Source organism: Ostrea edulis, chromosome 7 (genome assembly GCF_947568905.1).
Source record: "Ostrea edulis chromosome 7, xbOstEdul1.1, whole genome shotgun sequence".
NCBI lineage: Eukaryota > Metazoa > Mollusca > Bivalvia > Ostreida > Ostreidae > Ostrea > Ostrea edulis.
In genome coordinates this window covers 11,949,725-12,086,992 of record NC_079170.1, presented here as the reverse complement: position 1 = coordinate 12,086,992, position 137,268 = coordinate 11,949,725, and the positions used below count along the sequence as shown (strand labels likewise).

At 34.3% G+C, this 137,268-nt stretch overlaps 6 protein-coding genes and 4 long non-coding RNA genes across 13 annotated transcripts; 4 read left to right on the top strand and 6 right to left on the bottom strand.

The window, feature by feature from the left end:
• The first annotated feature begins 20,048 nt into the window (after positions 1 to 20,048).
• On the top strand, positions 20,049 to 24,842 carry LOC130048592 (uncharacterized). The gene is made up of 3 exons (XM_056145563.1): positions 20,049 to 20,154; positions 22,120 to 22,312; positions 24,654 to 24,842. The coding sequence occupies exons 1-3, from the start codon at positions 20,150 to 20,152 to the stop codon at positions 24,840 to 24,842; spliced, it is 387 nt and encodes a 128-aa protein (XP_056001538.1). The 5' UTR covers positions 20,049 to 20,149.
• Positions 24,843 to 31,592: 6,750 nt separating this feature from the next.
• LOC125656171 (uncharacterized) lies at positions 31,593 to 41,054 on the bottom strand. Of its 3 annotated transcripts, XM_056143323.1 has the most exons (9): positions 41,040 to 41,054; positions 40,042 to 40,127; positions 37,830 to 37,909; positions 36,314 to 36,404; positions 35,077 to 35,349; positions 34,921 to 34,944; positions 34,679 to 34,817; positions 33,212 to 33,326; positions 31,593 to 32,345 (listed from the first exon to the last, which is right to left on the bottom strand). In XM_056143323.1, the coding sequence occupies exons 2-9, from the start codon at positions 40,070 to 40,072 to the stop codon at positions 32,013 to 32,015; spliced, it is 1,086 nt and encodes a 361-aa protein (XP_055999298.1). In that variant the 5' UTR covers positions 40,073 to 40,127; positions 41,040 to 41,054; the 3' UTR covers positions 31,593 to 32,012. The 3 variants fall into 3 exon arrangements, with proteins under 3 accessions (XP_055999298.1, XP_055999299.1, XP_055999300.1); XM_056143324.1 differs by lacking the exon at positions 34,921 to 34,944; XM_056143325.1 differs by lacking the exon at positions 37,830 to 37,909.
• Positions 41,055 to 52,228: 11,174 nt separating this feature from the next.
• Positions 52,229 to 61,596, bottom strand: LOC125656949 (uncharacterized). Of its 2 annotated transcripts, none has more exons than XM_056143326.1 (7): positions 61,497 to 61,596; positions 60,115 to 60,205; positions 59,735 to 59,796; positions 57,023 to 57,295; positions 56,631 to 56,766; positions 54,356 to 54,470; positions 52,229 to 53,488 (listed from the first exon to the last, which is right to left on the bottom strand). In XM_056143326.1, exons 1-7 carry the CDS (start codon positions 61,525 to 61,527, stop codon positions 53,177 to 53,179), a joined length of 1,020 nt encoding a protein of 339 aa, XP_055999301.1. In that variant the 5' UTR covers positions 61,528 to 61,596; the 3' UTR covers positions 52,229 to 53,176. The 2 variants fall into 2 exon arrangements, with proteins under 2 accessions (XP_055999301.1, XP_055999302.1); XM_056143327.1 differs by having other exon boundaries at positions 53,294 to 53,454.
• Positions 61,597 to 71,592: 9,996 nt separating this feature from the next.
• LOC130047810 (uncharacterized) lies at positions 71,593 to 74,317 on the top strand. The gene is made up of 2 exons (XR_008796627.1): positions 71,593 to 72,023; positions 72,922 to 74,317. It is a non-coding gene; the product is annotated as an uncharacterized LOC130047810 (long non-coding RNA).
• Positions 74,318 to 75,748: 1,431 nt separating this feature from the next.
• LOC125672671 (fibrinogen C domain-containing protein 1-like) lies at positions 75,749 to 77,991 on the top strand. The gene is made up of 6 exons (XM_048908872.2): positions 75,749 to 75,874; positions 76,198 to 76,380; positions 76,662 to 76,798; positions 77,147 to 77,243; positions 77,424 to 77,588; positions 77,702 to 77,991. The coding sequence occupies exons 2-6, from the start codon at positions 76,266 to 76,268 to the stop codon at positions 77,935 to 77,937; spliced, it is 750 nt and encodes a 249-aa protein (XP_048764829.2). The 5' UTR covers positions 75,749 to 75,874; positions 76,198 to 76,265; the 3' UTR covers positions 77,938 to 77,991.
• LOC125654435 (uncharacterized) lies at positions 76,538 to 81,281 on the bottom strand. The gene is made up of 3 exons (XM_048884393.2): positions 80,968 to 81,281; positions 79,547 to 79,612; positions 76,538 to 79,259 (listed from the first exon to the last, which is right to left on the bottom strand). The coding sequence occupies exons 1-3, from the start codon at positions 81,218 to 81,220 to the stop codon at positions 79,015 to 79,017; spliced, it is 564 nt and encodes a 187-aa protein (XP_048740350.1). The 5' UTR covers positions 81,221 to 81,281; the 3' UTR covers positions 76,538 to 79,014.
• Positions 81,282 to 83,944: 2,663 nt separating this feature from the next.
• Positions 83,945 to 113,381, top strand: LOC130048591 (angiopoietin-1-like). Its single transcript, XM_056145561.1, has 4 exons — positions 83,945 to 83,971; positions 91,709 to 91,805; positions 95,227 to 95,394; positions 113,065 to 113,381. The coding sequence occupies exons 1-4, from the start codon at positions 83,945 to 83,947 to the stop codon at positions 113,379 to 113,381; spliced, it is 609 nt and encodes a 202-aa protein (XP_056001536.1).
• Positions 99,197 to 110,836, bottom strand: LOC125654437 (uncharacterized). Its single transcript, XR_008796626.1, has 3 exons — positions 108,243 to 110,836; positions 102,969 to 103,149; positions 99,197 to 101,933 (listed from the first exon to the last, which is right to left on the bottom strand). It is a non-coding gene; the product is annotated as an uncharacterized LOC125654437 (long non-coding RNA).
• Positions 113,382 to 117,977: 4,596 nt separating the features above from the next.
• On the bottom strand, positions 117,978 to 123,530 carry LOC125656823 (uncharacterized). Its single transcript, XR_008796625.1, has 6 exons — positions 123,058 to 123,530; positions 122,864 to 122,925; positions 122,508 to 122,744; positions 122,268 to 122,352; positions 118,595 to 118,691; positions 117,978 to 118,444 (listed from the first exon to the last, which is right to left on the bottom strand). It is a non-coding gene; the product is annotated as an uncharacterized LOC125656823 (long non-coding RNA).
• A 2,575-nt stretch (positions 123,531 to 126,105) lies between these two features.
• On the bottom strand, positions 126,106 to 137,000 carry LOC130047809 (uncharacterized). The gene is made up of 3 exons (XR_008796624.1): positions 136,401 to 137,000; positions 132,199 to 132,379; positions 126,106 to 131,157 (listed from the first exon to the last, which is right to left on the bottom strand). It is a non-coding gene; the product is annotated as an uncharacterized LOC130047809 (long non-coding RNA).
• Between the last annotated feature and the right edge of the window lie 268 nt (positions 137,001 to 137,268).

The following is a 137,268-nucleotide window of genomic DNA, read 5'->3' as shown; positions in this document are numbered from 1 at the left end:
TTTAGACCTATCCAATGTATCCATAGGGTTCAGGGTCGTAGCAGTGAGGGTTCTTTGAAATATCGTGCCAACACCTACTACATGTACGACAAGGGATATACGTTTATAAGGTCACATCCAAAAGATCCGTGATTCTCACTTCTAAACGTCGAGCGTTTGGCGAAGGAGCAATTAACACTACCAATTTTAACGTCTTAGGTTTGACGCATGAACGATGCTTGAACTCACGACCTCCCGGTTACGAAGCGAACGCTCTACCATTGAGCTACCGCGACCGGTCGGGGGGAGGGGTAGTAGTGTCCATAATGATGACTTTTAATGTAATAATAACTTATGATAATCATCATTATTATAAATATATATATACTTTTATGATTATAGACTCCCTCGTTTGCCAATGCATGCTGTACGGGCCAGACTCTGTAGTAATTCGACCAAAAAGTATGATAAATAAAATCAAAATTCTGTAATACAGTGCCTAAAGGATCTAAAACAAGTATTCATAGTTATATACATTTTTTGTATCACTTTAAGTTTTTTGTTGACTTTTGACATGAATAAAAATTAGATATCTTTGTAAAGAAATGTTACGCGATATCTTAATTCCACTCTAAAAGGGAACATTTTCATGAACATTCTGTTTAAATATGTAACTACATAGATGTGACCTTACAGAAAACTTTAATCAAACGTTGCAAAAACCATAAATTCTTTGAAAATCCGGTTTATAACACCAGTTTATATAACATAACTTCAGAATCAGGATTTGTTCCCGGTTCCTTTATATACTGTTACAAAAATATCTACATGTTTATGATATGTACATGCACATTATGTCAATTTTGACTATCATCTCACCTTGAAATATGAGGACAAAATTGTAATAGAGAACCCCCAAAAATCACGATTTTGATTCATCTTAGATATTTTTGTTTAGAGATTTCGTGCCTTTGGCACTCATTACGCCCTTCCCTAAACGTGTTACGTGTTGGACACCCCCCCCCCTCCCTCATTAACTACGTCTGAAACACACCGACAATTGAACCTGGTACATTGCGCATAAATTGAACTATTATAACGAAAGGTAAAATTCAAGTTACATATTTGTAAGTTTTATTGATGAACTTAGTCCAGTCTCGAAAGGCAAGTAGAGATTTAAAACATTTCCTGAACATCGGCAATTCGCGCCTTCGAATGAGAAATAATCTCCCTCATAAAAGTGATTTGTACCCCCACTCCTTTCCCTGCCGATCTGAGGACAGAGATGACCAATTGCAAATTCAAGGGAATATATTACCTTCTGTTTTTGTTCAAAAACTGGACGTGTCCTCTCATGACCTTTATAATACAAATTCACCAGGTTGATTTTTAAAATCTTTTTAATGTTTTACATAAGCTCAAATTAAAGTCCAATAATATACGCACATCAAATCAATTATCGCTCTCATTAATTCAATTGATGCGCACATCCATGGGGTGGAAATATTGCTCGCAAAAATTAATTTAGAGCTCTGTATGAATGACTTGATTATCTCTTTTAATTCAATGGAGGATCTTTTTAATTGTATATACAAGGCTATTTCATAAGCAATTAATGCGCGCATCATTTTTTTTTTAAAAGAGCAACAATTCAATTAAAGAAATCATTCAATTGTGGATATCTTGAATTGAAGATTATATCTCAATTAGATAATCTCTCTAAAATAATTATTCCACGCATCAATTTAATTAATGATATCATTAATTCAATAGAAGAGAGCAATAATTCAATTATTGTGCACATTAAGTGATGTTAGCATTAATGAATTATTGCTCTCTTCAATTGAATTGTAGCCTGCATTAATTCTATTGTTGGTATCATTAAATTATAATTCATTTGAGGAGAGCAACAATTAAATTATTGCCTGCATCAATTCAGCAGAATAAATAATGTTATCAATAATTCAATTCATGCTCGCAATATATATATAATGCAGAATTGAAGATATTAATTATTTGAAGAGATCTTTGATTGCAATGTTGGTGCATGAAATGAATTGATAATATCTTCAAATAATTAAAGATATCTTCAAATATTTGAGTTTGTTAATTTGGCGCTCCATAGATCTAAAACTATTCCTAGTGGATTCTGGTGCTTTCTGACTCAGACATCATAACAGCTCTTGCCACAAATGAATCTCACCATACAAGTGATAAAAACACACTTGAATATGTTGCAGAAAAATAAAGATCAGGTGGGTCGCATATACCTATAGCCACCTCTCTCTTAATTTCTTCATAGCATTCATATACTTAAAGGGATTTTTCTCCTTGAAAAGATGATATTTAAAAATATGTCACTTTTCAAGGAATTTTATAATCCCCCAATAGTATGTACCGGGGTAATTTCTAAACTGTTTGGTGAAAATGTTGACAATTAAGAATCAGTCACTGGTTATCCATGTGGAATTTAGCTATCTCATATGAATAAACTTTTGATTATTTTACTACAATGTACCATATTAACCAATTTCGGAAATAATTCCTTATTTGTCTTAAATTTTGATTTGATATAAAGAGCAAACTGAAATGATAAACCAAAGTTCACATTCAACACCAGTGAGGCAATTGTATACAAATATCAAATTCATATATTACAGAATTCATTAAGATATTTGAATTATTCTAATCTTTTAATGTTCCATGGTAGCAATGAAAACAGCAGGTCTTTTATTCTCAGTCATATATTTTATTATATTACAGGAGATGTTATATGTACAATTAGTATATATATATATACACATTATATATGTAATTGAATGTGCCAAAAAAATGTATACATACATGAGTAATTCAACCACAGACATATCAATAAATTTGCATTTAATACATTGAATGTAGTCCTTTGATTAAATAATCAACACAGATGGATCCATATGATAATACATGTATTTGTAAAAGAAAAAAAAAGAGTTCCATTTCTCATACAAATGATATCTGTACAAATATCAAAATCAACAAGAGGCCCAGGGGCCACATCGCTCACCTGAGTCACCTTGGCCCTGCTGTTTTGATTTTTAAATGCTATTTTATCAATCTTTATTCTCATGAATAATGTGACCCAAACCTACCTCTAAAGAACACAACATTACTAAAATGAAATCATATAACACAAAGATATGACAAGCATGATATTGCTGTTCTGGATAAGACCAAGGTATGAAGTCATAGGTCTTGGTATGATATGAAAGACTTTGCCATAAGTAATCTATATACAATACATGAAAGCCCTATCTAAAATAGTCCTGGATATACTTAATAAGTTATACTTTCTTAAAAGTAGGTCAAACTCAGAGTTCAGGGTCACAAGGTCAAAGAACATAATATGATTGATTGTTTTAGCTGTTTTCCGCCACACTCAACAATTTTTCAGTTATCTGGTGGTGCCCAGTTTTTATTGGTGGAAGAGAGAACCCAGATACAATGTACCTGGGAAGAGACCACTGACCTTCCGAGAGTAAACTGGGAAACTTTCTCACTTACCGGTGCAAGCAAGATTCGAACCCACGCCAACCACTGAAGAGACATTATTTGTCGAAATGCGCATCTGGTGCATCAAAATTGGTACCATATAAGTTTTACCTTAAACACAATGTAGTTCAGGACACACTGAATAGGTCAGATTTGTTTTGCCATAAAAATTGTATATACAAGATATGAAAGCTCTAGCTTAAATAGTTCAAGAGATATCTTTAAAGATTTTTCCTTTAAATATACATGTATCAGCATATAAAACTTTGATCCCCTATTGTTACCACACCATACCTCCCGGGAAATGATTTTAACAAACTTGAATATGCACTATGTCAGGAAGGTTTAATGTAAATTTGTGTGCTTCATACTAAATTTGAAAAGAATTCTGTTATTCGAATCGTAGATTGATCGCTGTTCGTTATCTTCACCTTTCAGTTATAGAATTTAGTTAAAAATATTCAATTGTTAACATCGACGGACTACAACGGACGCAGACCAATAGCAATATGTCATCTGAGTTTACTCAAGTGACCTAAAATTGTATAATTTTTCTAAAGCTTTTGAAAATTGATAATGCTATTAAAGCCTAGTCTGATCCCTTACACTCCATTTCAATAGTTAAGCGTAAAAACAGACTGGAGTGGATGGGGACCAAACTTAAGAAAGCTGTGAGATTAGTTCAATATTCAAACCTACAGTTTTTGAATAATAAGTATTTAACCCAACTAGGATGATTTCATCCAAAATATTTCACTAAAAATATTTGTGGGGATATTAGTTCACACAGACATTATGTTTCAAAATGAGTACGAGTATGGAAATGAACTGGGGTTCAAATTGACTGGCTACGTATACCTAACATGGCTACATCAACAAAGAAAATCACTTGAAGCTGTGAGTTTTTAGGTTATATGTGGGTTTAAGGAATATTTGAAAGTATGCTTGGAAACAAGTATAGTGGGAAAATATGTTAGGAATTATTTAATATTAAATTCATGAGACAGCGATGCAGGAATGCAGTGATAGAGGGACTTAACCATGCACTTTTTTTCTGTGCCGTAAATTGAAGATTTTTAATAAGGGGCTCATCTGAAGCTCTAGCACTCTGACTTGCCCCAATATCTTCTCAAAGAGCTACAATTTTGGGTTTAGTTCTGCATCTAGTTTTTTAGGAGAAGATTTTAAAAGATTTTCCTTGTATATATTTCACATATAAAACTTAGATCCCCTATTGTGACCCCACTCTACCCCTGTGAGCCATGACCTTTAACAAACTTGAATCTGTACTATATATGAATGTAAAACTTTGATCCTCGATTGTGACCTCACCCTACCCCCGGATACCATGATTTGCACAAAACAGGAACCTTTTATGTGAATTCAACTTTCCTGGTCCAGTGGTTCTTGAAAAGGTTTTTTAAATGACCCCACCCTATTTTTGCATACCCCTTATCTATTGATGTATTATGGTATTTATCAAGCTCTTTCATCTGTCTGTTAGCTTTTATAAAAATTCAAAATCTTAGTTTATCAATCCTTATACCCACTCAGGTGATCTAATCAGTAATTAAAAAAACTGATTAACCTTTTTGAACATCATATCTAGCAAAGATACTTACGTACATATGTAACTTTAAAATGATACTTATGCCTTGTTCAAACAGCGGTTTTAATGCATATTTTGAATTAAAATTTTCAAACTTTAATGCGCATCAAATATACTTCGTAGAATAGATATAGGCCCCTGCATAATGACAAATTTGAGTCACATGCATCATACCCCTGGTTAGCTATAGATTTATATTTATGCTAATTTTGACTGAAAAACTAATTTTAAAAAACTTAATTGATCGCTAAAAATAGTGAACATTAAGTAATTAGAAAATGCCAGATGTAGATCTGTGCTCTGCAGAGACATACTGGGTCATATATGCATAAAGAAGAAAAAAACTATAAAACAATTCTCTTTGATCAACTGTAAATTGTAGGAAAATATTCGATCCCTGGGTCAGAAGAACGTGAACAACATTAAATGATAATGAAGTATTGTACACAATGGCCTTCATTTTTGCAGTTACTGCCATTACACCGGAAGTAGGGGGCGTGCTTACTGATAGGGCCCCCCCCCCAATTGTGGCCCCATCCTACCCCCGGGGGTCATGATTTGAACAAACTTGAATCTGCACTATGTCAGAAAGTTTTCATGTAAAAATCAGTTTTTCTGGCTCAGTGGTTCTTGAGAAGAAGATGTTTAAAGATTTTTCATATATATTTGTATGTAAAACTTTGATCCCCTATTGTGGCCCCATCCAACCCCCGGGGCCCATGATTTGAACAAACTTGAATCTGCATTATGTCAGGTAGCTTTCATGTAAATCTCAGGCCATCATTAAAAATATTTTTGTTTGATGTACTCTGACTCACATTTTTCAAGGTGGGTCGGTAGGTAGGTTTTTTTTTTTTTTTTGGTTTTTTTTAACGTCATGAAAATTTGTAATATTTTCTTTTAGAATAAGGAGAATTTTCTATTTTTCAAGGGACCCCCCCCCCCAAAAAAAAAGTTTTAAATTGCTGGAAAAAATGGTCGGGTAGGAGCAAATTTGATTGGTCGGTCGGAGTACATCAAACAAATCAATGTTTATTTTTGACCTCAGCTTTTCTGGCTTAGTGGTTCTTGAGAAAAAGATTTTTAAAGTTTTTCCCTATATATTTGTATGTAAAACTTTGATCCCCCCTTGTGGCCCCATCCTACCCCCGGGGGCCATGATTTGAACAAACTTGAATCTGCAATATGTCAGGAAGCTTTCAGGTAAATTTCAGCTCTTCTGGCCCAGTGGTTCTTGAGAAGAAGATTTTTAAATGACCCCACCCTATTTTTGTGATTATCTCCCCCTTGAAAGGGACATGGCCCTTCATTTGAACAAACTTGAAAGCCCTTCACCCAAGGATGCTTTTGGCCAAGTTTGGTTGAAATTGGCCCAGTGGTTCTGGAGAAGAAGTCGAAAATGTGAAAAGTTTACAGACGGACAGACAGACGACAGACAAAATGTGATCAGAAAAGCTCACTTGAACCTTTGGTTCAGGTGAGCTAAAAATAAATTAAAATATGCAAATTCATTTTTGGGTTGAATGTATTAATTGTTACACAAATTTACTACATGTATATGTATCTATAGTTTACAAATCATTACATTTTGCTAAATGATATAATTATTCTACACTTATCATCTAAGATTTTAATTATACAAAATAAGATCATATAAAATCTGTAAATAAATTATGGATCAACAAAATTGTTAAATACTAAGATCTGCTTTCATATTTACTGTACTTAAGGCCACATTGAATTTCATATTTACAGATTATCATCCACGCCCACCCCTCTCAAAATTATCCACCCCATTGTTTTTTATTCTACCTTTTTTTTTTAAAAAAGAAGTTGAGAACAAATATTTGGCTTGTATATCAAACATTTAGAGCATTTCAATGACTGACCCTAACATTTTGGCATGTTGTGGTTATATTTGACATGTTTCTATTATAAGGGTACCCAAAGATGTGGTAGTTGTGAAGGACTGTTGCAGTGTGATATGCATTTGGTCAAGTGACTGCACATGTATGCCTTGTTAAAATTGATTAATGGAGATGCTATTGAATGTGAAAGTATGCGATACCATGCCATTTCCCAATTCTGTGTTTGGAACTTTTATTACTGAGTGTGCGTGTCTTAGACTAGAAGAAGATGATGGCAAACTGAATTGAATAATGTTAAGCAAAAGAACTACAGTACAGTGACTGTTGCTTTGTGGTACAATGATGGTAATTATGACTCATTAATTAGCGGATACGGCAATGGCATATCCTGATCCTGCATAAACTGTATATTCAAACAAGAGGCCCATGGGCCACATCGCTCACCTGATTCACCTTGGCCCATATTTAAAGATTTGTTCTACATATTCGCTTCTAAAACTTTGATCCCTATTTAAGTATTGTGGCCCAACCTACTCACGGGACCATGATTTCTCCTACCTAAAATCTAACTCCAAAAAACCCCACACAAACATAGCTTGTAAAGGGGATAGGAGGACGTGCCTGGTGTTTAATAATTCAATGTGTACAGGCATTAGAAAAATGTGTATATGCAAAAACATACTTTAAATTGTATGCAAACAGTCTATACGAAAGTTTTTTGGACCACACAGGACATTCGGTCCTGTGTAATCAATGAACACACCGGACCGAACCAAATTTTGTCAGACCGAAAAACCTAATGTAAAAATAGAGAAACATGTGAAAATGCAAAACCAAGGAAATCTTATTTATTATACTAGTAATACTATACCAGGGATCCCTCCCGCATAATACTTTAGACGGTCCATGCGGTTTAATCACATTCATTTATGTATTTGGATTTGTGTGATATTTTTTACTTACAACAAACATTTAATTGACTCCGCGTCAAAATAATAAAGCTTAAAACCGAATACTGAGACATCGGACATTCCGGTCCGGTGTAAAAAATGACACATCGGACCTGAGGCACTGCACATCGGTCAGGTCCGACGTCTTTCGCATAGACTGTGCAAAATGATACCCATGTCTAGTCCTATTATAACATTGGAAGGAAAATTTGATCTGGCCACCATTGCTACACGACATTTTAAGTTACGAAAAATAAAAAATTTACATATGAACACCTAGGCTGTGTCAAGCTGAGTGAGCAAGTTTGTGCAGAACGAACAAAAATTACACCAAACACAGCGACACCTTTTCGAAATTTTATTTTTACAAACTTGAATCTGCACTACAGAGCTGTATGTCAGGAAGCTTTCATGTAAATTATGTAAACTGCTCTGGCCTAATGGTTCTTGAGAAGAAGATTTTTATGGCCCCATTCTACCCCAGGGGGTCATGATTTTAACAAACCTGAATCTGCACTATGTCAGGAAGTTTTTATGTAAATTTGTACTTTCCTAGCCCAGTGTTTCTTGAGAAGATGATTTTTAAAGATTTTACCTTTATATTTGTATGTAAAATATTTGATCCCCTATTGTGGCCCCATCCTACCTATGGGGGTCATGATTTGAACAAACTTCAATCTACACTATGTCAGGAAGCTTTCAGGTAAATTTCAGCTCTTCTGGCCCAGTGGTTCTTTAGGGGAAGATTTTTAAATGACCCCACCCTATTTTTGCAATTTTGTAATTCTATATTCCCTTTGAAAGGGGGTGTGGCCCTTTATTTGAACAAACTTGAAAGCCCTTCACAAAGGATGCTTTTTGTCAAGTTTGGTTGAAATTGGCCCAGTGGTTCTTGAGAAGAAGTCAGAAATGTGAAAGTTTACAGACAGACGGACAACAGGGGATTGGAAAAGCTCATTTAAACTTTCAGCTCAGGTGAGCTAAAAATTACTATTATTCAAAAAAGCGCAAAAGAATGTTCAACTTCAGTGTTACATGAAAATGTACTTCAAAATCACTTAAAAACAATTATAATATTGCTGTATGAAAATTTTCTGTCCAAAGAAAACAATGTAAAAAAAAATATGAAGTAATCTACACTCTTCAGCAACATGCGAGTATAATGAACGGGAAATATATATTCTGAAAAATAAAAAATACACCACCTGCCCCATTTTTTTCCAAGCAAGGATGGAAATCTAAAAAATAATTTTATGACTATGTGGCCTAAAATATTTTGTATACTTACTAATTTCAAAACTCGAAAAGGAAATGTTATCCATGTGAAGCACTCTGTTCATCCTCTGGGGAAGACAATCTTTGATTTGCAGTTTGTGTCATGACTACACCATGATATCTTCTAATCTCGTCATACTATCAGAAAGTAGTTTTGGCAGTTGGCAAGTGTATCAATGGTGTAACTTCTTCATGATCAGATCTTCTATACTGTGTCATATTCAGCATAAAGTAACAAGGGCTATCATCTAGTTCTGATGTACTGAGGAAGGGCTGTTTTTCTCAACACAGCCTTTCTTCTGGTATTCTTATGGATACTTTATTCATCTTTTAATTACATTTCCTTCTTAGAGATTAAAAGTTGAAGACCACTGAAAGAAAAAGAAGTGATTTAATGAGTTCCATGTACAACTGTAGTTTATCGAATGTGCTGACCAGAATATTATCTAACTGTAGCCCCCCTCCCCGATCAAGCATGCAATGTCATACATGTATCTGAAATCAATACTTATAAAAATTAATTAAAATTAAAATGTTCAAATCTACAATCTTGTTACACATCTCCTATATTTTTTACTTATCATAACTTTGAATTTTTAATAAGTGTGTCCTTTTGTCCACAAACTTTAACAACCCCTCATAAACAATTTACAAATATGATATCAGAAATAATAATCTAAAAACATTATCCTGTTGTTCATAGATGCCATCAACACTAAGAGTATAACAAATAACAAAAGCTCTCCTGACATTGTCCCATTCTGAAAGCCCAAAGGCAGGGGGTTACCCAGAATTGTGTCTAAAGAGAGGAATAATATATATGGAATTAACCAAAAAATTAGTTATAAATTTTTAAAATTTTTAGCTATGAATTCATGTTAAAAAATTGGTAGCTCAGTGGTAACAGAGCATTTGCTTCATGATGAAGAAATCATGGTTTCGAGCCATGCTAATGTACTTTATTTAGGGTGTAAATGTAGGTAGTGAGGTGAATGCTCCATCGTCATATTTAGCATTCAAAAGAGAAAGTTGCTGGTCTTTCAGATGAGACCTTCAAACACCACATGCATGCGTCTAAATGTGTCGCACTTCATATTACTGAAATATTCTCTACAGGTATTATACTAAAATCAAACAAACACATATAATCATATACGTTAAAAATCTTAATTTTAGAAATTTCTTCTTCTGACAAAGTGATGCGCAAGCATATAAATGGAAGCTATGCCACTATATGTCATGACACTGTACAGCTTGATCAGTTTATACATCACATAAACAATCACAGATGTAAACAATCAAGAAAAACTCAGTACACAACATCATCCCTTAATTTTGTATTGTAGCTGAAGATCATTCTTCCAAGATCGAAATGCAGCTTGGAAATGATTAGCGAGGGTTGAATTATTCTTAAAAAGTAGATTGAAAGCAAAGGGTAACTGCCAAAGTTACCAGGAGACAATAATCCATACATCGTTCGAATTTCCTCCACTGCAACCTAAAGTGCACGTGTAAACCACGCGTGTGACACCACAGCTCGACAGGCTACATTGTAAACAAGTAAAATGCATTCAGAGTAATAGTTTTACATATCATATTCTGTTTGGTTTATAGTCTTAGTAGTTACATACCTATGCGGTACGCCTGTACCATGTGCGTACTGCAAGCAGTGCGGCGTAATGTACATTTGCATCCTCGGGGATTTCAACCCGGACAAAGTGGAACATGCCAATCCGAATACATATACATCTTTCTTTTTTATTTTTGCATTTTTATTTATTTATCTATTTATTATTTATGTCATGGCGTTGGAAAAAACTTCAAAGTAGGGAGACAGATGTAAAGGGGTATACGTTCCAATCATCCAAAAAATGTGCCGTGTGGGGGGTGGGGTAGGGGGGTTGATTCCTAAGGACCTGGCGCATTTCTTTTTGTGAAATTCTATCCAAAATCAATATGAATTCTTAGTATACAGAGTACATTAACTGCAAAGATTATATTTCAAAAAGAAAAGAAAAACCAAACAGTTCACGCAGATTTATCACTTTTATCATCGAAATTTTCAGTAACTCGGGTACTCTGTCGCTTGTACATAACACGATCGGTATGAAACACCATTTAATCAGTCTATGTAATAAAAAACCCATTGATAACATGCAAAAAAATTCTTTCAACCGTGTTTACTTACCTCAGATGGGCCAACTTCTTTCCCTGGAAAACTCCATTATGATGATATCACAAATGACGTCATTTAAAACAGAGCATGCGCACTTCGAAAGTGTGTAAGCCATGCTCGCAAGGAAAAAAGATGGACGAGTGCTAAATCTTTACACACCTGTTACACACATCTCATAAATCCTGTTAAGTAAACACTTCAGGATTTTGATGGTAGATGACCTATTTAATGATTTTATGCTGATTTTTATAAAAATCCAACTGAACACCACCATTTCCGTGTTCCTTTGGCCGACCCCGTGTTGATTTACACGTGTGCCTTCTTATTCACTGGTTCAATTGACAGGGCTTACAAACACACACACACACACACACACACACACACACACACACACACACACACACACACACACACACACACACACACACACACACACACACACACATACGTGTAACGCGTGTCAAATGAACACCTTAACTTCCCACCTGCAACTGAACACTTCTACAGTTATTGGTATTTTAGTACGAAAATTTACTATTTGGTACTAAAAACAACATAGAAGACATTGCTGCGGTCGAAATTTGTGAAATATCGTTTTATTCACTCCTTGAATTTTTGCTTATCAAGTGAACACTTTCCTTTACACACGGTCAATTGAACACTTTCCTTTACACACAGGCAATTGAACACTTTCCTTTACACACGGGCAATTGAACACTTTCCTTTACACACGGGCAATTGAACACTTTCCTTTACACACGGGCAATTGAACACTTTCCTTTACACACAGGCAATTGAACACTTTCCTTTACACACAGGCAATTGAACACATTCCTTTACACACGGTCAATTGAACACTTTCCTTTACACACAGGTAATTGAACACTCTGGCACACACGGGCAAATGAACACTCTGACACACACGTGTAATTGAACACTCTGACGCACATGGCCAATTAAATACTCTGATACACGCAGCCAGCTAAACACTCTGATACACACGGACAATCAAACACTCTGAAACATCCAAACAATCATTCTCACCACGCTAAATAAATAAGGCCAAATCTCTAAAGCTTACAAAAAAGCGTGAAACGATGACATAAATCGAAATTGGGATGGGATAGACAGGGAATCCACACATTTCGTTGAAATTATCACCGCAAGAAAATAAAAAATAAAGGGGGGGGGGGGTAGTATTGATTGGATGATTGATTATATATTTTACGTTCCGTCGAGAATATTTTATTCGTATTGAGACGTAACCAGCTTTAAGCGGAGTACCACGAATTTAGACCTATCCAATGTATCCATAGGGTTCAGGGTTGTAGCAGTGAGGGTTCTTTGAAATATCGTGCCAACACCTACTACATGTACGACAAGGGATATACGTTTATAAGGTCACATCCAAAAGATCCGTGATTCTCACTTCTAAATGTCGAGCGTTTGGCGAAGGAGCAATTAACACTACCAATTTTAACGTCTTAGGTTTGACGCATGAACGATGCTTGAACTCACGACCTCCCGGTTAAGAAGCGAACGCTCTATCATTGAGCTACCGCGACCGGTCGGGGGGAGGGGAAGTAGTGTCCATAATGATGACTTTTAATGTAATAATAACTTATGATAATCATCATTATTATATATATATATATACTTCTATGATTATAGACTCCCTCGTTTGCCAATGCATGCTGTACGGGCCAGACTCTGTAGTAATTCGACCAAAAAGTATGATAAATAAAATCAAAATTCTGTAATACAGTGCCTAAAGGATCTAAAACAAGTATTCATAATTATATACATTTTTTGTATCACTTTAAGTTTTTTGTTGACTTTTGACATGAATAAAAATTAGATATCTTTGTAAAGAAATGTTACGCGATATCTTAATTTCACTCTAAAAGGGAACATTTTCATGAACATTCTGTTTATATATGTAACTACATAGATGTGACTTTACAGAAAACTTTAATCAAACGTTGCAAAAACCATAAATTCTTTGAAAATCCGGTTTATAACACCAGCTTATATAACATAACTTCAGAATCACGATTTGTTCCCGGTTCCTTTATATACTGTTACAAAAATATCTACATGTTTATGATATGTACATGCACATTATGTCAATTTTGACTATCATCTCACCTTGAAATATGAGGACAAAATTGTAATAGAGAACCCCCAAAAATCACGATTTTGCTTCATCTTAGATAATTTTGTTTAGAGATTTCGTGCCTTTGGCACTCATTACGCCCTTTCCTAAACGTGTTACGTGTTGGACACCCCCCCCTCATTAACCACGTCTGAAACACACCGACAATTGAACCTGGTACACTGCGCATAAATTGAACTATTATAACGAAAGGTAAAATTCAAGTTACATATTTGTAAGTTTTATTGATGAACTTAGTTCAGTCTCGAAAGGCAAGTAGAGATTTAAAACATTCCCTGAACATTGGCAATTCGCGCCTTCGAATGAGAAATAATCTCCCTCATAAAAGTGATTTGGACCCCCACTCCTTTCCCTACCGATCTGAGGACAGAGATGACCAATTGCAAATTCAAGGGAATATATTACCTTTTGTTTTTGTTCAAAAACTGGACGTGTCCTCTCATGACCTTTATAATACAAATTCACCAGGTTGATTTTTAAAATCTTATTAATGTTTTACATAAGCTCAAATTGAAGTCCAATAATATACGCGCATCAAATCAATTATCGCTCTCATTAATTCAATTGATGCCCACATCCATGTGGTGGAAATATTGCTCGCAAAAATTAATTTAGAGCTCTGTATGAATGACTTGATTATCTCTTTTAATTCAATGGAGGATCTTTTTAATTATATATACAAGGCTATTTCATAAGCAAATAATGCGCGCATCATTTTTGTTTTAAAAGAGCAACAATTCAATTAAAGAAATCATTCAATTGTGGATATCTTGAATTGAAGATTATATTTCAATTAGATAATCTCTCTAAAATAATTATTCCACGCATCAATTTAATTAATGATATCATTAATTCAATAGAAGAGAGCAATAATTCAATTATTGTGCACATTAAGTGATGTTAGCATTAATGAATTATTGCTCTCTTCAATTGAATTGTAGCATGCATTAATTCTATTGTTGGTATCATTAAATTATAATTCATTTGAGGAGAGCAACAATTAAATTATTACGTGCATCAATTCAGCAGAATAAATAATGATATCAATAATTCAATTCATGTTCGCAATATATATAATGCAGAATTGAAAATATTAATTATTTGAAGAGATCTTTGATTGCGTGTATGAAATGAATTGATAATATCTTCAAATAATTAAAGATATCTTCAAATATTTGAGTTTGTTAACTTGGCGCTCCATAGATCTAAAACTATTCCTAGTGGATTCTGGTGCTTTCTGACTCGAGACATCATAACAGCTCTTGTCACAAATGAATCTCACCATACAAGTGATAAAAACACACTTGAATATGTTGCAGAAAAATAAAGATCAGGTGGGTCGCATATACCTATAGCCACCTCTCTCTTAATTTCTTCATAGCATTCATATACTTAAAGGGATTTTTCTCCTTGAAAAGATGATATTTAAAAATATGTCACTTTTCAAGGAATTTTATAATCCCCCAATAGTATGTACCGGGGTAATTTCTAAACTGTTTGGTGAAAATGTTGACAATTAAGAATCAGTCACTGGTTATCCATGTGGAATTTAGCTATCTCATATGAATAAACTCTTGATTATTTTACTACAATGTACCATATTAACCAATTTCGGAAATAATTCCTTATTTGTCTTAAATTTTGATTTGATATAAAGAGCAAACTGAAATGATAAACCAAAGTTCACATTCAACACCAGTGAGGCAATTGTATACAAATATCAAATTCATATATTACAGAATTCATTAAGATATTTGAATTATTCTAATCTTTTAATGTTCCATGGTAGCAATGAAAACAGCAGGTCTTTTATTCTCAGTCATATATTTTTATTACAGGAGATGTTATATGTACAATTAGTATATATATATACATTATATATGTAATTGCATGTGCCAAAAAATGTATACATACATGAGTAATTCAACCACAGACATATCAATAAATTTGCATTTAATACATTGAATGTAGTCCTTTGATTAAATAATCAACAAAGATGGATCCATATGATAATACATGTATTTGTAAAAGGCGACCCAGTGGATTGATCCTATCCAATCCTCTAAACTCTAGGTCTCGTTTTAGGATCTCATCCCATGTCAGCTTTGGTCTACCTGTGAAGTTCTTTTCTGTTGATCATGATGCATAACATTCTGACAAATCTGCAAAAATATTTAGAGAAGTGATTAGTAAAAGATCTTCGTAAAAGGTAGCAAGAAATGTACAATTAGATAAAAATCATAATTTCTATTTCTACAAAGTAAGTGTTTATCAAATGATCAGCTGTAAATATTAATTCACATATCAATTATCATTTTTAAAGATTCAAAGTGATACAGATATCATAAACATTTTATGACAAATATATCATAACTTCAGATTGTTTTTATGAAAAACAAATGTATCTCCAGCTCCCCAAATTGGAAGTGCTCCAAATGAAACCTCCAACCCCTTAATGTACTGCATGGTATGGAAGATAAAGCATGAGCAGGAACATAGACATTATGAACTCCAATAATTAAGCCACATAGGAGAAGGGTTCACAAACTATTTTACACCCTCCACCCCTACAATCCACTATATTAGGGACAACATTTGGATCTTTGATCTGTCCCTGCAATATGCACATCGCAAATGGCATTGAAGTATTCTACAAAATTTCAAGTCTATCGGATAAGCCGTATAGGAGAAGTATTCACAAGCTATTTTAACATCCTCCACACCTCTCAGATCTACTATTAACTTTTAGAAAAATAATTGGACCCTCCTGTCCCGACAATATGCACATCTACAAATGGCAATGAAGCATTGTACAAAGTTTCAAATCTATCCAATAAGCCATATAGGAGGAAAAGTGTTGACAAGGTATTTTACATTCTCCACCCCTCTTAGATCTACTATTAACTTTTAGGAAAATAATTGGATCCTTCCGTCCCACCAATATACACATCTACAAATGGCAATGAAGCATTGTACAAAGTTTCAAGTCTATCCGATAAGCCATATAGGAGAAGTGTTCACAAGATTTTGTGGCAGACGGACAGAAAGTACAAAAACAACACATCTCCCCTGAAAGAGGGGAGACATAATTACAGTACTGCAGCAATATTTTCACTGTATTTCAGTTGGAGGCTGTCAAAATACAAATTATCAATATACTCTTAAGGTGCAAATCAAAACTTGTATATATATACCTTTTCTCAATACATTTTAATGAGTTTTATTTCATCTCTAGTGGACTCTCTTTAGGACTGGCTCATTTTGCTGGGAATATGGGCATCTAGCTATCCTGGTGCCATGCTCTTTTTAATGAATATTGTATTTTCTAGGTTATGTCAAAGCCACTTTTTCTCTTTGATGCAAAATTATGTTTGACTGAAATTAAAGTGAAGGTTATTTAACAAGAAATCTAGTAGACACATTCAAGCAATACCTGTTCCCTACCACTACTAACTATATATTTATTCAACATATGTTCAAATTCAATGGAACCACTGGACTTCATATACTATTTTGTCAAAATGCACAGTATTAATGAAGAGGGTGTTACAACTTACATATACCAGACGTATCATCAATGTTCTACCTAATATATTAATATCTGCTCTAGAACCTGATTTTCATGCACCCATGTTATAATGGACTGTATTTTGGTATTTATCAAGCTCTTTCATCTGTCTGTTAGCTTTTTTAAAAATTCAAAATCTTAGTTTATCAATCCTTATACCCACTCAGGTGATCTAATCAGTAATTTAAAAACTGATTAATCTTTTTGAACATCATATCTAGCAAAGATACTTACGTACATATGTAACTTTAAAATGATACTTATGCCAAACAGCGGTTTTAATGCATATTTTGAATTAAAATTTTCAAACTTTAATGCGCATCAAATATACTTCGTAGAATAGATATAGGCCCCTGCATAATGACAAATTTGGGTCACATGCATCATACCCCTGGTTAGCTATAGATTTATATTTATGCTAATTTTGATTGAAAAACTAATTTTAAAAAACTTAATTGATCGCTAAAAATAGTGAACATTAAGTAATTAGAAAATGCCAGATGTAGATCTGTGCTCTGCAGAGACATACTGGGTCATATATGCATAAAGAAGAAAAAAAAAACTATAAAACAATTCTCTTTGATCCACTGTAAATTGTAGGAAAATATTTGATCCCTGGGTCAGAAGAACGTGAACAACATTAAATGATAATGAAGTATTGTACACAATGGCCTTCATTTTTGCAGTTACTGCCATTACGCCGGAAGTAGGGGGCGTGTTTACTGATGGGGTCCCCCCCAATTGTGGCCCCATCCTACCCCCGGGGGCCATGATTTGAACAAACCTGAATCTGCACTATGTCAGAAAGTTTTCATGTAAAAATCAGTTTTTCTGGCTCAGTGGTTCTTGAGAAGAAGATGTTTAAAGCTTTTTCATATATATTTGTATGTAAAACTTTGATCCCCTATTGTGGCCCCATCCAACCCCCGGGACCCATGATTTGAACAAACTTGAATCTGCATTATGTCAGGAAGCTTTCATGTAAATCTCAGGCCATCATTAAAAATATTTTTGTTTGATGTACTCTGACTCACATTTTTCAAGGTGGGTCGGTAGGCAGGGTTTTTTTTTTTTTGGTTTTTTTTAACGTCATGAAAATTTGTAATATTTTCTTTTAGAATAAGGAAAATTTTCTATTTTTCAAGGGACCCCCCCCCCAAAGTTTTAAATTGCTGGAAAAAATGGTCGGGTAGGAGCAAATTTGATTGGTCGGTCGGAGTACATCAAACAAATCAATTTTTATTTTTGGCCTCAGCTTTTCTGGCTTAGTGGTTCTTGAGAAGAAGATTTTTAAAGTTTTTCGCTATATATTTGTATGTAAAACTTTGATCCCCCCTTTTGGCCCCATCCTACACCCGGGGGCCATGATTTGAACAAACTTGAATCTGCAATATGTCCGGAAGCTTTCAGGTAAATTTCAGCTCTTCTGGCCCAGTGGTTCTTGAGAAGAAGATTTTTAAATGACCCCACCCTATTTTTGTGATTATCTCCCCTTTGAAAGTTTACAGACGGACAGACAGACAGACGGACAGACGACAGACAAAATGTGATCAGAAAAGCTCATTTGAACCTTTGGTTCAGGTGAGCTAAAAATCAATTAAAATATGCAAATTCATTTTTGGGTTGAATGGATTAATTGTTACACAAATTTACTACATGTATATGTATCTATAGTTTACAAATCATTACATTTTGCTAAATGATATAATTATTCTACATATATCATCTAAGATTTTAATTATACAAAATAAGATCATATAAAATCTGTAAATAAATTATGGATCAACAAAATTGTTAAATACTAAGATCTGCTTTCATATTTACTGTACTTAAGGCCACATAGAATTTCATATTTACAGATTATCATCCACGCCCACCCCTCTCAAAATTATCCACCCCATTGTTCTTTATTCTACCTTTTTTTTAAAAAAAGAAGAAGTTGAGAACAAATATTTGGCTTGTATATCAAACATTTAGAGCATTTCAATGACTGACCCTAACATTTTGGCATGTTGTGGTTATATTTGACATGTTTCTATTATAAGGGTACCCAAAGATGTGGTAGTTGTGAAGGACTGTTGCAGTGTGATATGCATTTGGTCAAGTGACTGCACATGTATGCCTTGTTAAAATTGATTAATAGAGATGCTATTGAATGTGAAAGTATGCGATACCATGCCATTTCCCAATTCTGTGTTTGGAACTTTTATTATTGAGTGTGCGTGTCTTAGACTAGAAGAAGATGATGGCAAATTGAATTGAATAATGTTAAGCAAAAGAACTACAGTACAGTGACTGTTGCTTTGTGGTACAATGATGGTAATTATTACTCATTAATTAGCGGATACGGCAATGGCATATCCTGATCCTGCATAAACTGCATATTCAAACAAGAGGCCCATGGGCCACATCGCTCACCTGATTCACCTTGGCCCATATTTAAAGATTTGTTCTACATATTCGCTTCTAAAACTTTGATCCCTATTTAAGTATTGTGGCCCAACCTACTCACGGGGCCATGATTTCTCCTACCTAAAATCTAACTCCAAAAAACCCCACACAAACATAGCTTGTAAAGGGGATAGGAGGACGTGCCTGGTGTTTGATAATTCAATGTGTACAGGCATTAGAAAAATGTGTATATGCAAAAACATACTTTAAATTGTATGCAAAATGATACCCATGTCTAGTCCTATTATAACATTGGAAGGAAAATTTGATCTGACCACCATTGCTACACGACATTTCAAGTTACGAAAAATAAAAAAATTACATATGAACACCTAGGCTGTGTCAAGCTGAGTGAGCAAGTTTGTGCAGAACGAACAAAAATTACACCAAACACAGCGACACCTTTTCGAAATTTTATTTTTACAAACTTGAATCGAAAAAGACTTCAGAGCAGGGGATTTTCTTCTAGAATTTGTTGTAGAAATAATTACTGAAGAAGAGGCATTTGAAAGGCAGAGAAAATGTGATGAAAATAATTTTTTTTTTACAAGAACAAAGGAAAAAGTATGTGGTAAGTTTTATACATGAATGATGGTAGACATCAGAAAGTGTTTTGTTTTCAGTTTGCAAAGCTCATTGTTGTTTTCTAAATTAAACGACATGTACATGTAAGAACATTATTGATCTTTATTTGGTTAATGCATAATTGAAATAGTTTTTTGTACCGGACTTGACAAAGTCGGGGTAATATGATACCTGTACATGTATTTGCTTTGTGCCTGGCTGTCTGTCAGCGTGTGTGCCTACTTGCTTATTGCGTGTCTGCCTGATAGTTTTTTATACGCCCGTCGAAGACGGGACGTATTATGGTATGGCGTCGTCCGTCTGTCTGTCCGGACCTTGTGGGCAGGATACAGACTGAACCATAAGCCCTAGGACTTTACAACTTGGTACATTTGATCACCATGATGAGAGGAAGATGCCTATTGTTTTTCATGGTCAAAGGTCAAGGTCGTAGTATCACTTTTTAGGAAAACCTTGTGGGCAGGATACAAACCGAACCGTAAGCTCCAGGATATTATAACTTGGTATATTTGATCACCATGATGAGAGGAATATGCCTATTGTTTTTCAAGGTCAAGGTCGTAGTATCACTTTTTAGGAAAACCTTGTGGGCAGGATACAAACCGAACCGTAAGCTCCAGGATATTATAACTTGGTATATTTGATCATCATGATGAGAGGAAGGTGCCTATTGTTTTTCAAAGTCAGAGGTCAAGGTTCTAAGGCTATCCTTCTTTATATCTTGATATCCATTTCTACAAGCATAATAATGAATTAACTCACAGAGGACAGTGCTAACTTCACTAAAATATGAATCCCACTAAAATATGTTTTCCTTGAGCAAAATCTACGGGCGTATTATGCCACATTGGCGTTGCTCTTGTTGGTTTATTTTTCCTCAACTATTTTGTGCAGGATGTTCATACTGTGTACATACTTTGTTACATGTAATACTCTGTCACATACCAAAATTAGGTCACTGCCTTTTGTATTTTGACCTTAACCAATTAAAGAAATTGGGTTTTGGGGAAATATCTCTCAACTAGTTCAATCAGGATATTCATATTTGGTACATGAGTAGGTATATTGTGTAATATACCATAGTGTTCAATCTAAAGCAATTTAGCATGGCGCGGTGTCATGCCCTTTTCCTGATGCCATGCCCTTTTTTTCCGGCGCCATGCCCTTTTTCTCATTCAAACCTATCGACAACAGAGCGCCATTTATTTCTTTTTGGTAAAAGTAATCTTAAAACTACATTAGACCACTGGTCGTCTCTAACGAAAAAAGAAAGATACAACGAGTTAAGCTCATTCTATGAAATTTAAATTGAGGGAATTTTACATGACCTGAAGTTATGAAATAATGCCCCCCTCCCCCCTATATACTAGTTTTTTCTGAATCTGTGTAATTTTATTTTTGGAAGGCAAGTACATGAAGATGCATATAACACTTTCTCAAAAAGAGAAAGTATATACATGTAGGATGTATTGCAAAGTTATATATATTACTAAATATTGTTGCCTTTAAAATCAAATAATTATGATAACAAAGTGCCCTAAAAATCCGAAAATTGCATAACGTGTGCCCTTTTAAGGCAAAATTTTGTGTGCCTTTTTTCTTTCTATACCAAAAGTAGGTCACCGCCACCTATATTTCCATTGTTTTTTTTTTTTTACAGAGTTTACAGCCCTTGACACTTAGAATATCTCCAGAATAGTAGATTAATTTTTTCATCGCAACTCCTCTTCAATGGTTTGAGGGAAAATGTTTTGAAACTTTGTAAAAAGTAAAGGCATGATATGAAGATGCACATGGAGGAGGGGCATTATAGTCCATTGTTTTTAATTTTTTTTAAAGAGTTACAACCCTTACCACTTTCAATTTTAGTCAAAATATAGGTTAATCTCATAAATTTGCCATTTCTGCTGACTTGCTACCACTTTGAGATACATCTATTTGTCATTTTCAGTATTGATGCTTCATCAACTCAAGATCATATATGCCAGTATGTCAATGATGGGAACAAGATGGCTAATGCTGTCATGAAACTTTTGACTTTTGAGAGGCCTTGTCTATGCTTGTTTGCTGTCAGAGATATTCAAGAGAAAGAAGAAATACTGTATAACTATGGAGATACTCAGAATCTCTGGTGGAGAAATAAGGTACAGATATTGAAGAAAGCATAATAATTTCTCAATCTACTGTGATTGACTTGATCCATGATATCAAATGTTCAATGAACTGGATTAAATTTCTTTAGATATAAAGTTATATAATGATTTACCCTTGAATTGAGTCATTAATACAAATTTGAAATTTGATAACCATGAAGATGAATAGTTTCAGTTTACATTGTATTTTGAGTTTTTCACCTCTCAACCTATACTTGAAGTTTATGGCTTTTCTCATCCCATGGAAGGAAATGATATATATTATTACTCATTACTTGACTTCACCTAAGCCATGAATTGATTGCTTTGTTTTACATTCATGTAATTTCATAGAAAATTCAGTATTATGGACCATTTTATCTCACGTGGAACAGCAGTTTTATGTGAGCTTTTCTGATCACAATTTTTCCGTTGTCTGTCCTTCGTAAATTTTTTAAGTGTTAGACTTCTTCTCTGAAATTGCTAGGCAAATTTCAACCAAACATGGCAGGAAGCATTATTGCGCGGTGGGGATTCAAATTTGTTCAAATGGTGCCCTTGGCACCTAGGGTTCTGTACTTAAGGGCCAAAAAGGGTGAAAATGTACCATTTCTGAAAAAATCTTCTTTTCAGAAGGCACTGGAAAGAATGATAAGATTTTATGCATGGGGCATCTAAAGGACCATGAGATTCAAGTTCATTCAAGAGAAAACGATCTGCAAACTTTGGGGCCGATATAGGGGGTTCAAAGTTTGACGTAGGCTTATATAGGAAATAAGATTTAAAAAATTGTGAAAGTACATGGCAGAACCACTTGATATTTTGCATGAAGCTTCCTAGCAACAAAAATTGTTAAAGTGATATTGGTTTGTCAACTTGTCGACTGCCCATAAGGGGATGGGTGGGGATGGGGTGGTGGTTTCAAATTTTACCCATGGGGGTAGGTTCAAAGTTAAACATATGCTTATATAGGTAAAGATATAAAAAAAATATTCTGCGAAAGTACTAATAAGACTGGACATGAGAGGCCTCATGATTAAAAATGTGATCCCATAACCACTTTGACATGGAGTCCCCTATACAGTAAAAGATATAAAAATGTTCTTCTGTGAAAGTACATGTACTAAGCAGAATGATTAGATATTTTGCATGAACTTCCCAGCAACAAGAGGAGTCAAATTATTCAAGGGAAATCAATCCATTGACTTAAGCATGTTAAGGGCCTGCAAGTGGATGAAAGTTTAACAAAGTCTTATACTGGAAAAGATATAAATTGTCTTTAGTGGAAGTACTGAGCAGAATGACTTGGTATATTGCATAAAGCTTTCTAGCAACTTTTATGTTTAGGTGAGCATTGTGGGCCATTGGCCTCTTGTTTATATATAACTGTATTATAGGTAGTTACAAATTGTAAATTTCCAATTTTTCTGCTGAAGTGGGGCAATGGTGTTACTTGGACATATCTAATACTATCTTTGCAGTTAGATTTCTTAATTTTTTACCCCTCTGCCAATTTTGGCCTAAGGGTATTGTCAACACAAAGTCAGATGGGAGTGTATTAGTGTTTGTGTGTGTGTGCATTAGACTATTGTTTCCAGGCCATACATCCTTTGATTTTGGAGTAAGACCACTGAATCTTACTAGGATGTTCACTTACATAGGGTAGATGTGCATTTCAGGGTCAAATGTCAGGTTGACATTTGGGGAGGTTACTATAACTTAAAATAGCAAAATTGTTTTAGGAAAATATTTCCTAAACTATAAAAGATGGATCATTGAACTTTGGTAGGATGTTTACTCAGATAGAGTAGATATGCCTTTTGGGGTCAAAGTATCAATTTGACCTTTGGGGAGGTCAATGTAAATTAAAATAGAAAAATCTTAAGTATAGGAGATGGATCATTGAAACTTGGTAGGATCTTTACTGATATAGTTTATATTTGTTTTTTGGGGTTAAAATGTAAATTTGACCTTTGGAGAGATCACTATTATTAAAAATAACAAATTTGTTTACTAAAAATAGCAAATTAGCTATCTCCTAAACTATAGAAGATGGATCATTGAACTTTCTCAGGATGTTTACTCAGATAAGGTAGATGTTGGGGTCAAAATGTGAATTTGACCTTTGGGGAGGTCACTGTTACATGTACTGAAAATATAAAAAAAAGTCTTAAATTTAGATTATTGAAACTTGGTAGGATGTTAATCAGATATGGTAGATTAGCCTTTTTGTGTCAATATGTCAAAATGCTGAGGGTTAATCTGCAAGTTTGGAGAACCTATTTTTATTTTACTCATGACCGTTCATTCCTTACCATGAGTTGGCATTGTATCATTTTATACTCTTTTTCAGTGGAACATACATGTAATGGAAACACAGAAAATGATGAAAATGGACAAGGTGACTATGAGGGAAGCAGTAGCTGCAGCAACCAAAGGAACAAGTCAGGTAAAGCTGTTAATCAATTATGTCTCCCCCAGCAAAAGGAGTACAACAATATACCATGGTGTTATGAATTGTGATACAGAAGTTTCGGTTTGATTCATGATACATGTATGTTAATCCACCCAAATGATATGGCTCCATTTCATTTTTAACTCACTATAGCTGAAAGCTCATGTGAGGTTTTTTGATTAGTTTGTCTGTCATCCGTCAGTCTGTAAACTTTCCACATTTTCAATTTCTTCTCCAGGCCAATTTCAACCAAACTTGGCAAAACGTATCATTGCGTGATGGGGATTCAAGTGTGTTCAAATGGTGCCCCTAGTCACAGGGTTCTGTGCTTATGGGTCCAAATGGTTAAAAAGGTACCATTCTTAAAAAATCATCTTGTCATAAAGCACTGGAGAGAATGATTTGATATTATGCACGGGGCATATAAGCGACCATGAGATTCAAGTATATTGTTATTGGTTCTATCCTCCACCAATAAAAACTGGACACCATTGTATGATGGAAAATTGTTGAGTGTGGCAAAAAAAACAAACAAACAAAATCAGGGAATGAAAAAAGGTGTCATCAATGTAGTTAAGACAGTAAAAGATGTCTCTTGCAGATGTGAATATGGCATTTTTCCATAAAATAAAGCATCCCACATGACTATGCTATCTTCACTTGAGGGCACAAAAAGCAACATGATCATCCTTGCACTTCCAAACTTGGATTTTAACATTTTTTTGCATGAGAAGCAAAAAAAATTAACAGTAAAGAATTTAAGAATATGTGAGGTAACCATAAATGCATCAACAACTAGTGCAGATGTTGCAAATTGAATTAATTTTAGTAGATTTGGCCGTTGTGGTACTTAGGTTTAAGTATATCGGGGCACCTATTAATACTAGCTAGTGGGTTCAAACTTTTTTTTTTGGTAGGGCACTGGCTTTTAAATCTGAAGGTTGTATTTGAGACTTAGTGATACTTCCTAACAATTACACTTCATTTCTTTCACAGTAAAGTGGTAATTGGAGGATGCACAGCTTTTGCAGGAGCAATTTTAGGATTTAGCATAAATTCATTCATGCTTCGCTCAAATTTTTGCTAGGAAGAAGTTTTGCTTTTGTAGCATGATACAAAAATGATGATCAAATAGATTTTGAGTGTATTTTACAACTAATTTAATCTCCTTATGATGTTGAATGTTTGGCCGGGTTGCAGAACCTGCATTCAGCTTTGAAGTATGGTGAATGCCAGGTGATCAGCTGGCTGAGCGGACCACTTGTGCATGCAATGTACTTTGTGTAATCAAATCATATCACACCTCTAACTTGACATCCTTCAAACTTTGTACAATTGTATGGAGACATTAAAGATGTATTTTTGACTTTTTGGAAGCGCTCTGACATTTTTCCAAAATTTACATTTAGTTGAACTTTGTCACTTTCACAACTTGTTTTGAAATAGACAGTACCTACTTTGTAAAATTGATTCCTCTCATAGCGTTTACTTTACATTGTTCAGACCTTGCTTGTACAGTTGTAATGAACACATTGAAGATATGTATGTGATTTTTAGGAAGTGTTCAGACATTTTTTGGAAAAGTTTACATGTAGTTGAACTTTGTATTTTTCTCAGTATGTTATTAACTCCTCTCACAGCTTTTATTTGATATTCTTCAGACCATGTACAGTTGTAATGGACACGAAGAAAATCTGCATGTGGCACTTTAGAAGTGTGCTACATGTTCATATCTTTGTAATTTTCCCAGCATGATATCTAAAGGCATGACCTAAAATATTTCATTTTATGTCAGTGAATAATGTATTAAATCAACCATGCCATTTTGGCCAATTTTAGTATTTCTTGAAACCAACCCTAACCTTAACGTCTATACCTGTAGTCTGTAATGCATATTTAAATATATTTCAGGTTCTGTTCAGGAGTCCCTAAATGGTATTCAATGTTCTACAATGCTTCCAGGTATAGTTATGCTTTCATTGTTCTTTCGAATAATTTAATCAGTGCTTTAACATGAAGATGTTTAATAAGCTCTGTTTTAATGTGATGAAACTTTGAAACTTGAACACAAGGATTGTAAAAACTGTATTCTCAGATATTTGAGTCATCTGTTTTTCTCTCTTGATCATTTCTTTTTACCTCATTTTGGGTATTGATCTACATAACATTCTAAGTTACATTTCGGGAAATATTGCCTTTTACAATTTACTGACTTCTTAATTTCCTAATGAATAAGTAGACTACTGATGAATTCCATTCAATTTTAGAGGAAACTTGTTATGTTAATGAAGAAGATACTAACGGTGATGATGAACAGGTGGAATCAGTTCAAAAGAATGTTCCTAGGACATCTAGAAAATGCTCAGGCAAGAATTAAGTTTCATATTATATTTGCTCTACTGTTCTTAAACAATTGGATTATGCAATTTAATCAACTTTTGCTTATAAACCGAAGCCATTGAGGTGTCATTCCATGTTCTGTCATCTTTTAACTGTCCATTCATCCAGAACTGTATTACTTTTGTTACTGCTTCTCAAAGGGCAAGGTCTCTGGCTTGAGTACAACTGCAGTTAACATTTTTATACGCCCGTCTTAAGACGGGACGTATTTGGTATGGCGTTCATGTCCGTCCGTCTGTTAGCTTTTTCGTGTCCGACCCGTAACTTAAATACTACAAGGCCTAGAATCATCAAACTTTGTCTGTAGATACATCTTGGGTAGAAGGTGTGTCGCACATTAAAACCAGGTCACTGTGACTTTTCATTAAGAAGATATGGCCATATATGGCAAAAACTTGTCCGGCTCATAACTTGAAAACTATTAGACCTAGACCTAAAATCACCAAAATTGGTCAACTAATGCATCTTAGGTAGAAGGTGTGTCGCATCCTACTTTAAGGTCACTGTGACATTTAATTAAGGTGATATGAAAAAAGAATGTTTTAATGGGTACAATCTATACTGTTAACAATATGTGACGGGCGTATCATGTGCCGTGGCGGTGCACTTTATTAAATGTGTAAACAAGGCATCACACCTTCATTTAAATTAGAACATGGATGTATTTAACATGGATGACATTATGTGAGAATACCAATAAAAACATGGATGCCATTATATACATGTAGCTGAAAAATTGTTGAGTGTGGAGATAAACAATCAATAATCTCATAAAAACAAAGCAAATACAGAGGACAAGTTTGACTTTGATGACATATTATGCTAGAAATACTGCCCTTGAAAATTTTAATTCCACCACTTTTAACTTCAGATGAAATATCAGAATGTGATATGTTGGATTTACATTTAGTGCAAAAGTATATTGAGCAAAGATGAAGGTCAAAATTGTTTTAAAGTTGATGGTATTTTTCTTTTCAAAGTTACTGTCCTTGAATTGTTAGATTTTAATAATCATTGTTAAAGTGAATGATAATTGTATTATGGGTCAGTACAAGGAATTCTTGAGGAGATGAGCAGTAGGGAAACAAACAAATTGTCTTCTCAGAAAGACTTACTGTAGTTTCATCATTTTTTGTCGATCATCAATTTTCGTGGATTTTGTTGTTGACTTCATACATGAATTCAAATGTTCAACGAAATGTTATAATTACCTATATATGTTAAATATAAAACATTCATCCATGAATTCAAATATCCTAGAATCTAAGCATCTTTGCTTGAACCGAAGCACCTACTGAAAACCATGGAATTCCATGACCGGGAATATTAATGAAACCAAAGTAACTATTTTCAGTAAAGCTTCTCAAGAAAATACAGCTTTGCCCCATCCATCTCACTGTGTTTTACTGTTATTGCTTCTTGCTGGTTTACACCAGTAAAATCAACACAACCACCAACAGTCATAAAACAGATTTGTAATGTTAGACAAGCTAGATGGCAACATTTAAAAAGACATAACTTTCATATTTTGGAAGACACATTATTTCGTTTTGGTGTTCAAATTATAATGCATTTACAGTTAATATAAAATCATACTTTTTGTTGTAGTGAAATGGTCAAGAGAAGATAGCATTATTGTAAGAAATCATTTTAGGGACTTTGTATATCAGACTGCCATCTGCTCCACAAATGAGAGACCACTGCAAAGTAAGCATTTGTAATGAATACATGTAATGTAAATATATATAGAATGGAAATGATTACATGAAGGTTGTGAGATAAGATCGTAATGAATTTTATTATGATCTCCCTTAGTTTACCAAGGTTGTGATTAAGGGCTAATTATACCCCCACAAGGATAGGGGGTATACTGTTTTACCCTTGTGTGTCATTCCATCCGTCTGTCCATCATTCCATCTGTAACACCTTTCTGTTTGCCATATCTCAAAAATTATACAACTTAACATCTTAGAATTTTGTACATAGCTTTATATGGATGAGATGTATTGTGAGATGCAATTTCAGATCCATCGGACATCTACTTCCTGTTTGCCGAAAACTTAGAATGAAATATTTTCTGTTTTGAATGTGAAAATCCGTTTCCGACGATGAGAAATCTTAATGTTTTAACAAAATATTATCATAAATTGTAAGCTAGTATACAAAATGTGACTTTTACAATGAAACATTACGAAGGAAAATTATAAACTTCTTCATGCAGATGTACTTCATGTAAAGTTTGATACATATGTGCATATCTATGTGTCTTGTTCCATTAATATCAAGAGCTGAAGTATGTTTTGTTGTTGTAAATCCGTATTTTCTCGCCATTAGTCATGAGAACGAAAGTGTAGGCTGTCCATAATTATGTCTAAATCATTGTAAAATTATAATAAAGACATCTCTTCTCTTCAATCAATGAATGGCTAATTCGAAAGGATTGTTTTCTCTCTTTTATAACAATTCTGAACTCTTTACATTATATGGGGAAATTCAACGACACAAACTTAAGTGTTAATATAGGATAGTTCATAGAAGGTTAGATATAAGAAGGTGTAATGATTTTCAAATATGTAATTTCAACCAGTCTCTGAACAAACTCCGTAATGTCTTTATATGGTAAAAAAAGAGAATTATTTGTGATTAAAAAGACAAGGTAACATATAATTGTCAATCTAATAGATACCATATAATTGCGAACAGGGAAAACACGAACCCCTGGAAACCCTAGAGGTGGGATCAGGTTCCTGGGAGGAGGAACCATTTCTTGTTGACCAATCACATCCACCATGAATGCAAGGTGAAGATAACGAACAGTGATCAATCTCATAACTCCTATATTTTGGTCAGGTAAATGTAGTTATCCTAAATCAAATTCAGTTTGTAAAGATTGACTTAACAATTGGTATGTAACGTTTCAGAGAACAGTGTACTGAAGAACAGTTTGTATTTGTAGATTCGATGATTAATATTAAAAATGGAGAGCACATTGATGTCCAAAAAAGAATAATGAAAATGTTTCTTATGGAAACTGCATTCTTCAATTTATGTATATGCCTTTTCTATTTGTACATGCAATTGGAACATTTATTCAAATAACTATTTCGTTTGAAGATACCCATCTTTTTTGCAATGCTATCAAAAGAATTTAAATAAAGAAGATGGCGAAAATGAATTAGTGAGAACAATGAAGATCCGTAAATTATAAAACATTAGAATATTATCTTACAATCTATTAGCGATTTACGAGTTTTGCAGCATAAACAGCAGCTTCTGCAATAATAATGAAAATCGGAAATATTGGTATCATGTGATCAGCCATCCAAAAAAAGAAAACACTTTGTAAAACATTCTACGCATAAATACGGATACCCTGGTATTAATATTAAGAATGTCAGAGTTTTCTATTCATAAAATCTGCGTAGTCCTTGTTGATAAGGTCTTTGAAAGGTCTTTTGGAAATTCCAGTGACATTAATTGTGTCCCTTTCTTAGCTGACCTATTTTTGTATTACTATGAAGCAGAGTTTTTTCGATTCGATGTGCCCCAATAAAGTACTTGCTTCATGTTTACATATTCATTTAACATGCACGTTAAAAAGATGAACATGTGTGAGAGGCTTGGAATTTAACTTTATTACTTCAAATTCTCCATCGTCAGCTTACGTATTTGTGTAACAATGTTTCATTGTCCGTGATGTTTGTACCATCTGACTGGTTGGATCTATTTCTGCGCCTGTTCATTCTTACAGGTAGATGGATGTTGTAGGATTTTCGACATCACCATTTAAAATTAACATTCCGGAAGTTCTGTGACTATTGTTGTGGTGTGGTTCCCTAATTCAGTGTGATGTTGGGTAAGTGCTGCCTGGCATGTTTCATCCCATTTGTTGGACCGTTAATTCGTGCTGACTTTGACTGTGGACTACTCCATTATATGATCAGTAACCACGTGCCTAGAACGATTTAACATTATCTGGTAGCCAGTCATATTCGTCATGAGTCCTATATCTTGACCCGGTAAACGGAATAATCCGTAGTTAAAATGATTATGTAAAACAAGAACAGTAAGCAAGGCTCAAATGAAAGGTGAATATAATGAACATTCACCAATCTCATAGCTCCTATAAGGAATACAACATGGGAAGTTGGACGAACACGGACTCCTTGACATACCAGTTGTGGGATCAGGTGCCAATTTAGAAATTATATGTTTGTCAGAACGACCTAATTTGCCAACACTTCCATAGGGTTAAAAGCTGTGTGACATGTTTCATACCAGTTTGATATACTGTTTTGGTGTACTGATTTTCTAATAAAGGTTGAAGTCAGGAAAGAGCCATTTGTAGATCCCCCCCCCCCCTGTTTTCTGTACGCAAATTTTACAATAATATTTCAATAACGATGTCATCATTTAAAAAAAAAAATAAAAGACTGATTTTGCTGCACCTTTTAATCAGAATTCGACATGTTTTATATGTCAGGATTGTCAAGCAATTTTAGTATATGTTTAAAACATGGGTAAATGGTTAGTGGTTTTGCTTTGTGGCAGTAATTGCCTCTTTGCCAAACACTCGGCATTTAGAAGTAAGAGCTCGAGTCGTGGGTTCTATGTAGCGTTGATAATATACCAAATCGCCATTGTTACCATCCTAGTGATTCTGTGCAAGTCTAAATATGTAGCACTACACCTGTAGCTATTGACGTCTTACGAGTAAATAAAATATTCAAAAGACGTTAACAAATAAACAAAGAAACAAAAATTTCTACAGATCATCAGAATAACGTAAACATTGTTTCAAGCACTTCAAATTCATTTTGAGGAAATTAATTATAGTCCTAATCCAAATGTAATCCTTTAACAAGACGTTTCTTTGAATAACGTGACATCTTCTCTCTTCTCCAAACAGAAGTATAATTGTTGCATGTCTTCGTTTTTGTTTTCCGTAAGGGGTGACTGTTCACCCAATGTCAATAACGTATCATTTAAGGTCTTTTCATTCTGCACATTTTCTACTCTCCCCATCTTCAGCATTCGTTCTTCTGATCCTTTCAAAAAGTTGTACGTATCACTTTGCAGTTCCTCCTCGGGCCTTGAATAATTGTATACATCGGGTATATCCGTGTCGATACCAGAATACATCCCTGGATCAAGGATGTTTGAATTGGTTGAGGCATCATCATTGCTAGACTGAATCAAAGACAAGGAAGACCGAACGTGAAAAGATTAGCATCATTAAAAAGAAATCCGCAGTTAATTATCCAATAAACGCAAACAATACGTTATATTTTAAATATGATATCAAAGGAGTTAAGGTCATTTCCTAAAATCTTAATACAATTCTTCAGATTACCAGTTAACAGTCTGGATATGACGTCAAAATCATTACCATAAATCATATTTCGTATTGTTTTGCTTAGAAATTGGGCGATTTGGTTATGGAAGATTTAAATCAAACTATAGAGGAAGACGTACATGTATATGTAATTATACACACTCGTCCTATTCTACATTTCATTTTAATATGGGACTTTAATTTTGGTGGAGGAATGATATAACATGTAGTTTGGAACAAGATCATGTTTAGATCCATTGTATTTCTGACATTCTGAGCATTAAGCAGGGAATGTAATGTAAATTTCATCAAGTGCGCCACTGAATACTAGTGAGGTTTTAAACAGCTAAAACCAAAAAAGCAAATGTTCCGATTTTTCCTAAAATCTAATACACACAGATATGCCACTGGGTGACATGTGTGACGAATTAACAGTGAACAGAACACGTAGTTCTGACTGGAGTTCAAATAGAAATTGGCTATAAAGTCTCTAAGTCATTTATCTTTTCTTTGACTACAATCATTTTAAAGTCAAGAAACATAAACTGATGTTTGCCAAATCGTCTTACAAAATGACCCATAAAGAAAGAATTGATAGGTTAAACGGATATTAATCATTGCTTTGGTGTATTTTCTTAGCTGCATGGACATTTTATTGCTGGATTTTCATTGTCCTCAAGGCGGGTATTTCAGTTAGGTGTTTAGTAATATTAGGATTTACCCCTTCCTCTTGCAAATTTGAAATATCCGTATAAACTGCATTTAGATATCCCTCATTGGTAGCATAGGAGTCCTCAGTCTGCACAGATATAGACGTTAAAGAATGTCTGGCGTTCCTATGTTGGAAAGAAACCAATTAAGTCATGCATTATTTTATTATCCCATTGTGCGGAACATATGAATATTACAACGAGAGATCAATATCATAAATACAAACAATGTAAAATTAAGAGCTAGGCACACACAGATTTTGGATACACCAGAGGTGAAATAAGGTATATAGGAGGAGTAAACATCTGTTGACCGGTCACATCTACTGCGAACCCTATACTTTGATCCGCTAAGCAAGGTAGTTAATAGACAAAATCGGTATTGGAAGACTGACCTTCCAATTGTTATTAAACACGTCAATTTGATCAAATGGCAAGGTATATTTGCAAATTATAACGATCATAGAATTTGTAAAATTATGGCTTTAACCATTTAATATGTTTGTATTTTGCCTCGATTTCAAAAGAATGTGATCCTCTGGTATACCCAGGGTTCATGTTTGCCCTTCTCTTCCTCTTTATAGGATATTTGAAATCGACAGCCGTTTCTTGTCTTCATTTGTTTATATGGGGGACTCTGTGGTGTCTTTTATTTCGAATTGAGATATTTTGAATCGAAATATCATTGAACATGAATATCTATAATACATATCGCGTATAGATGACTTCAAATATGAGGGAATCTGAATGAGCGGTTTTCGGATAGATGATATCGGAGATAACGACCATTTTCTCACAGTGAGAAACTATTGCGGAATCAATGGATGTTTACTACCCCTAGATTGACCTTCATAGGTAGTGTAACTCAATATTCTTACTATATTTAACACCTGATACATTCTTTATAATTCCTATTTTGTTTAACTTTATTTTTCTTTCATCTAATATAGAATATTTCCAACAATCGACATGTTTTGATCAATGTTCATGTTCAGAATGAAGTGAAGGAATAGAATTCCTATTTTTCCTTAATTTCCACACCACATTGATAACTGACAACCTGATCTCAATTCTCCATATCAAACCAAAAATGCAAAACAAAACCACTTGTTCGCATGTGAATACCGATAGGACTATATCATTCTCCTATTATGAAGATATTTTCACCCTTTGAAAAGATAGTGTAAATGGAGATATCATTGGATAAGAAAAACAAAATAGACAAAAGTTATGCAACGTCACCAGTAGTTTGTCATCTTGAACAGAACAACTGGTTTCTTACTGAAAATTGAAAGAACCAACATTTTTGTAGCGGACATCTTCAATCCAATTTGGTCCTGTAAAAGTGGGATTGATTTAACCTTTCTATTTTGTTTATATGACACTTGTTTTCTTTTGTAGTGAACCTTACCTGGGAGAATATTTCTAATTTCTAAAATATAGAACACACCTTTTGCAACATTCATACTAAACGTTACCAGCGTTTACGAATCCAATCTCTCAAATAGAAAAATATACTGGAAATCATAACTCCGGTCAGGAAAGCTGCCAATAACATAAGCCATCCTCTTCCGCTTAAATTTGTATGGTTTCTTCTTTCAGTAGTTTCACGCATTTCTATATATTGAAGCATATCATTAATGCGAAAGACAGGCTGAGAACACTTTAGTGATATTTATAATGTTGAATATATTCAACTCCAAACTGAAGTAATCCTTACTTTTTGGTTGGTCCCTCGTTTTATCTAATGGTATATATAATAATCTAATTTAAAAACAAACATAGATATTGCCATTATCTCCTTAACATGACAATTTCCTAATTACTATACAGCTATGAAAAACTTGTACGCACATGATAGCAAAAACAGTATTACCTGCATCACTCGAGTTGGTGACGCAATCCTTGAATTCCATCGTAGCATACTTATACATACAGGATGGACTTAATATATCAGTGTCAATTCTTTCCAATGCATTCATATCCGTTTTTCTTTTAAATGTTGAATTACAGAGAATGTTGATGCATTGTGAAACTCCTTTAGTTTTCATACAGAAAAATATCCTATCATCTTCCGGGTTAGTATAAACGTTACAACTATTACTGTAATTTTTCTCTCGGCAGGTCTTCATGATTCTGGATACATTACCTGGAATTATATATCGTTTGATTAATGACATCTTAGTTTTCCTAGCAAATCAGTCTCCTGATATCAACTTCTTTTCAGCTCATTTCTACATGATTATAACATATCAACAATATGTGAGTTGATATTGTGTTAAATTTAATGATATCAAGAGTTTTTGTTTTTTCTTTCACTAATATGTATAGGTAGGTATAATTATACAGCAGAAAAACGGTGCTACTTAATCCACATTCCACTCAAATGGGTAACCCACAGTAAGTCTGAAACAAGATAATTTGCATTGTAAATGTAATTTTTATAAATATGATCAATGTAGTTTGACATACCATAAAAGCCACCACAGTTCCGGTTGTCCTCTGAGAAGTTCAATTCATGACAATATTAAATCCTACAAATTATCAAAAAGAATTATTTGATTTTAAAGCCAATAATTTGATTCTTTGATAATTTTTTGCTGTATGATTATTTTCCTAACTATAAATTTTCCACATTGTAATTGACCATGTTGACAACTTATTATCAAATATTTTTTTAGAACCATCAAAAATTCATTCTTATAAGCAAATGTCTAGTGATATATGGGTTACTAGCTGAAATTTCAATGTTCGATATTTCCACCTTTTTATTTGTAGAAAATATTTAAAAAGTATGGAAATCATTTAATGACCTAGATTTGACGCAAGCCACCTCCCTTAAACTGTACCTAGACAGAGATTGAAAAGGAAAATGCCGCTATACAGAAACATTCATAATCTAGTCGTGAATGTTGACAGGAGAATATCAATTATCATCCAATGGTTTCTTCTTTTAATTGTATTTCAAATATATTCAAAACTGGCTATAGAGATGCAAAGGGAAACATACAAATACATACCCTATTGTTTATAACCAATAATGGAAACGTGTTTAATCGATTCAGTTGAAACATGTCTGATGAATGGAAAGTGAAAGTAATTCTTTAACTTACTCATACTTTCCGACAGTTGACATTTGGGCAGTAGACGCCGAATTGTGGAACAATGATACCCCCATGATGAAAACCATACACAGTGTGCAGCCTATAGAAAATAAATAGCTCTGCTGAATATCTCGTCATTGTATCAAACGAATATGTACCTGAATTACTTATATGAACAATTGCTGTAATCGTATTATCTAAGATTTGGCAAAATATGATCGTATGCCTTATTTGATGCAGTCATACTTAGAGCTTATTTAAGCCTTTTCTTGATCAAAATAGATGTTATTATACATGTGCAGCAGGTTCATATGCACACTATTGAATTGAGCATTCTTCGTTATCTTTGCTTTTACATGAATTCAATCTATATTTAGATACATCAAAATATATATTGTATGAGTGAGAGTTATCTGAAAAGATAACGTTGATTGCTGACTTCATTACCAGAAAATGAAAAATAATTAAAGTCAAATTTTCCAATTGATCAATCCCATATTTTAATAAATTATCTTTCACACGATAGGGTTATCTTGATATATATCATTTTGATATAATTAAAAATAGCATATAATATCTGTGTAATTCACAAAAAGTCTCAAAATGTCAATTCTGACTGAAGTATATTCACAGTTCACCTCCATAATACATTCATCTGGTGCGTATTCAATCATATATACGTTACCGTGTATCGTTTTTAGAAAGAGTGAGATTTGTATACTAGTATTAAGTATGCATCACTTTCTCTATTCTCTTGACTTCCCCATACATTTTGAAATTATTTTTGATGTTCTGAAATTACTTGTGAGAGAACAGAGTAGCAGGTAAGTGAGATGAAATGTATTTGGATTTTTTCCCAAATGGATCGTCAGATAGAATAAAAATCTTGACGGACACTAGATTATACCTATATGGAATATGTACAATATACATCATATTTTGTTGACAAAATTTTCATAAATAGCGTAGACACTAATGTTTAACGTTAATTCATATCTTTACATTGTTGCCTTGTTTGTGTATGTTGCGAGGAGTTATGAGATTGATCATTGTTCGTTATTTTCGCCTTTTATAATAAAAAAAGATGAATTCGGTCTTTGATGTGTTCATCTTATTTGGCAGCAGGAGGCAACTGAATAAATGTAGCACAAAAGTTATTAACATTAATGGTGATGAAATTGAACCAGAACGTTATATAAATATTGCTTTTATCTGTACTGATTTCCCATTTGGACTATTGTAATGTGATTTTATACGGCATAGCACAGACTGAAATATGTAAAATGCAAAGAATCCAAACCATGGCTGCAAACTGGTATTAAATCGTAGGAAATTTGACAGTTCTAGGGATGCTCTCATTGACCTACATTGGTTACCTGACGATTCTAGAATATCATTTAAATTATTGACGACCTTCATGTATAAGTGTTATGTCGGCCAAATGCCATTGTATTTAGCAGAACTTTTAACGAAACAGGTACGAAATAAGAAGTTGCGCTCCGCTCAATCTTCTGAGAGTTCCTACATCGTTCCTTTTAACAGGCGTGAAACTTTCAGTGATAGAAGTTTCGGAACCATTGAATCGAGACTGGGACAATTTACCGGCTGAAATAAGAAAGTTCAAATCTTTAGATACTTTTAAAGCCAAATTGAAAACACATTTGTTTAGACAGTTTTAATGTACATGATTTAAGTTTAGTATGTAAAACTTAAACGGTACCAATTTTGATGCACCAGATGCGCATTTCGACAAATTATGTCTCTTCAGTGATGCTCAACCGAAATCTTTGAAATCCGAAATAACAATGACGTTTTAGAGCTATTATAGGCAAAAACAGTATGCCAAAAAAGTGGAGTCAAATTCGTTCAAGGATAGGAGCTATGCGTGAGGGAGATAATCCTTAATTTTGAAATGAATTTCTAACTTTTATAACAGCAATTAAATATACATCCGTATTTCTAGGCTAGTAATGAAGTATTTAGCTACTGGGATGTATATGTAAAGTATATGTAGAGTGTGTTTGCATATATATGGTGTATTGTTTATTCTTTTAAACCTTTTTATGTTATACATGTACAACGCCATTGAATACTTTGTGTTTTTAGATTTAAACATTGATAAAAAACTGGAAAACCAAAAATTCAGACGATATAAAATTCTCCAACGTGAGTGTGGTTGGCAAAGGGGCGAACAAGTGAAATATATAAATTTCCATCGGAAATGAAATACATTCATAGAAAGATAACTATTGATCCCTCAATTTGATCTTTGTGCATATACAAATTTGTATTTTCTTCCACATACATGAACGTCTCCCTATATTGATTATGACCAACCTGCTAATGAATTTCAATAACTACATCTAAGTCGGAAATAATTACCATACACATAGTTGAAAACCCGCGACTTTCTGTAGCGGTGATCTACTACTTAAAAGCAATTACTCTATAAAGTTCCAGGTATCAATTGGACAATAGTAGTAATATTTTATCTACTAACTTACCAACATACCATCTAATCTACCGATAAAGGAATGGTAGATAATTTATTCGAAATTATATTATTTCATTTGGAAATGAGACCTTCATCTTTTGACCTTTCATAATCCATCTATATCCAAATATGTGTTTAAAATGTATTTATAACTACAGATTGACTAACGGGTGAATTAATGCCTCGTTCACACGAAGAATTTAATTCGCATTAAACGTAAGTTAAATCTGAACCGCGTTCACACGGAGATTTACTTCGAATTAAAATTGACGTCGCGATTTAATGCGAATTAAATTTACTTCGCATTAGCTCCGTGTGAACGCTAAGCGAAGCTAATTCGAATTAAATGTAGACACATGAGTAATGGCCAATTTGGGTCGCATGCATCATACCCATAGTCAGCTATATATATTTATGTTAGTTTTGTACGAAAAACTAAGCAAAATGATAATAATCACTAAAAACATGTACAAACAGCATGTCATTAGATAATGTCAGATGTAAATCTGTGTTCTGCATAGGCATACTGAGTAATACATGTGGAAGGAATTGTTTTTAAATACGACAACAATGTTTTAAAATAGTGATAATATGATTTTCTTTTTTACATTTTTTAAAACATATACCGCTCATTGTTAATTTTTATACCATATGACGTCATAGTAGACTTATAATACGTATTAGTAATTAAAAAAATTACGTCATAACAGTAGTCAGCGGAATGGTGAAAAAGACGTTCCGAAGTTTTAAAATTGGGCCCATGAAGAAACAATATATTGCCTAGATTGAATGCTGGTTGTCGGAGGAAATAACAAGTAATTTCTTAGGAACATATAAATAAACACGACAAAAAAACTCCTTATGTGTAGATCAGAATTATGTATGTAGGCCTAAATTGTAAACATGTAGTATACTACATGTAGGTCTATATATAGCGTTTTGAACAAAGAATTCTGTATAGATCTACACAATGTTCATTAAAATATCTATAAAAATAATTTTCAATAACATAGTCTATTCTTTAATTTATTTTGCGCACCCTTTAATAGAGATGCATACGAATTTAATGTGCATTAGTTTACTTCGCATTAAATATTACCGCCGTGTGAACGCTATTTAATTCGAATTAATTTAATGCGCACTATTTTACTTCGCATCAAATTTGATGCGAAGTAAAATTTAATGCGCATCCGTGTGAACGAGGCATCAAATGGATATCTATAATATGTTATTTAAATCTTACCTGGAAGACTATTAAAATGAAACTGTTCCATGTCTACCTATGTTAAAATCCTGACCCAGCGTTTATTCCTCTTTGAATCAAATGCACTGTGGAAAATGAAGTGTGAGATAAGTTATATTGCATTTATTTCCGTTAAAAACATCACATGAAAACTCTGCATTGCTGAAAATCCTAAGTACCATTAACAACTGAATACTTCCTCAACAGATAACAATCAATGATTCATTTCAAGGATTGTCTTATATTTGTGCGTGTTGCAAAATGAAAATTCGTTTAAGGATGTTCTCTCCTGGTTTGAATGTTTTCAGAAGTATCAAACTTTTTTGATAAACCATTTTAATTGATACATCTTTATCCGAAAGACATTTAAAACATAAAAAAGAGGATGTTAGTGTGGACTTTAAAGAATTACAGCCCCTCAAAGTTGCCCCTTTGCTGAAACTTAATTTTTCATGAAAATCACCAATTTTCACAAGAAACACACTATAAAACAAATATTAAGGACAGAATAATCTTGGCTTTCTTTTATTTTATGAAAATTAAGCATAATTGATTATTTCAATAACGTTTACATAAAATATATCACCAATTCTACAAAAAAGGAAGTATTAATTAACATAATTGTATAAAATATCACACAAATTTGAAGACCTATTTCATAAAAAAATTCAACCTCGGGAGAATATCTGTATCAAACTTTTTCTGAAATTACAAATGTAGATTTTAATCGTATTTTTGCTTAATTGAAATGAAAAAAAATGTTTGGGGTAGTGTGCATTGGAACAAAGATTTGAACCATTTTGTGTCCCCCCTGACACTGACATACATTCTAAACAATAACAATATACGATTTGTTATAAAATGTGTATTTTTGAATCCATATTTACAAATTCTATATATTTATTTCATTATATGATAAATAATCAGAAAACATAAATAATATATGCATATATACAGTACTAATTCATTTACAACTACAGAATGTGTAAAACATATACCCCCGCATCAGCATTTTCTAATTACCATGCACTGTGACCTTGATCTTTGACCTTCTGACCCCAAAATTGATAGGCATCTTCCTTTCTTTGTATGTATCCTTATGTCCAAATGTGGTTTGAATATAATGCAAAGTACTTGAATTATCACCCAGAAACTAGTTTTAACAGTCAACTTCCATGTGGCCATGAGGAAGAAATCTGCACTTCCTGGTATGGTTCTTCATATGATGATAGCACGACTCATCCCTCTCACTGTGGTTACCAAATGGATGTAGCTAAAAAGCAAACATTGGAACTCAATTTCTATTAATACTGTAAATTCTTAACAATAGAACATAATACACTATTAGGTTTATCACCAGACTGCTAATACACCAACTTCAACTAACTCCATTTTTTGTCTAGCCAGGGATTACGTTTTAATGCCTTGCCCAACAAATTGTTACTCTAAAAGAATATTATATATGAATATGTTAGTGCATAAATAACTGTTTATGAAATATACATATATGCTGAAATTCTAATCAGGATTTTTTTTAAATGTGCATTTTCAATACCCTATAAACACATTTTTACATTATTAAAACTTTTTGACAATTACACTTTGAAGGAATGATTAAAATAAAATTTCGATAAAATAATTTAATTTTCGAGAGCTGATTAGAAACAAATTATCAATCTAGTAGCCGAAAAGAAACATATCTAAACATGTGTATGTAGTCAACAAAATTATCTTTGGTTTTAACTAATTTGTACACGAATGGCGCGCCATAATTCTGTACATTGGAGAACCCCCCTTTTCCCTTTGAACTCCTTTTAATGAATTAAATTTGCTGTATACTTTGACGATTTTTTAAAACAATGATCTATATTGCTCTTTTTAATCAAAATGATGCTTCAATAATGATACATTGAACGTTAAGAGCGAAATTCGTTCATGACCGACTAGGCGGGATCGGGATCGGGAAGATCGCATATCAATTTAGGTACAGATCTACATAGTTTGTAGATTTTATTTTCATGAAAAAAAAATTCTTGGATATTGAAAAACTTACGAATTCATTCAATTCTATATCAGCAGCCTTTGATTCGGGTACTACATCGCTAACATCCTTCCATTTTCCCCTCTCGTCTGAGACTATGTACAGTAGCCTACTGTAGTGTGTCACCATGTGCGTGGTTGTGCCTGCTTGTCTGTAATTTTCTTTGTCTGCCACTCACTTGTGAGAATATCGGATGCAGACTGATCTATAACTGCCCTTTTACTTTATGTATGTTTCTGGACTGCTTTAGAATAGACTAAATGCGACATCGTACAGTGTGCGTCTTCAAGCTCGAGTTTGTTTACAATCGTAACGTCATCATGAATGTCGTAAAATGAGAAAATAAGTAAAACATGGTCATGTTTTAATTAATTTTTGTAAGTTTATTAACATTATTTACAAATAAAAACATTTATTAATGTTCTTCTTTGTGCATACAAAATAAAACACAGGCATTCCCATAGTTACGACTTTAAAAAATATGGAGACTCACTCGCGGTAATAGTACCACGAGAGTATACCCTTAAGACCAGAACTGTGGACAGTAAGCCGTGTGTTTTGTTTGTATTTGTCAGAGAATAATGTATATTGCATATACATGTAACATTAATTAAAACATTCATAGAACAAAGAAATATTTCAATCTTTCAGCGGTCAGAAGCCCGCTTGTCCTTTCATGAATCAAAGTTTCCGATTTAAGTAAACAAATCGTGCAAGAATGTTGCAGTAACCGGGACAGAATATTCAATTTTCATAATTCAATAGACAATTAACCTTTACATTGACTGTCAAAGAACGTTATAATGATATCTTGACCTGGATATCTGGAGACACGTATTTTCTTATAATAAATAGGTTACCTTTGTTACGTATATAGCCTGGGGTATTAGTGAGCAAATTATTTTCATATTCTGAAATAATAAACTGTCAAAATATGCTACTTATTGATTGTTGTTGTTATTCTTTCATTTCAAATAACTTGTACGTATCTTCAGGTCTTCCACGAAATTATGCGCCATATGTAGACGAACTATATAGTCAAAAATTTGCAAACGTTGTTTGATATTTTCTTATGTATCATACGATAGGATACTAACAATTTGACAGGATGTATCAATGATTTGTGGATTGAAGTATTAGCAATCAATTCAGGTACAGTATATGTAGGAACACCTTGAATCTAGGGACAACGAATTGATGTTACAGAGGTTTCAACAATCCCGATTACAGTCATCATTTCGCAAATTCTATGGTCGTTATAACGCTCTAGTTTGCCAATACAACATACATTTGGGTCACATACTGCCTGATGTGTTTCTTAACAATTGAAAATCATTTTACACACCGAATTACTCCAGTTTATGAAGCGTGTCAGCGTAAAGCGTTGTAGTTTATACGTTAAAGAAAGGTGAAGATGACATTGATCAATCTCATAACTCCCATAAGCAATAACAAATATCAATTTAAGAGCAATCTGTCCAGACGTGGTCTTCCAAGGGTATAATAAAAGGTGAAGATAACGAACAGTGATCAATATCATGCTCCTATAAGAAATATAAAGTACAGAGTTGGGCAACACGGACTCCTGGATATACCAGAGATGAGACAAGGGCACATATTCACAATATATCTTATGACAAGGATCAAACTTTACAAACACTGTGCTGTTTTTTTTAAATTTTTCATCTCTTGTAGACTTTCTTAATTAATATATCAAATACATCCATGGTTTATAAAACTTGAATACATACTTATGACCTTGTGATTGGTATTTGATTATTGGATAGAATTATTTTTTCAGCTTAGTCGTAAGATAGTTTGTTAATAAGGGCCCTGGTGCTCAGGAGAAGATATAATCGGTCACACTCACATTGAAGGGCACAGCAAAATATCTTTTTTCTTCACAAGTCGAAGTTATTCAAAAAATGCTTCATAAGAATATAAAAACAGGTTGGCTAACAAACGAGCACAATTCTCGCCCATGGCAATTTCAACACATTATTGGAATACCTGATCACCATAGACTACAAAGATATTGTCAATAAGGAACTCTAGCAAATTTCTAATTACAACTTTATAATACATGTGTGTGGATCAGACTTGAGTTTAACAAAATTATTTTTGTATGAAAGGTTGCGTTAATGAGCACTGATCTATCTCATAACTTCAATGGGGAATGCAAATTGGTGAAGTGAGGAAACACGGGCTCCTGAATATACCAGTAGCTGGTTCAGGTTCCAAGGAGGAGTGTGTACCCTATATATTCACCATGTATACGGAGTTATCCATACTCAAAATATGTTTGTTATACATTGTACATTATACATAATGCATTATATTACATCTATATTTGATTTTTGTCGGTGTGAAATGTATGTAGGAAAACTGAAAACCTCTCTAATGCGCAAATTGACCATTAAGTGATATTAATATACAAGCACCACCAGAAAGTTAATATTCAAGTCAGTTGAACGTGTGGAGGGTCCGTAGATATGGAATTAAATGAAATGCTTACTCCTCCTATGCACCTGATCCCACCCCCGGTGTGTCCAGGGGTCCGTGCTTGCCCAAATATCTATTTTGTATTGCTGATAGGAGCTATGAGATTGATCACTGTTCATAATCTTCACCTTTCATTCAGCGATTTTTATTTGACCGTGGACATAATGGAATAAAGTACCGTGCTTGACAATGTGTCTTGATTTTCTGATCTTATTGTTTTCTAATGAACTCGTACTTAAGTTTGAGCGATAATTATAATGACATTGTTTCTAGAATTCCAACCCTGATGGACAAGATATGTTATCATATACGTACAATTAAATATACTTGTACAAAATTACATGATGATTATATATTGCACTGCATATTTTCATTGATCATACTTTCTTACATTTATTATGTTCAGAAATATGATATTACATGGTGAACAACACATGTATTTTATAAATTAATCACGTTCGCTGCATGTAATAAAACTAACTTTATAAGTAATGCATCATTAATGACATCTGATTACAACAACCATTAACAATCATTTAATACGTGTGGTACCTCTGTTCCCATGTGATGATATAGATAATGTAGGGAATCTGACTAGTCCGTGTGGGAATAATTTCAATGTCACGTGCCTTTCCCAGCGCACAGATACGTAAAGGTAACCACGGACACCGTGCTTTATAGAAGACCAAACTTGATTCACGTTTACCTAACGTTAACAGACAATTACATCTACATCACATTCATACAAAGCTGTCCTATGTTCCATTGTAAATTTTACATACGGTATCTAAAGAAGACAAAGCTAACCGACGCATGGAGTTTTCAACACCAGATCATAGAGAATTATGTTATTATGATTCTTGCCCATCACAGGCTCTTTGAACCACCGCGGGTCACCGAAAACAATTCTTCCGTATTATGCCTCCAGTTTACTAAGGTTAGTTTGTAAGGTCCATTAATACAATTGTACTTTAATCGAAATCCACATTTGGAAATTCAACTGATAATGCAACTTCCCCTTAAAATGACAGAAACTTAAAAAGCGCGCGTATTTCTGTTTTAAACACGTATAATATAATTGTCAATGGGACAAATAAATAATTTGCTGTACCAATACGAACTTAAGTAAATGAAAAGAAATTGTGTAGGTCAGGGTTGGACTTTGCATGTGCACCATGTATCATGGCTGTACTTGTTGTATGGTGTGTGATACTTGAGTCAGTGGGATTACATGCGGATAATTTGCAATCCATTTTAACTATTTATCATTCATTCACATTGATAATGTTTATTTGGGTTCATCTTTACATATTTGGACATATGCACATACGGTAATTCGCTATGTAGATATTTTAATGTGAACCATGTACAAGAGAAGACGTTCCAACTCCCATTATTTAAGCAACATCTCTCATCCTCGACAGATGCGATATGGATGTGTTTTAGCTGCCGGTAAGCTATCTCCACGTAAATTACTCTCAATTCTACAGAGATGTGCCAATACATCGCAATTTATTTATAAACCATCTTTAGTTTCATTTTCACTTTCCTTTTTACCATTCCCGCTTTGGGTTAACAAAATACCTATTTTTGTCTTAAAATTACACATTGTTTTCAGTGTAAATATAATTTATATGATACTAAAATCTTAGGTGATAATATTTGATAAAAACTCGTACCGTCGTGACTTATTTACTTAAAATCACCACGCTAAAAAGTTTTCTTTCAACTACATTTAGATTCAATAGCATGATCGTGTTTTACTGTCTACCAGAATCTGACGGCTATGTGACAAGGAATGTCAATACGAAAATTCATACCATGTCCATCTCTACGGTCAATAACTTAAATAGTTTTAATGATTAATGGAAAAGTAACTTCGAATGCTATTAATATTCCTTTCCATATCAGTAAAGAACCGAGAAATATAGATCTAATTACTTCTTGACTAACAGTTAGTCCAAAGTACAGACCCTGAAACGTGCTACTACACCAGTTGCACGGTACGGTTCGGTACGCTTTATGAACGGTACGGTTCGTTTTCTGAACGGTACGTTCGTTTCTTGAACGGTACGGTTCGTTTCTTGCACGGTACGGTACGCTTCTTGAACGGTACGGTTCGCTTCTTGCACGGTACGGTTTGCTAATAATAGCTGCACGCTTTGTGAACGGTTTGCACGTTTTATTAATGAGGTGGGCGTGGCCTGAACGCTTTGACTTCGTATAAATTGTACGTTTCGATAGTTTGTTTTCACTCGATCGGTCTTATTCGGCTCTTTGATTATCGGCTGCAGGATTTGTGGTTGTGTTAGAATGTGCACATGGGGAAATGAGACGTTATTTTTGATTGCTTCGATGGAATAATTCCATATTGATAACGTACATAAAAGTTATGAATAAAAGTTTTTAGAATTTGCTTAAGTCTAAGTCTTAATGGTTGTTATTACGTTTCAATTTGTTTTTCATTTCTCATCAGACATTTATTAATTTACGATTTTATAAAAAGTTGTTACATGAACTGCTCCCCGACATGGGCGTGCGTAAGTGTAAAAACAAAGCATATTAAGTTTCCGGATATAAATTACAGTGCCTAAATTGGAAAAGTTTTTAAGAAGAAGTGAATTTTGTTTTGAATACACTAAAGTCGCAAATGACACAATGATTATTTTCTGCACTTCACATTTATTGTGATTTATCATCGGCATTATGAAAGATCCAGGATATCTGCACGTGAAGTTTGTACGTCCTTTTTTGTCAGCATTCAGTCATTCATAATTAATAATGTTAGATATGTTAGATATCTGTTGCATTTGTCTTTGAATCAAATAAAATGATGATAATACATATATATTCCTATCCTTTATCACGCGAAGTCCGATTTTCATTTCCCTGACTTTATTTTTGATCACTGAAAATTGAATTAAAAAAAATTAACAGAAAAGTAAGGCAAGTGTATAGTTTGCAATAAAAATGTTTCATATACCTTTTCTATATATTGTTGAAATACTTGAAAATGCTGATATGAATAATTTTTTGGGGCCGATTTGATGCTTTGCATCAATTTAACTTGTTTACATTCTTTTACACATGTATGTATCTATTTATTTCTCTGTCGATGTAATTAAAAATTGTTTATTAGTGTATATAATAAATCCGCCAATCTACATCTATCTATATGGGTCGTTATCAATGTTGAAGAGAAAAAGATATGTCACAATTATTGCTAATAAAGTAATGAAAATATTACAGTGTAGAACGTGACAATTTTTCTAATCGGTCTAGAAATTTCTCGTATGATTCAGACACTGTACGTAGGAAAGTACATATTGAATACATTAACGCTACAAATATCAATTTCATCTTCTTACGGCAAGCCCTGTGCCATACGTGTAGTAGCATTATCAGGGACGTCGACGTCCCTGATTATATGAAGAAATTAAATAGGCTACTTGTAAGTACTATTACAGTATTGTAGTTAACTTCACCCTTGAATTTAAAAGAATTGATTGAAACAGAAATTCCGTTAAAACAACGAAATGCCCCTTGGTTCACTCTTTAAAAGTCTGCAAGTGAAATATACATCCACAGTACACAGGACTGGCTGCAGAAGCATGCTTGCAAAATCCGTGCAGTGATCTGACGTCTATTTCTGTTAACAGTTCACAGTATAAAACGAATTTTTATGCATAATTCAGTCAAAACTTGGGTACTTGTTGATAACATACATACACATATATGCACTGAAACAATGTGACATTTAGGGAAAGTAATTAAAGAAAAAAAAAGAATATCAAAGATGTTTTAAGCATCTCGGTGATTTTCACAGTTGATAACCCAGCTTCGTGATGTTTGAGGATAATGCTTCGAATAGCCAGCGATAGTCTACGACCTCCTTTCCCATCGGGCGCCATTGTGAAAATAATATACTGTGGCTGAAAAAGTGGGTCACGTGACATAAATTGCACGCTTTCTGCACGGTACGGTACGCTTTCGGGCTTTTGGGGGCGGGGTTTGCATAATATTATCCTGCACGCTTTCTGAACGGTACGGTTCGTTTCTTGAACGGTACGGTTCGTTTCTTGCACGGTACGGTACGCTTCTTGAACGGTACGGTTCGTTTTTTGCACGGTACGGTTCGTTTCTTGCACGGAACGGTTCGGTTCGTTTTTAAGGTGTAGTAGCACGTTTCAGGGTCTGTAGCTTTGGCCATATATATGAATAGAAATAGGCATATTAGAAATCAAGAAGCATGCACAGTATAAATAATATGCTCCTGATGCATTTTTGATATTTCAATTCTATGACAATAAAACATGGTAATAAGTGTAAGTTGGTATCACTATCCTTTAGGGGTAGACTTTCAGATAAATGTCGAAGAAAATAACCATTAGTAATTTTTATCCTCATTTTGTTGACACAAATTTTAAATCATATTTTCATAACAATGGTGTCATAAGGAATTCTAAAGGACTAATGTCGCTGTACTTTATATTCAAAATTCAAAAATCGAGGAAAGATACATTTTTGGCATGTTTTATAAATCAGTATTAACAGCAAATTCAAGTACACATGTAAGTGTTTTTTTTAGAAGAGTAATTAGCTAGTGGGGTCACTTTGTGACCGGGAAGTCATTGACAGTAATTACCCCGTCGCCAAAAGCTTGGCATGTAGAATAATAAGTCCCTCGTAGTGTTGGCAATATAAAAAAAACCCATTGCTAACATCCAGTGATCCTGCACCTGTGTCAATCTGTGCCACTACAGCTGCAACATGAGTAAATGGAATATCCAAAAGGCATTAAGCAAATAAACCACGAGTAAAAACATTTGCATGTTATTAGAGTAATGTACGTATCACTTCATGTAGTTGAAATTCATTTTAAGGAAGCAACATTTAATCCCAATCTATATGCAGTTTTTTTTAAGAATTTAAGAAACCGTGAATATTATTTTCTATAACCTTTCTTTAATGCACGATGCTTTTTTTTAAAAAATGGGTGGGGCTTACAGTGATTCGAATCCATGAATTTACGCACCCACGAATGTGTCTATAATTGGGGAAATGCGAAAATTGCAATCCGTGAAATTTTCCCCCTAAACAGTATTATATTATATATTTTCTTAACAAAAGTATAACTGTTGCAAGTCGTCACTTCAGCTTCCTGTAATTTATTAAAGTTTCTTTGATAACAACAACGCATCATTTAAGGCATTCTCATTGTTTGCTCTCCCCATCTTCAAAATTAGATCTTATTATTTTTTCAGAATGTTGTAGTCATAACTTTGTTGTTCCTCCTTCGACTTTGAATAATTGTATACATCGTGTATAATCGGATGGATACCCGAATACATCCTTGGATCAAGAATATTTAAGTTGGTCGAGACATCATCATTTTTTGACTGAAAACAAAGAAAAGGAAGACTGAACTTTAAAAAACAATTAACACCATTACAAAGAGATCATCAGTAAAACATTCAATAAACTCAAACCATAACCTAAATTCTAATTATAATATCTAAACATTTCAGGTCATTTCATACAAGTATAATAGTTATTCCGATTGGTATTCAACACTAAGAATATGACGTCATAAAATGACAAAAAATTTGATTTGATAATGTTTTGTTCAAGAATTGGGCGATTTGGTTATCAGAGATTAAAAACAAACTGTAGAGGAAGACATGCAGATGCAAGGTGAAGATAACGAACAGTGATCAATCTCATAACTCCTACAAGCAATACAAAATAGATAGTTGGGCAAACACGGACCCCTGGACACACCAGAGGTGGGATCAGGTGCCTAGGAGGAGTAAGCATCCCCTGTTGACCGGTCACACCCGCCGTGAGCTCCATATCCTGATCAGATAAACGGAGTTATCCGCAGTCAAAATCAGTGTGCCAAGAACGGCTTAACAATCGGTATGAAACACGTCAGACAGCATTTGACCCAATGCGAGGTTGTATTGACGAACTAGATTGTTATAACGACCATAGCATTTGTGAAATGCTGACTTCAATCGAGACTGTTGAAATCCCTGTACCATCAACTTGTTTGTCAGTAGCTTACCTCGATTTAAAAACTGACTATACCCAGAACAAGCTCTTACATATCGAATCAGATATACACAATGGAAAACTCTTCCCATTTCACTTTTTCATTTCAATGTGAGACTGTAATTCTGATGGAGGAATGACATGAGATGTAATATCGAACAATATATTTTTAGATCCCTTACACTCATTAGATTATGGGTATTAAGTAAGAAAGATAAGGTCAATTTTACCACCTTTGTCTTTGTATACTTGGAAGGTCTAACCTTAAATTTTAAACTATTACAGAAAAACAAGCAAATCGTAAACGTTCCAATGCTTCTTAAACCTAGTATATACATATGTCTCACTGAATATAAAGAAACGTGTGTGAAATACGGATCCACAATGATTGGTTCTGGCTTTAGAGTCTTTAATTCCATTATTTTATTTTCATTGACTTTTGCAACGTAAAAAAGGCTGCGAAAACTTGCAATGAAATACTTAGAAATAACAGGCTAGGATAATATTAAACATTGACGTAAATTTAGTTTATTGATTTCCTGTGTTTTAAAAGTTAAAATGGCTGCGAAAAGTTTTAATGAAATGCTCAGGAATAGATACAAGGTGAAGATAACGAATAGTGATCAATCTCATTACTCCTATAAGCAATACAAAATAGATAGTTTGGCATACACGGACCCCTGGACACACCAGAGGTGGGATCAGGTGCCTAGGAGGAGTAATCATCCCCTGTTGACCGGTCACACCCGCCGTAAGCCCTATGTCTTGATCAGGTAAACATAGGCTAGTATAATATTTTATACTGCCGTATCTTTAGTTTATTGATTACCTGTGGTGATATTTCATTAAAGATTTTTTTGTTTTACTCTCTGGTTACGAGGAATGTCAGTAATATTGCTTTAATCATATCAGGATTTACCTCTTCTTCTTGTAAATTTGAAATATTCGTATAAACCCCAGTTAGATATATGTCAGTCCTACTGTGGCACTTCCCAGTTTCAACATTTTAGACGATGTGGAATATCCGGTGTTCCTACATAGCATAATGAAGATAGATTAATTAGGATATGCATTCATGTATTATATGATTGTTCAGAAATGAAAATCACAAAGAGAAATCAATCTGATAAACACCACACATAAGAAACAAATAGCGATTAAAGCAAACGCGGTTGCAACGTTTGACATGCCATATCATTATTCCAAATCATACCATGAGTTGTCAAAGTTTAGTTTGTAAGGTTTATCGCTATACAACTATATTTTAAACGAACCTGGCGTTAACGAATCATAAAATATAGATCTAATTTCTTCTTGACGAAAAATCTTATCCAAATAGGCGTTTTTCAAATAAATGATATATATATATATATATATCTACTTTCTTCTCTCTATATAAACTTCTCCTCGGCACTTGCATTCATTTTTCTATAATGACACATTTGCTAAGACTGTAACCGCAACTGTTACTCAGAACTAGTTCGGAGTGAACACTTCAAATATACTAGCATTGTTAACACTATATGTAGTTAATATTGCTAAAATGATTTAAATTTAGTGATCACTAAAAATATTCAAAATTAAAATCAATGAAATGTGATTACTTTATTTTCATTATTCTTTTAAATTAAATTATAATCATCGTACATAACTGTGCAATAAAAAAAAAAATACAGATAAAATACAAATGTTTGAATTCTATATTTATCTGTACAGGCGTCAATGTACAAGGAAAGACAACTCTTCATATACATGTACCGGAAGTTTAAGTGTACGTAAATAACAAAACTGAGAATTTGCCTCAAATCCAAATCCGTTCACCTTGACCATGAACAGATCTAAAATACTGTTCAATTCTTATATTTATATTCATTTACATTTATATTAATTGAATATAAACCGTATCTTTATATTGCCTCTATCGCAGAAAAGTAATTCGTGATTTTTTTCCTGATTTTGTGTATACCAATCCGACATAACATTTTCACAACAATGGTGGCATCAATGAGTTTTGAAAATAATTGATGTTGCTGCACTTTATAATAAAAAAAAATTTAAAAAAATTGAGGAAAGATACATTTAAACATTTCAAACATGTTTCATAAATCAAAAATGTCAAGAATTTAATGTATATATCTAAGAGTTTTCGAGAAAAGCTAACGGTTACGGAGTTCACTTTGTGACCGGAAGGTCGTGGGCAGTAATTGCTCCTTTGCCCAACACTAGGCATTTAGGAGTGAGATCTTAAGTCGAGGTTCTTTGGATGATACATCAAAACTAAAATTCCATTTATAGTTGGTAATATAACAAACAATGATTGTTACTACCCTGGTGATCCTGCGCAAGTATAAATATTCAGCACTACACTTGCAGCTGTTGACGTCTTAATACGAGTAAACAAGATATCCACCGGACGTTAAACAAATAAACATAGAAACAAAAACCACTGCAGGACATTAGAATAATCTAAGCATTCTTTCAAGCACTTCAAATTCATTTTAATGAAATGAATTTTAATCCCAATCCGGATGCAATCCTTTAACAGGGCGTTTCGTTAAATAGCGTGGCATCTTCTCTCTTTTCCAAACAGAAGTATAATTGTTGCATGTCTTCTCTTTGGTTTTTTGTAAGGAGTGACTGTTCACCCGATGTCAATAACGTATCGTTTAAGGTCTTTTCATTTTCTGCTTTTCCCATACTCAGCATTCCATCATCTGATCCTTGAAGAACGTTGTAAACATCACTCTTCTGTTCCCCCTCGGGCCTTGAATAATTGTATAGATCGGTCATAACCGGATCGATACCACAACGCATCCCTGCATCAAGAATTGAGGTATCATCATTGCTGGACTGAAATCAAAGACAAACTAAGGAAGTTCGAATTCGAAAAACTAATCTACATTATAAAGTGATCCGCAGTAAAATATTCAAGCAATGCGTTAAATTTTAATTATGGTATCTGAAGACTTCATGTTATTTGATAAAATCCTAATACAATTATTGAGATTACTATTTAACACTTTGAATATGACGTCATAATAATAACCAAACGTTAGATTTGTTTATGTTTTGTTCAGGAATCGGGCGCTTTGGGTATGGAAGATTTAGATCAAACTGTAGTGGAAGACGTACATGTGTATACTATTATACACACTCTTCCTATTCTACATTTATTTTCACAATTAGATTTTCATTTTGGTGGAGGAATGATTTGATATGTGGTATGGAATAAGATATTGTTTAGATTCATTATAATTATTACAAACTGAGTGTTAGGTAAGGCAGATAACGTAGCTTTTACCAACAGCATTTCTGAATACTAAAAAAAGGTTTTAAACAACTAAAGAAAAGAAACAAAAAGTAATTGTTCAGATTCTTTCTCAAATCTAATATGCACAGATATGTCACTGGGTATGACGTAGTAACAGAGAACACAGCACTTGCTAGTATAGAAATTGGCTTTAAAGTCTCTAACCCCGTTATTCTTTTTTGACAACTAGTATCAAAGGAACATTTAGTTTTAGTATTTCAAAGTCTAGAAAGGGAATAGCATCTTGCAATAAAATACATAGTAATATTTGGTGGGCTAAGATAATATCGATCTTTGCAATATATTTAGTTTATTTTCTTAGCGGAGGGGGGCATTTCATTGCATGATTTTCATTTTACTCACTGCCGGTATTTCAGTAATATGTTTTTAATAATATTAGGATTTACCTCTTCTCCTTGCAAATTTGAAATGTCTGTATAAACTGCATTTAAATATCCAGCATTGGTAACGTGGGAGTCCTCGGTCTGCACAGATATAGAAGTTATAGAGTGTCTGGTGTTCCTATGTTGAAAAGAAACTAATTAACCCATACATTCACCTAGTATATGATTGTACGGAAGACATGAATATTACAAAGTGAGATCAATCTCACAAGCAGTATACAGTTGTGAATTGGGGAAACACTGGCCTTGGAAACACCAAAGGTGTAATAGATGTCTAGGACGAGTAAGCACACTCTGCTGACCGGTCACACCCGCTATGAGCCCTCTATGTTGATCAAGTAAACAAGGTAGGCCATAAACAAAATCGGTATCTGAAGAACAACCTTCCAATTATCATTAAATACTTCAAATAGCATTTGTCCCAATGACAAAGTGTAATTGCAAATTATAACGACCATAGAATTTGTAAAATCCTGACTTCAACCTAATCTCTTTGTATTTTGCCTCGATTTAAAAAGAATGTGATGCTTTGGTATGTCAAGGGTCCGTGTTTTCCTTTCTCTTATTTTATGTATTCGTTATACCGTTGTCTTCATGTGTTATTGTGGGAGACTCTATGGTTTATTTTATTTCTAGTTCGTTGTGATATGTCGAATTGAAATATGATTGAAAATAAAAATTGATAATACATATAGCGTATAGTTTATATATGACTTCAAATATGAGATGATCTCAATGAGTGGTTTGTGAATAGCGAATATCGGAGATAGCGACCAATCTGTTAAAATGGGAAACCTTTGACAATGTATGGATGTTATACGTGACAGACCGTTATTGGTAGGATTACTTGATATTCTAACTATATCTAAACACATGCAATCTTCAATATTCCTTATTTTAATCTATTTTCATATTTCTAATCATCGACATATTTTTTATCAATGTTCATGTTCGAAATAAGGTGAAAGAATAGAATTCCTCTTTTCAAAGTTCCACACCACATTACAAACCGTCAAACAGATCTCATTGTTCTATATTAAAAAAAAACAAAAAAACCATTATTAGCTGGCATGTGAATACCGATAGGACTAGCCCCACCTCCCTACAATGTATATACGATTGTAGTTTGAAGAGATGATGCAAGATGATCGGATTATTGGATAAGAGAAAACGATACACAAAATGGACTGCAAATACAAGTAAGGGGAGTCATCCTTGCATTTAAGATGTTGGGACAGGTATCCCAGATCATTAGAAACAAGACGCTTTGCATATAAAAGTGATTAGTCGTTTGTGAAAATTAAGCAGTAGGTTAAAAAACTAACAACACAAGACGTTTGATTCATTACGCATGTAAAACATCCCCAAATGGGGTACACATACAGACGATATTAGATACTTGATGACAAAAATGAATCATCATCGCCTTGACAGCTCCCGTGAGAGTACTCGTACATTTTGTCGGGTAGGAAATCCTAAAGTCATCAACTGATAAGTGAGGATTTTTTATGTAGAATCCGAGTATTTGATCAAATGTTATCAGTGTGAAAGAAAAAATGAAAAAAAAAATATTTTCATTTGCCCTACTACAAGTGAAAATTCAAACATGTCCATATGAGGAAGACAGATCAGTAGGAAGTAGATAGAGTTTATGAAGAGGTGGAGCAATTTAGAAATGTTGAGGTCTTTGAAGAGAATAGTAAATACCCACAGCCCTCGGAGGTGGTGCCTCGTATTCAATGGTCGGGCTACAAATGCTGATCGGTTTAGATAAGGAACTGAAATTGCATCTACCTCTAATGAACCCTTGATGGAACAATATTTGGAGCATAAGGAAAAAAGAAAAAAAAAAGCATACGTGTCTTGCAATAGGATGCCAAAAGCCATGGTAAAAGATTATAGCTACATCGATATCGATATAATATGTGACATGAAAAGCGGAAACAAGAGGCAGTGATCCCAGCCAACCAGATGCGACTCAATGAACGTCATTACGGCTAAATATATAAAACGTTAACCGACGTCAACGTCATCAGAAGTTTGCAAACTTGAATATATCGCCGTCTTATTGAACAATTGGAAGAAGCATCATGTGTGTTGAAGATATCTTGACTCCACTTTGGTTCTGTAGAATTGCAGTCAATTTCATCTTTCTGGTTTCCTTAGGTGGAGTATATAACGCTGGTTTTCATTTTTCGTGAACCTTATCTGAAAGAATGTTTCTAATTTTTAAAAACAGAATATGCCTTTGACACATATTTATTTTTTTAAAGGTTACCATCGTTTGCGAATCCAATCTCTCAAAAAGAAACCTATACTGGAAATCATTACTCCGGCCAGGAAAGCTGCTACTAACATAGGCCATCCACTTCCGCTAAAATTTGTTTGGCTTCTTTCAGTATGTCCACTCCTTTCTATATATTTAAGGATAATGTTATTACGAAATTCAGGCTGAAAACTGGACAGTGATATTTATAATGTTGGATATATACTACCTCCAACCGAAGTCACTTATATTGTTCGTTTGGTTGTTATCTTTTTTAATGTTATATAAGATAAACTATTTTTTTAAAATATTGATATCGTTTATATCTACTTAACATTGCAATTTTCGAGTCACTATACAGCTGTGACAAACTTGTATGCAAAGGATAACACATTCGGTATTACCTTTATCACCCGAATTGGTGACACAATCCTTGGATTCCATCGTAACATACTTATACACACAGGTTGGGCTTAATGTATCGATGTCAATTCTTTCTAATGCATTGACATCAGCTTCTCTTTTAAATGTGGAAGTACAACGAATGTTACTACATTGTGAGCTTCCATCAGTTTTCATACAAAAGAATATACTGTCATCGTTTGGGTTGGTATACACGTTGCAACTGCTACTATACTTTTCCTTTCGGCAGGCTTCCATGATTCTCGATACATTATCTGAAATTATATATCGTTTGATTAACTACATTTCAAGTTTCCAAGCTAATCAGTTCACAGATAGAAATCTCCTTTCAGCTCATTTCTACTTCATTGTAATACATTAATTATTTAATATTCGGGTTAATGTTGTGCTAATGTTAATGGTATCAAACATTTCCCCCCCAATATATTGGCTTGTAAATACTAAGTACGTAGGTAGGTCTACAGATACAGCAGAAAAAATAGTACGTAATCTGCGCTGCGTTCAAGTCCAATCCTCTGCAAGTCTCTAACAAGATAACTTCTTTTGTAAATGTACTACGTTAACATCATGTTGACGCGGTGTGCTTGAGATAAACCAGATGTCCTATATATTGTTTTATCTCATACATTTGGTGTATATTGCAAGTAAGATAAAGCATTAGCTTTAGCATACGCCCGTTTGATAAAGCACTTCCGGTCTGAATTACGTTTGACACTGCCTCCGCTTGGATAACATATTTTCTGTGTGAAATAAAGCGTCTAACTTGTTATTTTGTATTTCTTTAGAATTTCGTTTATAGGAAAATTAAAATGATATTGTCCCTACTGCATAAAACTGTCAAATCGATCAATATAACTACTGAAAAACTACGATAAGAAAAGAAAGAGATTTCCGCACTAGTATCATGAAAAAGGAATCAACCGCCTGCTGGACGGGCCTAATCGAAAGTACCTCGACATGCGGGGGTACCAAGCATTCATAAGCACAATCTCTTTTCTTTGAAGCCATATTGGATGTAATGAATCTCAACAGCTTTACTTGCTTAATTGCCTCAGGATTTCCTCTCGCCCTCAGATCCAAGGAAATTACGTGAATAAAATCCAAGTACACAAACACTTCTACTTTTCATTGTAAACTGTTGAGCATTCTAATAAATCTACATTAAATATTATTTTCATTCATCGTTGTTACATATTCTAACAGACGGCGACTTCAAACTTTTATCAAAAGGTCAAACCTAAATGTACATCAAAATAATTAATGCTCGGTCAAACTATAATCCTTTCTAAAAGAATTTCCATACATAGTTTATATGGTCGTTATAAGATCTAGTTCGTCAATACAACCTATCATTGGGTCAAATGCTGTCTGACGTGTTTCATACCGATAGTTAAGTCGTTCTTGGCGCACTGATTTTGACTGCGGATAACTCTGTTTACCTGAACAGGATGTAGGGCTCATAGCGGGTGTGACCGGTCGACAGGGGATGATTACTCTTCCTATGCACCTGATCCTACCTCTGGTGTGTCCAGGGGTCCGTGTTTGCCCAAGTATCTATTTTGTATTGCTTGTAGGAGTTATGAGATTGATCACTGTTCGTTATCTTCACCTTGCATTCAAACAGACAACGACTTCAAACTTTTATCAGAAGGTCAAGCCTACGTCCAAAAAAATAAATACTCGGTGAATAGTTGTTACTTTGTTGGAATGGCAAAATCATTATTAATTATGAACTATAATATCTTCTAAAACAATTTCATCCATGGTTTCTTTTATACAAAATGCCCTTTGTAATATATTGCAAGCGCACTGGGTTTTTTTTTTCTCACGTAAGGAAGATTAATAAGTACGTCGCCTGAATCACGGATTTAAAACAAATTCAATCAGCTGTTTCTACCATGCTAGGGATCATCTCAAAATTAAGCGAAAAGACAGTGTGTGAGATAAATGGGACATCAATAATGTCAATACATCAATAATGGCGTATTTTGATATTTTGGTTGATCCAACTCGGCAAGCCTCGGGAATAGATACACCATATATACTCTCTGGATAAACCAATATCAAAACACGCGACATAAATGTCCTCTATATCTACCCTTTGAGGTAACTACAAACCAAACTCTCATCATTATCTGATAGAAGTATTTAAAGGGCATTGATTTATATTTATTGGAGTTAAAACTGATAAATTATCAAATATGATATATAGGCTATCGTATTTTTAGGATGTAATACATTAACAGAATTACATGTATATATCAACGTCAGACAAGTGCAATTTTCCTTAAACAACATTTTCAAAATTTCGCAGAAACGGTTTATAATGGTATAGTAATATTCATAACAATTTAATGAAATTGTTTCTTTACAAAAATATACGAAATGCCCGTAAAAAAAGAAACTCAGTCGCATAATGGACTTGATCAAGTATTAGCAGAAAACAGAGCTGTTGCCCCTGGATTCAATATTTTGAAAGATGTCGTGATAATTCATATATAACTTAGACCTTTGAGATAATTCATGTTGAAGATTATTTTTACAATAAGTATCAGAAGAGACTCCAACATTTATGTTACTATCATGCATTAATTTAAATTGCTTTTCCAAATTCTGATTACGTCACAGGTGGATGGAATAACTTTAAAGAAATATAAATCTTTTAAAAGTCTCAATATAATCGTTATACATACCAACCAAGCCACCACAGTCCTCATCGGCCGTTGTGAAGTTCAATTTCTGGCAATATTGGATCCTACAAATTAAAAAAAAAAAGCCCGAATAATTCGAGTATAAGTCAATAATTTAATTTTCTGATCAATTGCTACTTTTGATTATTTTCCTTAACTTTAACACAGAAACAAACATAATCTAGTCGTGAATACGGAGAAGCGAATATCAACTATCAGGTAATGGTTTCTCTTTTGTAATTGTATATGAAATATTTGAAATTTCCTACTGAGATGTACAAGGCAGCATAGAAATAAAAACTCTATTGTTCATAATCAGTAACGGAAAACCTTCAGCTAAACACGACTGATGAATTGAAAGTGAAAATAATTCTTTGACTTACCTATACTTTCCTACAGTTGACATTTTTGCAGTAGACTCTGAACTGTAAACCAATGACACCCCCATGCTGAAGACCATGCACAGTGTGCAAACTATATAAAATAAACAGCGCAAATAATAATTTTGTTATTGTTTTTAAAGAATATGCACTTGATTTACTGATATGAAAGAAAACAATTACTGTAAATGTGTTCTCAAAATTTGAGCTCACGCCTTATTTGATGTATTTGTGGATCAATCTAGAGGATTTTAAAGGTAATTGACATATGTGAAGTACCGATAAAAGTGAAAGTTTATGGCCATTATTTATTATTTTGTAATATTGTAACCGCCGCACTATTTTGAACAGTACTAGTGAACAAAACCAATTCAAGTTTGAAAGGTTTGGTATGATATTAAAATAGTAAAAGACTACATACTCCGTTTCCTTCAATTACGAAAATGGAGCATGGCAAAGATTTCTCTTAAAACAGACGAAATATAAGATTTGCATGTCCAAAAGATGAAAACTGAAGAGTTAAGATTGTGGACAGTAATCAATCTAAAATATCCCATCAAGAATACAAAATTAAGAGAAGGGCATATACGGATCCCTTGACAGGAATCAGGTGCATAGGACGAATAATCGTCCCCTGTCGGGCGGTCTCACCCGCGTGAGCTCTACATATTGATCAGGTAAACGGAGTAGTCCGTAGTCAAATCATAGTGTAAAGGACGGTCTAACAATAGGTATGTATCCGGGTAAGAATAGGTCCTCAGTATGCCTTGCTTGTTGTAAGAGGCGACTAAATGGGGCGTTCCTTTTAATGAGACTGAAAAAAACGAGGTCGTGTGTCAAAGAGAAGGACACACACAATATGTGTGTGTGTGGCCTTCTATTAAAATGAATTATATTGATAAAAGGATTACTATTGACCCCACAGTTTGATCTTTGCACATCTCCTTCCACATGTACAAACCTCTCCCTCTATTGATTATGACCTATGAATTTGATTAACTATTTCAGAAAAAGGATTTTAGGTCCGATAATAATTATCATACACAAAGTAAAAACGGTCACGACCTTTGATCTTCCGATTTGAAATCTGTAGCGGTCATCTACTACTGAAAACCATTTTTTTCTATGAAGGTTAATGATATTCCAGTAATCAGTCGAACAAAAGGAGTAACATTTTATTTACTAACTTACCGTCAGACCATCTACTCTACTGAAGGGGTATCTAAAATTTTCAAGGTGATTTTATTTTATTTGGAAATGAGACCTTCATCCTTTGGCTTTTCATAATCCATCTATATCTAAATATGTGTATAAAATGTGTTAGTTACAGATTGGCCAATAGGCGTATCGGTATGAATATTCATAATATGTTATGTAAATCTTACCTGGAATAATATGACAATGAAACAGTTCCATGTCTATCCAAGTTCCTGACCTAACTTTTATCCCTCTCTGAATCAAATCCACTGTGCAGAATGACCTGTAGCATATTTTTTTCCATGTATTTCCCTTAAAAACATCACATGTAAATTCTGCATTTTTTAAAATTTCAAGTGTCATTAACAACTGAATAGTTCCTCACAATACAACACTCATTTAATATTTTCAAGGATTATCGTATTTATATGCGTAATGCAAAATGAAGATTCGTATAAGACTAGAAATTTGGACAGTAAGTTGTGTATTTTGTCTATATTTATCAGATGATAATGTATACTACAAGGGATATGCTTACTCCTCCTAGGCACCTGATCCCACCTCTAATGTGTCCAGGGGTCCGTGTTTGCCCAACTATATATTTTGTAATGCTTATATGAGTTATGAGATTGATCACTTTTGTTATATTCACCTTGTATACTACATATACATGTAATATAAAGATAACGATTAATAGAAAAGAAACATTTAAGTCTTCCAGTGGTCCAAAGCCCACATGTCCTTTTGGATGTCCAAGTTTTCGATTTAAGGTTAAACAATTGTGTAAGAATGTTGTAGTAACCGAGTGTGTGTTTACTGTGGAAAGAGTATCCATGTTTCATAATTAGTTTATCAAATAATTCATCTTAATACTGACTGTCATGGAGCGCTATAGCGATTGTCTGACTTGGATATCTGGAAATGTAGATTTCCTTCTGACAAATATGTTGCCTTTGTTACGTTTATAATTTGGTGGTATCAGTGACCACTATATTTTCACATTCTGAATTGTCAGGGAATGAGACTTAAGGAAAATATTTAAAAGGCCAAATATCCTTATTCGAAATAACTTGTATGTATCCTCAAGTGTTTCACAAAATGCTGCGCTATGTATGTGGAGACGAACATTTTGATCAAATGTTTGTCAATCTTATCTGATGTTCTCATATGAATCATACAATAGGATGTATTAGCAATTCATGAATTATATGTTTAGGAACACGCGTTGAATCTAGTTACAAATAAGTTGATGCTACATAGGTTTCAGCAGTCTCGATTACAGTTAGCATTACGTAAAACGTGACTCACTTGTAACTTACATCAACAGACAATTACATCTGCATCTCATTAATACACAGCTTCATTATGTTCCATAAAGACGTATCTAAAGCTTCATTAATTTATATTGTACTGTTATATATTTCAGGAATCGCTTTGTTGATTTGTGCATATTTGATGCATTTAGACTTTACCGTATTATAATGTTAACATGCACGTGACCATCTATGGAGAAGGGCACTTTTTGACTAGGATGCGTCGTTGATGTTGACACAATTGCGACCACTTATGTTGCTAAAGGAGTCGTCCCATCGCCCATTGTTTAAGTAACAAATCTCATCCCGTGTGCAAATCTATCGCGATTTGTTTATAAACCACATTTAGTTTTATTTACACACTCGGTTTTACCATTCTGACTTTGGACTAAAAAAATCACGATTTTTGTCTTAAAATAGCACATGGCTTTCAGATTAAATATAATTTCTATGCTCCGATTCGAGATAATATTTGATCAAAACTGTTTATTAACTACTTGTGGATTTAGTACCAAAATCATATTCTACTCGCTACCAGCGTCTGATATGTATTGATCCTGACCACCACGTCACACTGGATTCCAAAACTGTACAAAAACCTTACGAAGCCCCTATCTTCTGTCAGTACTTTAATATATTTTTTTAAGGAACAGTAGATGCGTAACTTCAGATTTTATTAAAATCGTATTCAAGAGCGGGAAACAACCATATAAATAGATATGGTTTCCTCTTGACTAAAGATATGTTCCAAATCATATTTTTCTAGGTATGTGAATATAAATAAGGATGTTAGAAATCACGAAACATGCAAAGTATGAATCATACGCACTTAATCCATTTTTGATACATTCCAAGAGATGTCAATTCTATGAAAGTAATACATGCAAAAAAAATATGAATGTTGATATCGTTATCCACATGAGGAAATAGTCATTGGAGGATTTTTCCATATTTCTATACACAATTCTTAAATAACATTTTGAAAACATTAATGAATTCTAAAGAATGATATATCCAGGGGTCCGTGTATGACCACCTCTTTATTTTGTATTCCTTATAGAATTTGTGAGATTAATCATTGTTCGTCATCTTCACCTTTCGTGTTGCTGTACTTTTTAATCAAACTTTCAAAAATCGAGGAAAGATACAATTACACCTTTTTGACATGTTTCATAAATCGGGACTGTCAACAAATATATGTACAATTTCAAGAGTTTTCGAGAAGGGTAAATGGCTATTGAGTTCACATCGTGACCGGAAGGTCGTGGTCAGTAATTGCCCCTTCGTAAAATACTCGGCATTTAGAAGTGAGAATCGCTGGTCTTTCGGACGATATATCAAAAGCAAGGCCCCATTTAGCGTTGACAATATAGCAAACCCTCATTGCTACGACCCTGTTGACCCTGTGCGTGTCTAAATATGTGACACTACACCTGCAACTGTTTGCGTCTTGATGCAAGATGAAGATAACGAACAATGATCAATCTCATAACTCATATAAGCAATACAAAATAGATAGTTGGGCAAACACGGACCCCTGGACACACCAGAGGTGGGATCATGTGCCTAGGAGGAGTGATCATCCCCTGTTGACCGGACACACCCGCCGTGAGCCCTACATCCTGATCAGGTAAACGGATATGAGTAAATAAAATATTCAAACAACGTTAAAGAAATCAACAAAGAATAAAAGCGCTGCATGCCAATAAAATAACGTAGGCATTTCGTTAAGCACTTGAAAGTCATTTTAAGGAAGCGACGTCACAACATTTATGTATTTCTTTAATATTTCTATTTTCTTTAAAGTAGTAGTATAGCTCCTGTACGTTTTCGCTTTGGTTTTCTGTAAGTGGTTACTGGTATTCCTCTGATGCCACTAACGTATGGTTTAAAGTCTTTTCGTTTCAACTACTTTTTGCGCTCCCCATCTTCAACATTCGGTCTTCTGATCCTTTCAAAATGTTGTAAACATCACTTTGCTGTTCTTCCACGAACACTATATAAGTATATACTTCGGGTATAATCGGGTTGATATCAAAATGCATACCTTGATCAAGAATGTGTCGATTGGTTGAGGCATCATCATTGTTGGACTAAATAAAGACAGGGGAAACTAAACTTAAAAGATTTAACACCATTACAAAGAAACCCTCAGTATAATATTGTTAGGCCGTTCTTGGCACACTGATTTTGACTAACGATAACTCCGGGCTCATGGCGGGTGTGATCGGTCGACAGGGGATGCTTACTCCTCCTAGGCACATATGGTATTCCAGGGGTCCGTGTTTGCCCAGCTCTGTTTTCTATTGCTTCTGGGAGTTACGAGATTGGCCACTGTTAGTTATCTTCACCATTCATTCAATAACTTAAACACGTTCAAAAAGTTCAATTCTAACTATAATATCTGAAGATTTCGTAAAATTATAATACAATTATTCAAAATCAGATTTAGCATTATTTTGTTCGAAAATTGGGCGATTTGGTTATTAAAGATTTAAATCGAACTGTAGAGGAAGATGTAAATGTATACTCAATAATACACACCACTCCTATTCTACATTGTATTTGAACATGAAACTTTAATTCTGGTGGAGGAATGATATGAGATGTGATATGTTCTCCCTCATGCATAGCTCTTATTATTGGACGAATTTGGTTCCAGTTTTTGGCATTGTAGTTTTAATTTTAGCTCTTACAAGTTTATTGTTATTTCGATTCTCCAATATTTTGGCTTGAGCATCACTGAAGAGACAGTATTTGTCGAAATGCGCATCTGGTGCATTGAAATTGGTACCGTATATATTTTAGATTACGACCCCTGGGTCTAGGCCTCTGCTGGTCGACTGTTAGTCTTAGAAGGCCTCTACAGCCCAGTAGCTAAGTATTTCGTTACTAGCTTAAAAATACTGATGTATATTTTATTGCTGGGATAAAATTTAGAAATTCATTTCAAAATTAAGGATTATCTCCCTCCTGCAGAGCTCTTACCCTTGGACGAATTTGGCACCAGTTTTTGGCACTCTAATTTTCGTTTTAGCTCTTACAAGTTTATTGTTATTTCGAATTTCGGCTTGAACATCACTGAGGAGATATTATATGTCGAAATGCGCATCCGGTGCATCAAAATTAGTACCGGATCAGTTTTACATCCAATTCTTCTAATTCTAAACCATTTTAATACGAAACCAAAATGTCAAAAGTATATCCACATAATGTATTTTAGTAGTGATTTATTCCTAGATACAATCTATCACACATTGCACTGATCTGAACAATTTACAACACATTCATTTAATGCATCACAGCCATCAGTACATTGATGAAAAGCGATAATTATGAATGTTTAAAAAAACATAATGCTCGGTAGATTTGTATGATTATTTTTGATAACAAACTAGATCAATAGAAAATGGGCAGTGTTCATATTTTTTTTTTTGAAAAGATAAAAGTAACAAATATAGAAAACACTTAATTGAAGAGTTATTTCCTGTAAACCAAAGGTGAAATTCTACAATAATGAATTTATATTTGTAATACGATTGCCTCACATAATGGTGGCAGAACATCATGTAAGGAATTCACTAGGTTGACATCTTTTATATATACCATTATTGAAACTACTACATACATCGATGCTAATAATTGTACAGCGGCAGATATGCAATACTGTCAATGTAGTAAAGTGACGAGTATTGCTCATTATTATATATCAGCTGTCCACTCTCAAGAACTACATCCTTTGAAAATAAAATATTGTTTTGTTTCATTGATTGTTTTGCTGTTTCCCGCCACACTCAACACTTTCTCAGTTATCTGGTGGCGCTCAGTTTTGATTGGGGGAAGAGAGAACCTGGATACAATGTACCTGGGAAGGGACCACCGACCTTCCGCAAATAAATTGGGGAACTTTCTCACTTACTGGCGCGAGAGGGATTCGAACTCACGCCGAGCAGAGGTGAGAGACTGTGCGATTTTGAGCGCAACGTTCTAACCACTCGGCCACGGAGGCCCCTTGAAAAATGTTGGTCAAAATGATAAATAAAAAAGTCAACTTCAACATTCAACAGCCCCGTGTAACAGCGTTGTGAACAAATATAAATCTTGTTAAGTACTACACATTTTAAAGGATGGAACATAAATTTAGATAAGGAAATTTGTAAATGGATTTATGGATGGTTATATAATCCTAGATTGTTTTGATGTTATCATATATATTTTCAGACATCAAATGCGCCTATCATGAGATTTTTATTATCATACACTTGAATTACATCCTGATATATAGAACTAATTAGATGACTAATTGATATGTATTGAGCTTTGAGTTATGTATGTATACATATAAAAAAAAAAATCAGTTGAAGATTTCACGTTTAATCCCACACAAGTTTGCTTTACAGCTCGTCAGTGGAATTTGAAAAAAAACACCAAAAAACAAAAAAAACAATGGCATATGCATGTATGCAAGGTGAAGATAACGAACAGTGATCAATCTCGTAACTCCTACAAGCAATACAAAATAGATAGTTGGGCAAACACGGACCCCTGGACACACCAGAGGTGGGATCAGGTGCCTATATGTATATATGACGTTATTACGAGGGTTATTCAAACACACATATACTTTTGTCATAGTTGACGTCCTATAGGTACCAAACTTAGTAGATATTTTTTTAACAATAATTCTGAATAATTTGATATTTGAAAAAAAAACCCCTGAAACATATGATTAATTTCAAATTTTTCAAAATTCAATGCTGTAAAATTGGTGTTATGGAGCATGTCACAATGTGGTAATTTCCTATCAAACCCTGATTAATGTTTTTATCACGCCTCACTAAACTCGCGCTAAAACAAAATATAATTTAAATGTTGAAGTTGGGTGTCGTTGCATCATTTAATTTGCCAAATTGTGACGTAACGCATTAATCAATTGCAGATAATATATATCACTCAAAAAAGAGAAAAAAAGATGACACTGTAGGATGTCATGAGGCAGCCATTAGAAGTCAAGTCTTGTGTTGCACTCAGGATTTAAGAAATGAAACTGATATTGCTTTGTTTGATGCATGTATCAAGCGAACCATTGGACGGAAAACTTCATCAATGTGCGTAGCGCATTGACGAAAACGTTTTCCGTCCAATGTTTCGTTTGATGCATGCATGCATCAAACGAATGCATGTCGTTATATAAATGCTTGTATGGAAAATCCCGTTCTATAAATAGCACTAAAATTAGAACGGGGAAGACGCATTCCAGAGAAAAATATTCCCGCGTGCTTAGTGCAGATGAACTCCGAACGAAATGTTGACAGAGAAATCAAACGAATTTTTCAACCAATCAGCATCGTTGATAATTCATCACTTCAAAAGTTATTAAATGATATAGGGATCACGGCGAGTGTAACCGGCGGATAGGGGATGCTTACTCCTCCTATGTACCTGCTCCAACCTCTGGTATATACAGGGGTCAGTGTTTACCCATCTCTCTGTTTTGTATTTCTTATAGGAGTTATAGACTGAGCACTGTTCGTTATCATCTTTCATAATATAGAAAAGAGTCAGTGTACTTATTGATTAGATTGGATGGTTTAGTTCTTGATTTAGCTACGCTACTAACAATCAAGTTTCTATCATCTCAGGAGAGTTTTGGAACAAACATTATTAACTAACTGTAACTGGACGAAAACATATACAATGCTAATATTGATTGATTGGTTGAATATTGAAAATATTTTACTCATACGGAGATATCACCATTGTCGGTGAAAGACTGCAAGGCTTATGCTTGGCCATTAGTTTTTGCGCTCTCATCTGAAGGATCATCCCATTTAGTCGCCTCTTACGACAAGCATGAGGGTACTGAGGACCTATTCTGACCCGGGTCCCCATGGTACTTCAATACTACTACGAAAATGAATTTCAAATGTTAATCAGTGATATGACAGGTATATTGTTTGTAATATAAAAAAAATCCAAAAACGTCCTACATTTAAAAATTTAATGGACTAAAAACGAACATTCTAAACATATCGGAATGGCTAGTGATGCACGTTTGGAAACAGGTAACATCAAGATAATGCATGTATAATTTTGCTCCGAAAACACAAAAGCCAGAAACTACCGAGAACCACAAAACTCAATAAGGTCCTAGTTTTGTCCAATGACTCTTTCATTCCTGTAGTTTTGAAATCTTACTAAAATTTCCTTGAAGAATCCTCGCAATGAGACTTGTATCTCGAAGCATATTCTTATTCATTACTACATCATAGATGTAATTGTGTTAGAGGGGACTATAATGTACAAATACTTCCATCAGACACACTCAAAGTGAGTATTCACAAAGGTATCGCTCAACCAAAACATTGATTTTTAAAAGTGAAAACTTCGCAAAATTACCCTGGTTCAGGTCCACAACACAGTATATTATATGTTTCTCTTTGCTAATATCAGGTGTAGGAGTTTCCACCTTACAATGCCACGTACAGTTCGCGCATAATGTATGCTACACGGGTGAGCTTGACTACATACTGTTTCTTTGCAAGCGGGAGATACATATAGATACGTTTGATTTACGAAGAATTATTTCTCTACACACATAACTTTATCTCAAAAATACTAATAACATTTACAAACTCTTGAAATGCATTAATCTGTGTATCATTTATCATACCTATGTTCTTCATATCTCATGACATTGTGATAAGCCATGACGTCAATACAGATAAAATATTGGCATTTGCAAAGGGCTATTGATAAAAAACAAAGATAGGAGGTTATTCCAAAAATTTAAATCATATAGAAAATGTGAACTGTGACCTATCATCTAAGAGAACATTGATAGATTTAATTTCACCTGCATATTTTGGCACTTCATAACTCTAATTGGTTTCAGTTTAAAAAAAAAGATAGAATAATTTTTCAGAAAACAATTTAGTTTAAATTGATTGTTGAGTCAATTATGACAATTTGTCACTGATTTGAAAGTAATGACAGCTTGTAGTTTGAGGTGAAGATAATGAACAATGATCAATCTTATAACTCCTATAAGCAATGCAAAATAGAGTTTGTCAAACACTGACCCCTAAATATACCAGAGGTAGGATCAGGTGCCTACGAGGAGTAAGCACCCGCTGTCGACCGGCCACATATGTCGTGAACCATATATCTATAACTGATTTTTATTTTTTAGATCTCGGTAAAATTTATGCTTGACAATAACCCACAAATGCACATTGTAGTTGTTATGGTCTCCGGTCTCGTCAGTTTAAATACTATTATAAATTTGTTTTTATATCAGTTATTGTAATATCTTGAATTTGAATTTCGACCAACGTCAAACGTGTTCTAACTTCCTGACCACTGAGCATAATGACGGATTAGAAATATATATTGAAACTGTTGAGGATTATATTTCCCCTGGTATGTCCATATTAGTAGAGACATTTACCGATGTTTTGAAAACAAAAAAAATATTTTCTATAAATTATAATTTGGCTAAGTGGCGATTAAGTAGGACCCTTGACCTGTGCTGGAACAGGAAGTGTAAATAAAGGCAATGTGCATAAAATGTGATCCTTTTTTCCAAACTTTTAATTAAAATAATCTTCCACAAACAAAGCAGTTCCCTTCCTGAAATTGCTTACTATGGTATACTATTTCATTTCTTGTTTTAAAATGATAAAATTAAAAACACTGAATGTAGATATACTATAAGATATATAAACTGTATAATTACCTTAGAATATATCTAGATAATGAATCTAAAGTATGATGATTTGAAAACCTGATTTTTTTTATCTTTAGGCACAAGAATGCACACCATTAATACCCAACCACGGATTCACCACACACATGTTCAGTTCGTATGATCAACGTCAAGATGGAGATGTGTGTATAAAATGACAATCAGAAAATTAATTCTTAGACAAATTGCGTAATCCTGTTTTCTAATCTTCGAAATACTTGTCTAACATTTCCTGTGCTACAAGATAATACAAACTCTCCAAACCCTGTATAGTGTTACAGATTATAGTGACAAACATATTTTATCACACCAGCTCATATAAAATCAAAAACATAGTTGTCCACATAATCAATAGAGTGTATTTATTTTTTGCATATACATATCAAATATTCTCCTAAAATACAGTTGATAACTCGGGACTGACAACTTACATGTACATATGATGGAATAGCAAGATAAAACATATTGATAGTGATTGTGCTGTATGGGCATGGTGGTCTAATCGGTGTATGCCACACTAGTGAAGGAAGAAAGACTACTCAGCATAGGTTAGTTAAATAATTCGATCGTGTAATCGTTTCCCCCTTCTCAAATCCAAACCCAATGTGTGGGATTTATATGTTATTGGAATGAATCATCCTGTGATTAACATTGGAATTTTTTTAGGTTGATTGGTTCTATGTTAATTGGTTGTACAGGATTAATTACCGTTCCTCTCGAGAATGTTTCATTCATATTGTGACGTCAGAATTGCCAGTAAAGGGCTCAAAATTTAGCTCCCATGCTTTGCACTTGTAGTTTTTGAGCAGGGAGACACTCGCTGTGACACGGGTCCTCGGTTAGTCGCCTCTTACAACAAGCATGAGGTACTGAGGACCTATTCTAAACCGGATCCACACGGAACTGAATGTTTTATGTAATATATGAAGAACTGAATGTCGTGAAATACGTCAAAGAACATGTCCCACGAACCATGAAAAATGGCCTAGGCTGGGATATTGATAATATCCGTATATAATAAGCTTCAGGATATAGGCTTTCTAGAAATGTTTTTCTTTTTTTCATATATTCTATACTTTTTTGTTAATATGACGTTAAATATTGTGGTATTTAATGTTAAAAAATTAACATTTCGGGATACACGTCACAACAATAAACCTCCAATGACCATATACAATGTACATAAACCTTTAAATCTCTGAATATATCAAGTTATATGCACTCAAATAGCTAGAATGGCTTATTCAATGATCATAATAAGCATTTTTTACCAAATTTGGGAAATAGAAATAAGAAATATTTTGGAAATGATGTTCAAAACCGTGATTGTTCAACTTTACTTTTAAATTATTTTTACTTGAATTTTAAAATACTGAAATAAGAAAAATAAATATAGTATGTAGTTTATTTACATGGTGAAAGAAGTGAATCATTGGAACAATTTTGTTTCATATCATATTCCATAGTTTTGGGGTTTTTTGTTTTCTTTTTTTTTTTAGCATTAAAACGACCGAGTATCGAAAGCAATGGTAACGAAATAAGTTTACACCGCGTCTCGTCAAAACATGTTCAATTCGAATTTACTCGGAATTACACGTTGAACGAGCATTTGCTGTGAAACCTGATTAAAGGAAAATTACTGTAGACACCTAATAGTAAGTATCAAATGATCTTTTTGTTACATGTACATGTAGATTTCATAGCGTGAATAATAACAACACAACACCGATATAGGGGATCAGAGTCAGTATATTATTGATTTGAGAAATTATACTGTATAAATTTTACTGTATTTATCTTGATCAATAATTGTATATTCCTATACGTATAAATCATGTAAAGATACTGAGGTCTTTTAACCAACAATTTTAAATGTTTGTGCAATACATTATTGACTGACAGAACGTAATTCATGAGCTGTGATCTAAAAATCTTCCAGGCATTAATATAGATTTGAATAGAATTACATCTAGATACATATTTGAAATAGAATATATCCTAAGGCACTGTAGTTTTAAATTGTTTGGATTATATTGCATTTACATGTAATGTATACATGCTTGTAAATGCATCAGAATGAGAAATAATCTAAATTGGCCTATTTTCATAATGTTCCCAAAATAGAAGTATCATGTAGATCTATACAGGAAATAACATTTACAAATCATGTTTGTTGTTTGTTATTTGCCAGTTAAGTATCATAATGATAATACTAGTAGTTCATAATAAGTAATTATTCTGCTAAAATCAAATACCCTTTTTATTGTCAACAAATACATCACTGGTAGAAAGGTTATAAAGCTTTTATCTAGCACAAGTTTCCATATTGTACAGGTTTACATATGTCAGCAAGTCCTCGAAAGCAGCTTTAGGGGTTCCCAGGAGATTCTGATGCTCACTGTTAGACTTTCACTGTTGTCAAAATCCAACCTTATTTTCTCTTTTCTCAAAACTTCAGCTCTCAAAAACTTGTTTGGTTAATTATGTCACTCCTGTTTTGTTGAACATGGTGTTGTCAGCAATAGGTTCAAGTTCTTCTATGTCTTGTTGTAGGTGATTTGTACAGAAGCGAGCCCCGGCAGGAATGATGGCCTCTTTTGAAATGAAGATTTCATGCCTTACTACTACTGGGACTACAACTAACTTTGGACCTGGTCACTCGCAGATACAGCATGAAGTGTGCCCTCTTGATGTACATGGGGATGGGAGTGATACAGAAGGGGGACTAATTGGAAGAACTGCTGCTGCTGGTGGTGGTGCTGGACTGTCTTGAATCTGTTGCCTAACCGACTTGATATTCTTCTGTTTAATATGGGAGAAACACACACACTCTGGCATATATTGCACAGAAAATCATGATCAGATGGTGCCCTCCCTATCAGAGTGGTGATCACTGTCCTATATTTCTTTGAAATCCTGGATCTGTGTTTTGGTTTTACTCTCCATGGACAGTTGAAACAGAGAAAGAATTAGGGACCACTCCTTGGCATATCTGAAATATTTATGTCATATACATGTAATTAAAATATACAATTTGGGTAAATCTTATCTTCATCTTAAAACCCATTAGCCTAGGTTATTTTTCCTAAAATCTAATTATAAATCAATTAACCTGTTAATTAATGCTTGGTGAATCAATTAATAAATTGTATTCAAAAACTTGGAATTATTTTTTTTCCACTAATAAACTGAAAATGTGTATCTTCAAATGTTTTGTTGATTAATGTCAGTGTGAAATATAGAGGGGGTATGGGGTTTACAACAATGTATATTACATGGTTAATTTATTTCTATTATGTAGTCGATGTAAATTTCTGTGGAAACGAGGAAGTTATTTATATTCGGTCTTTCCTATCCCGGGGTAGGAAAGACCGAATATAAATAACCCCCTCGTTTCCACGAAAATTAAGTCCATGAGAGCCTGAAATCTCCCAACCTGGGTCTGTTTAATGGACCCTTCCAAAGTCCTTTTTTAAGGAAAAAGTAAACCATTTTCCTAATCCAAAAAGAAAACTGGTGCAAAAACCATGCACATCTCCATACATGAAAAAATATAAATAATAGAAAAATTATCAGTAGTATTGTAATACATTTTCGGGGGGTGGGGGTTTGCCGTTTCACCTTTATAGATTGGTTTTTTTTTCCTAACATTTAAAACATATCTTTTCAATATCAATTTTGCCTATAGCACAAAATAAAAATTCTAAAATCAATTAAAGCGTTTGATTTTCGTGTGTATATATAAAACAAAACGAAAGAAAAAAAACTAGGATCCTCCACTAGTAAACTATGTTTTTTATTTAGAGTTATTGCCCTTCAATCGAAAAAAAGTAAATATACTTAAGAGAATACTCTATATTTCAACACAAGTTATGTCAAATATTATTTAACAAGATATTTTTGATATGTATTTAAATTGACCTACTTCATTAAAAACAAACTTTCTGTGTGTTTTTGTAGGTTTCTTTCCACGTATATACAAGGGAATTTACGAATTTACGAACTTAAATAGTTGAAGTCGAAAACATAACGATAATTGTTTAATCTCCGTTCGATGTATGAATATTGTGTGTTCAAATTTTAAGTACAAATGAAAAAATAGATAGAGCTTACAGCTGTGTTTGACATTGCCGTAATATTCGGACATTTGTTAATGTAACACGTTGCTACAACTTTACAGTTACGATTGACAGACTTCATATTTTATAAGAAACTTTGAACTGTAGATCTAGCCTATAATAATTAAACGTACAAAATTTGTAAAAATTGTGAGAACCAATGGACAAATTCATACGATAGATCATACTGTCTGAATATATATCGCACATCTCCATGCGTAATACATGTGTAGATGCTGGGCCTGTGTAATTGAAATGTTTACTGGGGTATTCCTAGAAAGAATGTTCTATCGTTAAAATGATAATGTCCTACGGCACCGATTGTGGCGAGGGCCTGTCCCGAGACACAGTTAGATTATTCTAACTAGGGTATTCCGTATGGCTGTATAAGTTTGTACTGTATGTTTGATTCGAACATTCATTCTGTTTCGAACAATATCATTTTTAAAGTAACAAAAGGTAGGGAAATCGGTACTTTTAAAGCCATCGGAACGGACTTCGGAATCAAACATACACGATAGGTTTACACCCCCCCCCCCTGTACCTTTTTACCATAGGCCATGACTCTCATATTTACTCGTTTAGATATTGATTTTTTATTTTAAAAAATATATAACAACATAAAAACTCACCTCTTTGCTGTTTCTTTTTTAGTCGTATCAACTGCGTTAGATGTATGTATTGACTTCCTTGGAATCTGACGTTTCCAGACGACAATTTTGTTATTATTATTTCTTTTTCGACATGGCCGCATTGCTTACGAGTTAATTTTTTTTGATGGAAAGTGTTAATCTAACTTTGCATTTTAATTTTAGTTTACAAAATTGAGTCGTGAGTAATGCGGCCCATGTGAATTTATAGACTGAAGTTGGCAAATTTATGCGATTTTCCCGGAAAACGTGAAACTGCGGTAGGTTTGGGCATTTACTTCAGTGCTTTAAACATCCGGTGTGAGGAAACGATTGCGCAATACAACTTGGCTCATGTTATGGATAAAAAATATAATCTTTGATTTATTCTAAAGTGTTCTTTAATTTTTCCAAATGTGGTAGGCCAAAAATGGCATATTGTGGGTCATGTTCTTTAAACAAATGAATTTTTAGACACACCATTTAGTAAAGCACATCATCAAATAATACGCAATGGTTATAAAATTTCATAGATGAATTATTTGATTGAGTGTCAGTCCGCCGTCATGATATTCTAATAAATTCCACCCTTAGACGATGTAGCTATATCAATACAGCAATGCCATGAATCCTGGTTATCGCAGCCCGTTTATTTAACTGTTAGGTGACATGTAATTGTCGCTGTGAAATATTGAGGAGGAGCTTGTATTTATTCCTGTCACTTGGCGTATATTTAATACATTGATTCACACTAATATGGTAAGTGTAAAGAATGGCATACATGTAATTGATATTTCGTATGATACGATAATTCGAGTTGTTTAGAACTATATCTTACAGGCCTTGTTTTGTAGAAGTCATGACTAAGATTGTCGATTATTCCAATATGTCCTTACATGTTACACGTGTAGCTTGGTAATATCAAAGTGAAATATGCTGATTAGCCTAACTTGCTCAAGTAACAATTTATAAGTTTCTTCAAATCCTCTGTAAATTCTTATTTCAAAATGACCTCTAGTTTAATCGGTTCAGTAAGAGAACATTGATATATTTGTATATACCTTTCACGATGACATACATAGATAAAGCGATAAATCATTCAGTCCTGTGAAGAAAACAATTTTCAAAGACCTGTGTTTCGAATGGCAAAATGGTAACACCTATATTGAAGACATATGTGTGTTTGGTCATCTTTATTCCCTTCCATGTCGCAGGACTCCTCTTAGACACACGCCCAGTGACAACACGCCCAACATTTGCTCCAGGTACGTCCATGTAGATGTTTATTCAATACTGAAAACACACACACTATTGTTGTAGATGGGGTCGGGGTGATGAAGTTGTCCAAAAGCATGACAAGTAAATACATCCGTGACAAGTAAATGACTATATCACAAGTAAACGAATCTATGACAAGTAGAACACGTGAACAGTTTTTTTTATTGAAATTCATATATAAGAAATCAGTTGGATCTATCAACATCTAGAACAATGAAGATCTGATGTTGAGTACAGTAGTGCTTTCATTTAATTAATTCGCATTTAGTGTTTTCCATTCCCCGTGACTGCCAAGATTACCTGTGGGAAGGGTTCCGAGAGAATAAGCTGTACACAATATACCCACAAAAGAGCGGAAGACTGGACGTTTTCTGCGATCAAGTGACGGACGGAGGCGGATGGACAGTGAGTATTTGTACTCAATGTAACTAAGCACATTATGTGTCTACTTCTGAACCAACAAAAACATTAGTTAGATCGTACAACTGTACAAGTATTTTAGAAGATACATTTACCTTGAATTAAGACTTAATGAAATAGTTGAGCAAACCATGTCTGAAGTATTGTTTTGATTATGACTTTGATCTTCACCTTTGCTAATTATTGCAATGGCTGTCTACTAACTCTCAATGTTGCTACTGTATGCAAACTATATTGTGATGTACATTTTAGGTCGTCAAAGAATGCTTTCTTTTCTCCCGAACTCTCAATTTCATCACGGGTTAATTGACTAATTGTTTAATGTCAAAGTAGGTTATCCAGAGGAGAGGTGATGGTTCGGAGGATTTCTTCAGGAATTGGATTGACTATAAATACGGATTCGGAAACAAGTCCAACGAATTCTGGCTTGGTAAATAATTCTATAAAGCTACCAGATCATTAAATTACATGGATTCTATGGATGGAGGATGATAATAATTTTATATATAATTTCTGATGTAGGTACAGTAATGCGAAGTTTCTGAATTGTTTTCCATTGTTTTCTGTAATTTTCCAAAACAAAATTCGGTGTTACTGTTTGATGTTTCAGGAAATCATCGAATTTATGAAATCGTTAGCCAGGGATTTTATGAACTTCGCATAGACATGACTGACTTTGCTGGACAAAGTCGTTACGCTGTTTACAATCGTTTCTCTATTGGGGACGAGAGCAGTGGATACAAACTGACGATCGAGGATTATCAAGGAACAGCAGGTCTCATATTTCATAACTTTGACATTTCAAAGCTGACAATTTGCTGTTTCAAAAATAATTACATGTGTTTAATATTGAAACGCCTGTGTGCGCTAATTAACTTTCTATTTTAGGTGATTCGATGATACGACAAAATGGTGCGCAGTTCTACACCAAAGACCACGATTCAAATACTTGTGCGGCAAGATTTAAAGGTGGCTGGTGGTATGAAAACTGTCATGACTCTAATTTGAATGGAATGTACCTACGTGGGGCTCACTCGACATTTGCTGATGGGATTGAGTGGAGGACATGGCATGGATACAACTACTCACTAAAATTCGTCGAGATGAAAATCAGGAGATTGTAAAAAATGAGACGAGAAAAGCGTTCACTCCCTTATCAAATAAAATATTGAACTGCTTTTGATTTGCACCCTTATAATACCCATATCGTACATAGTATATTATATGAATACGAATAACAACTAGGAACTAGGATATTGAAGAAGATTAGCCTCACGGTGCTATTTCTTTATATGAATATCGCCTTATCTACAATAAATCTATTGTGATTTAGTGTGGTGTCATAAAGTCGAAGAGACATAAAGTTGCTTTTGCTGCAGATTCTTGGCTATGTTTTAAAGTGTTAAAGGTATATAAACTCCTATTATCTTTTATAAAACAATTCACATATATCTATTGATTTCATGTCTGATCTGGCCTTATGTATGCCTTTGCTTGTTGTTCCACACCACATGTATAATCATGAACCATTAGAGCTTCGTCCTAGACTGTGTTAATATTTGATATCAAAGGGATAGAAATAAATGGCGTCTTTCATAATAATTATTAAACCGTTATGTACATACTGAGTTTGAGGCTAGCTAGTTCTGTATTGTTTCACTCCCAAGCTGTTATTTACACACTTCATTTTACTATGGATTACTCTGTTAACTCGATCAAGATATAGGAATCACGGTCAACAAGGGGACACCTGATTTAACCTCTTGTATGCCCATGTGTCGGTGTTTGATCTACTCTTAACACTGTATTATTTGTGATGATAATGATAGTAATAACGTTATGTTAAATTCGCCTTATCATACGAATGTGAAAGTTCCCTACACTATACATATAATAAGTTTGTTTTGGTGATTAAATTATTTTACATTCGTCATCTGCAGTAATGAGACGAAAGTAGGTAGTATGATATCACAAAATATCACAAAAAACATCTACAAGATATAACCATAGTATATATTGGCTTCCCTTCTATGTATGGCGGGCATTTTAAACTTCCGCAGTGCCCGCGCACGCCATACATTAGGAAACCATTCACATCATTTGCGCCTGCATCCATCAATTCAACATTTTCATCAACACACACATATGTGGTAGCTTGAGGATTACCTACGAGATTAGCAGAAAGATAACCGTGGTATTGTTCAGTCCAACCAGAAACACATCGATTTCGTCCCGGGATCACTAGTTCCCTGTTTTGGCGAGCACACGGCACAAGGAACGTCTTGATCCAATGTCCCGGGACCCCAAAAATCATCCTGATACTCTGCGCCCCAAATCTCTGCCATGTTTTTGTTCGGTTGATAGGTACCCCAAAGGACTTCATGCACCATGCAGAGAGGATTAGCCCCGTTTCCTGTCTGAGAATAGGCGGATCCACCAATTTGACCTGACCAATGATAAAAGTACAATTCTATCGCGATTTAGATATATTCTCTTCTTGATGTATAGCTGGATCATAAAGCATTTTGCTCTCAAATAATGCGTTGGTATAAGAAAAAATACATGCTAGATAAATTGATGCGAATTTCGGTACAGGTAGTTCCTCTTATTTTTCACGGTTCCACCAGATCATGAAAGGAAGTGATTCTCCCAGGTGACGGAGGGTCAGAATGTTTTATTCTGATTGACTCTTCTCTTTGCAGTTCATTTCACATACTGCTGTTATCCACTCACCTGAATATACCAAGGTGGCATTGGCTTTGCACCCGTGGGTCCCCCATCTCACGTATGTCATTTGACCTAGAAAAACAGAGCGATTAATGAATTAGTTCTGTTGCATGTTAATATTTGTTTTTGTTTCTCTGTTGAATCATCACCGGCTGTAGGAGAAGTATTTCAAATTTAGACATATGCCTAGCGTTCAGGTCCGTATAAGTGAGAGTTATTTAATGTGGCTTACTGCACCTTGAAAGAGTTTCTCAAATCAGTATGAAATGATTTCATAATGAAACATACGATGATATGAAGGAACAGTGATCAATCTCACAACTTCGATAACAATACAAATACTAATAGGACAGACACGCACCCCTTGACATACCAGAGGTGGGTACATGTTCATGTGAGGAGTATACATTTTCTGCCTAATTTTAACGCCCGTCGTGGGTACTATATTTTGATCGTGTAAATGGAGTAATCCGTAATTTCATCAATGCGTTATGAACGATCTAACAATTGATTCAAAACACATCAGACAGTGTTTCACCCTGTGACAAGTTGTAATGATAAATTAGACTGATATAACGACTTTAGAATTTGTAAAATGATGATCTCAAACGTAATCTTAGAAATACATATCGGCACATAAAATTAGTTTGTATCAAACACATGACTTTCAAAAATAAATCGATACAAATAATTTCAAGAAAAAATTATATCCTAATCTAGTGTATCAAAAGAATAAATCACGATGTAATGAGTTATCTAAGAATACAAACTCTTGTCGCAAAATCAGGACTCCGTTTTTAAGGTAATATCCTACAGACCCACGGTTCTCCCTTGTAAATGCTGCCTGTTTCGAGAATTAGCAATCACTACCTATGTTAATAGGACGCGACCATGACAGAAGGGGGACTCGTCAAGGAACAGGAAAGGTGAAAATAACGGACAGTGATCACTCTCAACATGTTGCGATTATTTTATCCACCGTTGACACACAAAAATCCGTTCACAATGCATGTTAAAGTTATTTGGTCCGTTTCTTATTAATGATACAAGTTAAAACAAATGACATGGGACTAAATGATTTTAACTTGTATTGTCATTGGACTTCTTGAAAGAATTATTAAGTTGTTTCAAACATTTAACATTTAAATTTATTCCTGTCGTAAAATGTAAGCTTCAAATTTGAGGGATGGGGTGCATTTTTGTTCATTCTTTAATGGCGATGCTTTAAAATAACCATAGCCATATATTTGAAGTAATTGTAATGGGCCAGTTCTGTGTTGCATAAAATGAACCTGTTCCTGACCGTAAGTGAAAGGATATTAAATTTAGGGTAAATACTCCCATATGATCGAACAGTTCTCGTAAGTACTTCAAACTGATATTGTAGGAAGCTGCATGGGGACCACCCCCTATCTTAGATAGAATACCTTTGTTGGATTGAGAGAGCTGACTGATTGTTGTCTCCGCTAGGTGGAGTTTGCTGGTCAAGCTCTGTACTTGACTCTCCAGCTGTTGCAGTCTCCGATCATACAGGGAGGGGTCGTTTAATAACAGACGGTCACTGCGGTGCAACTCCTCATGGGAACAGTCATGGCTATCCTTTTGCTGGGAAACATTTTGCTCCGCTTTCAATACATGCACTATCAATATGGCAATACAACAAATTTGGAACGTCAGCATTCTACAGGTCTGTTTTTCTCTTATCTATCACACTTAGGCGTCGAGAGTATAGGAGCGTATTTGATCGTTGAACTAATGACTATATATATATATATATATATATATATATATATATATATATATATATATATATGTCTACGGTTTGTACACAGGTTGTTCCCGGAAACTACACGGAGAGTCACGATAAACACAGAAGAGAAAGATCGTCATAATATATGGACATCCGCGTACCTCCGTTAAACAACCGTGGATGAACTGGCAGAAATCGTGATCTTCCGTACGCTCCGTGAGAACACCGATAGCGACCGGGATTTTTTTCTGGGGACGTACGGATAGCTATAGTGCTTATCCGTAATGAAACTGGCGTTTTCCGTCGTCTGCATCGTAATAAGATCGTATTGTTACCGGTATTGCGACGTGACGGAATCCGAAGACGCTGAATGATCCCACGTGACTGGAATTGACGTCGAGCGGCTCCTGATCTGTGGATATGTGAAAGGGGATTAACTCTGTAATATTGTGTTCTTGCCCAATGAATACATTTCATCAAATGTAAACGAATCGTTTTCTTTATGTTACCTGCTCTGCGTATGATCAGGTTTTTTTTTAAATCGAGGCAGGCAAACAAGTTGATGTTATGAGGTTTCGACGACCTCGTTGAAAGTAAACATTTAGGAAATTTTATGGTCAGTCAGCATTTCGCAAATTCTATGGTCATTATAATGATCTAGTTTGCCAATGCAACATATGATTGGGTCAAATGCTGTCTGACGTGTTTCATACCGATTGTTAGATCGTTCTTGGTACACTGATTTTGACTATGGATAACTCCGTTTATCTGATCAAGATTTAGGGCTCATGGCGGGTGTGGCCGGTCGAAATTGGATGCTTACTCTTCCTAGGCACCTGATCCCACCTCTAGTACATCTAGGGGTCCGTGTTTGCCCAACTCTTTTTTTTGTATTCCTTGTGAGAGTTATGAGATTGATAACTGTTCGGTTTTTTGCACTTTCATGGTATGGACTACTTAACACACTGAATATCTGTATGTGGAACCATTCTAGTTTGAATTACTGCATGATGTACGGCATTTAAAGTGACTGATCAATGGAGGCAAAGTTCAATCATACAATACCGTAAACTTGATTATTAGCGGAGAATAATCGGCGCGAAAGTCGCTAACATATGATTACAGCTAAATAAGTACGTTTTTGGTATTCAATCAATCTTCGGAAAACTCATTATATAGCCATTTCCCCCGTAGATAGCACTGTATTGTGGCCTTTAACTTGGCATTTAGATTTATCAACGATGTGTTATCCATTAACAATATTCATTTCATAGATATGCTGATTCGATATATTCTAGAGAACTCGAAATAAAACACACCATAGAGTCTTACAAATCTTATTTTGAATATCGATGATATTGGCAAACTGCAACTTAACTTTTTGACAAACGGGATTATTTAAGGTTTTCTTTCGCCAACATCCCTGGAGTTATGCGATTGATCACTGTTCGTTATCTTCATCTTTCATATGGTGTTGATATCTCTCAACTGATATTATTGTTGTCCTTTTCATACTCCCTAGTGATTAATGGTCTTGGTGCATAACATCAGCACACATAAAATATACTAATTAGAAATTGTATTTCGTTTTTGCTAATACAGCCATATAATCGATAACTGATAATTCAATTTCAAAATCATAAAACATAATCAATATATGTTATAAAATGAATTCATAAATGACCGAAGAACATCACCAATCATCCTTAAACAGATGATTTTGCTACTGCCTAAAAAGTGAGTTTTGGGAACTTGTCATTCAATTTAAATCAATCGTCTACATTCGAAGATCGATGCAAATGCAAATATGTCGATGCACAGTTAACTCTCTTCAACGTACACGCATGTGTAGTTTCCTTGGACTGTGTATTCAAAGCAGTTGATATAATCCGTCAACATCAAACTAAATGCTTGCAATATTTGTAAAACTAGATCTAGTATATCTCTGCCATCTCACCCTTTTCGTCAGCAAAAGACGTATAGGCATGGTCCGTTTCGGAACTTCCATGATGTGACGATGACCTAATTCGTAGCTCTGTAAATGTAAGCGATCGGCTGTATATTTCTGAGTCGTAGTAGAATAGAAATAAAATTCTTGCTTTCGTGAATGATACAGGATAACATCCTTGGTCTCGCAATGTTGTTTGAAATATACATGCCTCGGTTTTTATATTTCAAACATTTCTCGACCTCAGAGGTTATCCTGCAACATACACGAAAACACGATCCTTATATCTGAAATATACCATGATATCTTCAACAACAGGAACCGCGATTGTTATCATTAAAGTGATGTATATGGATGTAATTGCATGACCTAAATATTGTTCTTTTTGTAATAATATGTAGAACAATTCAAGCCTCCGTTGTTATATATGCAATGATATTCAAAACCACAGGAGTGTCAATTGAAATATGTAGAATTATATCCAGAATTATACGGGTCTCTGTTGCTATCTTCTCAATGATATCCAGAAGACAACTCCCACAAACTTGCAATTTCTCATTAAAGTTTAAAATAAGTGATGATTTGAAAATGAAATATTTTTTCTCTTTCAGCTGTGGACTGTTTAGAGCTGTTTCAGAACGGACAGACACATTCCGGGGTATACACAATATATTCAGGTGGCATTCAATCTAATGTGTTCTGTAATATGGACATATCAGAAGGGGGATGGACGGTCAGTCAATGTACATGTGAATTCTCTTTCTGATCATTGGGACAATGCTAGAAACTGCACATGAGATAAAAACACAAAAAGATGCCTTTGAATCAACTCGAAAACGGTCACTTAAAACTAAATGGACATGTAAAGATCTGAATAGTAAAAGAGCAAAAACTGGAGCTTACTATACATTAAGGTTAATGATTCTTTTACATTATCACGATATGGGAATTGTTTGCGTCGGGAAGAAGTTTTTCTATAGTTTATTATGAAAAAGTTTAAACCTAAATAAGGTTTTCCGTAATAGTAATTTCGGAAAATGAAAAATTTGTATGTATTCCTAGCCAGAATACATCAAAGTAATTTCAACCAGAAATAGCGTAGATTTCTACAAAAAAAGGTGTAGACAACGAACAGTGATCAATCTGATATCTCCTGAAATTAAAACAAAATAGAGAATTGGACGGATATAGCAAAGGTAGGATCAGGTGCCTAGGAGCAGAAAGCATCCCCCGTCGATCGGTCACACCCGCCGTGAGCCCTATATCCCGATCAGGTAAACAGAATAATCCGTAGTCAAAATCAGAGTGGCAGAAATCGGTATGAAACATGTCGGACAACATTTGCCCCAATTATTGGTTTTATTGGCAAACTAAATCGTTATAATGATCATAGAATTTACGAAATGTTGCATTCAAATGAAATTGTTGAAACTCCTCTAATATCAACCTGTGTGTCAGTAGCCTGTGTTGATTAAAAAAAATGATCATATGCAGAAAAGATATTGTGTATCGATTCAGTTGAGAGATAAAAACACCATATGGAGTTGATATGGAATATCAAAGAATAGCGTAAAACTAGTAATCGGATAACAACATATAATAGATGCTGTAAACTAAGCTACATGTAGCCAAATATGAATAGTTGATACAAAAAGTATTTTTACTGCAACATTTGTAACACGATGGTACAGAATACAAGCATTAAAAAACATAACCTTGCAAGAAAACGAAATATCTTGTTATATGATTTTACTTTGTAAAATAAGGGTTAGTATTTGTCAAGTATAACCAATTTACGTTCCGACGTTACCAATTAGACTTTATTTTGATTTTGCTTGAGTCAGGCAAAACCCAACACCAACTGACTTGAACCTTAACATTTATTATGTAAATGAAATAGATACATGACGTCATAGTACAAAAGTTCGGGAAAGGTGACTTGGACAAAATATGGATGAGATTTTACATAATAAAAGATGAATTAAAAGGTTTAACAATCAGAATTTCTCAAATATGCATTGATTAAAGTTTGTTTAGTTTAGGAGAAAACAGTTTAATGAAATACGTTTTTTAGCAAATCTTATGGACGTTGATTCTGTTTTAAGTTTATAAAATGGAAATATGCTGTAGTTGCCTCTAGCACAGGTGTCAAAATGTTCACTGCATGGGGGTATTTCTTGTACTGGGATCGTTAATTTGTTGGCGGTGGACACGCCTCCTGGCTGTTAGTTGTGTTCCGGTTTGTCCAATATATTCCTCTCCATAGCTGTTGTAAATAATGCAGTATAGTAAGTGTTTCGTCTTTTGTATTATGCCGTCAGGTATCTATTCCCCCCTCGCAAAGACTATCATGACATCATGAGAACTTTGTATTCAATATTTGTATTCACCTGAATGTTAAAATCCAGAAACCAACCACATATTATACACAAAAACAGTTGTAGCAAATAGGAAAAGTTGATGCAAGGAAAAATACCTGTTGCTGTAATATTAGCGACATATCATTTACAGAATACAACCATTAGAAAAAGTAGCATCGTAAGAAAAAGGAATATCATAATACAATCGTATTGTCACATAAAGGTTATTATTTGTCAATAGTAACTACATGTAACTGAATACATCTATAAATGTATCAGATCACGATATTATGAAAGGATAAATTTACGTTATGTGAATTTGTAATTGCTCTCTCTCTCTCTCTCTCTCTCTCTCTCTCTCTCTCTCTCTGCGTGTGCATTTTTGCCATTACATACACTTATTCTGTCCTTACGTGTGGACATTAATTCCTAGATTTATCTTGTTCTAGTATTGAAAGCACTAACATTCTAAAGTTTAGCTGTTTCACAGTCAAACAAATGTTTCAGAAGCTAAATTACAATTTTTCCTCCTCTAGTGATCTAAGGGATCCGTATTTACTCGAATTTCAATTTTGTGTTTTTATGGTATTTATGCGAGGAAGCACTGTTGTTTAACTTCACTGTTGTATAATAAAGACTCGAGTTTAAGATGTAGAAGACAGTGATAACAGCATTCAGTGGAAAAAGAAAATATACGAATGATCCAAGTCTGCGAAAACATTTAGCAAGGGGATTTCCAAAACTATTAGAAGGATTTTCTAACTTTGATATCAAATCTAAAAAAGGTTAGTCTAAAATATCTAAATTATTTTGATATATGAAGCTTTCAAACAATTGTTATCTTGTTTACTGGTTTTCAACAATGCCATAGTCTGTTTAGTTCACCATGAAATCAAATTTGAATTCACAGGTCACTGCACATGTTTAAACTTTTTTAAAAACATCGTCATATTCCATTGAGATCAGCATAACATGAAGCTCCCTGTGGACGGTAATTATAAGCATTAAAAGCCCAGCAGGAGTAGCAACACATGAATATTCATGAATCAAGAGACTGCATGTAGTTTTATAAATACTGTTATTAATAATGAATATCAATTTCCTCTTGACTTCTGTTTGTTACAGAAACTATGACAAAGAGAATTTATATGTAGATGAATAAAATATGAGGGGAAATAACATCAGGGAGGTACATAGAGGCTTGCTTCATTAGTTTCATTTCCTGTGCTTAAAGCTAGTTTACATAAAGACTAATGTAGTACCAAGGGTTTCTGGTATAGGCAGAAAATCTCCCTCTCTTTCTCACAAAAGCTTTAATCCCGAATTATCGTCCAATTTCTATTGTACCAACTGCATTAAAATTGATAGAAAAACTACATATTTTGATCTATTTACACAATGTGGCCTCCGTGGCCGAGTGGTAGAGTATCGCGCTCAAAATCACACGGCCTCTCATCTCTGTCGGCGCGAGTTCGAATCCCGCTCGCATGTGCCGGTAAGTAAGAAAGTTTCCCAGGTTACTTTCGGAAGGTCGGTGGTCTCTTCCCAGGTACATTGTATCTGGGTTCTTTTCCACCAATAAAGACTGGGTGCCACCAGATAACTGAAAAATTGTTGAGTGTGGCGAAAAACACCAATCAATCAATCAATCAATCACTTACAAAACTGACTGATAGTTAGCTGGATGCAAATTGTTCATAGTGAATTGATCTAAGTTCATAGATTTCAGTATTGCTTTTGATTTGCACGTCACGTCTAACTGTGGCGCTGAAATCATGCTCTGGTGGTTATTTAAGGATTGTTTTTTTTTAGTTTGGCTCTAAGGAATTTAGCGGTGGTGCGATCACTAAGTGCACGGGTAACCCTGAACTAAATAAATAGATAAATAGATTATTATTATTATTATAGCATTTATATAGCGCTAAATATAATTAAAATTACTCTAAAGCGCTTTAACATTAAAATAATTATAAAAATATACAACAATCAACTGAAATAAAATTAAGATATTCGAATGGACATAGGTTCTTACAAAAATAATATAAATAATTTATCCTAAAGTATTAAATATAATGATATAATCCTTAATGTTTAAATGTGAATTTCTAATTTTATCACAGCAATTAGATATACATCCGTATTTTCAAGCTAGTAACGAAGTACTTAGCTACTGGGCTGTGGAGACCCTCGGGGACTAATAGTCCACCAGCAGAGGTCTCAACCCAGGGGTCATAATGTAGCCCTTATACGGTAACAAACACGTAGAATCTGGAAATTCCGATTTTTTTCCGAACACGTGCGAACAGTTGTCAGAACATGTTAAAATCTTACAACAGTACTATATACATTTGAGCCACCTATTCATTCAACACAGAAAATATGAGACAGTTGATGTAAACAGTGTATTATGACGTCATAAATGCGAATGGCCAGCCAATGACTCAACTTTATTACAAACAGGATGATATGAGCCTTTCCATTATCACTTTCCCATAATTATACAACAATATTCCATTATCACCTGTATACGTCCCTCAAGTGATTCGATATGCAAGAGCTTGCTGTGCGTATGATCAGGTTTTAAATCGAAGGAGGCTACTACCAAAGAAGTTGTTGCTAATGGGTTTCAGCAGTCTCATTTGAAATCAGCATTTCGCAAATTCTATGGTCGTTATTACGATTTAACCTACCAGGATAACCTGTCATAGGGTCAATTGCTGTCTGGTGTGTTTCATACATACTGTATTGTTAGGACGTTCTTTATACACTGAATTTGACTGCGGATTACTCAGCTGACCTGATCTGAATTTAGGGCTCACGGTGGGTGAGGCCGTTCTACCTGGGATGCTTACTCCTCCTAGGCACCTGATCGCACCTCTGGTGTGTCCAGGGGTCTGTATAAACCTCCTCTTGCAAAAATCATAAATATGAAAGGTGAAGATAATGAAAAGCGATCAATCTCATAACTCCAATAAGCAATAGAAAATAGATAGTTGGGCAAACACGGACCCCTGGACACATCAGAGGTGGGATCAGGTGCCTAGGAGGCGTTATCCGTAGTCAAAATGGGTGTGCCAAGAACTGTCTAACAATCGGTATGAAACACGTCAGACAACATTTGACCCAATGCTAGGTTGTATTGGCAAACTAGATCGTTATAACGATCATATAATTTGCGAAATGCTGACGTTTTCATTTAGATTTGCTCAAACAATATCTATCTCAAAATATTCACAAATAAAAATAAAGAATCTAAGCAATACAAAATAGATAGTTGGGCAGACACGGACACCTGGACACACCAGAGGCGGGATCAGGTGCCTAGGAGAAGTGAACATCCGCTGTCGACCTGTCAAACTCGCCGTGAGCCCTATATCCAGGTCAGGTAAACGGAGTTATCCGTAGTCAAAATCTGAGTATTTTAATTTTATTTTCAACCATGTAAATATTTAACGACAGGGAATGCCAACTCCTCCTGGACACCTGATCACACCTGTGGTATGTCTGGGGGTCCGTATAGGTATTTGCCCAACTATCTGTTTTGTATTGTTTATAGGAGTTATGAGATTGATCACTGTTCGTTATTGTCGCCTTTCATTTAAACAGCTTATATTACGAGGAAATAGAAAAATTGTTGATATGTTTTTCAGAAGGCGATAGGCTGACAACAAAAACAAAACAAATCAAAACATTAATTTCAAAGATTAACACTTAAATTCAAATGATAAAATTTTACAAAAATGATACATAATTTGTAGATCGTATTTTCCACGGTATCAACATGAAGGTCAACGAATATATAATAAGGTCAACTCTTTCTCATGCAACTTTAAATTCGGTTTGAGGGAACTATTTATCCATACACCTAGATGAACCAGAAAAGGAATAAACGATGGGAAAGAGAAGTATTAGAAGGAGGGTAGGGTGGATATAGGGGTGAGAGGAAGGAAAGAATGATGAAGAAAGGGCCGAGAAACAGGAAATGTACGAGGCAAGTGAGAGAAGGTGATGGGACGTGGGAATGAGGAAAGGATGGAGAGAAAGATGAGTCAAAAATAGGAAGAGGAGCAGGAGGAGGAGGGAAGGGGGAAAGAAAGGAAATAAAATCAAAGGGAGGGAAAACGAAAGGTGGAAGGGGAAAAAAGGTACATTCGTTTTTTTCCACTGGCTCCCACTTGTTTACGGTTTTTTAGAGTATGTCTCTGGTAGAACTCCAGCAATCACTATGGACATTCAAACATGCACATGTTCCGATGGTTAAATAGCAATTATTACCCTCCAAGGTTGGAGGTATTTAAATTGCATACGGTATCAATTGTCTAAGAGTACTTCCACTTTGAATAATGATATACATGTATGGAGTTGCAGCATATTGGAAAATACGAAGGTGATTGGAGCTTGGCTTGATACGGCATATCAAAATTGTCTGCCCAAAGGAAAGGAAAAGGTGAAAGAAAAGTGACAGGGAGAGTTGTTGCACAAGTTGTCTTTCATGCATGTTTTTCTTTGCAGTCTGATGTACGCTCTATAATTTCATAAATTTGATTTTTACCGTTAAGGATGCCGGTCATTTTTCTAGTAACCGGATGACGAATTTTTTCGTACTTCAGATCACTGGTGAGAGTAAGATTGAATTCTTGAAGCATTTTGATTACTTCATTGTCATAAATTTGATTTTTCAAAAGAATTCATCAAATAGTCGAATTACAAAACACATTACTTTTGTTCATATCTTCCATTTTGTTTACAGCTGAAACTCCAAGCCCGTCTTATAGTTCACAAGAAACATATACACGATCCGAAAGTGTGTGTAACATCTTTTCAAACGTTATGCGAATTGTTGTGGAGTAGATTTAAATATTTCTCTTCTAATGGCAATGAAATTACCCATAAAAACAAAGAGGTTCACTTCGTAAACATGTCTATTTTTAGAAATGCTTATTATCAGACAGTATCTGATCCAATGATAGGTTATCTTGGCAAACTAGATGAGTATAACGATAATAAAACTGGACTTCTGTAACATTAACATGTTTGACAGTAGCCTGCCTCGACTTAAAACTGATCATACACAGAACGAGCTCTTGCGTATCGAATCAATTGGTAGACATAAACACCATATGCAGGTGATAATAGAATATTGCTAGATAAATATGGAAAGCTAACGATAGAGAAGCTGAACTGATCCTGTTTATTATATTTTTATTTTTGAAAAGAATTCACCAAGGACTCAAATTATAAACTTTATTCATATCTTGCCTGCATTTTTACAGCTGAAAATCAAAACCCGCCTTATAGTTCACACGAAAGATATACCCGATAGGAGATTGCATTAACATCCCATCAATCTTCATGCGAATTGTGGTGGAGAAAATTTAAATGTTTCCGATCTAATTTACGCGTAAAAGCAAGGAGGATCACTTCATAGAAATGCTTATTTCTAGGTTTCAAAACCGTAAATGATAGTTTACATGCTTTATAGTGCGTATAATTTGTCATTCATCATATCAAATCATTAATTCCCCAATCTTACGTGCTATCTATGTAACTGTTGCTAGTACGTTAAACAAGTTGTCATTGGCACATACATTGTGACGTCATGTATTTGGCGTTTTTGTACTTCATCACTTCGAAAACTCTTGGCCAACTACTTATCAAAATGTATTTATGTTTTATATTTTGCAGTTGTGAATAATAAGGCAAACACATCTGTTACGCCATTTTACAGACTGTATATTGAGATATAACATCTCTCCCATATTTTATACAATAGTGTGTCTTAATGCGGATTGTATACACCAAAAGAAATCTAATTAGGACATAAAGAAATAAATAATAATAATAAAAGAAACCTTGACTTGTGTTGAGCTATCCTATGGATATAATGTTTAAGCTTCACTTTCAACAAGTCTTAAAACAGCCCCCAGACGTTTGAGCGGGATTTGTTCTTCTATCCAAACGTATTGCTATTAGAATTTGTCTCTGATATATTTTGATTTATTCTTAATCATTTTGATGGGTCTTTGGGATGTTTTATACATGTATGAATGACTATGTTCATGTGAATAAGTATGAATATGTTATATGAATAGCTATTTGAATTTTATTAGGTTATTCAGAATCGCTTTAATGGATCTCTGGATTTCAATAGAAACTGGACAGATTATAAAAATGGATTTGGATCGCCCATCGGAGAATACTGGATAGGTAAAGTTAACCTTTTTTGCATTTTGTTTTCAAATAATGCTAGTCACTTTCAATCGTGAACCGTTACTTTGAAAATCATTGGTTTTACAGATAAACTATTTAGCAACACGTCGAATAAAAAACAGAGTTCAATGTTTTTAGACAGATCCATTACTCGATCAATACCAGGAACTAACGTCTGAGTGCATGTTTATTAATTCCTTCCATGAAAGGTGAAGATAACGAACAGTAATCAATCTCATAACTCCCATACGCAATACAAGATAGTGAGTTAGGCAAACATGGACCCCTAGACACACCAGAGGTGAGATCAGTTGCCTAGTAGGAGTAATCATCCCCTGTCGATCGGTAACCCGCTGTGCGCCGTATATCTTGATCAGGTAAACAGAGTTATCCTCAGTAAAAAAATCAATGTGTCAAGTACGGCCTTACAATCCGTATAAAACATATCAGCATTTGACCCAATATCAAGTTGTATTGGCAATCTAGATCGTTATAACAACAATAGAATTTGCGAAATGTTGATTTTAAACGAGATTGTTGAAACCCTGCACCATCAACTTGTTTGACAGTAGCTTGCCTCGATTGAAGAACAAGATTTTGCGTTTCAAATCAGTATATATATAATCAATCTCATAACTCCCATACGCAATACAAGATAGAGAGTATATATATCATATGCAAGTGATGGAATATTGCTACATAAATATGGATAGATAAATGACGGAGGAGCTGAAATCATCCCGTTTGTCATAAAGTTGATTTGTTGGTTTGCTGTTAATGAAGCAGAGGTGGACGATTCTGTAGTGCCTCTTATTCTCTTATTTCACAAGGACATATGGAATCGACATATGAAAGACCCCATGTGTTCAATCTCAAAATGTTCTGCAAAAAAAACTGCAAAACCTCTGGTGTGTCCAGGGACCGTATTTGTCCAACAATCTATTTTGTATTGCTTGAAGGTTTTATGAGATTGGTCACTGTTCCTTATCTTCACCTTTCATACTGATCACTAGAAATTGATTTTGTAGTAATCTCACTGGACGTAGTTTCTGTACCAAAACCTTTGATAATTTGACTTGTAAATCGTCTAACGTTGTCTACGCCATTGAATGTAACCTGTGTGGCTTAATTTATGTGGGAGAAACCAAGGGTTCATTTAATAAAAGAATATCGTTGCACATATTTCAAATAATGGTGGTAACCAACTTCTTTACAAGCATTTTAATGCACCGGACACTCCATCTTGTCTATGAGAGGAAGGATTTTGGAAAAAAATTATCATTACACAAACAATCCAACATTAAGCACACCTTTCCGTAGACAACGAGAAGATCGCTGGATCAGGACCCTAGGCACTGCATTTCAATATGGATGCAATGATAATGTATATGATGTGGGGAATTTGACTACTCCACAAGGAAATACCGTTAATGTGATGGGACTCTTTCCCAATACTCAAAGACGGAAATGCAGTTATGGACATCGTTCATATAAAGACCAAGTATAAATGATGTCAAGTTTGATTCACATTTACCTTACGTCAACAGACAATTAGGTCCACATCATATTCGTACAAAACTTTACTTTGTTCCATTGAGAATTTTACATACGTTATTTGAAGAAGCTACAGCTATTCTATACTCGGATTTTTCAACACCTGAATATAGATTGAAGTTTATGGTTATGGATGTTGCCAATCACAGGCTCTTTAAACCAGCACAGGTCTTGGACGATATTCCTTTCAAATCATGCCGCAAGTTCCTTAAGCTCCAATTTACAAACAAAGGAATAGATGCCGTCAACATAAGCAACATTCTTCGGCATAAAAGGGGTCAGTCGTGTATTCCAACTTATTTCAAGTTCAAGTCTACACCATGTATTTCCTACAGCTATATTTCAACAATTGCATCCAAACTGTTTAATTATAAACAAACTTTACAGTGCCTAGATATAGACCATCTTACACGTACTCCACCAACATGTTCTTGTTCTTCATCTTCTTTCAACTATAGTCCAGCTGGGCATGTCATTACTGGTGATGTTGATATAGTTGAAAATGAGGATCTCAAATCATTTATTCTAAAAGGTCCTAAATACAGAGAACCTCTGTCTTTTAATTGGCGACAGGACTTCATCTCTATTATGAATTTTGTCAAAGAATATGTCAGACGATGGGCTAAATATGACAATGAAGAACTTGATACATTGTCAGAATGGGTTAAAAGCATCAGAGGAATATTGAAATCCCGTATTAGACATATTAAAGGAAAAGTACGTACCATATATCCTTCTGTGTTTAGTAAACCAGAAGTAATAAAAAGAATTAGATAGGTTACATGAGGAATGTGTTTTGGTTCCAGCTGACAAAGTTAGTAACAACATTGTCTTTGATAAAACATCGTTATTATATCTAAATGTCAAACTGAAGACCACAACAAGAGGTTTCTGCTTCATAAGAATATAAAAGCAGGTCAGCTAGCAAATGGGCAGAATTCGTGTCAATGGGAATTCCAACATACTGTTGGAAGACCTGATCAACAAAGACTACGAAGATATTGTCAAAGAGGAACTCCAGCATATTTTTTCTTTCAATTGCAGAGTACTTGTGCGTGGAATCAGAGTGGTGTTTAACAAACTAATTTTTGGATGACTATTCAATATTATTGAATTTTCCCGTTTTCCACTTTTGTTGAAGAAACAACTTATGATGTCAAAAATATGTAGTCTTTAATTTATCGTGAGGAATGGTCGTGCAAAGTGTTGAAGTTTTAATTTAGATATTTACTGATCATAAATTTAAATGGCAAATATATAATAAACAGGGTTACTTCAGTTTATCCACCGTCAACTTCCAATATTTATGCACCATTATTCCGTTATCATCCATAGATGGTTCTTATTCGATACGCTAAGGCATGTTCTACGTATCAAAAAATTGTAAGGCGAGGCAGGCTATTGATAAATATATTGATATTACAGGGGTTTAAACAATGTAGTCCAAAGAAAAATGTTCACCGTTATGATCACTTCGTTTGAAAATACAACAATATTACTTGACGTGTTTCATACAAGTTGTTAATCGAATCATTTCTATCTAATTTTGAATACGTATCACTCAATTTATCTGATAATTATATGGGATTCATAGGGAATGTGATTGCTCACTAGGGATGCTGACTCATATGTATTTGATCGTACCTCTGGTGTTTCAAGGGTGCCGTCTTTGTATTGTTTCCGATATTGCATTGTTTGTAGAATTAATGGGATTTATTACTATTTGTTATCCTCATCTTTTCTCATTCTATAAGTATATTGTTAATATCAGGGGGGAAAATCGATCTCTCCAGCTTCTACCAACATGTAACCTGACGCAGCACTTCTATTTCATCTGAAAATATACATGTATTTTCATTCACAGGTAATGAGGTTATCTACGAATTGACGAAAAATCTCTCCAACTTCTTACATGTCACTATAATGCTGACAAATGTGATCAGCTTATTTCAACAGTATGAAACGTTGTCAATTGCAAATGAACTGGACAACTATATACTTTACCTTGTAGGCAACTCCTCTGGAACTTTGGGTAATATTTCATTAACTTCCCCATTGTATATTTTCGGCAATTTCTTCGACTGAGGCCACTCAAAGCATTTAAACCTCTCAATGAAAGGTGAAAATACCTAACTCCTATAAGGAATACAAAAATGGAGAGTAAGGCAAACATGGATCCCTGGATATACCTGAGGTGGAATCAGGTGCCTAGGAGGAGTAAGCATTCCATCTCGACCGATCTCACACACACACCAACACGCACGCACGCACGCACGCACGCACGCACACACACACACACACACACACACACACACACACACACACACACACACACACACACACACACACACACACACACACACACACACACACACACATACGTGTAACGCGTGTCAAATGAACACCTTAACTTCCCACCTGCAACTGAACACTTCTACAGTTATTGGTATTTTAGTACGAAAATTTACTATTTGGTACTAAAAACAACATAGAAGACATTGCTGCGGTCGAAATTTGTGAAATATCGTTTTATTCACTCCTTGAATTTTTGCTTATCAAGTGAACACTTTCCTTTACACACGGGCAATTGAACACTTTCCTTTACACACGGGCAATTGAACACTTTCCTTTACACACGGGCAATTGAACACTTTCCTTTACACACGGGCAATTGAACACTTTCCTTTACACACAGGCAATTGAACACTTTCCTTTACACACAGGCAATTGAACACTCTGACACACACGGGCAAATGAACACTCTGACACACACGTGTAATTGAACACTCTGACGCACATGGCCAATTAAATACTCTGATACACGCAGCCAGTTAAACACTCTGATACACACGGGCAATCAAACACTCTGAAACATCCAAACAATCATTATCACCACGCTAAATAAATAAGGCCAAATCTCTAAAGCTTACAAAAAAGCGTGAAACGATGATATAAATCGAAATTGGGATGGGATAGACAGGGAATCCACACATTTCGTTGAAATTATCGCCGCAAGAAAATTAAAAAAAAGGGGGGGGGGGTAGTATTGATTGGATGATTGATTATATATTTTACGTCCCGTCGAGAATATTTTATTCATATTGAGACGTAACCAGCTTTAAGCGGAGTACCACGAATTTAGACCTATCCAATGTATCCATAGGGTTCAGGGTCGTAGCAGTGAGGGTTCTTTGAAATATCGTGCCAACACCTACTACATGTACGACAAGGGATATACGTTTATATGGTCACATCCAAAAGATCCGTGATTCACACTTCTAAATGTCGAGCGTTTGGCGAAGGAGCAATTAACACTACCAATTTTAACGTCTTAAGTTTGACGCATGAACGATGCTTGAACTCACGACCTCCCGGTTACGAAGCGAACGCTCTACCATTGAGCTACCGCGACCGGTCGGGGGGAGGGGTAGTAGTGTCCATAATGATGACTTTTAATGTAATAATAACTTATGATAATCATCATTATTATATATATATAGTTCTATGATTATAGACTCCCTCGTTTGCCAATGCATGCTGTACGGGCCAGACTCTGTAGTAATTCGACCAAAAAGTATGATAAATAAAATCAAAATTCTGTAATACAGTGCCTAAAGGATCTAAAACAAGTATTCATAATTATATACATTTTTTGTATCACTTTAAGTTTTTTGTTGACTTTTGACATGAATAAAAATTAGATATCTTTGTAAAGAAATGTTACGCTATATCTTAATTCCACTCTAAAAGGGAACATTTTCATGAACATTCTGTTTATATATGTAACTACATAGATGTGACCTTACAGAAAACTTTAATCAAACGTTGCAAAAACCATAAATTCTTTGAAAATCCGGTTTATAACACCAGTTTATATAACATAACTTCAGAATCAGGATTTGTTCCCGGTTCCTTTATATACTGTTACAAAAATATCTACATGTTTATGATATGTACATGCACATTATGTCAATTTTGACTATCATCTCACCTTGAAATATGAGGACAAAATTGTAATAGAGAACCCCCAAAAATCACGATTTTGCTTCATCTTAGATATTTTTGTTTAGAGATTTCGTGCCTTTGGCACTCATTACGCCCTTCCCTAAACGTGTTACGTGTTGGACACCCCCCCCCCATTAACCACGTCTGAAACACACCGACAATTGAACCTGGTACATTGCGCATAAATTGAACTATTATAACGGAAGGTAAAATTCAAGTTACATATTTGTAAGTTTTATTGATGAACTTAGTCCAGTCTCGAAAGGCAAGTAGAGATTTAAAACATTCCCTGAACATCGGCAATTCGCGCCTTCGAATGAGAAATAATCTCCCTCTTAAAAGTGAATTGGACCCCCACTCCTTTCCCTGCCGATCTGAGGACAGAGATGACCAATTGCAAATTCAAGGGAATATATTACCTTCTGTTTTTGTTCAAAAACTGGACGTGTCCTCTCATGACCTTTATAATACAAATTCACCAGGTTGATTTTTAAAATCTTATTAATGTTTTACATAAGCTCAAATTAAAGTCCAATAATATACGCACATCAAATCAATTATCGCTCTCATTAATTCAATTGATGCGTACATCCATGTGGTGGAAATATTGCTCGCAAAAATTAATTTAGAGTTCTGTATGAATGACTTGATTATCTCTTTTAATTCAATGTAGGATCTTTTTAATTATATATACAAGGCTATTTCATAAGCAATTAATGCGAGCATCATTTTTTTTTTAAAAGAGCAACAATTCAATTAAAGAAATCATTCAATTGTGGATATCTTGAATTGAAGATTATATCTCAATTAGATAATCTCTCTAAAATAATTATTCCACGCATCAATTTAATTAATGATATCATTAATTCAATAGAAGAGAGCAATAATTCAATTATTGTGCACATTAAGTGATGTTAGCATTAATGAATTATTGCTCTCTTCAATTGAATTGTAGCATGCATTAATTCTATTGTTGGTATCATTAAATTATAATTCATTTGAGGAGAGCAACAATTAAATTATTGCGTGCATCAATTCAGCAGAATAAATAATTATATCAATAATTCAATTCATGCTCGCAATATATATATAATGCAGAATTGAAGATATTAATTATTTGAAGAGATCTTTAATTGCAATGTTGGTGCATGAAATGAATTGATAATATCTTCAAATAATTAAAGATATCTTCAAATATTTGAGTTTGTTAATTTGGCGCTCCATAGATCTAAAACTATTCCTAGTGGATTCTGGTGCTTTCTGACTCAGACATCATAACAGCTCTTGCTACAAATGAATCTCACCATACAAGTGATAAAAACACACTTGAATATGTTGCAGAAAAATAAAGATCAGGTGGGTCGCATATACCTATAGCCACCTCTCTTTTAATTTCTTCATAGGATTCATATACTTAAAGGGATTTTTCTCCTTGAAAAGGTGATATTTAAAAATATGTCACTTTTCAAGGAATTTTATAATCCCCCAATAGTATGTACCGGGGTAATTTCTAAACTGTTTGGTGAAAATGTTGACAATTAAGAATCAGTCACTGGTTATCCATGTGGGATTTAGCTATCTCATATGAATAAACTTTTGATTATTTTACTACAATGTACCATATTAACCACTTTCGGAAATAATTCCTTATTTGTCTTAAATTTTGATTTGATATAAAGAGCAAACTGAAATGATAAACCAAAGTTCACATTCAACACCAGTGAGGCAATTGTATACAAATATCAAATTCATATATTACAGAATTCATTAAGATATTTGAATTATTCTAATCTTTTAATGTTCCATGGTAGCAATGAAAACAGCAGGTCTTTTATTCTCAGTCATATATTTTATTATATTACAGGAGATGTTATATGTACAATTAGTATATATATATATACATTATATATGTAATTCCATGTGCCAAAAAAATGTATACATACATGAGTAATTCAACCACAGACATATCAATAAATTTGCATTTAATACATTGAATGTAGTCCTTTGATTAAATAATCAACACAGATGGATCCATATGATAATACATGTATTTGTAAAAGAAAAAAAAAGAGTTCCATTTCTCATACAAATGATATCTGTACAAATATCAAAATCAACAAGAGGCCCAGGGGCCACATCGCTCATCTGAGTCACCTTGGCCCTGCTGTTTTGATTTTTAAATGCTATTTTATCAATCTTTATTCTCATGAATAATGTGACCAAAACCTACCTCTAAAGAACACAACATTACTAAAATGAAATCATATAACACAAAGATATGACAAGCATGATATTGCTGTTCTGGATAAGACCAAGGTATGAAGTCATAGGTCTTGGTATGATATGAAAGACTTAGCCATAAGTAATCTATATACAATACATGAAAGCCCTATCTAAAATAGTCCTGGATATACTTAATAAGTTATACTTTCTTAAAAGTAGGTCAAACTCAGAGTTCAGGGTCACAAGGTCAAAGAACATAATATGATTGATTGTTTTAGCTGTTTTCCGCCACACTCAACAATTTTTCAGTTATCTGGTGGTGCCCAGTTTTTATTGGTGGAAGTGAGAACCCAGATACAATGTACCTGGGAAGAGACCACTGACCTTCCGAGAGTAAACTGGGAAACTTTCTCACTTACCGGTGCAAGCAGGATTCGAACCCACGCCAACCACTGAAGAGACATTATTTGTCGAAATGCGCATCTGGTGCATCAAAATTGGTACCGTATAAGTTTTACCTTAAACACAATGTAGTTCAGGACACACTGAATAGGTCAGATTTGTTTTGCCATAAAAATTGAAAATACAAGATATGAAAGCTCTAGTTTAAATAGTTCAAGAGATATCTTTAAAGATTTTTCCTTTAAATATATCAGCATATAAAACTTTGATCCCCTATTGTTACCACACCATACCTCCCGGGAAATGATTTTAACAAACTTGAATATGCACTATGTCAGGAAGGTTTAATGTAAATTTGTGTGCTTCATACTAAATTTGAAAAGAATTCTGTTATTCGAATCGTAGATTGATCGCTGTTCGTTATCTTCACCTTTCAGTTATAGAATTTAGTTAAAAATATTCAATTGTTAACATCGACGGACTACAACGGACGCAGACCAATAGCAATATGTCATCTGAGTTTACTCAAGTGACCTAAAATTGTATAATTTTTCTAAAGCTTTTGAAAATTGATAATGCTATAAAAGCCTAGTCTGATCCCTCACACTCCATTTCAATAGTTAAGCGTAAAAACAGACTGGCGGGGATGGGGACCAAACTTAAGAAAGCTGTGAGATTAGTTCAATATTCAAACCTACAGTTTTTGAATAATAAGTATTTAACCCAACTGGGATGATTTCATCCAAAATATTTCACTAAAAATATTTGTGGGGATATTAGTTCACACAGACATTATGTTTCAAAATGAGTACGAGTATGGAAATGAACTGGGGTTCAAATTGACTGGCTACGTATACCTAACATGGCTACATCAACAAAGAAAATCACTTGAAGCTGCGAGTTTTTAGGTTATATGTGGGTTTAAGGAATATTTGAAAGTATGCTTGGAAACAAGTATAGTGGGGAAATATGTTAGGAATTATTTAATATTAAATTCATGAGACAGCGATGCAGGAATGCAGTGATAGAGGGACTTAACCATGCACTTTTTTTCTGTGCCGTAAATTGAAGATTTTTAATAAGGGGCTCATCTGAAGCTCTAGTGCTCTGACTTGCCCCAATATCTTCTCAAAGAGCTACGATTTTGGGTTTAGTTCTGCATCTAGTTTTTTAGGAGAAGATTTTAAAAGATTTTCCTTGTATATATTTCACATATAAAACTTAGATCCCCTATTGTGACCCCACTCTACCCCTGTGAGCCATGACCTTTAACAAACTTGAATCTGTACTATATATGAATGTAAAACTTTGATCCTCGATTGTGACCTCACCCTACCCCCGGATACCATGATTTGCACAAAACAGGAACCTTTTATGTGAATTCAACTTTCCTGGTCCAGTGGTTCTTGAAAAGGTTTTTTAAATGACCCCACCCTATTTTTGCATACCCTTTATCTATTGATGATACATACCAAGTTTGATTGAAACTGGCCCAGTGGTTCACTCTGGAGAAGAAAATGAAAATGTGAAAAGTTTACAGAGAGACAGATGACAGGCAAAGGTGATCAGAAAAGCTCATTTGAGCCTTTGGCTCAGGTGAGCTAAAAAAGTATATAAACATGTTCAATGTTAAACCTGTTTGTTGTATTGCTTAACAGCTCCATTGCCAGCATCTACCCTTACTGAGCTTACAGTGTCAGACCTTGATATCATCATCATCACTCATTTTGACTATCCAGGTCAAATTAATATTTTGCAAGGGTGAGGCCTGGCTGTCCTGTCGAGGTTGAAGTTTGTACTTCCACACTTGGCGACCCAGTGGATTGATCCTATCCAATCTTCTAAACTCTAGGTCTCGTTTTAGGATCTCATCCCATGTCAGCTTTGGTCTACCTGTGAAGTTCTTTTCTGTTGATCATGATGCATAACATTCTGTCAAATCTGCAAAAATATTTAGAGAAGTGATTAGTAAAAGGTCTTCGTAAAAGGTAGCAAGAAATGTACGTCAATTAGATAAAAATCATAATTTCTATTTCTACAAAGTAAGTGTTTATCAAATGATCAGCTGTAAATATTAATTCACACATCAATTATCATTTTTAATGATTCAAAGTGATACAGATATCATAAACATTTTATGACAAATATATCATAACTTCAGATTGTTTTTATGAAAAACAAATGTATCCCCAGCTCCCCAAATTGGAAGTGCTCCAAATGAAACCTCCAACTCCTTAATGTACTGCATGGTATGGAAGATAAAGCATGAGCAGGAACATAGACATTATGAACTCCAATAATTAAGCCACATAGGAGAAGGGTTCACAAACTATTTTACACCCTCCACCCCTACAATCCACTATATTAGGGACAATATTTGGATCTTTGATCTGTCCCTGCAATATGCACATCGCAAATGGCATTGAAGTATTCTACAAAATTTCAAGTCTATCGGATAAGCCGTATAGGAGAAGCATTCACAAGCTATTTTAACATCCTCCACACCTCTTAGATCTACTATTAACTTTTAGAAAAATAATTGGACACTCCTGTCCCGACAATATGCACATCTACAAATGGCAATGAAGCATTGTACAAAGTTTCAAATCTATCCAATAAGCCATATAGGAGGAGAAGTGTTGACAAGGTATTTTACATTCTCCACCCCTCTAAGATCTACTATTAACTTTTAGGAAAATAATTGGATCCTTCCGTCCCACCAATATACACATCTACAAATGGCAATGAAGCATTGTACAAAGTTTAAAGTCTATCCGATAAGCCATATAAGAGAAGTGTTCACAAGATTTTGTGGCAGACGGACAGAAAGTACAAAAACAATATGTCTCCCCTGAAAGAGGGGAGACATAATTACAGTACTGCAGCAATATTTTCACTGTATTTCAGTTGGAGGCTGTCAAAATACAAATTATCAATATACTCTTAAGGTGCAAATCAAAACTTGTATATATATACCTTTTCTCAATACATTTTAATGCGTTTTATTTCATCTCTAGTGGACTCTCTTTAGGACTGGCTTATTTTGCTGGGAATATGGGCATCTAGATATCCTGGTGCCATGCTCTTTTTAATGAATATTGTATTTTCTAGGTTATGTCAAAGCCACTTTTTCTCTTTGATGCAAAATTATGTTTGACTGAAATTAAAGTGAAGGTTATTTAACAAGAAATCTAGTAGACACATTCAAGCAATACCTGTTCCCAATCTAATTAAAATTAGATCTTTGATCCGCTCATGCAATCGCTACACAAAGCGATTGCTTGAGCGGATCAAAGATCTAATTTTAATTAGATTGTACCTGTTCCCTACCACTACTAACTATATATTTATTCAACATATGTTCAAATTCAATGGAACCACTGGACTTCATATACTATTTTGTCAAAATGCACAGTATTAATGAAGAGGGTGTTACAACTTACATGTACCAGATAAGACGTATCATCAATGTTCTACCTAATATATTAATATCTGCTCTAGAACCTGATTTTCATGCACCCATGTTATGATGGACTGTATTATGGTATTTATCAAGCTCTTTCATCTGTCTGTTAGCTTTTTTAAAAATTCAAAATCTTAGTTTATCAATCCTTATACCCACTCAGGTGATCTAATCAGTAATTAAAAAAACTGATTAATCTTTTTGAACATCATATCTAGCAAAGATACTTACGTACATATGTAACTTTAAAATGATACTTATGCCTTGTTCAAACAGCGGTTTTAATGCATATTTTGAATTAAAATTTTCAAACTTTAATGCGCATCAAATATACTTCGTAGAATAGATATAGGCCCCTGCATAATGACAAATTTGGGTCACATGCATCATACCCCTGGTTAGCTATAGATTTATATTTATGATAATTTTGACTGAAAAACTCATTTTAAAAAACTTAATTGATCGCTAAAAATAGTGAACATTAAGTAATTAGAAAATGCCAGATGTAGATCTGTGCTCTGCAGAGACATACTGGGTCATATATGCATAAAGAAGAAATAAACTATAAAACAATTCTCTTTGATCCACTGTAAATTGTTGGAAAATATTCGATCCCTGGGTCAGAAGAACGTGAACAACATTAAATGATAATGAAGTATTGTACACAATGGCCTTCATTTTTGCAGTTACTGCCATTACACCGGAAGTAGGGGGCGTGCTTACTGATGGGGTCCCCCCCAATTGTGGCCCCATCCTACCCCCGGGGGCCATGATTTGAACAAACTTGAATCTGCACTATGTCAGAAAGTTTTCATGTAAAAATCAGTTTTTCTGGCTCAGTGGTTCTTGAGAAGAAGATGTTTAAAGATTTTTCATATATATTTGTATGTAAAACTTTGATCCCCTATTGTGGCCCCATCCAACCCCCGGGGCCCATGATTTGAACAAACTTGAATCTGCATTATGTCAGGAAGCTTTCATGTAAATCTCAGGCCATCATTAAAAATATTTTTGTTTGATGTACTCTAACTCACATTTTTCAAGGTGGGTCGGTAGGTAGGGTTTTTTTTTTTTTGGTTTTTTTTTAACGTCATGAAAATTTGTAATATTTTCTTTTAGAATAAGGAGAATTTTCTATTTTTCAAGGGACCCCCCCCCCCCCCCCAAAAAAAAAGTTTTAAATTGCTGGAAAAAATGGTCGGGTAGGAGCAAATTTGATTGGTCGGTCGAAGTACATCAAATAAATCAATGTTTATTTTTGGCCTCAGCTTTTCTGGCTTAGTGGTTCTTGAGAAGAAGATTTTTAAAGTTTTTCCCTATATATTTGTACGTAAAACTTTGATCCCCCCTTGTGGCTCCATCCAACCCCCGGGGCCCATGATTTGAACAAACTTGAATCTGCATTATGTCAGGAAGCTTTCATGTAAATCTCAGGCCATCATTAAAAATATTTTTGTTTGATGTACTCTAACTCACATTTTTCAAGGTGGGTCGGTAGGTAGGGTTTTTTTTTTTTTGGTTTTTTTTTAACGTCATGAAAATTTGTAATATATTCTTCTGGAATAAGGAGAATTTTCTATTTTTCAAGGAACCCCCCCCCCCCCAAAAGTTTTAAATTGCTGGAAAAAATGGTCGGGTAGGAGCAAATTTGATTGGTCGGTCGGAGTACATCAAATAAATCAATGTTTATTTTTGGCCTCAGCTTTTCTGGCTTAGTGGTTCTTGAGAAGAAGATTTTTAAAGTTTTTCCCTATGTATTTGTACGTAAAACTTTGATCCCCCCTTGTGGCCCCATCCAACCCCCGGGGCCCATGATTTGAACAAACTTGAATCTGCATTATGTCAGGAAGCTTTCATGTAAATCTCAGGCCATCATTAAAAATATTTTTGTTTGATGTACTCTAACTCACATTTTTCAAGGTGGGTCGGTAGGTAGGTTTTTTTTTGTTGGTTTTTTTTTTAACGACATGAAAATCTGTAATATTTTCTTTTAGAATAAGGAGAATTTTCTATTTTTCAAGGGACCCCCCCCCCCCCCCAAAAAAAGTTTTAAATTGCTGGAAAAAATGGTCGGGTAGGAGCAAATTTGATTGGTCGGTCGGAGTACATCAAACATATCAATGTTTATTTTTGTCCTCAGCTTTTCTGGCTTAGTGGTTCTTGAGAAGAAGATTTTTAAAGTTTTTCCCTATATATTTGTATGTAAAACTTTGATCCCCCCTTGTGGCCCCATCCTACCCCCGGGGGCCATGATTTGAACAAACTTGAATATGCAATATGTCAGGAAGCTTTCAGGTATATTTCAGCTCTTCTGGCCCAGTGGTTCTTGAGAAGAAGATTTTTAAATGACCCCACCCTATTTTTGTGATTATCTCCCCTTTGAAAGGGACATGGCCCTTCATTTGAACAAACTTGAAAGCCCTTCACCCAAGGATGCTTTTGGCCAAGTTTGGTTGAAATTGGCCCAGTGGTTCTGGAGAAGAAGTCGAAAATGTGAAAAGTTTACAGACGGACAGACAGACAGACGACAGACAAAATGTGATCAGAAAAGCTCACTTGAACCTTTTGTTCAGGTGAGCTAAAAATCAATTAAAATATATGCAAATTCATTTTTGGGTTGAATGTATTAATTGTTACACAAATTTACTACATGTATATGTATCTATAGTTTACAAATCATTACATTTTGCTAAATGATATAATTATTCTACACATATCATCTAAGATTTTAATTATACAAAATAAGATCATATAAAATCTGTAAATAAATTATGGATCAACAAAATTGTTAAATACTAAGATCTGCTTTCATATTTACTGTACTTAAGGCCACATAGAATTTCATATTTACAGATTATCATCCACGCCCACCCCTCTCAAAATTATCCACCCCATTGTTTTTTATTCTACCTTTTTTTTTAAAAAAGAAGTTGAGAACAAATATTTGGCTTGTATATCAAACATTTAGAGCATTTCAATGACTGACCCTAACATTTTGGCATGTTGTGGTTATATTTGACATGTTTCTATTATAAGGGTACCCAAAGATGTGGTAGTTGTGAAGGACTGTTGCAGTGTGATATGCATTTGGTCAAGTGACTGCACATGTATGCCTTGTTAAAATTGATTAATGGAGATGCTATTGAATGTGAAAGTATGCGATACCATGCCATTTCCCAATTCTGTGTTTGGAACTTTTATTATTGAGTGTACGTGTCTTAGACTAGAAGAAGATGATGGCAAACTGAATTGAATAATGTTAAGCAAAAGAACTACAGTACAGTGACTGTTGCTTTGTGGTACAATGATGGTAATTATGACTCATTAATTAACGGATACGGCAATGGCATATCCTGATCCTGCATAAACTGCATATTCAAACAAGAGGCCCATGGGCCACATCGCTCACCTGATTCACCTTGGCCCATATTTAAAGATTTGTTCTACATATTCGCTTCTAAAACTTTGATCCCTATTTAAGTATTGTGGCCCAACCTACTCACGGGGCCATGATTTCTCCTACCTAAAATCTAACTCCAAAAAACCCCACACAAACATAGCTTGTACAGGGGATAGGAGGACGTGCCTGGTGTTTAATAATTCAATGTGTACAGGCATTAGAAAAATGTGTATATGCAAAAACATAATTTAAATTGTATGCAAAATGATACACATGTCTAGTCCTATTATAACATTGGAAGGAAAATTAGATCTGGCCACCATTGCTACACGACATTTTAAGTTACGAAAAATAAAAAAATTACATATGAACACCTAGGCTGTGTCAAGCTGAGTGAGCAAGTTTGTGCAGAACGAACAAAAATTACACCAAACACAGCGACACCTTTTCGAAATTTTATTTTTACAAACTTGAATCTGCACTACAGAGCTGTATGTCAGGAAGCTTTCATGTAAATTATGTAAACTGCTCTGGCCTAATGGTTCTTGAGAAGAAGATTTTTATGGCCTCATTCTACCCCAGGGGGTCATGATTTTAACAAACCTGAATCTGCACTATGTCAGGAAGTTTTTATGTAAATTTGTACTTTCCTAGCCCAGTGTTTCTTGAGAAGATGATTTTTAAAGATTTTCCCTTTATATTTGTATGTAAAATATTTGATCCCCTATTGTGGCCCCATCCTACCTATGGGGGTCAAGATTTGAACAAACTTCAATCTACACTATGTCAGGAAGCTTTCATGTAAATTTCAGCTCTTCTGGCCCAGTGGTTCTTTAGGAGAAATTTTTTAAATGACCCAACCCTATTTTTACAATTTTGTAATTATATCTTCCCTTTGAAAGGGGGTGTGGACCTTTATTTGAACTAACTTGAAAGCCCTTCACAAAGGATGCTTTTTGTCAAGTTTGGTTGAAATTGGCCCAGTGGTTCTTGAGAAGAAGTCAGAAATGTGAAAGTTTACAGACAGACGGACAACAGGGGATTGGAAAAGCTCATTTAAACTTTCAGCTCAGGTGAGCTAAAAATTACTATTATTCAAAAAAGCGCAAAAGAATGTTCAACTTCAGTGTTACATGAAAATGTACTTCAAAATCACTTAAAAACAATTATAATATTGTTGTATGAAAATTTTCTGTCCAAAGAAAACAATGTAAAAAAAAAAATGAAGTAATCTACACTCTACAGCAACATGCGAGTATAATGAACGGGAAATATATATTCTGAAAAATAAAAAAATACACCACCTGCCCCATTTTTTTCCAAGCAAGGATGGAAATCTAAAAAATAATTTTATGACTATGTGGCCTAAAATATTTTGTATACTTACTAATTTCAAAACTCGAAAAGGAAATGTTATCCATGTGAAGCACTCTGTTCATCCTCTGGGGAAGACAATCTTTGATTTGCAGTTTGTGTCATGACTACACCATGATATCTTCTAATCTCGTCATACTATCAGAAAGTAGTTTTGGCAGTTGGCAAGTGTATCAATGGTGTAACTTCTTCATGATCAGATCTTCTATACTGTGTCATATTCAGCATAAAGTAACACGGGCTATCATCTAGTTCTGAGGTACTGAGGAAGGGCTGTTTTTCTCAACACAGCCTTTCTTCTGGTATTCTTAGGGATACTTTATTCATCTTTTAATTACATTTCCTTCTTGGAGATTAAAAGTTGAAGACCACTGAAAGAAAAAGAAGTGATTTAATGAGTTCCATGTACAACTGTAGTTTATCGAATGTGCTGACCAGAATATTATCTAACTGTAGCCCCCCCCCTCCCCGATCAAGCATGCAATGTCATACATGTATCTGAAATCAATACTTATAAAAATTAATTAAAATTAAAATGTTCAAATCTACAATCTTGTTACACATCTCCTATATTTTTTACTTATCATAACTTTGAATTTTTAATAAGTGTGTCCTTTTGTCCACAAACTTTAACAACCCCTCATAAACAATTTACAAATATGATATCAGAAATAATAATCTAAAAACATTATCCTGTTGTTCATAGATGCCATCAACACTAAGAGTATAACAAATAACAAAAGCTCTCCTGACATTGTCCCATTCTGAAAGAAATGATGTGCTTATATCCCCAAAGGCAGGGGGTTACCCTGAATTGTGTCTAGAGAGAGGAATAATATTTATGGAATTAACCAAAAAATTAGTTATAAATTTTTAAAATTTTTAGCTATGAATTCATGTTAAAAAATTGGTAGCTCAGTGGTAACAGAGCATTTGCTTCATGATGAAGAAATCATGGTTTCGAACCATGCTAATGTACTTTATTTAGGGTGTAAATGTAGGTAGTGAGGTGAATGCTCCATCGTCATATTTAGCAATCAAAAGAGAAAGTTGCTGGTCTTTCAGATGAGACCTTCAAACACCACATGCATGCGTCTAAATGTGTCGCACTTCATATTACTGAAATATTCTCTACAGGTATTATACTAAAATCAAACAAACACATATAATCATATACATGTTAAAAATCTTAATTTTAGAAATTTCTTCTTCTGACAAAATGATGCGCAAGCATATAAATGGAAGCTATGCCACTATATGTCATGACACTGTACAGCTTGATCAGTTTATACATCACATAAACAATCACAGATGTAAACAATCAAGAAAAACTCAGTACACAACATCATCCCTTAATTTTGTATTGTAGCTGAAGATCATTCTTCCAAGATCGAAATGCAGCTTGGAAATGATTAGCGAGGGTTGAATTATTCTTAAAAAGTAAATTGAAAGCAAAAGGTAACTGCCAAAGTTACCAGGAGACAATAATCCATACATCGTTCGAATTTCCTCCACTGCCACCTAAAGTGCACGTGTAAACCACGCGTGTGACACCACAGCCCGACAGGCTACATTGTAAACAAGTAAAATGCATTCAGAGTAATAGTTTTACATATCATATTCTGTTTGGTTTATAGTCTTAGTAGTTACATACCTATGCGGTACGCCTGTACCATGTACGTACTGCAAGCAGTGCGGCGTAATGTACATTTGCATCCTCAGGGATTTCAACCCGGACAAAGTGGAACATGCCAATCCGAATACATATACATCTTTCTTTTTTATTTTTGCATTTTTATTTATTTTTCTATTTATTATTTATGTCATGGCGTTGGAAAAAACTTCAAAGTAGGGAGACAGATGTAAAGGGGTATACGTTCCAATCATCCAAAAAATGTGCCGTGTGGGGGGTGGGGTAGGGGGGTTGATTCCTAAGGACCTGGCGCATTTCTTTTTGTGAAATTCTATCCAAAATCAATATGAATTCTTAGTATACAGAGTACATTAACTGCAAAGATTATATTTCAAAAAGAAAAAAAAACCAAACAGTTCACGCAGATTTATCACTTTTATCATCGAAATTTTCAGTAACTCGGGTACTCTGTCGCTTGTACATAACACGATCGGTATGAAACACCATTTAATCAGTCTATGTAATAAAAAACCCATTGATAACATGCAAAAAATTTCTTTCAACCGTGTTTACTTACCTCAGATGGGCCAACTTCTTTCCCTGGAAAACTCCATTATGATGATATCACAAATGACGTCATTTAAAACAGAGCATGCGCACTTCGAAAGTGTGTAAGCCATGCTCGCAAGGAAAAAAGATGGACGAGTGCTAAATCTTTACACACCTGTTACACACATCTCATAAATCCTGTTAAGTAAACACTTCAGGATTTTGATGGTAGATGACCTATTTAATGATTTTATGCTGATTTTTATAAAAATCCAACTGAACACCACCATTTCCGTGTTCCTTTGGCCGACCCCGTGTTGATTTACACGTGTGCCTTCTTATTCACTGGTTCAATTGACAGGGCTTACAAACACACACACACACACACACACACACACACACACACACACACACACACACACACACACACACACACACACACACACACACACACACACCTGATCAGGACATAGGTCCACCTCCGGGTGTGACTGGTCAACAGGGGGTGCTTACTCCTCCTAGGCACCTGCTTCCACCTCTGATTTATCTATTTATTTACCAAACTCTTTATCTTGTATTCCTTATAGGAGTTATGAGAGTGATCACTGTTCGTTATCTTTACCTTGCTTACCATACCATAATAATGAACAGACATGGTCGCAAGAACACTGTATCAAAGCATAGCATAAAACCTTTCATGACTGCATCCCTAGCTGATAGCGCATTTCTATATAAAAATTGAGTCTGTTGTGAATCTATACTATAATGTTTAAACAAGACTTTTACACGAGAGGAACTTATCAATACATATACCTAACATTTTCAGAAGCATTGACCCATATCAGAAGTTTACAAACTATAGTCTTTCATCTGTACAATTTTCATAATTCAATCTCAAATAACTTTTGAGACATAGCAAGAAGAACAAAACAAGTAATTCCAAGTCGCCATCTCACACGCATATACACGCACACAGACACCTAGAAACCAAACTTCATTTTAATATATTTTACACATTCCATAGCAAACGTCTAAATAATATGAAAATCAAAGAAAAGGAAATATTTCCGTCACTTCATATAACGACCGGAAATAATATTCAGATGTGTTTTCCTATACATGTTAAAGACAGATAAATGAAAATGGTATCAAACATTTGAAACATAGATGGGATTTATGGGGACATAAAAGACAATAATAATAATAAAAAAATGACCGAGAAACCAAAAGCTGCCGTTCATACATTCGGTAAGTCTAACATTTTCTGAAACTGCAAAAAGACCTAACTATACAGTGCAATTCTTGTTTTAAAACTATAAATTTCAAGTTTTATTGACGTTTTAGGGGATGGCCTCTAAAACCTGATATCATCTTTTTTTTCGTCTTGAAATTATTTACATATTTTGTTCTACGTTTAGCAAAATGAGTACAGGTTTCGAGATGATTGCGATATTCAGTGTTAGGGATCAACCCTGCATTCCATAAAGAGGTCACAAGAAAACATTATTCCCCAATATGGCGTACATCAATAATCCTTTTGCTGACGTCGTCAATTGTAGAACGTCACGACAAACAACTTGCTTCAATAATGCTTAAGACATTTTAGCTTTTTAAGATATTTAGAAAATACTTCTTTCTCCTCTCCGCCCTTTAGTTTAGAAACTGGCCCATAAAATTGGGTATCGGCAAATATATCTCATCATTATCGACAACTTATATTTGTTTGCAAATTATCTTTGTATAGAAATATGTTAACGGAAATATATGAAAAATTGCACAAAAAATCTAGCGAGTTCCGGTGCTTTTTGGAATGGAGAAATTGTAATACCGTACATCACATCTACCGAGTTTCTTCTAAAATCCATGAAAAATTCAAATTGATATAGTTGATAGTTTCCGAGAACACTAAAAGACAAAGTGACCCTCAAAAAGTTGGACAAAAGTCAATATATTACATGATGAGAGACATATCCAAAATCGAAAACAACCTTATCGAGGTTTTGAGAAGATCTATCATTCCTGAAAAAAAACCCACATAAATCGGATGACGCTAATCCGAAAAATCCCGTGCACAACATTCATTTAAAACAAGAAGAAAAAAAACCTTACCATAAGGTGTACTGTTAGACAAGGAATGCCTTAATAATAGCAATATTTTCACAAACTTTGTTAGGGGAACGTAATTAAGTGATGTTGACAGATACTTGTTTAACCCCCCGCCATCCCGATAAGAATATACGATTTGGGTCAAAATAAAAGAAAAAAAGAGGAATCCAAGCGGTTTATTTTGGGACAGAGATCCATTTTAGTAATGATAAGTCATGCATGATTTATTTCACTTATTCAAACAATTCTTTCTAGTCTCTACTGCCCTTAATCAAATGTCACAGTACAGTGAACTCTGTTTAATCCAACATGCGCCGAGAGTCAAATATTTGTGGAAATACACGTTGTTCCGCAATAAACCGTGTAAAGGATAATGAAAATATGAAATTGAGAATGAAAACAACAGTCGGAGTATCTAGTGAAACGGATTACACATGTGCCGGATTAGGCAGTTTTCACTGTAATTCTATATATTCAGGTGATTGTTCATGGTATTATGAAAGTATATACTTATGTCAAGATTTATTGCAAACTCTATTTCTTCTAGGAGACAGGATGATAAAGGTACCATCCGGTGGCAAATTAAACGGCATGAGGTTTTCCACAAAAGATCGAGACAATGATAGACATCCTGGCAGCTGTGCTAATAAACATCTCGGAGGATGGTGGCATAATTCTTGTCATGACCTTTACGGGTCGTCGTCATGGATACAGCCTTGGTATCCTAAGATTGGAGGTGGAGCATTGATTAGGGAAACAGTTATGATGGTAAAAAGAAGTTATGGGAAAACGACAAGGTCAAAGTCGGTATCGAGGAATGGCAGGGGGAACCTATTGTTTTGGATTTTTCTACAAGAATTATAAAAAAACTAAACATTTCCACGTGCTTTTTAATTGTTGGTTATCAATTATAAAACTATTATTTGATTTTAGCGATAGTTTGGAATAAATAATTCCTATATATTTTCCATTTGTTAATGCATCTTAATTCCTCAAACATTTGGCTTGAAATATTTTGGCATTTTATGCCTTCCGAATAGTTTTATTTTCCAGAATAAGCCACTGAAATAAGGTAATAGATTAGATATGATGGAAATGGGAAACACATATCTATTTCTCGATTTGACAGAGCTTTCAAAGGAGATAGCGTTTTTGTCGAGAGTGCCATAAATTTGCTATTTCCGGAACTTCCCATAACGGCTTCATCATACTGAAGCACGTTTCAGACGTTATTTAAACACTGGCAATTATTTTTCAAACTTCCCGAATTTCATCCACTCAGATAATTTCGAAGTAAAATTTTCGTTTTCTTAATCAGTTAATAACCGGTTTGGTGTTAAGATTAGATTTATTGTTGATAATCAGTTGTAATTCTTGTTTGGTACAAATACTAAACCTCACTTCTGCCATCATTATGATATATTCTGACGCATGCTAACAACATTACGTTACACATCTCACAATTCTTGGAATATTTCGCCTACTAGGCATTTTGATTGATAAAGAATATTAATGAAAATTATTGTGGGGGTATTCCGAGATAAAAACGATTATTTAGCAAGTAGTCTCCAGATGTGAGGAATAGCTCAATGAAATTCAATTTTGTCTGATTGCTTTTATATTTTAATTAATCATAATGCCCAATCCAATCACAATTTTGTATTCTTTAATTTACAAAATATATCGTTATTTTTATTTGTTGCATATATTATTTAGTATCGATATTCAGCATCTATGGATATGTATTTTATACTATATGAAACTATACACCGTTTATGCACACAACTACCCACGTTTTGAAACGTATCTCATGTAGTTGTGAAAAGTCTGGTAATGATTGATGGTTTACTGAAATGCACCATGAACTTAAAAGCTGGGCTTCAAGGTTTCACTGTACACATGTTTATTAACGATACATGTATATATATATATATATATATATATATATATATATATATATATATACTTTAGTTAAAAAGAATTTTGGAGATATATATACACAAAACATGTAGGTATCTGTAACGCATTGTAAGCCACTGCAACGCATTGATTATTTGTATGAAACGACAATGCTCCTGTTTGGGGTTTCTGCTCACCGACTGAGTATTGCAACTGGAAAAATAATAGGTTATGTAACATTTGGTAAAACACTGTAATGTCATTTCAAAGTGTATGTTTTAAGTTAGAATTGCTATCCTATCGGGAGAATTTGTAAGGCTCGTGTACTAATGATGACCTTATAAACGACATGTATTGGTCAAACTTTGTTGCAATTCACTATTCTGCATGGATGGAAAAATATTTTGATCTTTTTACGAATTGTTATTCTAAATTTAATTATGTTTTATTGTAGTTACATGTAGTTACATGTACATATATTATGTCATGTGTGAATAATTGATGTTTTTGTATGTATTTCATGCCTTCTATTAAATATTTATTCCAATAGGACAACTATGTTTATTTAAGAGTTTTCATGCTTACTAAAATATTCCAAATGCAGTATATATATTGTATGATCGTCTTACATGTACATTTACGTCAAATCATTTCCATTCTCAATGACCGTGTAGCGTGTGACAGTTTAGCAAGACTTTCATCGTCATCGAAAGCAAGTTTTATTAACTTACCTAAATGGTAGAGCAGCCCAGCGCTCTGATCACACACTGTTAGCAGATTTGGTTCCTCAGAACATGGATTCAACCATGCATAGGAGCTGAAGTGGATATATTATATAGTAGGCGCATAATTTAGCCTAATTTTACTTGTAACATGCAATTTCATTGGTTCACTTGACTTTACAACATTAGCTATATCGTAGAAAAAAAACTGCCGTTTAGCCCTGCTTTATGACATCCTCGGAATTACGTCACAATACGTTTGGCTGTCCTGTTTGCATTTCCCTGTCACAGCGATATTGGTCCGCGCCATATGGAATTCATATTGTCTTTATAATTATTTATAAAATAATATCAAATGCGACTTACTTAAGGTATTCAATGTATAATGACCATATTTCATATCTAATAAATGGATGGTGGAATATTTGTAATCATGGTATCATTTTGAAGGGTTCATCAAATAAAAATAATCCACCATAGGAATTTTCAAAATTTTGTTTACTGCTTGATTTATTTCACCCAGAATTTAACATTGAGGTATATGGGAAAAGCATGTTTTATTACAATATTTTAAAAACAAATTATATTTTCATACTAATCTTTTGGTAGAAAGTTACATACACTTTATTTTTATGAATATATGAAATAAAATTAATCATTGACCGCACACAGTTTTAGAAAATTAGTTTTTCTTATTTTTACAAAGGGCAAATAACTCTTCCAAAAAGTCTTAAGTGCAATAAGATCAGCTTCTAATCGTTTACTAGTCATGTGAATTTCATCTGCTTCACTTTCATCATTATTTAACAATAAACTTTTAAGTTGATCTAAATCCTTGAAAATTGTTCATTATCCTTTCATTATACATGGAATACCTTGATTACATTATAAGCATTAAAAGTGATTTGTACTTATTTTTAATACGATATAGGTCTAAAGTAAAATGGAACAGCTTATGCTATCTTTTAGACAACTTTGCGGTTTATAATCCAGATGAACTGCCTCAACTTACTTTGTATCGTATAGAATGATGAAAAATGACTTTTATTCCTTGAATGAAATACCCCTCATCTTTTAGAGATGCTCTGTTTATAGACAATTTATTTCCAGATATACATGCAGCTTATACATTAGAAATACAAAATTCCCTATGACACATAGCTTTGGTAGATAATTACAGTTTCAGTTAGAAAAGAACGATAATTCATAAATCGATATTTTCTGTTGATTTAACCGCCCACCATTTTTAACTTCAGATCCACTCTGATTCAATGAAATCATATTCATAGAATCACAGATATGTTGTTCAGTTTGTTCTTTTATTTTTCAATTTATTAACCGCCAGTTGCAGCTTGTATGATAATAATTACGGAAATGTGCCACTCGAATGGAATTTTGATAATGAATTAGTTTTGAAATGCGCAGGGATACAGTATTAATATATACATTCCTACAACTCAGCACTGTGTGTCATATCATTCGTATATATAGACGCGGTTGTTTACTTATATAGTTAGGGAAAATGTGGCAGTGTCCGTGAGTGCAAATGAGGGGTAGAGAGACGGGTTCTCCAGTAGCCAACGGGGAGTCTGTCTTTCTGACTCCTTTATGTACAAGTTGGGCTACTCCTCTGAACTTGTGAAACAAATTGGTCAACATATCCAATAGCCATTGGAGTTTTAAATGTTTGAATTGTTTCCAGGGATAGTAGGATGATTTCAATATTCTCCACTTCCCAAATCCACGGACTGTTGTTAATAAGGGGAAACGAAATGCATATATTCTGGGTGTTAGTCTTATACGAGTGTTTGCATCTTAAAATCTGTGCCGTAGCTGAATTGTGTTAACTTCTTCAGTCAATAGTTTAAAATTAGAGAAGTCCAAATCAGTTATGGGATAACGGTTGCTATGATAGTAGCCTTGGGTTGTTTTTCGTGATCAATCTAATGGGTTTTTTTCATGGTTATCTAATCTAACTCAGATTTTCTAATGTCTTTTCAATATCAAAGTCAGCAAAATGTTTGTCAAATATGGGTTAGAAGATTGTAAAAAACAAAAAATGTCAGGTCGTTGAAGATTAAAACCAAAAGGATCGCGGACGTTATCGTTCATCTAAATGAACAGTGAAAATAATGAATAGTGATCAATCTCATACTTGTTATAAGCATTGCGAAATTAGAGAATTGGGGTAACACGGTCTTCTTGACACATCAGAGGTGGGGTCAGATGCGTAGGAGGAGTAAACATCCCTTGATGACCGGTCATACCGACAGTGCGCCTTATATCTTGTTCAGGTAAATGGAGTAATCCGCAGTCAAAAGCAGTGTGCCAAAACTGGCCTAGCGATCGATATGAAACACGTCAGACCGCAGTTGACCCACTGATAAGTTGCACTGCAAACTATATCGTTATAACGATCATAGAAGTTGTGAAATGCTGACTTTAAACGAGATTGTTTAAACCCCTGTAACAGCAACTTGTTTGTCAGTAGCCTGCCTCGATTTAAAAACACATCGACAGGGGTTACTTACTCCTCCTAGGTACCTGATCCCCCCTCTGGTGTGTCCAGGGGTCTGTGTTTGCCCAGCTATCTATTTTGTATTGCTTGTAGGAGCTATGAGATTGATCACTGTTCGTTATCTCCACCGTTCATCATACGCAAAAGAAGGTCTTGTGTATCGAATGAGTTGATGGATTTAAACACAATATGCAGGTGAAAATGGAATATTGGTACATAGATGAGGTATGTAACGTTGATGATGGAAAAGCTGAAAGCACCCCCTTTGTCATAAAATTGACTAAAAGGAACACAACACTCGATGCATATTTACATTTAGTTTTTGTGAGTACGATGAACATATTGGGTAAAGTTCTGCATTATATCATAATGGGATATACTATAACAAGTTTAGGTAATTACCTAAATAAATGGTATACTACGATACATGACAATGCTCACTTCGGTCCTTGATATTGGATTTGTATCAACTACATTTGGTAGTTCATACTGAAGTTACTTCAGAGAGATAATCTTGACGCCCCTTCCCTCTGTATACGATGCTTGTCTGAAATATTTTGTAGACTTCGACATTGCTGATAGGAATACGTCATTTCTAAGGTTGTTAGTGAACTAAAATCAGGATGAGAAAGCCTTTTGGAGCCGTAATTTGGTTGTAGAATGTTGTACACGTGACTGTAGTCGTATTCACTGTTACTTCTTTGATTACAATCACACGGAGGTCTGACATCGTTATCCGGCCTTGATGCATCTATTTGAATTTGATTTGGACTGCTTTGCTCTGGATCCTAAAACAACATCTAAATATCACTAATGAATTATTATGAACTTCATTTTGATATATCATAAAGTATACTGTAAAACGTTGTCACGATCCTAACAAAATACACCTAAATCAAGTACGCTATTTAATACCATAAGTCGGACTTCATTCTCACCTTGGATGTTTCGTTTGAAACTTCGGCAATTTCTGCGTAAAGTTCGGAATTTAAAGATATTGATGTTTCTGCTTTATGTCTTTTGGTCGTCTTCTTTCTGAAAGTTAAATAACAACAAAATCTCATATCTTGTGTTCAATATACTGGTTATGTTGTTAGTCTATTTGGAAAACATGTATCGACTATTTTTTTTTTTCTTTATTAATGAATTATTTTCTAGGGTGGTGACTCTGAGCGACAATATTCAAAGGAGTAATCATAAATTTAGAATTGCCAGGAACTCGCCTAGTTTCCCTAACATTGTGGCCTTAAGATTGATCGATCCTCATGTGATGTCAGAAGATCTTTATCTAATTAAATTTTGCGCATGATTGAAATATATCTTTCAGAGGAATTTTTCCACTGAATAAGATAAACAAAAATTGGTAAACTTTTGAAACTGAAAAAAGTTTTTATTTTCGATAGATAATCAATAATTTATAATTTTAAAAATGTTGTCAAGGGCAATAACTCCTATGATGGAATTTCTTCTACTGCATGTCTATGACACAATGATATGCCTAATATCCACAATTAATTTTTAGATATCTATGAATTATCAGTTTTCTTACACTGTTGACATTTAACAAAAACTCATTTCAACAAGTTTTTATTAATTTTCATCATCTTGTTTAACTAAAATGTGTGATTTTTTTATGTTGATATATACTTCTGTTTTTGTATGTCTGACATCTTTAAAAGGGTGGCAACATGCACATTTTCTATGGTTATTGATTAGGTTAAACTATATATAGTGGAAATTAATAGAATTTTCCCACTTTTAACCATTAATATTGATAAGTCACATAAGGATCGACCCACCCTAAGAGCTCTGTGGACATTTCACTTATAGTTCAGTATAAAAACCCTTTGGTATTTCATTAATGAAAATAGTATCAATCATGTAATTAAGAGAATGTGAGTGATACATAAATGACCACTTACATGCCTGTAGCTTTGGTGAGATGCTGAATTGTGAATCAGCTCTTTCTTACCTTAAGCTTGGTTCATTGTTTTCTTTATCCGAACGATAGAAAAAAAAGTTTTACCAAAACTTATCCATGTTAGAGAAAAATATAATTGAAAAAAATCAGAACAATATTAACTTGACTTTTACATAGTGTAAAGTCAAAACGGATCCCTAGAGTGTTGGACAAGTTAGGAAGGGTGATACCAAGTAAGGCTCCGAATGGTATTCATTATCTTCATATTAAATTCCACGAATGTCATTTCTATCGAACAAAGCACAAACACTGTTTTCAAGGATGCGATTGCCATGATATCCCATGTCATCTTACCGTCACATTTGTAACCATTGTATCATCATTACCAATTGCCTGGACATTTAAAAATACTATCCTGTTCCGGAACAGTTTTGTTCTGTCAACTCCGGATGATTAGATGGGAATTAGTGTATAATCTAAATTGTACCTATGATGCCTTGAATTCCGCTATAGTTCATAAACCCTCTTTGAAGTTCTTGAACTTTACTTCCTGTCGGCAACAAAATGTTATCCTTGTATATATATGATAGTACATTCCACTTTTCATTATATAAAAAGTCGTTTGTGAACTCTGAAAAAATCTCCAGACACTCATAGAAAACAGCCAGTTCCAAAATATTGCGATACAATCAATGATTGAGAGGAGAAATTGACAATATCTTCTTTTGCTTCCAAATATTCACCAATGTCATTGAATGATTCCATTACGCACACCTTTCGTAAACGAAATGTGTCAATAATTTCATCACCAGAATATGTCATGAAAGGGTTTCTTCTGTCCCTTACTATTCAATTTCTCCCTCCTAATAGGCCTTTCCACAAAATACACCTGCACTACCTTATTCCAAAAGTTACGCAACCCTTTTTAATCTCCATTTAAACCTGCCCTATATTTGGTTCATTTTTTCAACTTTCATATTATTTTTAATAACTCTTTTTATTTACACAACTAGGCGTAATTCTTATCTCAATTACATGAAAGTGACGTAATATTTCATTATGACGCCATGGGTATACGCTAAACAGTTTTTTTTTTTTTAGCGAAATCGGTTCATTTCAAATAAAATATTAACATACTTAAAAAATAAACACTTCTAGATACAAAAACCAGATCAATGATTTGTATGTTTGATTATCCGTTAATATTCGTCTTTCAATATTAATATGGTATCAGTTGATGGCTGTGAACAATATGAATTTAATAAAGAATGAATGCGGAAATCGGCTGTTTTACACGAAGTAAATATATTGCACGTTATTTAGCTGAAGCAAACTGTTCCTTCATTTAACCCCATACACGTTTACCTACTTTGCGATTTCATAAGTATGTCCAATCAAACCATTAATTTGATGTGTTTAAATACATCCGTAAAACTAAGCAACGCTCAGCAATGACATGCCCATCGACTTATGTCATTCATAAAAAATGGATCCTATATGGAAAGAGATAGGGGGAGAGAGAGAGTTTTGGAACTACTAATTGTTGACGATTTAGGGGAATGTAGAGATATAAACAAGGATGTATATACTTTACAAAATATATTTGCTGTACAATACACCATCAGTACACCATCTGACGTTACACGCATACATAAGATCATCTTGCAAAATGTCTATGCACATGAAAAAGTTACATGTGAATGCATAATGTATTTAACATAGCATACCAGTATTTAATTGTCTTTGTTTTTAATAATTTTCATGAAAGATGAAGATAACGAACAGTTCATGTAAAGAGTTAAAATTGTAACTTTAGAAACATATTTTGGAAGAATCAGGGGACTGTAAATCCTACACCGTCAATGAGACGATGACGTCGTTCCAAAAAAGCGACCGTCAGAAGACAGCGACCAAGTTAACAACGCAATTGCAGCGCTATTTTCGCAAAATCTGCAACAGGTAAATGGTATATATTATATATGGATGAATCGAGAGAAAATGTCACTTTCCTATCTGCAAATTATTGTCGGTTTAGAACCGCAGCCGATTTTGGCCAATAACGTCCCTTGCTCTTTGTAAAGGTGTGTGAGTGAATTGAAATATTCAAACTCAACTTAAGTTTCAAATATCTTGATCCATGCCCAAGTCAAGCATATACAAGTGGTCAAAAGAATCCAAAGCCCTTCCGATTAAAAGGGTTACGGGGTATATTAGTATGTCCGTGCCAGTTGTGTGTTATGTGAAGAAAATGGAAATGTCGTTTTTCTGAAATTCTTCATTGATACTAACCCTGCTATATACAACGTCACTGAATATCACAAACAGAGAACGAGGGGACGGCCAAAGAACACCTGGCGCAGGGTATTAACATCAGACCTGAAGAAAATTGGCAAGACCTGGGGAGAAGCTAAGACCATTGCACAAGACAGAGGGAGATTGAAAGCCACTATAGCCGCCCTATGTCCCCCATGGGACGAAGTGGATTGATGATGATGATGAATATAGTTAATTAGTAGGAGGACCAAAGGTTAGTATTGAAGTCTATAGGAAATGAATTGTTACGATTTTCCCGTGGACTCATATTAATTAAATGACGGAAGTGGGGATTCTATTTTCCTGAGATTCTTCATTCATTGGTAGGCTCTATTTGATTCTAATCCTGCTATATACAAATTATGGATATCACAAACCTGCAGCATGAACAACGTACTCCAATCAGGAACCCCATTATTCCACTCAACAGTACAGCTCCAGTACAGACGAGCAGGATTTCCTCTAGGAAGAGATTCAACAAAGAGGAAAATCAATATCATAAGTATAGTTATACTATATTAGCACTTAAAATCCATTTTTAGGAACATGATTACATTAAAAACCCGTACATCTTGATAACAGAACTTGTTTTCAAATAATGTTTACAAAATATCTACCTAACCACTGGTTCCAAATTGTTGTCAGTGACGTCCTTCTTCCTAATGCAGAGTTTCTGTCTATAGCGTGGTCGTTAGGTTTGAGATTTAATTCACATTTCAGGACGATACAAATCGACTGTTAATGTAGAAGTATACATAATAGAGTACCAAAATGCCTATGCTCGTTTACAAATACTTGGCAACTTTTCTCATCACTGCATTTGTCGATGATATCAAAAATCTGCTTCGAATACGCTGTAAAATGTAATCATTCAGCAATGCATTGCTACGTTTAATTATTATTGAATTAAATTAGATTGAATATATATTTTGAGTATGTGAGTTAAATGTACCTGTTTAAACAATATACATACCAAAAGTTGTAACGAAGATGCATCTATCAAGTAAAATTGTATTCTGACTCTGATTTGAGATGCTGCAATGTTAACGAAGGTATTGCTTGAATTCAATGCATGATAATGAAAGGTAGGTGAAATATTGACTAAAATTAAGTATTGAATTCTGAAACACAACAAATAACTCCTATAAACCTGAATACACTACTTACAGCGTGTTTTCATCCTTATGGATTCTTTTCTTAGCAAGGTCCGCACAAAGGGAACAACAATCTTTGATTCGAACTATAATGGACAGAGTATATTTTATATTTTTCATTGGAAATGATGTACATAAGCAGAAAATTTATGCCTAAACATACTCTAATTGTTAAAGCATGTTTTTAAAAATCTTACCTTCTTGAAGAATTTTAATAGTGTCATTTTTGTATTCACTGGTATTGGTGTATTCAGTTTTGTTGCTATTTTGCAAGGTTCGTGAGCAATTAAAGGCTTTTGAAATACCATATTTACAGATCGATTTAATTCCTTGAGTCTGTACTGAATTATGTTTGCATCTAACTGTAACACATAGTTCAGGACCTCTGCTCCCTCTACACGTGCAGATCTGTTGAGAATTCGGAGTGGGTTGTCTTCTTACAATATTGCATTCATTGTCCATTATACATTTCCAGACATCCGTCGTTCTTTCTCCTAATTTTCATAAAGATGTACAATCAAACACTTCCTCATGTGCTTAGGACTCGAGTCAAAACATCGTACACGTTTTAAGAAACATTTACGTTTGCACAATAAATAAATTCGACAGATCTTAATTTGCATATCGAAGGTATCATCATTATAATGATGCTCAACTGCGTTACCAGCGATTTTGTAAAAGATGACTTTCCAAATCGTGACCATAAACAAGCCTAACATTGTCCTTATTGATAATTTTGTAACTTGTGTGTAAACGTTAACATTAATTCTTTGTAAAGATCAACATGTTTCTGTAAATTACTTTCTCCAAAAAGGTGCAAAATAAGCAAACTGACCTTTCTGTAGGAAATTTGATAACAATTCAGGGCCCCGTGTTTCCCAGCTCTTTATTTATATTCCTTATAGGAGTTATGAGATTGATCAATGTTCGTTATCTCCGCCATTCATGATGAAATTACAAGTGCCTGTTTAGTCTTCCGGTGGCCCATAATTCTTATTTTATAAACGAAAAAATCAATCTAATTACAAATATTTATAATTCAGTATCATTCTTAAAACTTACTGTCTCTGTTATTTTTCCATGACTCTACAATGGATAGTTTATACTTCATTCTGTGTACATTGTCACTTCCAGCAACTTCTCTGTTTAAGATCAAGCAAATGTATTTTTAAAATAAATAAACTCAGATGCTTTTAACATAAAAAACGGATACTGATTACTTTTTTTTTTTTTTTTTTATCTTAGAAGGATTATTATGTTATATAGACATGTAAATAAGAATTGCTGACATCGGTTTAGAAATTTTAAACAAACAAAACATTGTTTAAAGACAATGCTTCTGTTCTCTGACAAATCTGGGATTGGAGAAGCCATAGACATACTAAACAATTAAGTAAAAATAATAAAGTCACGTCTCTAACATGTTATGCAATGATTTCTGATAAATCGGGAATTAGAGAGAGAAAAAAATCGCTTCTCTGGTTTTAATTGGGATATATGGATTCGACATATGGAAGACAATGTATATTGTTAACAGATAAAACGTAGTCAATATATTTAGATATTGAGATGAAGGCCGCGCCATGATATTTCACATACTTTATTTCTTGTTTCTTTTGAAATTTAGATTGGGACTTGATAGAATGACAATGATTCTAGATACTTACCTATTTTCAGTTCTCCTGTGTACAAAGTAACTTCGATTACAATGTTGATCAACAGGTAAAATTTTGTCACATTTGACCAAGGATGCAACAGCCAAAATAAAAAATAAATCTGGGAACACCACTGCAAGCAGAACAATTTTCAAAAGAATATTTTCTTTAAACACACACACACACACACACACACACACAAACACACATACGTGTAACGCGTGTCAAATGAACACCTTAACTTCCCACCTGCAACTGAACACTTCTACAGTTATTGGTATTTTAGTACGAAAATTTACTATTTGGTACTAAAAACAACATAGAAGACATTGCTGCGGTCGAAATTTTTGAAATATCGTTTTATTCACTCCTTGAATTTTTGCTTATCAAGTGAACACTTTCCTTTACACACGGTCAATTGAACACTTTCCTTTACACACGGGCAATTGAACACTTTCCTTTACACACGGGCAATTGAACACTTTCCTTTACACACGGCCAATTGAACACTTTCCTTTACACACGGCCAATTGAACACTTTCCTTTACACACAGGCAATTGAATACTTTCCTTTACACACAGGCAATTGAACACTTTCCTTTACACACAGGCAATTGAACACTCTGGCACACACGGGCAGATGAACACTCTGCCACACACGTGTAATTGAACACTCTGACGCACATGGCCAATTAAATACTCTGATACACGCAGCCAGTTAAACACTCTGATACACACGGGCAACCAAACACTCTGAAACATCCAAACAATCATTCTCACCACGCTAAATAAATAAGGCCAAATCTCTAAAGCTTACAAAAAAGCGTGAAACGATGATATAAATCGAAATTGGAATGGGATAGACAGAGAATCCACACATTTCGTTGAAATTATCGCCGCAAGAAAATAAAAAAAAGGGGGGGGGTAGTATTGATTGGATGATTGATTATATATTTTACGTCCCGTCGAGAATATTTTATTCATATTGAGACGTAACCAGCTTTAAGCGGAGTACCACGAATTTAGACCTATCCAATGTATCCATAGGGTTCAGGGTCGTAGCAGTGAGGGTTCTTTGAAATATCGTGCCAACACCTACTACATGTACGACAAGGGATATACGTTTATATGGTCACATCCAAAAGATCCGTGATTCTCACTTCTATATGTCGAGCGTTTGGCGAAGGAGCAATTAACACTACCAATTTTAACGTCTTAGGTTTGACGCATGAACGATGCTTGAACTCACGACCTCCCGGTTACGAAGCGAACGCTCTACCATTGAGCTACCGCGACCGGTCGGGGGGAGGGGTAGTAGTGTCCATAATGATGACTTTTAATGTAATAATAACTTATGATAATCATCATTATTATATATATATATATACTTCTATGATTATAGACTCCCTCGTTTGCCAATGCATGCTGTACGGGCCAGACTCTGTAGTAATTCGACCAAAAAGTATGATAAATAAAATCAAAATTCTGTAATACAGTGCCTAAAGGATCTAAAACAAGTATTCATAATTATATACATTCTTTGTATCACTTTAAGTTTTTTGTTGACTTTTGACATGAATAAAAATTAGATATCTTTGTAAAGAAATGTTACGCAATATCTTAATTCCACTCTAAAAGGGAACATTTTCATGAACATTCTGTTTATATATGTAACTACATAGATGTGACATTACAGAAAACTTTAATCAAACGTTGCAAAAACCATAAATTCTTTGAAAATCCGGTTTATAACACCAGTTTATATAACATAACTTCAGAATCAGGATTTGTTCCCGGTTCCTTTATATACTGTTACAAAAATATCTACATGTTTATGATATGTACATGCACATTATGTCAATTTTGACTATCATCTCACCTTGAAATATGAGGACAAAATTGTAATAGAGAACCCCCAAAAATCACGATTTTGCTTCATCTTAGATATTTTTGTTTAGAGATTTCGTGCATTTGGCACTCATTACGCCCTTCCCTAAACGTGTTACGTGTTGGACCCCCCCCCCCCCTAATTAACCACGGCTGAAACACACCGACAATTGAACCTGGTACATTGCGCATAAATTGAACTATTATAACGAAAGGTAAAATTCAAGTTACATATTTGTAAGTTTTATTGATGAACTTAGTCCAGTCTCGAAAGGCAAGTAGATATTTAAAACATTCCCTGAACATCGGCAATTCGCGCCTTCGAATGAGAAATAATCTCCATCATAAAAGTGATTTGGACCCCCACTCCTTTCCCTGCCGATCTGAGGACAGAGATGACCAATTGCAAATTCAAGGGAATATATTACCTTCTGTTTTTGTTCAAAAACTGGACGTGTCCTCTCATGACCTTTATAATACCAATTCACCAGGTTGATTTTTAAAATCTTATTAATGTTTTACATAAGCTCAAATTGAAGTCCAATAATATACGCGCATCAAATCAATTATCGCTCTCATTAATTCAATTGATGCGCACATCCATGTGGTGGAAATATTGCTCGCAAAAATTAATTTAGAGCTCTGTATGAATGACTTGATTATATCTTTTAATTCAATGGAGGATCTTTTTAATTATATATAGAAGGCTATTTCATAAGCAATTAATGCGCGCATCATTTTTTTTTTAAAGAGCAACAATTCAATTAAAGAAATCATTCAATTGTGGATATCTTGAATTGAAGATTATATCTCAATTAGATAATCTCTCTAAAATAATTATTCCACGCATCAATTTAATTAATGATATCATTAATTCAATAGAAGAGAGCAATAATTCAATTATTGTGCACATTAAGTGATGTTAGCATTAATGAATTATTGCTCTCTTCAATTGAATTGTAGCATGCATTAATTCTATTGTTGGTATCATTAAATTATAATTTATTTGAGGAGAGCAACAATTAAATTATTGCGTGCATCAATTCAGCAGAATAAATAATGATATCAATAATTCAATTCATGCTCGCAATATATAATAATGCAGAATTGAAGATATTAATTATTTGAAGAGATCTTTGATTGCAATGTTGCGTGCATGAAATGAATTGATAATATCTTCAAATAATTAAAGATATCTTCAAATATTTGAGTTTGTTAATTTGGCGCTCCATAGATCTAAAACTATTCCTAGTGGATTCTGGTGTTTTCTGACTCGAGACATCATAACAGCTCTTGCCACAAATGAATCTCACCATACAAGTGATAAAAACACACTTGAATATGTTGCAGAAAAATAAAGATCAGGTGGGTCGCATATACCTATAGCCACCTCTCTTTTAATTTCTTCATAGGATTCATATACTTAAAGGGATTTTTCTCCTTGAAAAGGTGATATTTAAAAATATGTCACTTTTCAAGGAATTTTATAATCCCCCAATAGTATGTACCGGGGTAATTTCTAAACTGTTTGGTGAAAATGTTGACAATTCAGAATCAGTCACTGGTTATCCATGTGGAATTTAGCTATCTCATATGAATAAACTTTTGATTATTTTACTACAATGTACCATATTAACTAATTTCGGAAATAATTCCTTATTTGTCTTAAATTTTGATTTGATATAAAGAGCAAACTGAAATGATAAACCAAAGTTCACATTGAACACCAGTGAGGCAATTGTATACAAATATCAAATTCATATATTACAGAATTCATTAAGATATTTGAATTATTCTAATCTTTTAATGTTCCATGGTAGCAATGAAAACAGCAGGTCTTTTATTCTCAGTCATAAATTTTATTATATTACAGGAGATGTTATATGTACAATTAGTATATATATATACATTATATATGTAATTGCATGTGCCAAAAAAATGTATACATACATGAGTAATTCAACCACAGACATATCAATAAATTTGCATTTAATACATTGAATGTAGTCCTTTGATTAAATAATCAACACAGATGGATCCATATGATAATACATGTATTTGTAAAAGAAAAAAAAAGAGTTCCATTTCTCATACAAATGATATCTGTACAAATATCAAACTCAACAAAAGGCCCATGGGCCACATCGCTCACCTGAGTCACCTTGGCCCTGCTGTTTTGATTTTTAAATGCTATTTTATCAATCTTTATTCTCATGAATAATGTGACCCAAACCTGCCTCTAAAGAACACAACATTACTAAAATGAAATCATATAACACAAAGATATGACAAGCATGATATTGCTGTTCTGGATAAGACCAAGGTATGAAGTCATAGGTCTTGGTATGATATGAAAGACTTTGCCATAAGTAATATATATACAATACATGAAAGCCCTATCTAAAATAGTCCTGGATATACTTAATAAGTTATACTTTCTTAAAAGTAGGTCAAACTCAGAGTTCAGGGTCACAAGGTCAAATAACATAATATGATTGATTGTTTTAGCTGTTTTCTGCCACACTCAACAATTTTTCAGTTATCTGGTGGTGCCCAGTTTTTATTGGTGGAAGAGAGAACCCAGATACAATGTACCTGGGAAGAGACCACTGACCTTCCGAGAGTAAACTGGGAAACTTTCTCACTTACCGGTGCAAGCAGGATTCGAACCCACGCCAACCACTGAAGAGACATTATTTGTCGAAATGCGCATCTGGTGCATCAAAATTGGTACCGTATAAGTTTTACCTTTAACACAATGTAGTTCAGGACACACTGAATAGGTCAGATTTGTTTTGCCATAAAAATTGTATATACAAGATATGAAAGCTCTAGCTTAAATAGTTCAAGAGATATCTTTAAAGATTTTTCCTTTAAATATATCAGCATATAAAACTTTGATCCCCTATTGTTACCACACCATACCTCCCGGGAAATGATTTTAACAAACTTGAATATGCACTATGTCAGGAAGGTTTAATGTAAATGTGTGTGCTTCATACTAAATTTGAAAAGAATTCTGTTATTCGAATCGTAGATTGATCGCTGTTCGTTATCTTCACTTTTCAGTTATAGAATTTAGTTAAAAATATTCAATTGTTAACATCGACGGACTACAACGGACGCAGACCAATAGCAATATGTCATCTGAGTTTACTCAAGTGACCTAAAATTGTATAATTTTTCTAAAGCTTTTGAAAATTGATAATGCTATTAAAGCCTAGTCTGATCCCTTACACTCCATTTCAATAGTTAAGCGTAAAAACAGACTGGAGTGGATGGGGACCAAACTTAAGAAAGCTGTGAGATTAGTTCAATATTCAAACCTACAGTTTTTGAATAATAAGTATTTAACCCAACTGGGATGATTTCATCCAAAATATTTCACTAAAAATATTTGTGGGGATATTAGTTCACACAGACATTATGTTTCAAAATGAGTACGAGTATGGAAATGAACTGGGGTTCAAATTGACTGGCTACGTATACCTAACATGGCTACATCAACAAAGAAAATCACTTGAAGCTGTGAGTTTTTAGGTTATATGTGGGTTTAAGGAATATTTGAAAGTATGCTTGGAAACAAGTATAGTGGGAAAATATGTTAGGAATTATTTAATATTAAATTCACGAGACAGCAATGCAGGAATGCAGTGATAGAGGGACTTAACCATGCACTTTTTTTCTGTGCCGTAAATTGAAGATTTTTAATAAGGGGCTCATCTGAAGCTCTAGCGCTCTGACTTGCCCCAATATCTTCTCAAAGAGCTACGATTTTGGGTTTAGTTCTGCATCTAGTTTTTTAGGAGAAGATTTTAAAAGATTTTCCTTGTATATATTTCACATATAAAACTTAGATCCCCTATTGTGACCCCACTCTACCCCTGTGAGCCATGACCTTTAACAAACTTGAATCTGTACTATATATGAATGTAAAACTTTGATCCTCGATTGTGACCTCACCCTACCCCCGGATACCATGATTTGCACAAAACAGGAACCTTTTATGTGAATTCAACTTTCCTGGTTCAGTGGTTCTTGAAAAGGTTTTTTAAATGACCCCACCCTATTTTTGCATACCCTTTATCTATTAATGATGCATACCAAGTTTGATTGAAACTGGCCCAGTGGTTCACTCTGGAGAAGAAAATGAAAATGTGAAAAGTTTATAGAGAGATAGACGACAGGCAAAGGTGATCAGAAAAGCTCATTTGAGCCTTTGGCTCAGGTGAACTAAAAAAGTATATAAACATGTTCAATGTTAAACCTGTTTGTTGTATTGCTTAACAGCTCCATTGCCAGCATCTACCCTTACTGAGCTTACAGTGTCAGACCTTGATATCATCATCACTCATTTTGACTATCCAGGCCAAATTAATATTTTTGCAAGGGTGAGGCCTGGCTGTCCTGTCGAGGTTGAAGTTTGTACTTCCACACTTGGCGACCCAGTGGATTGATCCTATCCAATCCTCTAAACTCTAGGTCTCGTTTTAGGATCTCATCCCATGTCAGCTTTGGTCTACCTGTGAAGTTCTTTTCTGTTGATCATGATGCATAACATTCTGACAAATCTGCAAAAATATTTAGAGAAGTGATTAGTGAAAGGTCTTCGTAAAAGGTAGCAAGAAATGTACAATTAGATAAAAATCATAATTTCTATTTCTACAAAGTAAGTGTTTATCAAATGATCAGCTGTAAATATTAATTCACACATCAATTATCATTTTTAATGATTCAAAGTGATACAGATATCATAAACATTTTATGACAAATATATCATAACTTCAGATTGTTTTTATGAAAAACAAATGTATCCCCAGCTCCCCAAATTGGAAGTGCTCCAAATGAAACCTCCAACCCCTTAATGTACGGCATGGTATGGAAGATAAAGCATGAGCAGGAACATAGACATTATGAACTCCAATAATTAAGCCACATAGGAGAAGGGTTCACAAACTATTTTACACCCTCCACCCCTACAATCCACTATATTAGGGACAACATTTGGATCTTTGATTTGTCCCTGCAATATGCACATCGCAAATGGCATTGAAGTATTCTACAAAATTTCAAGTCTATCGGATAAGCCGTATAGGAGAAGTATTCACAAGCTATTTTAACATCCTCCACACCTCTTAGATCTACTATTAACTTTTAGAAAAATAATTGGACCCTCCTGTCCCGACAATATGCACATCTACCAATGGCAATGAAGCATTGTACAAAGTTTCAAATCTATGCAATAAGCCATATAGGAGGAGAAGTGTTGAAAAGGTATTTTACATCCTCCACCCTTCTAAGATCTACTATTAACTTTTAGGAAAATAATTGGATCCTTCCGTCCCACCAATATACACATCTACAAATGGCAATGAAGCATTGTACAAAGTTTAAAGTCTATCCGATAAGCCATATAGGAGAAGTGTTCACAAGATTTTGTGGCAGATGGACAGAAAGTACAAAAACAATATGTCTCCCCTGAAAGAGGGGAGACATAATTACAGTACTGCAGCAATATTTTCACTGTATTTCAGTTGGAGGCTGTCAAAATACAAATTATCAATATGCTCTTAAGGTGCAAATCAAAACTTGTACATGTTGTATATATATACCTTTTCTCAACACATTTTAATGCGTTTTATTTCATCTCTAGTGGACTCTCTTTAGGACTGGCTCATTTTGCTGGGAATATGGGCATGTAGCTATCCTGGTGCCATGCTCTTTTTAATGAATATTGTATTTTCTAGGTTATGTCAAAGCCACTTTTTCTCTTTGATGCAAAATTATGTTTGACTGAAATTAAAGTGAAGGTTATTTAACAAGAAATCTAGTAGACACATTCAAGCAATACCTGTTCCCTACCACTACTAACTATATATTTATTCAACATATGTTCAAATTCAATGGAACCACTGGACTTCATATACTATTTTGTCAAAATGCACAGTATTAATGTAGAGGGTGTTACAACTTACATATACCAGATAAGACGTATCATCAATGTTCTACCTAATATATTAATATCTGCTCTAGAACCTGATTTTCATGCACCCATGTTATGATGGATTGTATTATGGTATTTATCAAGCTCTTTCATCTGTCTGTTAGCTTTTTTAAAAATTCAAAATCTTAGTTTATCAATCCTTATACCCACTCATATCTAGCAAAGATACTTACGTACATATGTAACTTTAAAATGATACTTATGCCTTGTTCAAACAGCGGTTTTAATGCATATTTTGAATTAAAATTTTCAAACTTTAATGCGCATCAAATATACTTCGTAGAATAGATATAGGCCCCTGCATAATGACAAATTTGGGTCACATGCATCATACCCCTGGTTAGCTATAGATTTATATTTATGCTAATTTTGATAGAAAAACTAATTTTAAAAAACTTAATTGATCGCTAAAAATAGTGAACATCAAGCCATTAGAAAATGCCAGATGTAGATCTGTGCTCTGCAGAGACATACTGGGTCATATATGCATAAAGAAGAAAAAAACTATAAAACAATTCTCTTTGATCCACTGTAAATTGTAGGAAAATATTCGATCCCTGGGTCAGAAGAACGTGAACAACATTAAATGATAATGAAGTATTGTACACAATGGCCTTCATTTTTGCAGTTACTGCCATTACACCGGAAGTAGGGGGCGTGCTTACTGATGGGGTCCCCCCCCCAATTGTGGCCCCATCCTACCCCCGGGGGCCATGATTTGAACAAACTTGAATCTGCACTATGTCAGAAAGTTTTCATGTAAAAATCAGTTTTTCTGGCTCAGTGGTTCTTGAGAAGATGTTTAAAGATTTTTCATATATATTTGTATGTAAAACTTTGATCCCCTACTGTGGCCCCATCCAACCCCCGAGGCCCATGATTTGAACAAACTTGAATCTGCATTATGTCAGGAAGCTTTCATGTAAATCTCAGGCCATCATTAAAAATATTTTTGTTTGATGTACTCTGACTCACATTTTTCAAGGTGGGTCGGTAGGTAGGTTTTTTTTTGTTTTTTTTTAACGTCATGAAAATTTGTAATATTTTCTTTTAGAATAAGGAGAATTTTGTATTTTTCAAGGGACCCCCCCCCAAAAGTTTTAAATTGCTGGAAAAAATGGTCGGGTAGGAGCAAATTTGATTGGTCGGTCGGAGTACATCAAACAAATCAATGTTTATTTTTGGCCTCAGCTTTTCTGGCTCAGTGGTTCTTGAGAAGAAAATTTTAAAGTTTTTCCCTATATATTTGTATGTAAAACTTTGATCCCCCCTTGTGGCCCCATCCTACCCCCGGGGGCCATGATTTGAACAAACTTGAATCTGCAATATGTCAGGAAGCTTTCAGGTAAATTTCAGCTCTTCTGGCCCAGTGGTTCTTGAGAAGAAGATTTTTAAATGACCCCACCCTATTTTTGTGATTATCTCCCCTTTGAAAGGGACATGGCCCTTCATTTGAACTAACTTGAAAGCCCTTCACCCAACGATGCTTTTGGCCAAGGTTGGTTGAAATTGGCCCAGTGGTTCTGGAGAAGAAGTCGAAAATGTGAAAAGTTTACAGACGGACAGAGAGACAGACGACAGACAAAATGTGATCAGAAAAGCTCACTTGAACCTTTGGTTCAGGTGAGCTAAAAATCAATCAAAATATGCAAATTCATTTTTGGGTTGAGTGTATTAATTGTTACACAAATTTACTACATATATATATGTATCTATAGTTTACAAATCATTACATTTTGCTAAATGATATAATTACATGTATTCTACATATATCATCTAAGATTTTAATTATACAAAATAAGATCATATAAAATCTGTAATAAATTATGGATCAACAAAATTGTTAAATACTAAGATCTGCTTTCATATTTACTGTACTTAAGGCCACATAGAATTTCATATTTACAGATTATCATCCACGCCCACCCCTCTCAAAATTATCCACAAGTTGAGAACAAATATTTGGCTTGTATATCAAACATTTAGAGCATTTCAATGACTGACCCTAACATTTTGGCATGTTGAGGTTATATAACATTTGACATGTTTCTATTATAAGGGTACCCAAAGATGTGGTAGTTGTGAAGGACTGTTGCAGTGTGATATGCATTTGGTCAAGTGACTGCACATGTATGCCTTGTTAAAATTGATTAATGGAGATGCTATTGAATGTGAAAGTATGCGATACCATGCCATTTCCCAATTCTGTGTTTGGAACTTTTATTATTGAGTGTGCGTGTCTTAGACTAGAAGAAGATGATGGCAAACTGAATTGAATAATGTTAAGCAAAAGAACTACAGTACAGTGACTGTTGCTTTGTGGTACAATGATGGTAATTATGACTCATTAATTAGCGGATACGGCAATGGCATATCCTGATCCTGCATAAACTGCATATTCAAACAAGAGGCCCATGGGCCACATCGTTCACCTGATTCACCTTGGCCCATATTTAAAGATTTGTTCTACATATTCGCTTCTAAAACTTTGATCCCTATTTAAGTATTGTGGCCCACCCTACTCACGGGGCCATGATTTCTCCTACCTAAAATCTAACTCCAAAAAAACCCCACACAAACATAGCTTGTAAAGGGGATAGGAGGACGTGCCTGGTGTTTAATAATTCAATGTGTACAGGCATTAGAAAAATGTGTATATGCAAAAACATACTTTAAATTGTATGCAAAATGATACCCATGTCTAGTCCTATTATAACATTGGAAGGAAAAATTGATCTGGCCACCATTGCTACACGACATTTTAAGTTACGAAAAATAAAAAATTTACATATGAACACCTAGGCTGTGTCAAGCTGAGTGAGCAAGTTTGTGCAGAACGAACAAAAATTACACCAAACACAGCGACACCTTTTCGAAATTTTATTTTTACAAACTTGAATCTGCACTACAGAGCTGTATGTCAGGAAGCTTTCATGTAAATTATGTAAACTGCTCTGGCCTAATGGTTCTTGAGAAGAAGATTTTTATGGCCCCATTCTACCCCAGGGGGTCATGATTTTAACAAACCTGAATCTGCACTATGTCAGGAAGTTTTTATGTAAATTTGTACTTTCCTAGCCCAGTGTTTCTTGAGAAGATGATTTTTAAAGATTTTCCCTTTATATTTGTATGTAAAATATTTGATCCCCTATTGTGGCCCCATCCTACCTATGGGGGTCATGATTTGAACAAACTTCAATCTACACTATGTCAGGAAGCTTTCATGTAAATTTCAGCTCTTCTGGCCCAGTGGTTCTTTAGGAGAAAATTTTTAAATGACCCAACCCTATTTTTGCAATTTTGTAATTATATCTTCCCTTTGAAAGGGGGTGTGGCCCTTTATTTGAACAAACTTGAAAGCCCTTCACAAAGGATGCTTTTTGTCAAGTTTGGTTGAAATTGGCCCAGTGGTTCTTGAGAAGAAGTCAGAAATGTGAAAGTTTACAGACAGACGGACAACAGGGGATTGGAAAAGCTCATTTAAACTTTCAGCTCAGGTGAGCTAAAAATTACTATTATTCCAAAAAGCGCAAAAGAATGTTCAACTTCAGTGTTACATGAAAATGTACTTCAAAATCACTTAAAAACAATTATAATATTGCTGTATGAAAATTTTCTGTCCAAAGAAAACAATGTAAAAAAAAATATGAAGTAATCTACACTCTACAGCAACATGCGAGTATAATGAACGGGAAATATATATTCTGAAAAATAAAAAATACACCACCTGCCCCATTTTTTTCCAAGTAAGGATGGAAATCTAAAAAATAATTTTATGACTATGTGGCCTAAAATATTTTGTATACTTACTAATTTCAAAACTCGAAAAGGAAATGTTATCCATGTGAAGCACTCTGTTCATCCTCTGGGGAAGACAATCTTTGATTTGCAGTTTGTGTCATGACTACACCATCATATCTTCTAATCTCGTCATGCTATCAGAAAGTAGTTTTGGCAGTTGGCAAGTGTATCAATGGTGTAACGTCTTCATGATCAGATCTTCTATACTGTGTCATATTAAGCATAAAGTAACAAGGGCTATCATCTAGTTCTGTGGTACTGAGGAAGGGCTGTTTTTCTCAACACAGCCTTTCTTCTGGTATTCTTAGGGATACTTTATTCATCTTTTAATTACATTTCCTTCTTGGAGATTAAAAGTTGAAGACCACTGAAAGAAAAAGAAGTGATTTAATGAGTTCCATGTACAACTGTAGTTTATCGAATGTGCTGACCAGAATATTATCTAACTGTAGCCCCCCTCCCCGATCAAGCATGGAATGTCATACATGTATCTGAAATCAATACTTATAAAAATTAATTAAAATTAAAATGTTCAAATCTACAATCTTGTTACACATCTCCTATATTTTTTACTTATCATAACTTTGAATTTTTAATAAGTGTGTCCTTTTGTCCAAAAACTTTAACAACCCCTCATAAACAATTTACAAATATGATATCAGAAATAATAATCTAAAAACATTATCCTGTTGTTCATAGATGCCATCAACACTAAGAGTATAACAAATAACAAAAGCTCTCCTGACATTGTCCCATTCTTAAAGAAATGATGTGCTTATATCCCCAAAGGCAGGGGGTTACCCAGAATTGTGTCTAGAGAGAGGAATAATATTTATGGAATTAACCAAAAAATTAGTTATAAATTTTAAATTTTTTT

Bases quoted from the DNA above. Each gene is read 5' to 3' on its own strand.
- LOC130048592 (XM_056145563.1), top strand. The intron at 22,313-24,653 runs GTACAGATATTG...ACTCTTTTTCAG, and splicing joins ATCTCTGGTGGAGAAATAAG to TGGAACATACATGTAATGGA.
- LOC125656171 (XM_056143323.1), bottom strand. From the start codon at position 40,072: ATGGAACAGTTTCATTTTAATAGTCTTCCAG. The intron at 37,910-40,041 runs GTAAGATTTAAA...TTCTTATTTCAG, and splicing joins TCATTTTAATAGTCTTCCAG to CCGGTAAATTGTCCCAGTCT. The intron at 35,350-36,313 runs GTAAGTTAAAGA...ATATAATTCCAG, and splicing joins TCAACTGTCGGAAAGTATGA to GTAATGTATCCAGAATCATG.
- LOC125656949 (XM_056143326.1), bottom strand. From the start codon at position 61,527: ATGGAACTGTTTCATTGTCATATTATTCCAG. The intron at 57,296-59,734 runs GTATGTATAACG...ATATAATTTCAG, and splicing joins GGACTGTGGTGGCTTGGTTG to ATAATGTATCGAGAATCATG. The intron at 56,767-57,022 runs GTAATACCGAAT...TTAAATATATAG, and splicing joins CACCAATTCGGGTGATAAAG to AAAGGAGTGGACATACTGAA.
- LOC125672671 (XM_048908872.2), top strand. From the start codon at position 76,266: ATGGTAACACCTATATTGAAGACATATGTGTGTTTGGTCATCTTTATT. The intron at 77,244-77,423 runs GTAAATAATTCT...TTGATGTTTCAG, and splicing joins GTCCAACGAATTCTGGCTTG to GAAATCATCGAATTTATGAA. The intron at 77,589-77,701 runs GTCTCATATTTC...TTTCTATTTTAG, and splicing joins GGATTATCAAGGAACAGCAG to GTGATTCGATGATACGACAA.
- LOC125654435 (XM_048884393.2), bottom strand. From the start codon at position 81,220: ATGCTGACGTTCCAAATTTGTTGTATTGCCATATTGATAGTGCATGTA. The intron at 79,613-80,967 runs GTATTCTATCTA...CTGTTTTTCTAG, and splicing joins GCTCTCTCAATCCAACAAAG to GTCAAATGACATACGTGAGA. The intron at 79,260-79,546 runs GTGAGTGGATAA...ATCATTGGTCAG, and splicing joins TGCCACCTTGGTATATTCAG to GTCAAATTGGTGGATCCGCC.
- LOC130048591 (XM_056145561.1), top strand. From the start codon at position 83,945: ATGGACATATCAGAAGGGGGATGGACG. The intron at 83,972-91,708 runs GTCAGTCAATGT...GAATTTTATTAG, and splicing joins TATCAGAAGGGGGATGGACG to GTTATTCAGAATCGCTTTAA. The intron at 91,806-95,226 runs GTAAAGTTAACC...TTTCATTCACAG, and splicing joins CATCGGAGAATACTGGATAG to GTAATGAGGTTATCTACGAA.